Source organism: Tasmannia lanceolata, unplaced genomic scaffold, assembly GCF_043159265.1.
Source record: "Tasmannia lanceolata isolate RefF3 unplaced genomic scaffold, GAP_Taslan_0.1 ptg000048l, whole genome shotgun sequence".
In the NCBI taxonomy this organism is placed as follows: Eukaryota; Viridiplantae; Streptophyta; class Magnoliopsida; order Canellales; family Winteraceae; genus Tasmannia; species Tasmannia lanceolata.
This window is the reverse complement of record NW_027518725.1, coordinates 463,148-607,326: the sequence shown is the minus strand read 5'-3', so window position 1 is coordinate 607,326 and position 144,179 is coordinate 463,148. Positions and strand designations below refer to the sequence as shown.

At 39.0% G+C, this 144,179-nt stretch overlaps 8 protein-coding genes and 1 pseudogene across 10 annotated transcripts in view; 6 read left to right on the top strand and 3 right to left on the bottom strand.

Annotated features, from left to right (window-relative positions):
• The window catches only part of LOC143864348 (cytochrome P450 84A1-like), an 8,459-nt gene extending 8,305 nt beyond the window's left edge, over positions 1–154 (top strand). The window contains exon 3 of the mRNA XM_077375274.1: positions 1–154. This exon is cut by the window's left edge and continues 637 nt beyond it. The gene's annotated coding sequence lies outside the window, so the exon portion shown is untranslated.
• Positions 155–12,520: 12,366 nt separating this feature from the next.
• LOC143864335 (cytochrome P450 84A1-like) lies at positions 12,521–16,155 on the top strand. The gene is made up of 3 exons (XM_077375257.1): positions 12,521–12,927; positions 13,325–13,837; positions 15,396–16,155. Exons 1-3 carry the CDS (start codon positions 12,529–12,531, stop codon positions 16,017–16,019), a joined length of 1,536 nt encoding a protein of 511 aa, XP_077231372.1. The 5' UTR covers positions 12,521–12,528; the 3' UTR covers positions 16,020–16,155.
• A 5,050-nt stretch (positions 16,156–21,205) lies between these two features.
• Positions 21,206–27,848, top strand: LOC143864434 (uncharacterized). Its single transcript, XM_077375368.1, has 2 exons — positions 21,206–22,191; positions 27,153–27,848. Exons 1-2 carry the CDS (start codon positions 21,206–21,208, stop codon positions 27,646–27,648), a joined length of 1,482 nt encoding a protein of 493 aa, XP_077231483.1. The 3' UTR covers positions 27,649–27,848.
• Positions 27,849–31,336: 3,488 nt separating this feature from the next.
• Positions 31,337–53,166, bottom strand: LOC143864391 (uncharacterized). The gene is made up of 10 exons (XM_077375320.1): positions 52,836–53,166; positions 52,675–52,754; positions 49,353–49,531; positions 43,268–44,195; positions 43,044–43,171; positions 40,034–40,093; positions 39,891–39,941; positions 39,647–39,717; positions 34,951–35,105; positions 31,337–34,833 (listed from the first exon to the last, which is right to left on the bottom strand). The coding sequence occupies exons 1-10, from the start codon at positions 53,072–53,074 to the stop codon at positions 31,553–31,555; spliced, it is 5,172 nt and encodes a 1,723-aa protein (XP_077231435.1). The 5' UTR covers positions 53,075–53,166; the 3' UTR covers positions 31,337–31,552.
• Positions 53,167–68,622: 15,456 nt separating this feature from the next.
• On the top strand, positions 68,623–70,610 carry LOC143864263 (B-box zinc finger protein 21-like). 2 transcript variants are annotated; one of them, XM_077375171.1, is made up of 5 exons: positions 68,623–68,775; positions 68,895–69,100; positions 69,341–69,444; positions 69,673–69,916; positions 70,150–70,610. In XM_077375171.1, the coding sequence occupies exons 2-5, from the start codon at positions 68,912–68,914 to the stop codon at positions 70,387–70,389; spliced, it is 777 nt and encodes a 258-aa protein (XP_077231286.1). In that variant the 5' UTR covers positions 68,623–68,775; positions 68,895–68,911; the 3' UTR covers positions 70,390–70,610. The 2 variants fall into 2 exon arrangements, with proteins under 2 accessions (XP_077231286.1, XP_077231285.1); XM_077375170.1 differs by having other exon boundaries at positions 68,627–69,100.
• A 1,803-nt stretch (positions 70,611–72,413) lies between these two features.
• LOC143864433 (flotillin-like protein 4) lies at positions 72,414–109,260 on the bottom strand (annotated as a pseudogene).
• On the top strand, positions 81,881–107,945 carry LOC143864170 (TNF receptor-associated factor homolog 1a-like). Its single transcript, XM_077375043.1, has 10 exons — positions 81,881–81,950; positions 82,551–82,777; positions 89,149–89,260; positions 95,407–95,495; positions 95,593–95,661; positions 95,776–95,905; positions 98,458–98,616; positions 99,030–99,378; positions 101,579–101,691; positions 107,455–107,945. Exons 2-10 carry the CDS (start codon positions 82,588–82,590, stop codon positions 107,576–107,578), a joined length of 1,335 nt encoding a protein of 444 aa, XP_077231158.1. The 5' UTR covers positions 81,881–81,950; positions 82,551–82,587; the 3' UTR covers positions 107,579–107,945.
• Positions 109,261–110,494: 1,234 nt separating the features above from the next.
• LOC143864172 (protein SPIRAL1-like 1) lies at positions 110,495–112,679 on the top strand. Its single transcript, XM_077375044.1, has 3 exons — positions 110,495–110,643; positions 111,413–111,661; positions 112,500–112,679. Exons 2-3 carry the CDS (start codon positions 111,449–111,451, stop codon positions 112,578–112,580), a joined length of 294 nt encoding a protein of 97 aa, XP_077231159.1. The 5' UTR covers positions 110,495–110,643; positions 111,413–111,448; the 3' UTR covers positions 112,581–112,679.
• Positions 112,680–115,758: 3,079 nt separating this feature from the next.
• LOC143864169 (kinesin-like protein KIN-7D, mitochondrial) lies at positions 115,759–143,132 on the bottom strand. Of its 2 annotated transcripts, XM_077375041.1 has the most exons (26): positions 143,032–143,131; positions 142,560–142,916; positions 142,234–142,331; positions 140,666–140,755; positions 140,273–140,325; positions 138,247–138,312; positions 137,544–137,597; positions 135,338–135,397; positions 134,539–134,617; positions 132,989–133,056; positions 128,880–128,936; positions 128,679–128,783; positions 126,996–127,100; positions 126,639–126,746; positions 126,397–126,528; positions 126,031–126,213; positions 124,496–124,726; positions 121,052–121,192; positions 119,388–119,507; positions 119,236–119,286; positions 118,965–119,012; positions 118,541–118,687; positions 117,412–118,173; positions 116,720–116,849; positions 116,530–116,627; positions 115,759–116,143 (listed from the first exon to the last, which is right to left on the bottom strand). In XM_077375041.1, exons 2-25 carry the CDS (start codon positions 142,877–142,879, stop codon positions 116,542–116,544), a joined length of 3,294 nt encoding a protein of 1,097 aa, XP_077231156.1. In that variant the 5' UTR covers positions 142,880–142,916; positions 143,032–143,131; the 3' UTR covers positions 115,759–116,143; positions 116,530–116,541. The 2 variants fall into 2 exon arrangements, with proteins under 2 accessions (XP_077231156.1, XP_077231157.1); XM_077375042.1 differs by lacking the exon at positions 118,541–118,687 and having other exon boundaries at positions 143,032–143,132.
• Positions 143,133–144,179: the final 1,047 nt, after the last annotated feature.

Here is a 144,179-nt window from a genome sequence, read left to right as displayed (position 1 = left end):
GTTGTTCAATTCCTATCTTCCTCCCTTCATCCATCCCTCCATATATTAAGACAATATCTATATATTTGATATTTCTACACCCTTTATTAGTAGTTAGTTCCATTTATATGATATTTCTCCCCCTTTTTATATAAATCAGAAATCAGGTATGCCATATTGTAAATTTAAAGGAAAAATTCAATAACATTTTCTGTGAGAATACGTGGGAACCGGCGGTTGGATTGAGTTAAAATCACACCATTGGATCATCACGGTTTTGGATTAGACAAGTTAGTTAAAGGAGGAACCTTGCTAGATTAGGCACCTAGATTAAATTAGTAGCTAGGTTAAATTACAATATTCTAGTACTATCCCTTTCCATGCTTACCATGATCTACTTTCTATATTCATCATTTAATTTTTTATTTATTTTTTTATGATGGGTAAGCTGGGGTTAGGCGGACACCCACCAGATATATTTAATAAGAAACAAGATACAGCAGATAAAAAGAGAAACACAACCCCTAACAGATGAGGGGGGAAAACAAAAACCAGAAACTTGGCTCAAAGGAAGAACCAATCAAACAAAAAGAGGCAACAAGAGACAACTAGAGACTCCAACAGGAGGAGCAAAATAAGACCAACATCAAACACAGAACCAAACAAGGACACCTTCAAGAAAAACAGGCAGCAGAACAACTCCTTATGTCTTGAAATTTCTTTGGATGAGATCACTGATTGAGGAGGGGGATCAAAAGAGAGGAGGGAGCATTTTCCCTTTTTTCTTTGAGACTGTAAGCCAAGGACCATCTCCGGGAGTGGTGAGAAACGAAGGAGAGCTAATATCTGTGGGCGGGCTCACCATTTTTGAGCTGGTACAGACTTCATTTATGCCCGAGGTGTCTTTTAGGTTGATAAGGGCAGAAAAGCTATTAGCAGAGGGGCTGCCAATGATTTCATAATCAGCTTTAGAATGGATGACGCTTCCTACAGCCGGAGAGGGGATGCTAACTTGAAAACTCTGATGGTCGGTTTCTTTTTGTTTGGGTTTCCAAACTTGCCTTGATGCCTTGGTAGACCCATTTATCGAGCTGACACTGCAATTCTCAGATCTGTGGCTGAAGTCATTGCATTTTTTTGCAAGCAGATGGCTTCCAATCATATTCCACAGGTTGAATATGTGTTCTGTAGGGGTTTCGATTGTGATCGAGTATGGGAGAACCTTCTCGGCTTTAACTTTGACACAGACCCAAGCGTACATTAGCCTAGAGGCTTCAGCTGTCTGCGTATCAGTCCAAAACTTTAGGTGATCGAAGCCCAGGGAATCTAATCCAGATTGGGATTTCCGAAATTTTAAGCCGCTCCAATTTGGTGCCCGGCGACCATTTTTGGAGGATCAGTACCTTTCCAGCAAAGTTGGTAGGGGGAGCTTCCAGAGCTGCTGTGAAATCTTCCTCATTTAGAAATTTGAAAAGGAAGAAACCATTGTTGAGGGCATAAAGCTTGAATTCCCTTTTAAATTCCATTTTCCATGAAGAGATTCTTTGAGAGCTACAAAATAGGGCCTTTTCCCAATGTAAGTGCTCTATAAAAGCACCGTTGATTCTCTTTATAAATCATTCAAGTTTAGTGGAAATTCCCCAAATTTATCATTTTCAGCCTGTACTTCTCACTAATCCTCTCTCAATTATCTTATTCTCCTACCCTCCTTGCCCCTTCCTCACACACTTGATAAATCAATATTCCATGGAAAAGGTTTTCATGGCTGTCAAACATGGCCTTAGCAAGTCGGTCTCGGTCGATTGATTTGTTCAGTTGATACTCTTTGCTTGAGATCTCTTACTTCTATCAGCTAAGGGAAGAGTAATGTGGAGCTTCCTTACAGACCTTCCTATTATCCCACTTATCAGATAATGCATTAATGATAATTTTTGTAGGACGAAAACACATCTACATCTATGATAAGATTATAATTACTCACGTGACAAAAATAAGTGTATATTTTCTAAAAGCTAGTTTCAAGGACATGGTTGCCGAACCTTCCTAAAACCACCTTTTGGGCCCTGCAACGTGGGCATAATCAGATCCATTGAACAGAAAACTTACCATGTGTCATCTCCTCTTTGGATGATCCTTATGGCAGTTCAAATCATGGTTTTAAATTTCGGTTTCGGTGCCGGTTTCAGACCTCACAGAAACCGAAATTTCGGCCAAAATCAAGCGAAATATTAAAAGTAACATTTTATTTATTACAAAATTTTGGCCGAAATTTTGAAAAATAATAAAAAATTAAAAAAAATCATGATTTTTGGTTGAATTTCCTAAATTTTCAGAAAAAATGAAATTTTGAGTGAAATAAAGTAACACTTTGGGTAAGTATGATTTCAGTTTCGGTCTCGACCGAAGCCTGAAATTTCAGATTTCGGTTGAAATTTAAAACCTTGGTTCGAATTGGAATAAAGCCGGAAGTACTTTCAAACTGGATTCGTCAAGTTCTCAAATTCGTTCTCGATGAATCAGATTTAAGGTGAACACTATTAGGTACATATATAACCAATACGCCTAAAGCTCTAAAGCTCTAAAACTGATGGAACATGTTAGGCTAAGCTTTTTAAACTTGTCTCATACCAAACTGGATCCCACCCAGTCTCATACCTAGGTAGGCTCCCACTCAGGAACATAACATTGCACCACGCTTTTGCATCTGCCATCCTTGGCTGACTGTTATGTGGAAGCTTTCACTCTAGCCCTTTTTATTTCTTCAGGCAGTCCTTTCCATAGGTCGCCCCTTTTGCGGTAGCCTACACAATGGCAACAAAGGACATGGTGATTGCTCTAACACAAAATGCTAGGTACCTAATTAACCAATATGCCAAAGGCTCCAGATATGATGGAATGAGTTAGGTTAGGCCCTTTAAACTTGTAGCATACCAAGCTAGGTACCACCTAGTCCCGTACATAGACATGACCCTACTTTGGAGTGTAGCAAACACAGATGTAGGATTATGCGCCCCCCATTTAAAGAGAATTATGGGCAGACTTAATGTTTTTTTTATGTCAAATCACATTAAAAGGGGGGCACATAATCATACAAGGGGCGAAAAAATCATCGGCCTTTTAGTTAGGTCACTTATCATCCTATGGAATTCCTTGTTCCCATCCAACTACAGATTCGAGTAATTAAGCTATGACGCAACCCTCATTCTCCTCATTTCAGTCTCTGTAAATCTCTCATAGCTGCCGCTCTCCCCTCTGGCTGCTAGGCAATTTAGAAAGCCATTTTGCAGCTCACTTTTGCAGGAGAGAATAGCCACGCAAACACACTTTTTAGCAAGTTTTGACTTATTAATTTAAGGGAAATGTTATCAGCACTACTGTATTTTGATGAGGGCACTGCTCACTTTATTAAAAGTACGGTATGGACCGCACCATAGGATGATCCAAACCATCCATCAGATGTGGCACAGCCTAAATTGGTTGTACTCCAGAAATCATTTCCATCATAACCCTCCGATGTGAATGTAACATGCAAAATTGCTATAAGTTAGGAAATGAATTGGAAGGATACCAAACGAATGCTTTGGAAAGAGAGTTCTGTGACTGGCAACCAGATCTCCGGCAGAATCGACGGCGAGGCGAGCAACATCCATCACCGGCGCCGGAGGCCACCACACGTGTGCAGAAATCTGAGGCAGGAAATATCTCCTCATCTATCTCCTCAACTGCCATGTCAGTCACGAAGGCTTGACAGGTTACCGAGAGATCCGGCCTCGTCGCTCCGAGCACCGGCGACGGAATCCGGCAGGTGCTCTCCGGCGAAGAGACTCCATCCAGATCCGGGCCCTGTTTCTGAATCCGGAACCGTAGATTCAACTCCGGTGATTTCCAGACGGCAAGCATACTCACGACGTTGGGCGGATCGCCGGAATTTGCTTTAGATTCCGGGATCAGAGTTCCGTACAGGGATTCTTGTAGACGGCGGCATCTTTGGATTCCTCCTCTGTATCATCTTCCTCTTCGTTTCCAGTTCCCTCTGACTCGGTGTCTTCCTCCCTCTCGGTTTCCTTTTGGGGATCCGATTCAGAATCCGGCGGATCCAAAATATTTGGAGGGCGACAAATTTTGCTGGGTGGTGGTTTATATGAAATCCGGCGGGATCAGCCGTGGAGTGGGAGCGAACTCTAGATGGGCCACTGGGGCGAATCTAACCCCGCTTGGAGTCCGGAGACTCCAACCTGAACCTAGTAATTTGGGCGCCCGGACGGACTGTGGGCATCCGTTACGGCTGGGGCCGACCGATGAGGTGAGTCTCCAGATTCTCCGAGCTGAAGAGGCGGCTTGGATTCCCGTACGAACCAGGAAAAACAGACGTCTGGAGAATGCCTTCCACCGAAGACAAAGTCGAGCCTTGGGAGACTGGAGATGCCACAGGTGTACTTTCCGGAATTTTAGCAGGAGGGCCAGCTGCTGGAAATGTCACAAACCTTGGTCCAGTTTGGACTTCAATTTTCCCGGACGACACTTACAGAGAGCGGCTCCGGTGGTGAGTTGTCCACTTCCTCCTCACCCACAGGAGCTCCCTGCTGAGACAGTTAGATCGGAGTTTTTGCTTCCTGCGACTTCAGAAGGGGTAGCTTTCAACATTGAGGTAGTCCCCCTTAAATCTATCAGTAATGCAGATTTGGGGTTATGGGGGAAGATGAAGGAGGGTTGGGATGGTGATCTGGATGCCTTGGAGATATGGCTTGTTCAGAATAGCAGTCAAGGGAGTGAAGCAGTGGTGTATAAAATTGCTCCTCTTGAACTACACATTGCCATCCCTGCAGGTGCTAATCGTTCGAATTTGATCAGAGACTGGAGTTCTTCCTCCGATTCTCCTTTGGCAGACCTGCAAATTTGGGATATAAAATTTCCTAAGGGGGAGAAGTCGGCCTGGTGGAAAATAGAAGGCGTTCCGCCTGAAGCTTGGTGTGCAGACAATTTTCGGCGCATCGGTAAAAAATTAGGCCAGGTGGTGGAGGTGGATGTCTCATGTTATGCTGGTTCCGGATATGGGGTGGGTAGGTTGAAGATCGTAACTGCAGGTCGCCCTGGAAATGAACTATCTATACAGAGCTCTATCGATGGCACCCTTCGCTGGATTCTCGCCTCCCGGGAAATTGATGAAGGTGAAAAGCACTGTGTCAATTTACCAGCTTTTGCTACAGATGAGATGCCGGGTGAGGAGGAGGAGGTAAATCATCATTGTGCCATCAATGAAGACCCACCGTTCATCAATGAAGTCCAGCTTGCATTTAATGCACCCATTGTCGTCACAGAGATCCTCTCAGAGTCAGCCTTCAATGTCACCAACCCCGGACTGGTGGATTCCGCGCTCCCTCCAATCGCCTCTACTCGGGTTCAGCAGGAGTTGCCGGATCTCCACCTTTCATCTGAGGCAAATGTTCCAATTCAAACAGAGGGTCCCACACAGGCAATCAGGTGGCACAGTGCTGATCGGCCTATTCAGGGACTTCCCTACTCCGATTCTCCGTACTCCCAGGTCCACAGCTACGCAGATATTTTATCCATCTTATCTTCTCCGTATCAAAGAGACTCCTCTCGAGTGGGTGTTAGTATTGTGCTCGCTTCGGAGCGCGAGGAAATTGATACACAAGGGGTTGGTGAAAAAGTCAGCTGGGATTCTTCGCTGGCGGATCTTGGGTCCCAGGAAGGGGAGAGGGATTTCGGGCCTCATCACGTATGTCCTGGCTCACTCACCCCCTCCTCTTCGGCAGCTTTGAGCTCTACCCAGATGAATCTTATTTCCAATTTCAGTACATCGGGTAACAATCGATCTTATTATGCGACAGCAGAGGAGACTGGGGTCAGCCAATTGAGAGGACCTAAGACAATAAATCCCACCAGCAGATGTTTCTTTTTACCTAGAGAAGACTGTTTTTCCCTTCAGTGCCGGGTGGGACATAGGGTGGTGCTATTTGACAATCGTTGCTGGGGTGATATGAGTTCTTTATTCTACTGTACCCCTAGGGGGCGGCCCTTTTGTTCCCTGGTCCAGGTTTCAATCGGCAACTACTCCCATCCTCCTTCTCCAAGATGGTGTAGCAAGGCAGTCCTCCAGCCCCTGCTTTGTGCCCCATCACTCTCTTCTTCTCGGGTTGAATCAGGCCCAGTTACTATCCATCAGGTGATTGAATTGATGGTGGATCATACAGTGTCTATCAGCTCCCACTTGGGCCTAGTTTATCCGGGTCCGGCTGAAGATTACCGATCCAACATAAAGGCGGCAGAATTGAGGGAGGTCGATGTAGTGTCATCTCCTGCACCTATATCCGACGCAAATCTGAAACGTACGGAGAGAGAATTGATACGGCTTCATTCAGATATCAATTATGACTCTGGCTCGCATAGCAGTGGTCTCAAGCGTACGAAAAAAGGAAGAAAAATTGGAGTTGGGGAGGGGAGGATCTAACCGCACTCTAGTTGTTGATGAAGATTCTATCCTGGAATATCAATGGCTTGGGCTCTCGAGAGAAACGAATTCAAATAAAAGCAATAGTTAAACACCGGCGACCCGAGGTGGTGTGTCTACAGGAAACTAAGATGGAACAAATCAGTTCCATAGATATGAGTAGCATGGGGTTCAACTCTGATTGGAATTTTACTTTCGTAGCATCTAAAGGAGCTTCAGGGGGTATCTTGGTGGCATGGGATACAGTCTTGTGGGCCAGCTCGGATGTTTGGCGAGGGGTCTTCTCACTATCTGTAGCCTTCCGCAAATGTAACGATCAATCAGAATGGTTATTCACAGGCGTCTATGGTCCTTTGTCCCCTTCCGACAAGTGTTCTTTTTGGGAAGAATTAAATCAGAGGCGTGGCCTATGTTCCGCTCCTTGGTGTATTGGGGGGGATTTCAACGAAGTTCTAGATTCACGAGATCGAATTGGGGGTCAGCGCATTACTGTAGGTATGAGAAATTTTGCTGATTTTATCGCAAACAACGAACTAGTCGATTTACCGTTGGGCGGTGCATCCTTCACATGGGCAAGAGGTACGAACCGGAGCCGGCTTGATAGGTTTCTTTTATCGGGCGACTGGTTGGCAGGTATCTCAGAAGTTTACCAGCAGGCATTACCCCATTCTGTCTCCGATCATTGCCCTCTTCTTTTGTCCCCTAAAATGGAGTCCTGGGGCCCCCCTCCCTTCCGATTTGAATTAGCTTGGCTGGAAAATCCCCTGTTGGAGGCTCAATTAGTCCGTTGGTGGGCGGACTGTGCCTTCTCGGGACCCAGTGATGTCGTCATTGGCAAAAAATTAAGGTTTATCAAAGGGAAATTAAAAGCATGGGATAAGGAGCAGAAAGAGATTACCCTCGGCAGGAAGAGGGTCCTTGAGGACCGATTGTTGGAGATCCATTCATTGGCTGATAGTGGATCGGCAACGGCGGAGGATTTTGAGCAACAAGGCAGGCTTATCCAAGAACATAAAGAGTTGTTAAGGCTTGAAGAAATCTCATGGCGGCAAAAATCCCGAGTCAAGTGGTTGATGGAGGGGGATAAAAATACAGCCTTCTTCCATGCCATAGCCAGTACTCGCAGACGAAGGAACCGAATTGAATCTTTAGAGGTGGAAGGGGTTGTTATCTCGGACCGGGAGAGGATTATTGCGGAAACTATTGCATTCTACCGTTCTTTGTACTCCGCTGACGGACTTCTTCGCCCAATACCCCAAGACATTTGTTTCTCAACTTTGAGCCTGGAAGCTTCTGCTGGATTGGAAATCCCCTTCTCTGAGGAGGAAATCCGAATCGCTCTATTCTCTCTAGCTCAGGATAAAGCCCCTGGCCCTGATGGATTTTGCTTGGCTTTCTTTCAGACGTGTTGGGACACAGTCAAATCGGATCTTATTCGTTTCTTCCTAGAATTTTTTGAGGGTGCTATTCTCGACAAGGGGACGGGGGCGACTTTTCTAGTCCTTATTCCAAAAATTGATGGAGCATCCAAAGTATCAGATTTTCGTCCGATTAGCTTGGTGGGCAGCCTATACAAGGTGCTTGCGAAGGTGCTGGCGGACCGTATCAAAGTGGTTCTTCCATCCATTATATCGGTAAATCAGAGTGCTTTTATAGGCAAGCGTCAAATTCTTGATTGTTCCTTAACAGCAAATGAGGCAATTGACTATTACCGACGGTCAGGGGAAGGCGGCATCTTATGTAAGCTTGATATGGAGAAAGCATATGACCGTGTGGATTGGGCCGCTTTAGATTATCTTATGGGTCGTATGGGTTTTGGGGAAAAGTGGAGAGGGTGGATCCGGAATTGCTTATCATCTGCATGGTTTTCCGTTCTAATTAACGGCTCAGCAAAAGGATTCTTCAAATCCTCTAGAGGATTGCGGCAGGGCGATCCTCTCTCTCCATTTCTTTTCTTGATAGTGGCCGAATCCTTATGCAGTATACTGAAAAAGGGAAGTGATATGGGGCTATATAGAGGTTTCCTAATTGGGACCAATAAGGTGGAAGTCTCGCTGCTTCAGTTTGCGGATGATACCCTCCTGTTCTGTTCCCCGGTCCTCTCCCAGCTTCTCAATCTGAAAGCCATGCTTCGGTGTTATGAGATGGTCTCAGGTCAACGATCCAATTTTGGTAAATCTCGGTTGTATGCGATTAATGTATCTGAGAGTGAGGCTTCATCCTTCGCCGGAATTATGGGGTGTGGTCTAGATGTCTTTCCCGCTACCTATTTGGGTCTCCCTCTCGGGGTGGGCCGTCCGAGACACACCCTATGGACTCCTATTATACAAAGGATTGAGCGTCGGTTGGCCACATGGAAGCGCCGTTTGGTTTCCAAAGGAGGTAGATTGGTGCTTATAAAGGCTGTTCTCTCTAATATGCCGATTTATTTTCTATCCCTTTTTCATTGTCCAGCTTCTGTTGCTGAGAGCATCGAGCAAATTCAGAGACGATTTCTGTGGGGCGGTTCAAGGACTTCCAAAGGGGTCTCCCTTCTTAAATGGAGTTTAGTCTGTTCTCCAATTAAAAAAGGAGGTTTGGGTATCAGGAGAGTCCAGCTCTTTAATCAGGCCCTTATGGGTAAGTGGTTGTGGAGATATGGAGAAGAACAATCCTCTTTGTGGGTTCGGGTCATTGACAGTAAGTATGGTTCATCTCATGGGAATTGGGACTCTGTTGATACTTTCAAAATCAAAGGAATCACGGTATGGAGGGACATATTGCGTTTGAAGACCGTTTTTGCCCCTGGAGTTCGCTTCAGAGTCTATAGGGGGGATCGAATTCGGTTTTGGCAGGACCCTTGGTGTTCGTCCCATTCTCTCCGAGTTTTGTTTCCTGACTTATATATCGTATCTTCTCAGAAAGAAGCTTGGGTATCGGAATGTTTCGAACGGGTCCAAGGGCAAGTGGAGTGGATTCCTAAGTTTCGTCGAGCCTTCTTTGTCCGGGAGTTAAGCGATTACAACGCCCTCATCTCCTTATTGAACTCTTACTTCATCAAGTCTTCGGGCATAGATCGTCGTATTTGGATTTGGAATCCGTCGGGGATTTTCTCTGTTAAATCTTTTTATCTCCATCTGATCCCCACTCTAATGGAGCATGCGTCCTCCGCGGTTTGGCGCCTCGCATGCCCCCCAAGAGTTGCTTTTTTTGGGTGGTCGGTTAGCAGGGGACGAATTCAGACGATAGATTTCTTACGAAAAAGAGGAATGTGGCTGGTTGATCACTGCCCCCTATGTCTATCCGCCGGGGAATCCATCGACCACCTATTTATACATTGCCAGGTTGCTTCATATATTTGGGGTCAGCTCTTTTCTAGATTTGGAGTCAGTTGGGTTGCTTCCAATTCTATGGCCGAATTTATTAGGAGTTGGGACTGGGCTCCGTGGAAGAGGAAAGGTAGAATTTTGTGGAAGATGTGTCTCTTAGCCTCCTGGTGGTTCTTGTGGAAAGAGCGGAATGCGCGGGTCTTTGAAGGGAAAGTCAGGTCCCCATATTGGATTTATATACAGGTGGTAGCAGCGGTCATCTCCTGGGCCCGTTCACTTCCTCTTTTTCGTTTTGTTTCTGCGTATGCCCTTTGGGAAGGGTGGTCAACCATATGCATGGAATCGGTTACCAAAGTGCAATCTCGACCCTCATGGTCCCCCCCGCCACCGGGGTCTCTGAAGCTCAATTTTGACGGTTCCTCTATCGGTAACCCAGGGGCGGCTGGAGTGGGGGGGTTATGTCGGAATCACAAAGGGGAAGTCATTTGGGCCTATTCAGGGCCTCTTGGATTTGCCGACTCGTCTGAGGCGGAGGTTCGAGCCGTTCACAGTGGGATTCTTTCCATGCCTCGCTTGGAGTGCGACAGTCTGATAGTCGAAGGCGATTCCGTAAATGTTATTCGCTGGCTTTCGGGAGATGCTTCTCCCCCTTGGAGATTTGTGCCTTTCTTTGAGGAGATAGAGGATAGAGGAAAGGGCTACTCCATGGTCTTTCAGCATGTCCGGAGATCGGCCAATGTGGCAGCCGACTCTCTGGCTAAAAGTGGTGTTTCTCGGGCCGAAATGGAGTGTTTTGACTATCTCCCCCCTTGAGTCATTGTCTTGCTATTTTATTTGCTCATTGTTCCGACAGGACCATCTCGGTTCTGCTTATTCATATATATAAATATATATTCTGTTGCCTTCTTCAAAAAAAAAGAGAGCTTTTATATGGCGCAGGAGCATCAAGTCCCATTTGGGAGGTACTGCCCTTGATATCGGGAACACACTCTTTAAGAGGCTGCTGTTGGATCAAATATCAAGGGTGGTACTTTTGTCGTACCGCCCACACGGGACTTGAAGGTCGTGCACCATATAATTTCTCTTGTAAAGGTATGGGTAAGTAGGAATATGGAGCAAATTTGCGGAGACAAATAAATCCCCAAGAACGAAACAAAATCCAAAATCCAAAACGGAATTAGGAATTGGAATTGATGTTATATTCTGATTCCTATTCCGATTCTTCCTTGAACGGAATGAGAAAAAATATGAAATAAATATTTTATTTCAAAAAAATTCTAATAAAAATTCCATTTCAATCAGAATGGAATCAGCATATCCCATTTGGGGCCGGTAAGTCGGTAACAGATTCCGGCCTTTTTTCCATCTAATTCCAACACGGTGATACCTTTCTTTATTTTACTAAATGCCGGAATCAAGCAGAAATGGAATCTGATTCCGATTCTAAATTCCAATACCTGATTCCTGGGATAGACGACGTTTAAAATTCCCACAAAAACTGAAAGGGCGATGATTTCTTCACCCCCACTGTAGGATAACACACCCCTTATATGACGTCAAAAAGCTAGGGGTTGGGTGCAACTCGGGTCGGGTTCAACCCGATTTTTGGGTGGGCTGGGTTGAATTTTTTCAGGTTGGGTTGGGTTGCGGGTTGGGAATTTATAACCCGACCGAAAATCGGGTCGGGTCGGGTTGGGGTATCGGGCAACCCGACCCGAATTGTAACCCAACCATTTTCTACTAAGTATTTTTTTTATCTTTTTCATAATGGTTGATACTTGTTAAACAACCGGTTACTCCAAAAGCTTAAGCTGATGGGGAAAGGCTTTATTTATCTTTTATACTTTTAACGCTCCCCCGCATGTGTGGCTCACTTGGCAAACACGTGGCACATGTGGTCCCACTTTGGGCCGACCATCGCATGTGGATTTTTGCTATCCGGGAGGTTTGAACTCGAGATCTTTGGCTCTGATACCATGTTAACTTACCAACTTCTCCAAAAGCTTAAGCTGTTGGAGAAAGGCGTTATTTATCTTTTTATACTTGAACATGGTGTATTATATATTTACACATACATAGACCTGTCTACTGCTTCTAAAATTTTAAATTGCAGAATACCGCTTGCACTCTTGGTAGTGTTCAATCTACATTTATGCACCTAATTTCTGACTTTCTATATTGGATCCATTAGTCTCTTACTTAGATGAATTATATGACATGCGTGCATATTTTCTGAGGAAAAATACTGCCAGCAGAAGTACAAGTGGGGCCAACATATTTAGATGGTCTATATGGAAATCGGGTGGGGTTGGTTATGTTGGGTCGGGTTATGTTGGGTCGGGTTGAGGAAATTGTTCCTCAGGTTTGGTCGGGTTGAGGAAATTGCTCCTCAGGTTGGTTCGGGTTGAACCCCGCCGGGTTGGAACTCGGGTTGGGTTGGAAAAATGGGTAGGCCAACCCGACCCGAGTTGCACCCCTACAAAAAGCATTAAAGTCTGCCCACAATACATGTAAAAGGGGTGCATTATCCTACAGGGGGTGAGAAAATCGTTGCCCTGACTGAAATCCTTGAAAAATCTGCAGGGATATGAAGGATCTCAGTGCTTTACTTTTTTTACTTTTTAGGGCAATAAGAAAAGGAAACAAAATCAAAACATATTTATTTTCTCTCACCTTTAATAGAAAAGCTTGCAATCCAAAACCTTATAAATACAACTCCCCCTTTTGAAAAAAAAGAAGGAAAAGCTCACGCAGTAAAAAAAATTACGCATGGAGTCTTTTCTATTGTCTCTTGTTCAACCCTTCCCTTTGCTTCTCTTATTACTCTCTCTGCACTTTTTATTTCGGGCTTTCTTGAGAAAGAGAAAGCTCCCTTTCCCGCCTGGCCCGACACGGTTACCGATCATCGGAAACTTGTTAATGATGGATCAAATGACTCACCGAGGCCTAGCGAAACTCGCCCAAAAGTACGGTGGACTCGTCTATCTCCGACTCGGCGTCCTCCACACCCTAGCCATTTGTACCCCGGACATGGCTAGAGAGGTCCTACAAGTCCAAGACCACGTCTTCTCTAATCGGGCAGCGACAATTGCTGTGCAATATCTCACCTATGATCGGGCCGACATGGCCTTCGCCCACTGCGGCCCGTTCTGGCGCCAAATACGCAAGGTCTGTATCTTCTTCTTTTTTTTGGATAGGAAATCTGGGGTTTGGCAAACCAGATATATTATATAATAGATGAGGAGTGCCATATTCACAGGTGCCCTTGCAAAAGAAGGTGCAAAGGGGGCACCCTTTCACCCTTTTTTTGCCATCTTAAATGGAATTTGACCAATGGGGGCGTCCTTCTTCCCTTTTTTGCAATTGTCCCTGTTAGTCTAGCATTCCTTATATAAGATAAAATTATTGGAATCTTACATATTGCTTCCTCTCGCTGTCAATGAATAATCTTACTAATGTGCAAGGTTTGTGCCCTTGTTTTTATATATATATGGGAAAAAATCATTACAATCTTACATGCTGCTTCCCATAACTGGCCTGATGAATAATATTACTTATGTGCAAGGTCTGTGTAATGAAGCTCTTCAGCCGGAAACGGGCCGAGTCATGGGCTTCCGTCCGTGACTCGGTCGAGTCGACTCTCCAAACAGTTTCTGAACAGGCTGGCTCACCTGTTAACATCGGAGAGCTCGTTTTTGAGCTCATGAGGACCATAACTTACCGAGCCGCATTCGGGTCCGACTCGGAAGAAGGGCAGAAGGAGTACTTGTCCATCATACAAGAAACTTCTAAGCTTATGGGGGCCATTAATATTGCTGATTTCATCCCTTGGCTAGGGTTTTTGGATCTACAAGGGTTCAATAACAGGATGAAGATTACTAGGGAATCACTTGATAAATTTATCGACAAAATTATAGATGATCACATGGAGAAACAAGAGGAGAAGAGAGAGGAAGATAAAGATATGATCGATGAACTCATTGCCTTCCTTGAAGAAGTGAGTGTAGATAAAGCTGGCTTGGATGATCTTCAAAAATCTTTCAGATTAACAAGAGATAACATCAAGGCAATCATCTGGGTACTACTACTAACCACTCCTGTTAGTTTTGTGTCTTCTAATCTTATTACTATACCAAGTTGATTCATCCAATTCTTGTAGAATAGAAAGGCATAAAATGTTAGTCTGGTGATTATAATATTTTAGGGATTTGCTATGCAATTTCGCAGAAAGCCATTTTGCAGTGCACTTTTTAATGACAGAACTGCCACCTCACATGAATAAAATGAATAAGACAAATCTGATATGAGGTGGATGTTTTATCCTGAAAAAATAAGCTGCCAAATGGCTTTGGGCGAAATTGCCTAGCAAGCTGCAACATTTTATGTGAGGGAAATGATATATTCATCCCCTTTTCTTCCCCCGATCACCCCCTACATTGTAAAAACAATAGTCATAATTAAATACACTAGGGCGGGTGTCCGGGAGAAGAAAAGGGGGTGACTATATCGATACCCTATGAGCGCGTTTGGATTGTGGGAATTGGAAATAGGAATCGGTATTTCATTCCTTTTTTGCTGATTCTAGTGTTTGGATGGGCATTGGTGGCGTAAAAGGAAACGTGGGGTGGAATATTTGTGAGAAATAAGAGTGGAGATGGATACCCCCCAAAATAGGTGGGATTTGTTCATTCCACCGTCTCTCTCTTTCTCTCTCACCTAAAATCTCTCCCACCTAAAATCTCTCACCAATAAAATATTTCTCTCTTGAAAGGGAAAGCTTTCAACAGATTTCACACAGATCTGTTCCTAAACCATCTCTATTCTCCCTCATTTAAGGACACATTTCCACGGCAGAAAGTCTTCTCGTTCCGTTTCTTTTTTTCTTACGTCAAGATCATTTCCGTTTGATTTTCATGTTCTTACCCAAACACAAGAATCAGGCATTACATTCCATTTACGGAGAGAATCAGAATAAGATTAGAATGCCATGTGGATTCCATTTCTTGATTCCTACAATCCAAACACACCATATATGTAATTGCTTCTATGGATACCTCTGAAAAATGTATATGCAAATGGTTTTAAGTTAATATGATTTTGGGTTGCTAGGAAATCCCTAAAATTTTCGAAATGGCTTTCTGCGAAATTGACTAGCAAATCCCTAAAATATATTGCGTTTTTTCATTGACCTGTTTGGTTGCTTATTTTGGAAAGATCATCGGAAGATGATCTTCCGGAGATCTGCCCAAAGCATGTTTGGTTGCTATTTTGCACTTTGACCACCAAACAACTTCTAGACATCATTATTCTTTTTCTCTTTCTTCCCTTTCTCTCTTCCGCCCTATATTTTGGTAACGACACCTTACATCTTCCGCTAACACTACTCACAAATCTTCCTCCAAATCTTTTCTCCATCTTCGATGCTTTTGTAAATCTCTTTGACTTCATCTCCTAATCTCCCAGCCATCTACAAGCAACCAAACAGGGAATATATATGTAGCTTGATAGTACAATGAACTCTTCTTTTTACTGAGTCGTGGATGAGTCGGTCGAGTTGACTCGACTCGATCCTTTGAATTCTAGTCAAATTTTTGTGTTTCTATACTATGCTTCTAATTCCCAAATGGAATTTGCAGGACGTGATGTTCGGTGGCACAGAAACAGTAGCATCAGTGATCGAATGGACAATGTCAGAGCTACTGAACAATCCCGAAGAACTTAAAAAGGTTCAAGGCGAACTCGGTCAAGTTGTGGGTTTTGACAGGAAAGTCCACGAGAGTGACCTTGACAACCTCCCATACCTAAAATGCGTAACGAAAGAGACTCTCCGACTCCACCCACCGATTCCACTCATGCTCCACGAAACGGCTGATGACTGCGAGATCGGTGGCTACTCGGTCCCAGTTGGGACCCGAGTCATGATAAACGCGTGGGCCATAGGGAGGGATAAAGATGCATGGGAAGATGCTGAGAAATTCAAACCTTCGAGGTTCGAAAAAGAAGGAGCTCCTGATTTTAGAGGGAATTATTTTGAGCTTGTACCTTTTGGGTCGGGCCGACGTTCGTGTCCGGGAATGCAATTGGGTTTGTATGCTTTGGAGTTGGCGGTGGCGCAATTTCTTCATTGTTTTACTTGGGAATTACCTGATGGTATGAAACCTTGGGAGCTAGATATGAGCGATGATTTTGGCCTCTCAACGCCAAAGGCCCAACGTCTTGTTGCAGTTCCAACTCCTCGTTTGCATTGCCCTCTCTTCTAACTCTTAAGGTTGTTCCTATCTTCCTTCCCTTCATCCATCCCTCCATATATCTAAATATAGGACATTTATACACCCTTTACCAGCTGTTTTGTATGTATGATATTTCTACCTCATTTCATAGTTATTCCATCCTTTTCTTTGACTTCTCTTGAACATAAAATTATTTTCAAAGAAGGACAAGCCAAAAAGAGTGACTATATATAAATAACGGATTTGCTTGGCAATTTTGCGGCTGACTTTTTTTTTTTAATGGGTAATCTGGGTTCAGGCGGACCCCCACCAAAATATATTGAAAAAGAAAGATGTACAATGAGCAAGGGAACAACCCTGAAACAGAGACAGGAAGAACAAAAAAACAACAAACCAAAAGGAGAAAACAAGCCCCATGAGACCAAGGGCAAACAACAAAAGGAAATATAGTGATAAGCTACGACTCGAGCCTTCTCCAAATAAGATTTATCCTAACCTTTGAAGGGAAGGGAGAATGCAGGAAGGAGAGGGTCTAAAGAGGCTAGTAGGATGCTTGTCCTTCTTTCTTTGAACTTTCTTTGAACTTTCTCTCTTCAAGAAGAGAGAATTTGTTAGTGTGAGGGGAGATCGGAAGAGGTGGAGGCTGCGGCTGACTTTTTGAATGAGAGAACAGCCACATGGGCTCACTTTTCAGCAGATTTTGTCTTATTCATATAATTCATCTGAGGTGGCTGTTATCTCATACACAAGTCAGTTGCGAAATTGCCTAGCAAATCCCATATGTTATATTACTACTTACTAGGGTTCTTGCTAGGGAACTTCACAGAATGCATTTCGCGGACCGCCTGTTATATAACATATGGGATTTGCTCCATGTTCAACTTTGAGATATATGATCTCAATGGTTTTTATAAGCTTCCCCGCAATGCTAAACTTAGGATTAGGTCCCACTAGTCAATCTCCAATTTTTGAAGCCTAATCCACTCTCTCCGTATCACATGTATCCCAATTGGAAGGACTCAATTACCCTTGCATGCATAGAATAGGGGTGACATGTTAATTCCCGCAGTTGTCTATTTTTGCATGATTTGCATGTGTTAAAGAGAGCGAATTAGGCTGATGTGTAATGACAATAGCCCAATCAGATGAGCTAATTCCCGTAAAATCAAGTATGATCAACCACTAATATAAAATCAAGTATAAAAAAAGGTACTTTACCCCTTTTTAGAGAATAAAATTGTCATTGTTGCTTATATCAGTCGGTATAATCAAGCGCAATTGAAATCAGCACATTGCATAGCCCTTGATCGTTGATAAGATCAATGGTTGCGATGGCTTCAGGTGAAATGACCATTTGCCCTTAGTATTTGGCCACTCGGCCAGTGTTGAGGTTGACACTTGATTTTTCTAGTATACCCTTAACTCATTCCATCTATTAAAGGATTACTATAGGAGGCTTTTTGGAATTTTGATAGTAGGAGAAATCCCATAAAGAATCCTCTAAATTACAATCCTAATTAATCCCTATTGGTATATTAAACCTCCATTAAACCATTTAAACTCAAGGTCCTAAACAAAGCTATCTCTAATAATTGTCTCCGAGTAGTTTTTTTAAGGACCAACAAATGGACTTGGAGATGATTAGGCCTTGTATATAAATAAGCTTACATCTCTCTAAATCCCTAAAAATGAATATTTGAAATATGCAACATTATAAGTGTTGAGAAAAATCCGCCGGGCAGTCCAATCCGATCGTGCACAGATTAAACGGAAATGAAAAAATAAATAAGTCAAGCCACAAGATGAACACCAAGATTTTACGTGGTTCGGCCAAGCCTACTCCACGGGCGAGAAACACGATCGTCCACTATGAGAAAACAATATATAAGGATTACAATGGATTCAACCCAAAACCCGCAACCCTTTCCTCGCTTCTCAAACCCGAGATCATACCCAAGAGATAACCCGAGAAAAACCCAAGAGAAAGCCCAAGAGAAAGTACCCAAGAGAAAACCCAAAGAAAAAACTTTATTCTCTCTCTTCCCTTCTCTCTCTTTTTCTTCTCTCTCTCTCTCTCTTTTCTCTTTTCCTTGAGGTAACCGACACACCCCAAGAACACCCACAAAGAGAGGCATCTCTTGCCTTATGCTTTATGTTTTCCCAGAAACCTAAAAAAGGCACTTTCTATATTCTTGCTTATGCCTTCCCACCCAAGCAACACGTTGGTGGGAGGAAAATAAGGCAACTTTCGTCAACAATCTCCACCTTAGCTTATTTCCCAGCCACCTGAAGATTTTCCATTGATGTCGCAACCGGTCTGCTATACCGCAAACCACTATTGACCTTCTGAAGTACCAGCTACACACCCTCGAATCACCTTGGTTTTGACTCCACTCGATTCGATCAACACGGCCAATGCACATGTATAGCTGCCAACCCGTTGACTCACCCAGTCAACCTTGGAGATGAGGGATCTCGATCCATCCTCCCAAACGCAGGTACTGTCATCCTCTCACTATTGTCTACAACCTAGAAACATGTTTCTGCACCAACTGCGAAAGAAACTCTATGTGTGCGTACACCATTACCTTATTTCCAACTAATCATCGAGATCTTAGGAACACTAGTCACCGTTTCCCCAACCAGACGATACAATCCACCACACTTCTCATCTTTCATCAGAACCATACAACCGCGTGCGATTTTCATGGCTCCACATGCAGCTGAAATCCTGCAACCCCTGGAGTCCAATCGGCAAAGAGATACTAGATTCATTCGCATCTTTGGGACATACGCCACACCACCCAAAGTACGAACCACTCCATCAAACATTTTGATCTTTACCGTCCCAACTCCAGTGACGTCATAAGTAGACCCGTCACCCAAGGACACTACACCCGCCCTTGTCTCCTAGAACGTATCAAAATATTCCCTCCTGGAGCATACATAAACAGAGCACCCTGAATCTAAAATCCACCCATCATGAGGAGAAGTGTGATTACCTATGGAGACTATGAGAACATCTCCAAACTCTTCGTCGTGCTCATCTGTTACCGCTACCACAGCATTCGTAGTACCATTGTCCACCCGGTCAACTCGCTTTGGACAATCCCGCTTGATGTAGCCATATTCCTTGCAACGGTAACATTGCACACCCTTTCCGCCGACCCTGGATCTTGACCTGCCTTTTCTAGATCCCCTGTTAGACGACCTTCCTCTTTGATTCCCACAATGAACAACCAACCCGTGCTCTTCACTTACACCAAGAACATGTTTCTTTCGTATCTTATTCGATAGAAGCGATGCCGTGACTTCCTGTAACTTTATTGTGTCATTGCCATAAAGTAAAGTTGTCACCAGGTTGTCATACGAATCACGAAGTGAAGTAAGAAGCAAAAGGGCATTGTCTTCTTCCTTCAATTTTTCATCAACCTTCTAGAGTTGATCCACAAGCCCGTTGAACACCGTAATGTGTTCCAGAAGATCTCCACCTTCCTGCATCTTCAACCCGTACAATTGCCACTTCAGATACAACCGGTTGGCCAAGCTTTTTGACATGTAAAGCTTTTCCAACTTCTCCCATAATTTAGGAGCATCTTCCTATTCCATAACGTTAAACATAACGCTATCTGCAAGACATAGTCGAATCGTGCTGACCGCCTTTGACTCTATGTCTTCCCACTCGGCACCCGTCATCTTCTCCGCCTTCCCATCATTTCCCTTCAACGCCTTCGCCAAGCCTTGTTGAACTAGGATGTCCTTCACCCTCATCTGCCATATGGTGAAACCCCCTTTTCCGTCAAATTTGTCGATGTTGAACTGAGTAGAACTTGATTTTACCGTCATCTCAGATTACTTCGCACTTCTCGGTGTAGCGCTCCATCTCAAACAAGAATCTTCTTGGACAATCTTTCCACTCCCAAAGACCGCTCTAACCGCGATCCAACCACAACACCCACGATCACTCCACCCGGCCTCGACGATCGCTGCACCTGAGCTCTGATACCACTCGTTGAGAAAATCCGTCGGGCAGTCCGATCCGATCGTGCACAAATTAAACGGATAAGATAAAATAAACAAGTCAAGCCACAAGATGAACACCAAGATTTTACGTGGTTCGGCCAAGCTTACTCGACGGGCGAGAAATACGATCTTCCACTATGAGAAAACAATATACAAGGATTACAATGGATTTAACCCAAAACCCGCAACCCTTTCCTCACTTCTCAAACTCAAGATCATACCCAAGAGATAACCCGAGAAAAACCCAAGAGAAAGTACCCAAGAAAAAAACCCAAAGAAAAAACTTTCTTCTCTCTCTCTCTTCCCTTCTCTTCTCTCTCTTCTCTTTTCCTTGAGGTAGCCGACACACCCCAAGAACACCCACAAAGAGAGACATCTCTTGCCTAGTATGCTTTAGGCTTTCCCAAAAACCTAAAAAAGGCACTTTCTATTCTCTTGCTTATGCCTTCCCACCCAAGCAACACGTTGGTGGGAGGAAAATAAGGCAACTTTCCTCAACAATAAGAATGAGTGGATTTCATACTAAGTCCCTGTTCGTTTAAGATTATGACAACCGATTGTGAGTGCCAAACCGATTATAGACTCAAAATTATGTTGAAGGCCCTGTTCGTTTAAAATTATGACAACCTATTGTGAGTGCTAAACTGAGTAATGGAGTCAAATTTAAATGGAAATTTGAGTCCAGTAATCAGTTGGGCACTCATAATCAGTTTTCATAATCTTAAACAAACAGGGCCTAAATTGGAGTCCAATAGTCGTTTTTTAATCTCAGCCATTCACCGAAAAGTGAATGGGCACTTAGGGTTGTAGCTTGGGTCAGGTTGGTTTTAGCTTTTGGTAAAAAATGAATACGAATCAGCCCGAACCCGACCCAATTTTAAAGTAAAAGCTCAACCCGAATTCCCAAACATCGACCCGAGTTGCACCTGCCACTCACTTGGTTGGGACAGAGATGAACCAGCCTTTGCAAGGGATAGTTGGGCCCACCATATGATGACCAAGGGTTCAAAAATGGGAAGTGAGATATTAGCCCCCTTTCCTTCCACGGGCCACCCACTCTATTTAATTTCTCGAATTTCCCGCCATTTTCTTCACTAAACCATATACAACAGTTGCCAAATCTTTCCAATTACTTTTCGTTTCCCACCATTTTATTCACAGAACAATATAAATATTTCACTCCACATACATACATGGTCTCATTAGTGTTTAAGATGAAGCAATCCTCCATAGACTCTTTTCTTCTCCCCAACAAAACCAACACCAACGCCAACACCAACACCCCAGATTACGAACGTTTGCGCCTAGAAAACATCCGTAGAAACCAAAAATTCTTTGAAAAGCTTGGAATTCTTGAATGCTTACCCCCAAATCCCAAACCCAAATCAAAACCCAATCCAAAACCCAACTCAAAACCCTCTCAATCTCTTCCCAACTCCTCCCTCCCTGTCCGCCGCAGTACCCGAAAACGCCCAACACCATCTGATGAAGAAGAACAAGAAGAAGAAAACCCTAAAGAAGAAGACACAATCCAAGACCCTATTTTCAAGTATAACTGTTGGGCTTCCCCAGACCTTGAAAACCCTAGCCTTCCTTCCAATTTAACTTTGGATTCGCCTATTTCGGGTTTTAAGGTATTGGGTAAGACTCTACATGATCCTTTCCTTAAAAGGATTTACACTATTGATGTTTCAAAACCCATTGACAGAAGAAGTTTCTTGGTTGCCGCGGGTGGGCATGGTGGGTTCATTTCTATTTACAAAGTTGGGAAGGAAGATGAAGAAGGGGATGATTCTTATGAAACCCAGAAACAAACTCAAGGGCCTATCATGTGTTGGAAGGGAAGTAAGAGTTGGGTTTCTGGAGTGATGTTTGTTAAGGATAATCCAATGTTACTCGTTTCTAGCTCCAACGATGGGGCAATTGTTGTGTGGGGCACTATGAGACGAAGGCCTCAGATTTTGCGTTCTTCGTCCTCTCGGTCACCCCATGTTGTTGCTGAATCAAGGAGTTTGCATTCCAATGGTATTTTCGGTATGGATCAGTTCAATGGCTTGATTGCCACGGCTTCTAAGGACTCTTCGGTGGGCATTTGCAGAGTCACAATGGCAGGGGAGCTTGTAACTCAAAGGAGTCTTTCTGGTCACCATTTGGGTGCTATCAGAGGTGTCTGTTTCAGGTCATTTTCACCCTCCCCATGTTTGTTTGAATCACTGGAAGTTCATGTTTGTGTAAGATTATTTATATCTGTTTAGTAGTTATTTTTCTTTCAAGTTGAATACAATATCTTGGCTTCCACATTTGCTTGGTATTTGTTTGTGAATTAATATCATTTCTTGTTCCACATCGCCATTTTATTATTTATTTTCTCTGAATATACAAAGAAACTACTTGACCAAAACATTAATATAATAGGTTGTAAATGTCCACTTATGTCCTGCTTAGTTCGACACCATCTTGTATTCATTTTGCATTAGTTTTTTTTTAAAAAGGTGACAATAAAAATTTATATATGTAGGTGTAAGAGTTACAGTGGAGACCAGCGGCCCATCTTACATTAACAAAACATCTGTTCAAGGGAATACTCCTGAACCATAAAGAGTGAAGCCTTCCGAAATACATGCCGTTAAACCAAAAAATAATAATACTACTTAGCCCTTCTTGTCAGTTCTACTAGAAAGGTCAATGAAAAAAACTACCACTTTTCTATCGAGCTAATAAACTGTTTATCCTTTAACTTCATAGGCCTCTGATGGGAATAATCTAGAGCTATCAAAGCAACTGGACTCCTGTCATTACTAATAAGCTTGATGAAAATATACCTTGCTTCATACACTCCTGTTCTTTTTCTTAGAATATTTTATCGGTCGGTCAGTTTAACTAGATGACAATCCATAGAAAAATGCCCCATAAAGCAAACGACCAAAAGTCACTCAAGCCTAGCGAGGATCTCCATCGTTTAGTTTGCTCACTTTGTCATTCCAAAGGGATTTTAATGACCCCAATAAACAGAATATCCATCATCCAGGCAACCTTACTCCCAATCAAAACGGGACCCTTCCGTCAAAAGTACCATCCTCTCCAAAAACCAATGTCCTTACCAGCAACCTCTTGAAACTTATGAGGAACACTACGGAGACAGTTGAATAGTTCATCTACTAAGTTGGACTTATACTAAAAAAAACCTCTTAAAGCTTCTTAAAACACACTAATTACATGTCTCCCCTTCATTCTTCTTCTTTATAATCTCTTTTTCCTTTTTCTCTCTCAGGTCCCTTTCTACCATGGATTCAAACCATTGCTTTAGTTGCTTCGTAGTTTTCCTCGTATCCTAGTCCGAATACATCTCCAATTGATAACATATCTTCAAAGGTCTCCGATGGATTCACTCGGTCCTCCATCGACGGTAAATTATTTTCCACCAGTATTCGTTTTCCTTTGACGTTCTCTTCCTTGCATAAACGTTCTCTGACTAATTGACTGACCTCCTGGTTTAGCGAATCACGAGACACAAGATCTTCCTGCGAACACTCCTTAATCTTTTCCAACCTCCTAATCTCCGCTACCTTTCCTTCTTCCCAATGAGCCCGACGAAGGCGCCTCTCCTCTTCCAAAGCCTCCAAGAATTGGGGGGAGTTGAATAGAGGTGCAGAGGCTTCCTGAAATGATTTCTTACCCATTGGGCTACTGGGGGATTCCATAGAGCCATTAACTTTCGAAGTGGACTGTATCCGCTTTCTTAGGGTATTCAAAATGACTTCTCTTGGAGTTGGGGATTCCTTTCTAGCTAGTTTCTCATTGTATTCCAGTTCTTTCAATAATTCTAGATCGATTACTTCAAACGTAATATCTTGACTTCTCTTGGATTTTGCATTAGTGGCTCTGATCATTGGAGTTGAATGTAACCTTGAAATGGTTATTTGTATAGATTTTAAATTGATATATTTCACCATGATGAATTCTCCAGCATCTATAAACTGCTTCTTAGATTTTCTTTCTGGTTTATGTTGCATTTATCTTCAAAAACCGATCAATAATTCAGTATCAACTCGCCCTTTATTATGACGTTGCTTCTGACTGAATCTAGCAGTTTCTTCATTATTTGTAACAACTCTTTAATTGGATCGGCAACTATTTGGTTGTATAGGTAAATAGGGAAGTGAAAGAATCAAAAGGAACTTTTAACGCTCAAAAGTTGGGGAGGGATGCTTCTCGCATCTATGATGCTTTGAACAGGTCTAGTTAGTGTATTGGTTCCAAAGTCATATTTATAGAAGAAAGCCCCCCTAAAAGTTCAGGAATTCTTATTATATTATTGACAAGTTCAACACAAAGGAATTTAAGGAAGTATAAGTTTTTTTCCTTTTGGAACTTGATGGGTGGTTGCTGGGTTTGGAATGCTGGGGGTTCATCGTCAATAATTAAAGAGGACCTCAAAAGAATCAATTCAAGAGATCATTGATCAAGATGCTAATTAGATTGTTAAGATGATCTGATTGATGCAATTATAGGCTATAATAAATCCAAAGGTTGGCTATGGATTGGGGTTCAAACTGGTAGAGTGACGCTCAAAAGTTGGGGAGGGATGCTTCTCGCATCTATGATGCTGACCTTGAACAGGTGTTAGTGTATTGGTTCCAAAGTCATATTAATAGAAGAAACCCCCCCTAAAACTTCAGGAATTCATATTATATTATTGACAAGTTCAACACAAAGGAATTTAAGGAAGTATAAGTTTTTTCCTTTTGGAACTTGATGGGTGGTTGCTGGGTTTGGAATGCTTGGGGTTCATCTTCAATAATTAAAGAGGACCTCAAAAGAATCAATTCAAGAGATCATTGATCAAGACGCTAATTAGATTGTTAAGATGATCTGATTGATGCAATTATAGGCTATAATAAATCCAAAGGTTGGCTATGGATTGGGGTTCAAACTGGTAGAGTGACGCTCAAAAGTTGGGGAGGGATGCTTCTCGCATCTATGATGCTGACCTTGAACAGGTCGTGTTAGTGTATTGGTTCCTAAGTCATATTAATAGAAGAAACCCCCCCTAAAACTTCAGGAATTCATATTATATTATTGACAAGTTCAACACAAAGGAATTTAAGGAAGTATTAGTTTTTTCCTTTTGGAACTTGATGGGTGGTTGCTGGGTTTGGAATGCTAGGGGGTTCATCTTCAATAATTAAAGAGGACATCAAAAGAATCAATTCAAGAGATCATTGATCAAGATGCTAATTAGATTGTTAAGATGATCTGATTGATGCAATTATAGGCTATAATAAATCCGAAGGTTGGCTATGGATTGGGGTTCAAACTGGTAGTGTTCGACCAATTAGGTGACTTTTGTAATGGAGTACAGATGAGATAACTTGGTACATTGCATACTATTTCCTCACCACCCACTACAATATCTAGAAAGTGTTGTCTTTTTTAACTCACCATGTTGTGGAGTATCTTATCACCTTTGAGCCACTTCACACTAAATTTCTGCCCCATGAATAGTTCATTTTTCCTAAACTTCCTTTCGAACTCTTTTTGTAGCTTTGCCCTTTTTTCGATGCTTAGATAGTTGGTTTTGCTTCTTACTTCTTTTCAATAATGTACTCTGCTCTAAGATGCATGCCTTGTTCTCACTGACAATACCCAAGCACTCGTTGTTCTAATCTTTTAGGTTTTATACTTGAGCTTTGGCACCAATCAATGACCATCTCACCCGTGGACGTAGGCACCATTTCCGAATCATGTAAATTCTCATGTGTTCTTGTGTGTCATTGTTGATTTCTCCATTGTACTTTTTATTTTCATCAAAACATAGATCAATAATTTCCAACAAATTGGTATCAGAGTGATGTTAAGGTTTGTGATGGCTGTGAGAGGTTTAAACACGTGGTTCATGTTGGGACATAGGTAGACCTCACCCTTAAAAGCTAGCCATTATTGGGAGGGTGCCCAAGCCCTTATAAGTCCATCCACATCAGGGTGAACTTCCTATGTGGGATCGTTTCTTTCACGTGGAACTCCCAATAGTTCAAGGTGGAGTAGTTCGATGGAAAAGTAACTTTGGATTATGGCAAGTCAAGGGTCGAAATCTGCTGATTTAGCAGGGTCCACCCAAGACGTTGAAAGTAAAGTCAAAGGAACCTGAGGATATGAAGGATCTTGATTGTTAAGATTTTGATTTAAGGGTTGTGAGTGCGATCTGCGTATGTCTTGCCAATGTTGTGATGTATAATGTCATGAATGAGAATTGTGCGGAAAAGCTTTGGAAGAAGCTTGAAAGCCTCTACATGATGAAATCACTCAAGAACCTGTTGTATCTCCTACAACAATTGTACACTCAAAGGATGAAAGGAAATATTTTAATCTTTTATCATCTGAACGAGTATAATAAGACCATGTCAGTTGTCAAGTATTGACGTTGTGCTTGAGGATGAGGATAATTGTAGTAATGTTGAAGTGGTTCTTTTTGTGAGCGCGAGTGGTTGCTCTCAAGATTGGTTTTCTCCAACTACATGGGTCGAGTAGGGATAGGTTCTTCACCTACTAGAAAATTAATGGTAGTACGATCTTGATGGGGAATAGCATGCCCATAAGACTTGGTTTAGGAATAATTAAAATCAGGGTGTATGATGGGTTATTGAGGTTGTTGATGGATTTTCGACATGTTACAAATTTGAATAAGAATATTATATCTTTGGGTACCTTAGACTCTAACGGGTTCGAACACACGACTAAAGGAGGAGTCATATAGGTTGTTATGGGTGCTTTAATTCTTATGAAGGAAAGGAGGTCAAGAATCTATGTGTTGTCAGTAAACACAGTTAAGTGGAGCAGTTATATCATCATATGAGGATCATGATTCTGTATCGACACAATTGTGGCATTTGCGTATGGGTTAAATAATTGGTTAAAACATTCTTTAGATAATCAGTTAAAATGGCCTGCCTCCTTATTTATGTGCAACATTTAATTTATTCATCTAAATCATGCTTTTCTTTTTCCTCAGTCACTTGATTATGGTTACTGTATAAGGACTTTTAGTAGATAACTGCAGGCAATTCTGTTATGTTCAATTGTTAGCGTAAGATAGTAGTCCTTGGTTTATTCTTATCTCCTATGGCCATTGGAAATTCACAGAGATACAGAAGAAATCCTTGCGGATTGTGGGGCGGATGGTTGTATCTGTGTCCTCGACACAAGGGTGCCACAACCTTGTACTCTCACCATTAATTCTAACCGTTCTACCGGTGTCAACACAGTCGAGTGGTGTCCATCAAAGGAGTTTCTACTTTTATCTGCCAGTAAAGATCCAACATTGCTTCTCTATGATATTAGAAACTTCACAGAACCTGTCCAAAAGCTTCAAGGCCATGTTGAATCCAATGTGAAAACATGCTACCAAATCTATAAGCCAACATTTATAGACAATGGAATGGCTGTAGCTACACCAGGGCAAGGATCAATGAAAATATCTATTTATAATGTTGAGAGAGGAAATCTCATAAGTCAGGGTAAAATTGGATATGATGCTAATTTGGTTTTCTTCACTTCTGGGGATACAGGACAGCAAAAACTGTGGGCAGCAGGAAAGAAAATACACCAGCTTTTCCCAATGAGGTTACCCCAAACTTGAAACTCTTGTAGAAGTCATGCCTATTGTTTTATGTTCCCTTTGTGCACCAGTCTATATGCATCTGTATTCTGTATCTATCTGAACATTCTGGTAAAGTAAGAACCCTTTGCAGAACCAATCTCAGTGCCAATCTGTTAAAGTCACTGATAATATGTGGCTGTCAATCTGTATCCCATTTCTATGCCATGGGTTTTTGAGTATTTGCTCCTAAACTTTAAATTATCAAATTTTAACCTATCCATCTGGATCTCATTGCTTAGCTATTAAGTTACACAGCAACCCTCTAACTTTGGAGGAATGAAGACAAAACACCTTGTTCTCTTATTATTGTTGTTGGGCCAATGACCCCTCCTTTGGAGAAGTAAAAAAATGCTAAGGGAATCATTCTACAAGTTGAGCCTAATTAGGTTGAAAACTTCAACATTGTGCCATGTATGGGTACTTTTTGAATGAGTGGAAGTATATCAAGGATATAAATTAAAAAAAATTAATAAGCTTAAGCATAAATATTACTTTAAAAAAAAGAACTCTTTATCTAGGGAAGAAAGTTATGTTTATACCCTCTCATTTTTGTTCTTTTATTTTTTTTTATTTTTTTTTGTTGCAAATGATGACTATATTATAGGAGGCAAGAGTTCCATGCTCTACTTTTCTCTAAGCCCTGACTTTTGAGTTAATTTTTGGGAAGTGATATATCCGCCCCTTTTTATTACTTGGGACACCCAGCAGTGTACGTGGTAATCAGCCCTATTGAATCCTTCTGACGTGAAGTACATCAGCCCCTCTGCAGTCATTGATACAATGCTGCTGGATGTCCCAAGTAATCAAAGGGGGTGGATTTATCACTACGCTAATTTTTCAAGACAAATAGCATCCCTATACAAACCAAATCAGAATAATAGTCTTTCAAGATTGTAGAATTTTATTTATTTATTTACTAAGGGAATTACGAAGGTATTATAAAGTTTAATATAAATGAAATAAGGGATTTGCTAGGGACCATCGCAGAAGGCATTTGGCGTACTGACTGTTGCATAAGAGCAGCCTCATAGGCTTAGAATTGGCGTACTGACCATTGACACGTATCGGGGCATGATATTGTGGTCAAGATAGGACCCATTCATGATCGGTGTCATCCGATCACCATACAAACACGATGATCGCACCAATCGATCAGGTTCAACCCCGATCATGATCAACGGTCTAGATCCACTCTAGAAAAATTTTAAGGTGCCTCATGATGATTTGTACGTGCAAATTGCAGTGTCTTTCAAAAAAAAAAAACATCACTATGCACCTCTAGCACCCTAGAGCCCACTCCCTCGGCTGGGCGTGTGCGTGCGAGCCAGCGCGTGTACAAACGAGAATCCACTGCTCTATGATCCACCATGCAAAACTTGCTCTTAATAAAGCAGAAGCTAAGAGTGATAGGTGCTTTATAAGCTCCTTTCCACCCAACTCAACTTCAAATGTGGCACTAAACTTTTAGGGCCGTTTGGATACGCGGATTTTAGAACCTGGGATTTCTTCAAAATTGTAGCTAAAAGACGAGAGAAGAAGTGGACTAGCCGTCATTTTTTACTTCTAGCCCTTCTTTCCGTCAGCAAAAGAGTAGCAGATCCTCCCATATTTCTAGGTTTTAGAAATCTCAGGACGCAGGAGAGATTTTTAAAAGCTGAATTTCTCGCTTAAAATCCAAGAAACATTGTCAGGACAGCATACAGTAGCTTGATCATGAACCCTCTTTTACACCGTTTTCAAACTAAAAACCCGGATTCTAAAATCCGCGAATCCAAATGGCCCCTTAATCTCCATAAGTTCTTTAAAACCACTTTGGAAAACCCATTTTCCACAAAGCAAAACCCCTTTTTATTTATTTTGAAAATATTTTTCAAAAAATATATAATTTATTGCCAAATGGCATGAAGCTCTCAAAATAACAGAAATGTTGTGCATGATTGAAACAAAAGAAAATAAAACATAGCAAGTAAAAATAATTTAAAGAACAAAACATAGATTGCAACAAGCAAACTGGTTGAAGGTTCTTGCAACTCGTGTAGTGACCCGCACAAGCCAATCAGTCAGAAAACTGGACGAACAGCTAGGGTTGCCACTGTCCAGCTGACCAGAATCACAATCTCATTGAGGGGTTAAGGAGAAAAGGGAAGGAAAATGTTACGGTCCTAAGTGCGGGCCCGCCTAGGTATGGGACTGGGTGGGACCCAGCCTGGTGTGGGACAGGTTTAAAGGGCCTTGCCTAACGCATTCCATCAGCTCTGGAGCTTTTAGCGTATTGGTAAGGTCCCTAACAGAAAGAAGTGAAAGTCTGATAACCACTTGGATAAAAACCAATTTCTACTTGAAATGAGCAGTAAAAGGAACTACTACAACTAAATCAAAAGAAATTATCTAAGCATGCAAGTACAATGGAAAGAAAAAAAATGGAATTATTGAAAAACCAACCTAACATGCAAATAATAGGTTTCAAGAAATGAAGATAATTTAAATGATGCTTACCTCTTAATTAACTGAAGTACTAATTTAAACCACTCACCCCTCAAAGTGTGACCTGGGGAAGGGAATCCTCATCTCATGTTTTCTAACAACTTCAAAAAAGTTTTGAATTGCTAATGAATTATACAAGGAATTTTTGAGTCTTTCTTCAAAGGCTTAAAGGGAGAATAGTGTTGTTGAGAAGCTTAAATGACTCCTTATATAGGTTGAAGGTTCTTGAAGAAGAAAGATTTTTCCCAGTGAGGAGCTAAAGTTCTTGGAGTTTGAATTTGTTCTACAACTAGTTGAATGTTCATGATGATGGTCCATATCACTTTTCCCTGAAACTCTGACCCTTTTTAACCTAAAATTTAGGTGTAAGATTGAAAATAACATTTTTTAGACTAGTAAACTCTATTTTGGGTCATTCCTATCTCAAGGTATTTCAACACATTTATGATAGTGGGAACAGAATGTTTAAGCTTTCAGACAGCATTTCGCATTTCACATCAGACAAGAAGCACAGAGAAGAAATGAGGGATGAGGCCTTCTAAGAAGTAGAAATGCAGTCATTTTAAAGAAACAAACAAAGGCCATATAAGGTCCCATTTTCAAATTAGATTGATCTAAAATTGGGACTGATATCCGCACTACCATACTTTGCTAGTGGCACAACTCACTTTGTTTTTCAATTCTCTGACTGGATGTTGATGGTATCACCACAATACTCAATATCTCACTTTGTTTTTCAATTCTCTGATTGGATGTTGATGGTATCACCACAGTTACAATACTCAATATGCTATCAACATCCAATTAGAGAAGTGTAAAGCAAAGTGAGTTAGTGCCATTATCAAAATATGGTAGTGTGGATATCAGTCCGCAAAAATAATCTCGTTTGCAAAATATGGTAGTGTGCATATAAGGACCAACTTTGGTGGCATTCAAAGAGGCCCTAAACCACCAACTGTAACTACCACACTCCAATGATCCCCATAAATGATACCAAGGGGATCCCACATATTGTGGCCTTGTTTCCTGTTATATTCACACAAATAGGACATGGGCTGCAACATTTCTCCATACATTCCATTTGTCGCCCCACCTTAAAACAAGCCAGGGCCCCAATAGTCCAACAAGACAATCCTAATGGCCTGCAAAAAAGATTTTTGAGTAAAAAGGAAGTGAGTCCATATTCTAGAAAGCAGGCATTAGATCATGCAAACAAAAGGCGAAAAAAAGGCAAAACAAAGTAAGATTGCAGGCAGAGAAAGGGTGGGGTGGAGCTATATGTTGCTAACTGCACAAGTTTAATGACTAAACAAACCCACATAACCTAATACTAAGCAAAGCTCCTAGAACCAAAATGCCTGTACACAAAATGAAACTGTTCTCCTGTGCTCCTCCTCTCTCATGATGGATGCAAAAAGGTACATGAGGTTCCCTTCCTGCAGTTCCCACTCTCATGGAACTTGCAGACTCTCTGCCCCCTAGGTGGTCCAGAAGAAGAACCACCGTCTCCAAAGGAAGATGAACTATTCCATTGCTGCCTCCCACCATCTCGCCCACCATCTCGCCCACCATCTCGCCCTCCACCTCGCCAGCCATCCCGTCCACCACCTCGCCCACCATCCCGCCCACCTCCTCTCCAACCATCTCGTCCACCACCTCGTCCACCGCCTCGTCCACCACCTCGCCCAGAATTGTTAGCCTGAAAACCTAGGTCCTCTTGACTAGAAAACTGTTCTCCGTTGTTCTTTTCTCGACTCCCCCATGTGCTTTCTTTTCCTGCAGAAGCTCCCCAACCTGCATTAGTATTTCCCTGCGACGCTGCTCCCCAACCTATATTTGTGTTTCCCTGTGTTGGTGCTCCACCACCCATGTCTGTATTTCCTTGGGTCGCTCTTCCCCAGCTCGGGTTTTCACTACCCTCTGGTTTGTCCCAGCCTTTGTTGGAATTTTCTGATGCAGTTCCCCAACCTGCATTGGTATTTCCCCGGGGAGGTGCTCCACCACCTGTTCCCCAGCTCGGGTTTGCAGTTCCCTCTGGTGCCCCCCACCCTTTCTTTGAATTATCTGGCGCTGTTCCCCAACTTGTATTTGGATTATCTGTTGTCCCTTTACCCCAATCTTTGCTCGGGTTTGCACTTCCCTCCGGTGCCCCCCAGCCTTTGTTTGATTTTTCTGGTGCTTTTCCCCAACCTGCATTTGTATTTCCCTGGGGAGGTGCTTCACTACCCATGTTTGTATTCCCTTTGCCCGCTGTTCCCCAGCTCGGGTTTGCACTTCCCTCTGGTACCCCCCACCCTTTCTTTGAATTTTCTGGTGCTGTTCCCCAGCCTGTATTTGGATTATCTGTTGTCCCTTTGCCCCAACCTTTGCTCGCCGGACTAGGAGGCTCGGTAACTGAACTGGTTTTCCATGGGTTACCAGATGTCATCGACTTCAAATTATCAGATGGAGCTGATGGATTGTTCTGTCTGCTACCAGAATTTGCCGCACAACTTGCATTTGTATTTCCTTGGGTCACTGTTCTCCAGCTTGGGTTTGCACTTCCCTCCGGTGCCCCCCAACTAGCATTTGTATTCCCTTTGCTTGAATTTTCTGGTGATGTTCCCCAACCAGTGCTTGGATTCTCTGTTGTCGCTTTGCTCCAACTTGTGCTTGCCGGTATAGAAGGCTTTTCTGGTGCTTTTCCCCAACCTGTACTCGCCGGGATAGAAGGCTTTTCTGGTGCTTTTCCCCAATCTGTGCTCACTGGGTTAGAAGGCTTTTCAGGTGCCTTCCCCCAACCAGTACTCGCCGGGATAGAAGGCTTTTCTGGTCCTTTTCCCCAATCTGTGCTCACTGGGTTAGAAGGCTTTTCTGGTCCTTTTCCCCAATCGGTACTCACCGGGATAGAAGGCTTTTCTGGTGCTTTTCCCCAATCTGTGCTCACTGGGTTAGAAGGCTTTTCTGGTGCTTTTCCCCAATCTGTACTCACCGTGATAGAAGGCTTTTCTGGTGCTTTTCCCCAATCTGTGCTCACTGGGTTAGAAGGCTTTTCTGGTGCTTTTCCCCAACCAGTGCTCGCCGGGGTAGGAGGCTTTTCTGGTGCTTTTCCCCAATCTGTGCTCACAGGGTTAGAAGGCTTTTCTGGTGCTTTTCCCCAATCTGTGCTCACAGGGTTAGAAGGCTTTTCTAGTGCTTTTCCCCAACCTGCGCTCACTGAAATAGGAGGCTTTTCTGGAGCTGTTCCCCAATCTGTGCTCACCGGGATAGGAGGCTCAGTAACTGAACCAGTTTTCCATGGGTTACCAGATGTCACTGATTTCAAATTATCAGACGGAACTGATGGATTCAATCCCCATCCAGCACCTCCATCTGCAGGTTTAGGATCCGAACCAGCTGACTCTTTTTTCTGGGCAGGTTCCCACCCATGAGAATCTAATCCATATTTTGAACTCGAACCAGCTACTTGTGATTCCTGAGCTGAAACAGATCCCCATCCATGAGACTCATCATCGGGCTTAAGACTAGAACCAGCTGAGGCCCAATTTTTGGTGCTTCCGTTATCAGATTTAGACTTTATGTCCTTGGAAACAGGGAGAGGAACCTCACTCTGCAAGGTAGACTCAATCATATTTGCACCCGTCGGAGACTGTTGTGCCCCATTGCCTCCTTCATTTGAAGTGGGGTTCCATACAGAGCTTGTTGGCTGAGAAGAAAAGGCTGGAGTGGCTGACCATGCGTTTTCAGAATCCTGACCCCCTGTCCCACTGCCGCTTGGCTTCGGAATAGGACTCGGCGAGCTTGAGAAATCATTTTTAATACCCTGCTTAGCCCCCCACCCATCTGTCGCTATCTCTGGGGGTGCAACAGAGGAGGGCCTTTCCCAGTCCTTTGAAGAGTTATTTTCTGGTTGCGCCGTCCAACCTTCTGCAGAAGATTTGCCAGAAGAACCCCAATTGCTGGAGGGTTTTTCAAAACCTTGACTACTAGATTGAAACCCCGTGGATTGGCCTGCATTCCAAGTACTTTCATTGGTACCTTTTGATGCTTCCCACCCCTGAGAGGAATTTCCAGCCCATCCATCAGCTTTTGCCGACTCAGCATTAGTACTCACAGGCCCACTTGTATCGCTCCAATTTGGTTTCTGGCCCCCTTCATTTTTCTCTTTGTCCGCCCATGTCGAATTACTGTTCCCTCCCCAACCACCTTCCCAATTTGGTTTCTGGCCATCTTCGTTTTTTGATTTGTCCATCCAGGTTGAATCACTGTTCCCTCCCCAACCACCTTCCAACTCACTTTCTTTACCATTAGATGCAACACCACCAATTAGAGACTCCGAAAAACTTCCCTGCTGAGGCCCCCATGGTGGTGGCTCTATCTGGAACTTGCCAATTAGTGCATTCGTCAACAATATAGAGTCATCCTTCTCAGATGTTTTCCATATTCTCAGATCAGTTGGAAAGTACCCAGTTGTACTCCATTTACGTAGCATTGCCATAGAAAAGGGCCCTTGGATTTTCCCCGATGGATCATTGTAGTGCCACATTTTATCAGATGTGCTGATTTTTTCCGGCGCAATAGATCTTGACACAGGCTCACTGGTCCAAGCACCAGCCTCTGAAGAAGTTGCCGTCGCCTGGATTTTTAATGTCTCCCAAATGCTTGTCTGGTGTGCATCTTGTCTGGGCCTCATGTAGTTGTCTGCATGGATTGCAAGCAAATCTACCAATAAGAAATACAGTATGAAGAAGATCAAAATGAGATTAAATTCTAGAAATTCCAAAGACTTTGTTTTCAAAATCCAAGTAGTGGAAGAACCTTGTTTCTTATCATCTAGATCTGCTCCACCCTCTTCAGATTGGAGACTTGGCTCCATAGTCGGATCATCATGTATTTCAGGAAGTTCATGTAGTCTACGATAACGCTCCTCGGGGTTGTTCAAGAGCTGCAGTTTTTCTACACAGTCTCTAAGCGTGAACATGGTCAAGGAATACAAGATGCAATTTCAAAACTCTTTACCCATATCCAGTACCAGCATTGAATAAGGAATATAGAATATCAGCTAATATCATCTTTTGGATAAATAAACAGTTTTGAAGTAAAAGAGTGAAAATCATGACATAACAAGTTTGAAGGATTAATAAAATGCAATACATATTAGTAAGTGCTGAGTTAAGAATCTGGCTACAAGGACTGGCACTAAATATATCCTACGGTTAAAATAAAAAGTACTTTCATAACAAACAGAATGTGCGAGAAATATAAAGTGCCAAGGGAGTCCAGCTATCCAAGATCCATTTTCCTAGATGTGTTACATCCCTTAAGTCCATTCTAAAGTAAACATGATAATAATGCTACACCACTTGGATTTATGTGATAATGTAAAAGAAAAAGTTCCCCTTCTATCTGCTTATGCCATTAATATTTTTGACTGCCAGATGCAAACATCAGGTATCACCACATATTTCATGCAAACATCAGAAATAGCATGCACTTGAGATGCCTTATTCTGTTCTGGATGGACCAATTTCGTGCGAACATCAGAAAATATCATGCACATGAGATGCCTTATTCTGTTTTGGATGAACCAATTTCACAAAGAGCTGCATAGAGTGACACACAAGGAATGCTCCAAAAACCAACAAGTGAAAAAAAGGAGCCTGTAGATCACAGAACAAAAGGGATCCTTATAATGCATGACAGCTATATAACTAAAAGATTTACTTACGGAACTAACATCATTTCATTCCGCTAACAAAAATATTAATCAATCTTTTTCAGAAAACAACACCTACTTTTAGGACAGCATGACAGAAACATTCGCATCCACCAAACACATATCGTTAATTTACCACTTGGCAGCTTCAGCTTATTAGACCACATTGCATGCTGTATTTCAGTTTTCATCTAACGAGTTAATAAGTGTCACACAAATTCACCACAACATCGACCAAATTGATAATGTGGAAACAACCCTCACATTTTGGAAGACAAAAAATTCATATCATGAATAAATAACCCACGATAGAACAAATTCCACGATAAATTTATTTCCACATCTAGTTTCATGACACCCCGTTGCATAACACATCTTAATATGACGTATGAGCCACACCATATAACGTTCACAAACAAGCCTTTTCTAATTTTGAGTAGATCCATGGGGTGAATGCAAATAGGGTGGTCCACAAGGAACATGGTCAATGATAAACATAGAGACCAGGTTTCTAAGAGTTGGCATAGTTTCCATTATGTACCAGTGCAGTTTGATAACTGTTCCTCGTTCCAATGGTGCATATCTACTTCGTTCACTTCATTGTATATCTTTATGTAGGGGAAAGAGCATGCTCAGTTAAAAGTTGTGTTTCATTTTCAAGATAACATATAATTGAATGAAATCTGCTTGTCTTTTCCATTACCTCACATTGAAAATTATTTTCAGCCTTTCAGCTTTAGAAAAATGAAATCTGCTTGTCAATCCAACTTGTTACTACTTTTGAGACCAATAATCAGTTTTGGACTCACAATCGGTTCTCAAAATCCAAATCGGTTCACAAAATCCAAAACAAAAGTGACCTCAACACAACTAGGAGTCATACAAGCCTTACATGCTGCTAATGAATATCGAGTTAGGGATTTGCCCAAAGAGTTGATATTTCCTTCAACAACACCTAATACTTACACACAGACCTCTGAGGGACTGAATTCAAGCCCCAACCTTTAATAAGGATACTACAAATTTTCTAGCTATAATTTGGTAAATTTAATTGCAACTTCATTCACCCGATGATCAGGAAAAATAGATTTCAACAAGAACAGAACCAAAGCAATCCATCTGAAAAGATAAGACCACTTTACGAAAATCCGATCTCCTCCATGAAAAAATTCACAATATAAAATACTCCGCATCGCATAGTGCAATTAGATTTCTTCATGAGAAATTCAGCTAAAATGCTTATGCAGCATTGCATCTGAAAGTCGAATATCATGGATCTATAAGCAATCACCTCAATCTAAAAGAAGAATATGTTGTCAAACCTTTGCAATGTTGGCCAGGTCTAAGAAGAAACCAATCACTGTTGGTTTAATCCAAATGATAACCATAGTAATTAAAATAAGTGTAAGCGAATCTGAGCCACCCTCTGATGAAGTTTTAGAAATATTAGAAATCACATTCCCATGAACATACAATACTCTTTTGTTTCAAGTTCTCAAAGTTTTAGAAATATTATAAATCACATTCCCATGAACATACAATACTCTTTGATTTCAAGTTCTCAACCATCAGCAAGCTAACAACTTCAAACCATTAAAGCAAACATCATACTTCTTAAAACATTATTATCTCATTATGCAGGTTTGTTTCATCATTTTTTTCCTTCTTGAGAAAGAGAGATCAGCATGCAAGTTTCTTTCTTCATTTTTTCCTTTTTGAGGGAGAGACATCAATATGAAAGTTCTTCCTTCATTTTTTTTCCTTTTTGAGAGAGATAGAGAGACAGAGAGGAAAAGGGAGAGACCAATAAGAAAGTTATTAATTTCATATCATATCCCTAACTTATCATATAGTGTAGCTAATAATGGATGATATATAAGCAATTCTGAGAATTATTGTTTACAGATGAAAAAAGAAACTAAATACTGTAATTAATCTTGGCGAAATAATAAAAAGAAAGTCACTTTTATACCCCTTCGTAGAAGACAATTATTGGACCCCGCTTCTGCCTCGCTTATGTGATCAGATTTGTTGATCATAACACGGCAACCATAAGGCCGGCCAAATGGCAATGAGAACACCTCAATCCGATGATTCTAGGCTCTTGATCCATCAAACCTCGCTTAGGGTTCCACCAAGAGAAGCTAAACTGTTGATTTTTGTAGTCCTTTATCTTATGCAGTTTGTTTGGGACCAAGATCATGTGGATTGCTCAAGATGTTGTAGAATATCAACGGTCTTGATCTAAAATGCATGCTCAGGCCCACGTGTAGAGCCCAGAAAATTGTCTTTTATCATTGATCTTAAAAGTGACTTTCCGTGTAGCAGTTCACTTACTCTTTTGTTTTCTAACCATAGCAAAACGGAATGAGCTATGTTGCATGAGTACGGGTACGAGTGTCGAATTCTTCCAACCTCGAAAAGAAATATTTGTGGATTTGCCATTTTTTTAAAAAGTGGTTGCTAATTTTATTGAAAACAAAGAAGACCGAGATGGTCGATACACAGAGATAATAGAGAATAATACAGAAGGGCGTATCTCTATTAAGAACAGAAAAGATCAAGGTGGAAGAGAGTCAAATAGCACCACAGCATACTTAGAAACTCCAACTCTATCTAGACTATCCGCTTCCTTATTAGCGGATCGATGGACATGCTGAAACACTATAGAAGCAGATCTCACCCAATCAAACATCTCATCGAACAATCTATCAAATCTCTAAGGGGGCTTCTGCAATCCATTAAGCCAAAGGATGGCATTCAATGAATCCCCTTCTACCACCACATTATCTAGACCGACCATCTCTAACCAGTAATTTCAAGCCTTGGTGAGCTGTGCGCACCTCGTAGCATCTGCCACCCCTTTGGGGCCCATAAAGTCTCCCTGTGTTCATTTCTTAATATGCCCCAAACCCGGCTGGACCGGACTCCTTGACGCTAGAGCCATCAAAATTGAACTTCAAAGATCTAGGCGTAGGGGAACCCAAACTTGTACCTTCTTTTGCTTGATCTCCATACTACAGCACACTTCACTTCCCCTTTACCATAGATCATAAGCGGATATAAATTTGAAACAAGGGAGGGATTTTACGCAAGAGATCGTCAAAGCAAGCACTTTGACATAAAGTAAGGCAGAGCTTTTAGAAAATTTAAAGAGGCTAAGTCAAAATATTTTAATTAATTTTCTAATTTTAATTTTTTTACATAATAATATAGTTATAACAAGAAATATAATAAAAAATTGAGTAATGTTACAGAGACCGAGAGTACAACCATGTAGGGGACTAAACAAATGGGTTCTCGCCAAAAAATCACAAGTGACTTGAGCATGCCTTAGGTTTAGAAAAATCAACAAAAAAAAGTAATTTTTTATTTCACAAATGGCACATTCTCATTGTTGGTCCCTCCATCGGTGGTATTCTCGGTCTCCATATCATTTTCCTAAAAATTTAAATAGGCTAAGTCAATATTATATTTTATTTTCATATAAAAACTAAATATTAGGGTGGATAAAACTAAAAAACATTCAGTAATTGTAAAGTTGTGGTAGCATTATTCAGAAAAAAAAAACAGATAAAAAATATCTAGAAGTGTCGCAAAGAATCCTAAAGTATTGGAATCTCGCATACTTCGCCCATTCAAAAGAATCCATGTAACATGAGGAATAAACAACATGACTAGCAAGAAGTATTCAAATTTCTGACCTATGTAGAAGAATGACAAGTAATGATTTATAACCAGCTCCCTGCCTGTTACGATACTGAAAAACTCTCGTAGAGATTAAACATCAAAGGATATTCTTTTCTACGACCTTTTTCACTTGCTCGGTCACGAAGATGGCTGAGCCGCAACACCTCTGTTTCCAACCACTGCACAAGAGGCACATGAATCATAAGTTGAAGCACACATAACATGTTCAGAAATTAAATGTTAAAAATAAATAAAAGGAACAAGGATCTATATTAGGATAGGAAGCATAAAGTAGCCAAAAGACTACAAAACCAATAAATATCAAAAGATAATGTAGAGTTACAATGCTCACATCATTGACTCTCACGGCTTGGAGTGCCCTGGCCTTCTCTTGAACCTCTCCCTACAAATGCAACAAACATAAATCCTACTATGATATCAAAAGGTGTGGATTGTTATACTGAAAAAGTAAGTGGGAAGAAAATATAGTATTACCACTATTAGTCTACTAATTAATCCACATTTTATACTTTGACGTAGGCAGTTGCATTCCTCCTGGAAACAACAAAAAAAAAGGTACTAGTCATGACAGAACGATTAACTAAATGTAAGGCATAGAAATAGTTATTTGACACCATAATGAACTATATGAAAACAACTGACTTGACATGCTCCTAAAAGGCACATTAGAAAAGATGCATGCATAGGAGGCTACCTCCTTCATAGCTTGATGACCACATATTATAGCAAAATCATGCATAGGAAGCTACCGCCTTCATGGACTGACGACCACATATTATAGCAAAACCGCAGAACTACTATTCCAAGGTCCAATGCTAAAAAGAAGTCTATTGCAAAAGCCATGTCTATCACTTTCCAGTCAAACCATAAGGTAGAAACGATGATGCAAATTGCAAATGAAACCCCAATAAAGTGTGAATCATCACTCTGAGAGAATCTGACTACTACTCTTAGTAAACATCGTGACTACAGTTCTTTCACACCTAAATATCTTAACTACTATCCATTCACACTATTAAAATACAAGATAACAAATAGTTGTGATTCATGAGATATTTGGATTGAGAAGAGGGAAGAAAAGAACAAAAGTGAGAAGGCAAAGAAGAGAAGATTCTTTCAGCAACACAAACTGAACAGATTTCCCTCCCTTTGTGTCATCTTTTTTTTTTTTTTTTTTTTAAAAAAACAGATTTCCCTCTCTTCGTATCATCTCTTAAACTAATTCATACTTATAAAACTGAAAATATACCCTTATGGGGCTCCAATATGATATAACTCAACACTCTCGAATATAAGATTATATGTGCTCGAGCGCCAAAAACACATGGGGCCCACATTTTTAGGGATGATCCAAAGCATTCATTTGAAAGGTCCTTACATAGATAGTGTGTGTACAAAAAATCAGCTCCGTAGGATCATCCTAGGGTGTCCATTTGTGGAGGTTAAAATGGACAGACACGGCTTCTCCAGAAATCTGCCCAACACGCTAACTATGTAAGGCCTTTCAAATGAATGCTTTGGATCATCACAAAAATGTGGGCTACATGTCTTTTTGAAGCTAAAGCGCATATAATCGTATATGCGCTCGAGCGCACAAACAGTTTGCTCTCTCTCTCTCTCTCTCTCTCTCTCTCTCTCTCTCTCTCTCTCTCTCTCTCTCTCTCTCTGTGTGTGTGTGTGTGTGTGTGTGTGAGAAGAGTGTTCCTGCACAGCTGCGCAGGGAGCTCCCTGCGCTTAAGTGGCTTATAAAGCCTCCCATTGGTCACTTTTTGTGGACCCACAAAGGTGGACCGCTATACGAACCAATGGGAGGCTTTTTAAGCCACTTAAGCGCAGGAAGCTCCCTGCGCAGGAACACTTTCCTCTCTCTCTCTCTCTCTCTCTCTCTCTCTCTCTCTATATATATATATATATATATATATATAAGAGGAAAGTTTTTCTAGTCAACCGACTAGAGAACCTTCTCTAGTCCGCCAACCAAAAAACACGGGTCCCACATTATTTTGGATAATCCAAAACATTCATTTGATAGGCCCTCGCATAGATAGGGTGTGCCCAAAAAATCAGCTGCGTAGGATCATCCTAACCCTTTGATTTGTGGAGGTTAAAAATGGACAGATTTGTGGAGTTTATAAGCGTCCATTTAACCTCCATAAATCGAAGGGTTAGGATGATCCTATGTAGATGATTTTTTAGGCACATCCTATCTATGTCAGGGCCCATCAAATGAATGCTTTGGATCATCAAAACAATGTCGGCTCACTGTGTTTTTAACCTCCACTGTCCATTTTTAACCTCCACAAATCGAAGGGCTAGGATTATCCTATGGAGCTAATTTTTTGGGCACACCCTATCTATGCCAGGGCCCATCAAATGAATGCTTTGGATCATCCAAACAACATGGGCCCACTGTGTTTTTGGTCGGCGGACTAGAGAAGGTTCTCTAGTCGGCCGACTAGAAAAACTTTCCTTATATATTCAAAGAAGTGGCTGTCCGAATCAACTCTGAACTACGAGAATAACTGACTAAGCCGTGCCGTAAGAGGGGCATTCTCCACACGGGACGGGGCCAAGCCCAGAATGTATGGGTGACAGATCGGCCATTGGAGTACTCCGGGATATACACCAGGGCAAGAAATGTCAAGCATACGACGATGCCGCCCGTTTTCATTTCGTGGAAGTCCCCGGCAGAGGAAATGGCTGTAGGTGATGGCGCGTTCTGCTTCTTATCTAGAGAGGGGCGCAGAAATCGTTCATATGGGGTCGTGCGTGACAGCTGGTATAGATTCATAAAGGCAGGCTGCTTGAATGGGGCATATATATATATATATATATATATATATATATATAGAGAGAGAGAGAGAGAGAGAGAGAGACGAAAAGGAGTGTGCGGTCGAGCGCACCTAAGCTTAGGTGCCGTCGAGGGCCCAAACACATGGGTCCCACATTTTTTGTGCTTATCAAAACCATTCATTTGCAAGGCCCCATCATAGATAGGGTGTGTACAAAAAATCAGCTCCATTGGATCATCCTAACCCCTCCAAAAGTGGGGGCCAAAAATGGGCAGATTTGTGGCAAACGGTGTCTGTCCATTTTGCCCTCCACTTTTGGATGGGTTATAATGATCCTATGGAGCTGATTTTTTGTACACACCCTATCTATGTAAGGGCCTTTCAAATGAATGCTTTGGATCATCCTAACAATGTGGGCCCACATAAGTTTGGGGCCCTCGACCGCACCTAAGCTTGGTGCGGTCGACCGCACAATCTTATTCCTCATATATATATATATATATATATATATATATATATATATATATATATATATATATATATATATATATATAATGAACTATTTTTCAGAACTATGCAGGAACCGTTAAACAGAAACTCTTCATAACACCATATAGAATTTATCATTAAGCTGTATATACTCAAAATGAAGGGTGCGAAAAACTATCGTATGAACTTAGATGTTTAATCACCTCAGAGAACTCCTGATTTGAAATTGTATCAATAGTTATAACCTCCGTTTTGTTCAAATTGAATATCTCAAGTTTAACATCTGTTGTCCTTTTACCAATTTTATATGGCTCTGCTGCCTTGCCAGTACCTGCATGGAAAAATGTCAGCTTTACGTTTTATTAGTTCCATATAATACCACATATTGGTAAAAACATAAATAACTGAGTAAGGATAAAAGATTTACCAACAACTTGAACAAGCCTATACATATCTTGCTTTGGACCAGCACCAGATATTCTTATTCTCACAAAAGACCCAACAACCTTTTCTTGGAACCTGTCCTTGTCTTCAATTAAATTCTCCATCAAGTTGCGTCGCAAGTAAATTAAGTTGATGTTGTGAACATCAATTGCTGCATAATCATCAAGATTAATCTGGAAAACTCTCTCCTCAATCTTTTTTCGTGTTTTCCTTCTCTTATTTGACCCAGTCTTTGTTCCGGCATTATTGTTGCCTTCGGTATCTAGAGTTACTCCTTGGACGTCATCTGCAAAGATTGGAGAAGGCGGCTCTTTTATAAGAAAGTGCGATTCAAGAAGCTTTAACATTTCAAAATGCCCAACGCGTGATTTGCCAAACAGATTTTGAAGTCTTGAGTCGCAAATGACATGACTTTTCCTGCGTGGATCCTTCAGATCGTTTTGTTTTATATAATCTAGCAAGAGAGCTTGAACATCAAACTGGGGTAAAACAGACTTATCGCCATCTTTCATGTGAGCAACAAACTCAAGAAGCTCTTTCGAAGCCCACTCGGTCTCCTCTACCATAGATTTCCCTCCCATAGATTTCCTTTTAGTACCAGATGATTTTAACACAGTGGGAGAATCCTCTTCAATGGTAAAGGTTTTTGACCGTTTCTTTGCCTTTCCTTTTGCAGAATTACTAACCTCAAGATTTCCAGAAGAGCTGTCTGAACTGAAACCTGGATCGTCATTAGCATCAAATAAATGATCAGAAGAGTCATCGTTATGAGCCAAACCATTGGATCCGTTGAATGGATTTCTAGCTTTGGTAAGCTCTTCTGAAGTTAAAGATAGCTTCCCTTTAACATCTAACCAATATTCCTTGAACAAATGCTCCCAGCTACTTTTGTCATCAAAATCTACGCCACCCTGCATATGTAAATCAAAACCAGTAAAATTTATGGTTCGGCCATGGGTTCCATCCCAGCTTAACACGAGAGAGAGAGAGAGAGAGAGAGAGAGAGAGAGAGTGTGTGTGTGTGTGTTATATCCTAGGAAGCAAAAACACCAAATGGAGTTGTGCTGTAAAGTATTTAACCTTCTACAAACAAAACTCTTACTTTTACAATATAAAAAAGGCTCGTTAATTAGCATAAAACATACAACTAAGATGGAATCCTAAACATGTGCAAGATTAAAAAAGCATATTTCCCAATTACAAGTGTGGTACATCAAAACCACAGTAGGCTGAAAGAGGTGAAAGAAGTCAACTATTACAAGGTTTATGTAGTGAGGAAAAAAGAAAATATGCATGAATGGAATATGTGAAATAGACTTAATTTGTAACTTAAACTAGGAAAATTCCAGGAGAAAAGGAGTCAAAGAAATGAGACATTACTTCAGAGATAACAGATAAAAATAAATAAATAAATTTGCTGGCTAACATATCAAACCATGGAAGGCAAATCAACCCAGGTGCATAAGATCATTGTTTTGAAAATCTTACGATTTACGATTCGATTAACGATTCTTAGGCAAAACGATTTGAATCCCATGATTGAATCTTAATTTGTACGAATCTTACAATTTTTTATTGAATCTTACGATTCGATTGTGAATCGTACGATTCATATGATTCATGCGATTTATCCAAATTAAGTTTTGTATAAAAGAAAATATGACTTCTTTCAAAAGACCTCATTTACTTTCTACATTACAAGAAGCCTTCGAAATCCCTCTCATCAGAAGGAAGAAGACAGAGGTGTAGGAGTTCGAACGAATCGAACCAGTCAAGCACAAAGCATTTGCTTGAGGGCATTACTCACATCAAGGTGGGAGACAAACATAATGAGGACAATATCGACTTCCGTCTTTTATGATTGATATTTGTCCTTTGATGTTTGAGACTTTGAGAATTGATATGATCTTGTGTCTTTTTTTAAAGATTATTATCCAAGATGCATGGGTTTGGATGAGAATTAGATGATCAATATGTGTCCAGTTTGTCAGCAAACAATTCATATTACGATATTGAATGCTAATCATGGTAGTTTGTATTTGAATTAATGAATTTGGATGAAAAATGAATAATTGGCTATTTTTATTCTTTAATTTGTTTATAATTTTTTATTATATATATTTTTATATTTCTGAATGAATCTTACGATTTAGGATCCGATACGATTCGGCCCCTATTACGATTTACGATTCGATTCCGATTTTCAAAACATTGCATAAGATAATATACATCTTGGTTTAAAATTATAAATAATTAAACAAATAAAATATATATATATATATATATAGAGAGAGAGAGAGAGAGCATTTCCTACACACTTGTGTAGGTAAGTTACCTACACACTACCTTAAAATACAGTGGGGGCCCACATTGTTTGGGTGATCCAAACAATTCATTTGAATGGTCCTCACATAGATAGGGTGTCCACAAAAAATCAGATCCATAGGATCATCCCAACCCTACGATTTGTGGAGGTAAAATGGACGTGTATAAACCTTCACAAATTAGTCCATTTTTTGCCTCCATAGTTTGAATGGTTAGGATGATCCTATGGATCTGATCTTTTGTGGACACCCTATCTATGTGAGGATCATTCAAATGAATGGTTTGGATCACCCAAACAATGTGGGCCCCCACTGTATTTTAAGGTAGTGTGTAGGTAACTTACCTACACAAGTGTGTAGGAAATGTTCTCTCATATATATATATATATATATATATATACGCAATACGAGAAAACATTAACCATCCAGTCTCCATCAAAATGGCCAAAACTTGCACGTTGTTTCTATGAAAACCCAAAATCCAATAACATTTACGTCCAAGTACCCAAGGAAATGTCTTCCAATCTTAGTAACTTCGCAAATAAATTTTTTTTAATGGCAACTTAGCAAAAAAATTTATTTTTGTGAATGGAAACTTAGCAAGTAATTGGATAGGTGGTTTTTGCTTTTGCCGGTCAGGCAGGAAAATCCTATATCTTGAACTCCTATTTTTCTTCTTTGAATCTTGTTTTCAAGAGAAATTTCAACCCCACGCACGCACGCACAGATATATAACTAGTTATTTCATAGGCATAGACGAAAAAGAAAGGTGTTTTACGCCGATGTGTGAGGCATACACCTTACAATTTTTTTGAATTTTAAAATTAAAAATAATAAATAAATAAATAATAGAATAAACTAAGAAAAATATTCAAAAATACTACACGATTTAGAAAAAAAATATTCTTTATTTCCAACAAGATATCATCATCCAACCATCAATACTCTAACAAAATAAAGCAGGAACCCCATCTTCCAACTACCATTACCAAGTTAGCAACGAAATAATACAAAGCAACAAATTAACAAGTTTACATTACATTATCAATTTCTAACATAAAAAACACAAAAACACAATCGCAACTCAAGGACAAAAGTGAAGACACAAATATAAAAAAAGGACTAACACTCATCAATAATCAAATTTTCCACCCTCATGTCAATATCATCTTGATCCTCATAGTGGATGCCCTCATCATTTCTGCCCTCCTCAACATCGCACTTGAAAACCCAAATATGTTTATGTCTCAAATTCTATCTCATGTATACTCATATGGCACCCCTACGATACAATAAGGACCCTTCGAGTCCACGTTTGTGCCCGACCAAGATTTTAAATTTCAGTTTCGGTCATCAATGAAACTAAAACATTTCGGTTTCGGTACAAAATATTGTAAAATCATGAAAATATTTTGATACGAAATCATGGCTGAAATGATTTTTCTTTTAATTTTTTTACCTTTTTGTATAAATATCTTCAAGGAATCACGTGGTTCTTCTCTTTTATGTGAGTGGAGTAGATTTTTGTCAAGGTTTCTGCCATAACGTCATTGTTTTTTTATCTGAAAAGTTGCATATTTCAAATGTTAAGACCGAAACATTAATGAAATCCCGAAATAAATGATTAAGAAGAAATTGAATGATTAAGGGAAGAGAACACACTTGGAGTACTAGTCATACGATCTGAGGCTCCATAATCAATGACCCAATGAGACTTAGCTAAACACAAGCGTTACCTGAGTGAACAAGGGTAGCAATGGAGTTGAAGGACCAAACTACTGTGCCTTCATCCAATTGGCATACACATCCCTATAAATGGTTAATCAAATCATTGGTAGCAGGGCAATGTTAGGGTAGGATGATGTGAGGGTAGGGCAATGTGAGGGTCCGCAAAAAAATGTGTTGCACCACTATCATCAATTTAAAATGCATCAAGGTTGCCAGAGCAAGAAGCGAAGCGGGAAGCAAAGGCTCCCGGGATGGTGGGATGCGGGAAGCATAAAGGGTAAAGGGTCAGGGAAAGCGTCGGGGAAGTGCGAAGGGAAGCGCAGAGGCCAGCGGGGAAGCGTGATTCCCATTTTTGTGATTCCTATAAAATTAAAACGATGGGAGGCGGCTGGGAAGCGCGATTCCCATTTTGGGGAAGCGTGATTCCCATTTTGGGAAGCGCAATTTCCACTTTTTGGGGAAGCGCCGAGATTCCTGAATTGGAATCGTGTTCCGAGGAATCGCAATTCCCTGATGCAGGGGAAGATTCCTGCTTCCTTGAGATGCATCACTAGCTCACGTAGGTTTACCATTCAAATCCCAACAAGCATTTGCAATATGCCCCTCACAACCATAGTAAGAGCATTTCTGAGGTTCACGACCTCCCCCTGAATATCTACCACCACTACCACGACATCTCTACCACTATGGCCACCACGAGTACCACGTCCAAATCCACCTATGACTGCAAGGGAAAATACGTCCTCTGTAGTAAAACCAACACCAGCTAACGAAACACATTGGAGATGAGCATAGAGCTTGGTCAAGGACGTAGCCACCCTGCTACTAAGAAACATGGAAACGAAGAGAGTAGAGAGAAACGAAGAGAGAAGGAGACAGGATGGAGGAGAAGTTCATAAGTTTTCAAATTTAAAAAAAAAAAACACGACTCTTCTCCTCTTTTATATATTGCGTATAAAACATGACGGACCCCATCACATTAAGTCGTCAAAGTGACAAAATTGATAGGCCCTATCGCATTATATCATTCTAGCGCTACCCCTACAAAATAGAAATTGGAGATCATGAGATTCATGACAATATAATAAACAAAAGAATTACAATGAGTCAATACAATCAGATCAAAATATGTCGACAAGGTTAATAACACAAATCGCATCTCAAAAGTAATGGAGAATTGCCGGGAAATCAATTTCAATCAGTTTTTAACGAAACCTATCAAAAGAGGGAAATTTGAAATGGACATAATACACCCAAGAAGCTACAAATCCTACCAAACATTATTATCATACTCAGATCTCTGAATATCACTCAAGACTATAACAGCTTGAATATGCACTGAATAGGTATCTAAGAATTTCATTTATGCATCACAATCAAACCGTAATAAAGAAGTAATTTCTATCACATTCAACAGTCGTGTCACAGTAGACCGAGCAAGCATAATGAATAAAATTTATAACCTGAAAAAAAAAAGACATCATAGACAAGTCCAAAACTCAGTAACTGGAAATGACAACAATGGGCAAAAAATAAGCTATTTTATGACCAGGCATTGTGATACCCAAAGCATAAGAATCATGCAAGTATTGTCCAAAGTCATAGACACCAGTTAATCCAGAGAAGACCATGATGAACTGATAATAACCATGTTTTTAAATTTCAGCTGAAAGACTGAAATTTTGAATTTCGGTTGGGACCGAAACCGAAATCCACAAAACCCGAAATTTCAGAGTACCAAATTTCGGGAAAATGTGATATTTAAAGTTTGTTTCCAAGATTTCGGCTCAATGAAATTTGCTTTTTTTTTTTAAGAATTTCGGCCGAAATTTCAGTTTCGGCTATGTCCGAAACCGAAACCAAAATTTAAACCCATGATCCTAACAACAAACAGCCGCTGAGTAATAACTAAAAACATACACGGAAATAATGGGGAGAAAAAAAGATGACTCCCAACACAAATGCCAAGCTTCTAGCACGAACAACATAGTATCTCATAGTTGGAAAAGGCAATACCTTTGCCTGCCCATTCTTTTCTATCACCATTATGGTTCTCATGCAAGTCTCACAAAGGCCTTTGTTTCCTCTAACACAAAAAAATCCAGCTTCCTTGATGCACCCCTTGCACAAGGAATATGTACAAGTATAGCACAAATAGTGGGCAGCCTTTTCACAATTAGTGCATAAGTGCCAACCTGAAATGCACGACAGTATGATATGAAGGAGTAGATACCTCAAATTAAGCAAGAGAAAGAGAACAAGTTATGAAGCATGTAAACTCCAAGAACAAAAATTAATAGGACAAAAAGTATCTAAAGTTGAAAGAAAAATACCTTACATACAAAAGGAAAAAAGCATTAGTATGAAAAAAAAAATCTCAATTGAAAAAAAAAAAACTACCGCGAGCAACTTGATGCCTTAGTGACAATGAACAAGGGCATAGCCACCATAGAATGTTGACCTAGAACATAGACTGCAAAAGCAAGACAGCACTTGGGACATCTACAAAGGTCCCCAGTCTTTAGACTCTTTACTAGCTCATATAAAATAGAAAGCAATGAATGCGAAATAAAAACAAGCCACGAGATCTGATATGTTACTATTATAAATGAGAGCAGGCAAAAGAACTAGCAAACCGTGAAATGCTCATAATGCATATGGGTAATTTTAGAAAACCAAAATGAAAGAATTCATAATGGATTATTGCAATGTATGCCTAACAAGCAACGGTATCAAGGCATAGCAAAAAGGTGATAGTGCCATACTTACCAGATTCACTAGTATGCTTTGTTCGATTAGCAGTATCAACTCATAATCTAGTACACTTAGCAGGCTAAAGTGGTACACTTTTCAATCATCTGGGCCGAGATTCTAGTTCACTTTGGTTTGTTAATTTGGTATAACTATATAGTTCATGTCGGCTAATCTAGTTTACTTAATGACACGTTACGTCCAATGATAACCCTTTTTTTTTTGAAATGGCATGATAACTTTATACCCCTACTGAGATAATATCTCCATTAGAAAAAATAATATAATTTGATATTATTCATATCCCTATATCAAATATGTATTGGAATTGGTGATGGTTCGTAATATGATACATTTGTTTATAGTTCAATTATTTGTATTCAAAGTATATTTCACTTACTTAAAGTGTTAAACTAATAGAATTTGCTAGTTTTGTAAGATCTATTCCATTTTGAATTCAAAACTTCTACAATTAAATGTTTGGCAGCTTAATTGCTTATGCAGAAGTGAAACTGAATACATGAAATTCAGCAGAACCCTTTTGAATCCTTTTGTATCTGGTACTGATAATCCTATTCAAAAGGACCACAACTGAGAATTCTTTAATTGTAAGCATGATCTCTTGGGAGAAGCAACAAGAAGAAGATAACGAGGGGGGAGAGATCAATACAGTTTGTCTTCCAGAAGCTACTACTTAAGTTAATGAAATAGTTAACACGAATGGGTTTTTACAGAAATCTACAACTAAGTTAATAAAATATCACTAAAATTAAGGTTTTGGTATCTACAATATACCCCTAAAGTCTCTACAGTTTTGTTATCACCAAACTATTCACTTCGTACATAATAATTATCACTCATTCGCTAATACAAAACATTATCTAATCTACCAAGGAGATGGTTAGCCCAAAAAAATGATGAAACCTTCCCAAATAGCTCGCAAGTATCGAGTTATTTACATAGTATTCATCTTTCCTTTTCTGAAGTTTTGGACAGTTTTCTCCTCTTATGCTATTCTTCATTGGATATTCACTCCTCTTTCTTAACATTTTCTCTTTGTTTAATCTATTTGCTACTTTGGCAACCAACAAATTCACTAGGCAAATGAGATTCCAGTTTGACCCCATTCAATAGTGTTGCATCTAACCATTCTATTTTCCCTCCCTGAAGGCATAGATCATTTATTCTTAGGTTGTAGCTTTTCTGCTTGAACACATAAAGAAGCCGTTTTCAATAATATCAGCAAATATGTAATGCAAAGGGCTTATCTTTTGTCACCCAATCCCAAAAAAACTAAAATTGCACATGTGTTCAATTCTTCGAAGTGATGCTCCCTCATCCGACACTATTGTGTCGTACAGAGGTAGCAAAGATTCAAACCAAAATTCATGTATCAAAGTCATAGCCATACGACCCATACCATACCATACCAGGGTAACACATGCTTGAGCAAACTCAAAACGTTAAAATGACCAGCATTCTAAGCATGGGGACAACTTTTCCGCACTTCCCAATTTTCCATAAGGAATGAATCCTAAGTGTGAGTTTAGTTTAAATGATCACATCAGCTGACCAGACACTACTACTTGCAGTCCTAGAAGAGCTTGACACTTTGGACCAGCTGGGAGTTCCCAAGGTACCCCCACCATTAACCAGATTGCCAATTCCCTTGTCATGTGGGATGCAGATGAACATTTTGTTCCACACTGCTTTGCTATTGCAATCTCTTCACAAGTTTTGCTCCTATAATGCATCTTCCAACCCTTCAAAGGAAAAAAGATGAAAGATTGAAGAAAATAAATTATAAATGTCTATATACAAAAACAAAACAGAATAGATTAAACTAAGCCATACGGTATGAAACATCAAAAAATCAATATTACTGGGTGAGGGGAAGACAACAGTGCCAAAGGAATTATGATTTCTGTGGAAGTGGTATCGTAACCTGCCAAAAAATAAAAAAAGGAAAAAGGTAGTATTTGATTTTGGTTGGCAAAAAAAAAGATAAGAAAAAACAGGTAGAATTGTAACTATGGCTACGGTTTCTTCTAAGCATGAAACAGTGGACTCATTTACAGTCAAAAGTCTCCCTTGCATGGCATAACTAATCAACCCACAGTACAAACCAAAAGAAAAATTAACCACATTCCTTAGGCCAAAATGCATTAAAACAGCAGAAAATACAGAAAGTAGAAAAAATGGCTAGGGTTTCTTTAAGCATGAAATGGTGGACTCATCTCCAATCAAAAATCTCCCTTGAATGCATGGCTAAAGTGCTAAACAACCCACATTACAAACCAAAAGAAAAATTAACAACATTTCTTAGGCCAAAATAGGCCAAAACAGCAGAAAGTACACAGAGTAGAAAAAAATGGCTAGGGTTTCTTCTAAGCATGAAATGGTGGACTCATCTCCAATCAAAGTCTCCCTTAAATTGAATGGCTAAACAACCCACATTACAAGCCAAAAGAAAGATTACCCACAAAACTAAACAACCCACATTACATACCAAAAGAAAATTTCACAACATTTCTTAGGCCAAAATGGGCCAAAACAAGTAAACAAAGTAGAAAAAATTAAAACATACCACAGTTCCAGCTACCCTTTGATTTGAAGAAGGCCTCATCATGATTAACACATGCAGGATGATACGCCTTTGTACAACCCCTAAAACCCCAAAAACCTCAAAAATCAAGACACTATAAGTATATAACAAACAAAAAAAAAAAAACCCTAATGAGAACAAACCTCTTATCACAGAGAACGAGATTCCCTCCATCAAAACATATGAAACAAACATCTTCATCTTCTTTCTTCTTGAAAGAGGTTTTGGTCTGAAGCTTTCCACTCCCGCCTCGCTTTTTGTTACTGCCACCCCCTTTACTCGATTCCCCAACTTCCCCTTTCTTTCCCTCCGCCTCCATTTCTGATATTGGCACCCCTTCTTCAACCTCTTTATCTGAAATCCCTTCTTCTTCTTCTTCCATTTAAGGGAGAGGGAATGTGAATTATAGAAACCCTAGAATTTGAGTACGGATTGTTTTTGCTTCTTTTATCGATCACGCAAATGCAAGGCAGAGTTCAAATGAGTAAATGATGGGGATTTTTACTCTTTTAGGTTCTTTGCAACAGAAATGGGAAGAATTTATTCTCCCCCTTTTTTATCTTGTTCACCCCTATTTAGTGTATTTATGACTACTCTTTTGCATAACAAGGGGGTGTCTCGGGAAGAAAAAGTGCTGAAAGGGGTTTTATGTTTTATTAAATGAAAGTGGCCTGAATTTTTATTTGGAAATATCTTTTAAGACGAATGTGGTCCCCTGCCATGTGTTATTGTGTCTGGGACTCTGGGTGACTGGGTCCATAAAATAGAGAATAGTGGGGAAATGATATCCCCCGCCCCCCAAAACGGATAAAATCCCCCCCTTTAACGGTTTCAGTGAGAATGGTTCACTGCTCGAGGATAAATTCACCCCCTTGAACATTTTTCTTTGCCTTAAAACTTAACTAATATTAACGTTAAAGGGGGGGATTTTATCCGTCTTAGGGGGGAAATGTCATTTTCCAATAGAGAAATTATAAGAAGAATGAGCGTATAAACACTTACAGGTCGTACGATAGAAGTACCACCCTTGATATTTGATCCAACAGCAACTCAACTTCTTAAAAAGTGGGTTGTGGTTGGATCAGATATCAAGGATGGGATGATGAGTTAGTGTTTATAGATCATTCATCATACAATTTCTCCCATAAATTAGGGAAATGATATATCCGCCCCTTTTGATCACCAGAAACACCCCCTGTCAGTGTATCAATGACTAAAGAGGGGCTGTTGTACTTACATCAGAAGAATTCAATGCCCTTGATTGCCACAAACATTAACAGGGGTGTTCCCAGTGATCTAAACGGCGGATATATCATTTCCCATAAATTATTGTTGGTTCGCCATCCTATGTCTTTTCGAGTTCTTATATGGTGTACACCTATATAGTCCAATATTTTTCAAAAAAGTACAGTACTGCTTACACTATGAGCTGATCCAAACTGTCCAATTGATGGGCCATAATGTAAATATGTTGTGCCCAAAAAATCATTTCAATAGGATGATTGGAACTCTCTGATCTATAGCAGTTCCTTTCTAGATCAGAGGGCTAATATCAACCTATGGAAATGAGGATTTTGGGCACAACCTATTTACGTTGTGGCACATCAAAGTGATGTTTGGATCATCCCGTGGTGTAAGCTGTACAATGGTTTATGTAAAATCCTGGATTATACAGACTTACAATATAAAACTCGTCTTTTCTATGAGTTAATTCTAGGGTTTTGATCAAGCACGAATGAAAAAGTCATGCTGTAATTCATTAGCATGATGGATCAAACGATTACAGCCAAAAAAATCCATCAAACAATCAGCTTTCCATGTTCTTTCCAAGGAAAGTGATCATGCAACCAAAACTATTGTGGCATGAAGCACTTGCATGCTTCCACCTATGATCTTCCAAAATTTTCCTAAAAATTGCATCCATTCGTCATGTTTAAGTCAAAATGTAATCTTTAAGTTGATAAATAAGAGCAAGAAATAGGGGGTAAAGTGAAGAAAAACACCTATATTTCTTTGTAAATTGGAAAGATGCCTCCACTATTATTCGTTAATTGCGTACAAACATTAGCGTGTACGTGAACCCAAGCTAGAAGATACGGGGGTCCAACACAAGAAGTAATGAGCATAATCTGATGAGGGTCTCTAAATTAGAAGCATGGAATTTGCTAGGGAATTTTGCCGAAAGGCATTTCACGGCCGACTTTTGCATGAGAGAAGAGTCATCCCATTTTAATTAAATGAATAAGACAAAATCTGCTGAAAAGTGAGCCTGTGTGGCTGTTCTTTCTTCCAAAATTCAGCCGCGATATGCATTTCCGCGAAATTCCTTAGCAAATCCCTAGACGCATATATATACTTTGTTTCTCTCTCTTATAATCTCCCAAATATTTCTTGCTCTTGTAAAAGAAAAAGGTGTCACCCTCACAAAATCTTTAAAAAAAAAGCACTACCTCACCTCACTCTCAGTCACACTTTTTTTTCTTCTATAAATTTTTAAAAATTCTTTTTTTTTCTAAAGCTAATAACTCTTATTTGGGGATTTGCTATGGACCTTCGCGGAAAGGCATTCACGGTCTGGCTGTTGCATGAGAGAGCAGCCACATAGGCTCACTTTTCAACAGATGTTGTCTTACTCATTTAATTCATATGAGGTGGCTGCTCTCTCATGCAACAGCCAGCCTGCGGAATGCCTTCTCCGATGGTCCCTAGCAAATCCCTATTTATATATATTAGTGAAACTTGACCGCTAGTAATCTATCAACACATATTCCCTCGAGTGCATTGGCTTGTCCTATCATATATTGTTTGACACATGCAGTAAGGAATAGTATTTCCTCTAAGGCCATGTTTGGCAACCATGATTTCTTTTTCCATGGAATATTACCGTACCTAGAGTTGAGAGAAGGGTAGGGAGACTAGGAGGAGAAGGAGAGACTTGATCAGGACATGGTTGAGGAGATCTTGCTAAGTGGCTTACAAATAAAAAAGACAAAAACTCTATTTTGAATTGAGTTTTTCTTTTCCTTATTTTTCAACCACTTCCCACCCTCTCCTCACCCATGCCCTCTCAATCCTTTCCCTCTCCCAGCCTCCTTGCCACTCTCACACCACTTAATAAACTAATATTTCATGGAAAAAACTTTCATGGCTGCCGAACATAACCTAATTTGTTGTTTACAAAAGGAAATCTTTCAAACACTCGTCCACTTGCCACATAAACGATGATGTGACAAAGAAAATCCAACAAACATGGTGAATTGCCCAAAGAATGCCAAAAATATGAAATCCAGAACAACTTCTGGTTATAAAAATTGAGAGTTCTATCTGGTTGCAAGTTCCTACTTCTTATTATTGTTGTTAGATTTGCTATGTTGGAATTTTACAAGCTTGGGTTTCATTAGTTGAATGGTCGAGGTAGATCTAAGAGATGTAGTTAGTAAGGTTTGTTTTGCTTTTTGTATAAAAAGGAGATGTGAAGGAGGTTTTTGGGAACTTTGATAATTAATTAAGTAGCAAGAATATCATGTAAAAGAGTCTTGAGCTCCTTCTTCGCCGACAAGGGCTTAATAATACCCCTATAGTTTGTATGCTTGGTGTTAGGTCTAAAATTGGTAACAGGTTATGGTAGGGCTGGGTGGTCCGAGCTAACAAGCCACGACTGAGGGGCTGGTTGAGTCCTGCGCTGCACAAGAGTACAGACAAGAAAGAAAAGGGTCAGAGGACCAACCCAGAGTGATACTCCGGACGGGCGCTTCGACACTCAAGTCAGTATGAGCAAGAGTGCAGAGCAATGTCAGAGCAAAAGCTTAGAGTTTTGGTTCTCAGATTTTCAGGACCCTCACCTTAGTACAAGTGAAGGCTATTTATAGTGATTCTGAGCCACCTGTCTAGGACAGGTGGTAATTCTGAGCCACCTGTCCAAGACAGGTGGTGGGCTCTGTATGGACCAGGTCTCATACCTAAGAAGGGCAGGTGGAGGTCCCTGATTGGTCAAGGTGCCACACCTAGTGGAGACAGGTGTTGGCCTTCCAACGGTCCTTGTGAGGGCCACGTGCCAGCAGCTAATTGGATGCTGAGTTCGGACCCCTCAGTGCTGAGTCCGGATTCCCTCAGTGCTGAGTCCGGACCCCATCACTTGGTTTTGTGACAATCTCTCCATTACGTGTGCTGCATCTGAAATACCCCATATCGGTAATTCTTAATTTCTTATCTTTGCTAAGGTTATTTCATCAAAAAAATTGAAAAGCTGGATCCATGTTTTGGATTCATGTTTTTGTATAAGATCATCCCTATGTTGTGATTTCCAAGGTTAGGGTCTGTGAAAGTGGGATTTTTCTTTATTTCCCTTTTTCCAAAATGTTCCAGCGGGATTTCAACGAGTTTGTCGGCCTCTTTGGAAGCTCTTCGCTCTAAGATTTTGTCAATTGCTCGAGGTTTTAATGGATGATTTTCTTGTATTCAAGCAATATTAGCTCTCTCTCTCTCTCTCTTAGGAGATTAGCTCTATCTTATTCTAGGAAGGGATTTGTGGGAGATAAAGTGATGTAGATCGGATTTTGGGCAAAGAAATTTATGTTGTATTTTGGAAGTGTATGTGTGAGGATGTGGGAAATGCGTGTGTGAGAGGATTTAGTGACTTATGTGTGCAGCCCAAGGGACACAAGTGTTTTTGTATAGTGTAAAAGGGGAGGAGAGTGAGTGAACGGGTAGTAGGGACTTGTGTGTAGCATGTGTTTGTAGGGACTGTTATGTATTGTTTGAGATAAATAATGAGGGTGAGTGCCATGTGGGAATTTACAAGGGATCCTAAAGTTAAAGCTCTCAGGTTCACTTCACAAGACACGTTGTTTGTTCACTTCTTGCTTAGTATCTTGGATTTGGAAATACCCATCAACTCAATTTCTGTACTATTGTTTTCAAACAAGTATGGTGTTGTTTTATTTACTTTTCTATCCATTACACATTTGAAACATAAATGGTGGGGTTTTATTGTAAAGGTTCCATGGTTTCATCAATGGAAATTGACTAAAAGCACAATGGAGTGATCAACTGTTAATTCTCAACAGAAACATGAATAGTACTTTGTAAACGGCCTAGACCTTATAAAAAAATTATCTGCTTTGGGTTTACAGGTTTACAATTCTGCTTGTTGATCCTTTGGTTGAAAGTTTTCTGACCCTTTTACATGGGTATAAAAGTGGATATCAATGGATATACTCTGTGTATTTTCATAGTCATCAAACATGCCCTTAACAGTCAAGCAAGCAGACTCTGTTGGGCAAAATTCTAAGTACTTCATAGTTTTCATTTTCTTTCATAACTTCCTCTTTTGTTTTTATATTTTTGTTGTACTTTTTATAGAATTTGAACAAGTTTTTATGACAGTTGCATAGTAGGATGTGGCATCAATGCCTAAAATCTACCGGCCAGCCCCACTTCCTCTTATTTCCCATACAAAATTTTCAAAACCTTACTGCAGAGATTCTGCTTTCCCTTGGCCATCCAGGTCTTGCAAATTTAAGGGAGCTTTGGTTTCAGCCTTTCACAACAGGAGACATATGTTTTACAGGATGGAAAATTTCCATTAAGGATCTTGCTAAGTCCAGCAATTTTGTAACCATGTGTTTAGGACGTACTAAGTATGATTAATGCCATAAAATATCAAATGCAAACTTGAGCTTGATGCTTGATTAGACCGATGCGATCACTAATGACATCTCATGATCCATAGTTCAATATATTTATCTCAAATTAGATCCCATTTTTACATAATTTAGATATAGAATAACTGTTTGCATGAACAAGCAACGTAGTTTTCACTTGGCGGCTCTTTGGTCCGTGACCTGCCTATTGCCCTTGGCCCAACTCAAGACATTTGTTCAAAGCACATCGAAAAAAAAAACTTTAAAATGTCTTAAAACCAAAACCATTTATTTTTGCACCCTTCAATCATACCGCATCAGACCTGGACCCATGTGGATGATCAGGCCAATCAGACCAATGGTTTCAATCACCATGAAAATGTGTCACATGTGCACTTAGTTGGGCCCGTTTTCCTTTATCAATACAACATGTCTTACAAGTTGACCTGCAGTCATTTGCTTCTGCTCCGGCTATACATGAGTAGAGATATTTGGACCCATTTCAGTGGGGCCCACAATATTTTTTTTATTTGGGCCTCAATTAGGCCCCACAAGCTCCCTATGGTAATGATGAAAAATTAGAATGTAAAACTTTTTTAGGACTTAACAATCCCCATTTCTTCACGATTAACGCAAAATTCTTTTTTTTTTTTATGGGTAGGCTGGGGTTTAACGGGGACCCCGACCGATTTATTAGATATAGATAAAGATGGTACAAAACTTGAAAGTACGGATCACTCTACAATCCCTTTTGAAGTAATGATTGATTAGTCCCAGGGAGATTCCTTAAATGTGATTAAGTGGTTGAAAGGTTCAGCATCTCCTCCTTGGCGGCTTACTCGGTGGATATATGGATGAAATATCCGATCGAGTGGTGGGTCACTCTATTTCAAATCACCACAAATATATCACCACGTTATCGAGGGAAGGGTGCTCTAGGTCGGAGTTAAAGTGTTTGATTTCCTTCCCCCTTGAGTTGTATCTTTGTGGTGTTTTGTTCTTGTTTCTGAATTGCACTATCATCTGGATCGGCATGTGGAGGGACACAGTCCATTTTCACCGTGTTAGGAGATCGGCTCGGTCGGGTGTGTCTAGAGCTACTCTACAGTTTTTTTTATTTTCTTCCTCGTTGAGGTTTGTTGTTTTGTATTTGCTCTCTCTCTATTTCTCTTGTACTTCTTGCTGCCTTGAATGCCTCGGCCGTGTGCTCGCCTTTCTAATAAAATCTTACCATTTCAAAAAAAAGAGAGGACATTAAGGCCTCTTTAAAAGCCGTTCACTATATTTATCATTTTTAAAGGGACTTGTCTTGGTACTAACATATTTTGGTCACGGGATGAATCAGCTTGTTATTACACTATTTTAACCTGCTGTCGCAAGCTATTACTATTACAATTCCAAAAAACTCTCAGCGGCCCAATATCGAAGTATAAAACAAGGTCAGCCTCGTCCCATTATCAAAACATAGTCATAATAATATCAATAGCCTTTAAAAAACTGTTGGGATTTGCTAGGGACCATCGCAGGAGGCATTTGGCTCTCACATGCAACAGCCGTGAAATGCCTCCTGCAATGGTTCCTAGCAAATCCCTTCAACTATTATTTCCAAACAATTACACTTAACTTTAAATGGGTTATACATAGGGATGCAACTTGGGTTGGATCATGTTATGCTTTTGGCAAAAATTGAATTGAATCCGATTCGATTTTTATGGTAAAAAGCTCAGCTCGAATTCCCAAAAATAGACCTGATCGAGTTGCACCCCAAGTTACATTTTATTTTTTTGATGACGTAGGATGTCCCCACCCCCTTCGGGAGTAGGACTAGTCCCTACGGATACACGCAACGACACACACACCACGTGTATCAGGTAAGTCGGAGGCCGGATTCAAACACTCGTCAACAGGGAGCATACCCGTGACTTTATGCCGAAGAGCCAACTGCCTCGGTGTGTCACCCCAAGTTACATTTGTGTACATGTGCATGATGGGTTCCTTTCTCTTGCTGTATCTAACGACAACCCCAACTCATCCAATCTATACATTTCCTCTTACTTGAAGATGACGTTTTATACCTTAAACCCTCATAACTCATATTGAATGCTTATTCTAAGGCAATAATTGGCCTTAGGGGCCTTCCACAGGCCTTATCTTTTGTATACATATAATGCATTTTTCAATCTCCTCAACTGTACAAATTTTCATTTTTAGGGTAATATACAAACTCCAACATGCCTATCTAAAGTTTTGTCCTTACAAGCCCATGCCGACATAATTCTTCTCTCTTTTTCTTCTCTCTTTTTCATATTAAATAGTGGGATTGCAGGTAGGATCTTAATCTTTTCTTTTCTTTTCTTTTCTTCTTTCTGGTGCCGACCTGTTGCCAATAAACTTATGGGCCTCATGAGAATAGAAAATTATATCATTTTCTTCATGGAAAATGTTACAAAAGGTCACCTTTATGCACCTTCTTAAAGACGCTTATTGGGCTCAACTTCTGCCTTGTTTATGTGATCAAATCGGTTGATCTGAATAGCTACTGTAAGGCCGACCAAATGATGTTGAGAACACCTTGATCTGATGATCATAAGACCTGGTTGATCTGAATAGCTACTGTAAGGCCGACCAAATTACGCTGAGAACACCTTGATCTGATGATCATAAGACCTTGACCGATTAAGCCTCGATCAAGCTTAGTTTAGGGTTCCATCAGAAGAGGCTAAACAGTTGACTTTTGTAGTCGTTTATCTTCTTTTTTTTGAAATGGCAATAATTATATATAGCAAATTTAGGAGGCCGAGATGGACCACCCATGATATTGTACAATATCGAGAGCCTTGATCTCACATACATGTGCCTCTCCATTGTCCTTTTGTGGTACCAAAAAATTGCATGTACCATTGATCATAAAAGTGAGTATGTGTAGCCGTTCTCATTATCCTTTCACTGATGCTAAAAATAAAAATAAATAAAGATAATATTGTTAATGACCTATCTCAAGAGTTGCTTTAAAAAAATCCCCACCATCTTCATAGTCATATTTGGGACCAGAGAGGATCACATTGGGGGAGCCCCCCCCCCCCCCCCCCCCCGCCCAAGTGAAAAGAGGTCTTAAGGTCTTCAATTATTTTTCTACTCTCTTGAAATTTAACTCCTAAATTATTTTCCTCCAACAAATATACCGCATTTCATTATTTTATTATAAGTTTATTTTAGCACTTATGTTTCTCCTCCCTTTGACACATGGCACAAGTTTATTGCATAGTTTTTCTTTTATCGAAAAGTGATTAGTATTTTCCTAGCAACCCTATTAAAAAAAATTATAAATATGGAAGGTCTCAAAGAATAATTTATTCAAAACTAAGGTATGCATTCTGAGTTGGTTGCCCCCACATGCTTGCCAGTTGTGGCTACAAAAAGAACTATTTTTATGTTTCATCATTGGGATGGATGAGTTTCTTTTTCATAAATATTTTATAATTTGTCGATGAGGAAGTATTTCTAGTCGGCCGACTAGAAAAGTTATCTAGTCCGTCGGCCAAAAAAATAGTGGGGGCCCACATTGTTTAGGTGATCCTAAGAAGTCATTTGATAGGCCCTGACATTAGACCTGGCAAACGGGTGGGTCGGGCCGGGTCAACCCGCGGGTGATGCGGGTGCGGGTCACACGGGTCGAGTGAGGAAATTACCCACATTTTTGCGGGTCAGAATTTAGGTGACCCGCGCGGCCCACGGGTGGGCCGGGTCAACCCGCGAGTCACCCGCAAATTCAAACAGTTGCTTATTTTGGGAAATGTTATCACTGGATTTTGATGAGGGCGGTATGGCCGGCACCGTCGGATGATCCAAACCGTCCATTAGATGGCCCACAGGCTAAATAGGTGTTGCCCCAAAAATCATTTCAATAGGTTGATCCTAACCCTCCGATCTATAGAGGGTTAGGATCAAGTGATCAACCCTCTAACATTCAAATCGAAGGGTTGGGATCAACCTATGGTGCTAGCCATAACCTATTCAGGCATCAAACCCTTAAAAAATAGATTAGCATGACAAAATCACCATCCTTGGCATTAGAAAAAAAAAAGCCATCTAACTAGATTAGCATAACAAAATCACCACCCTTAAAAAAGCGGGTGCCCGCGGGTTGACCCGACCCGACCCGTGTTTTTGCGGGTTGGCTCACCCGCGGGTTAGCTTTGACGGGTCACTAAAACTCAGACCCGTGCCCGCAAATTTGCGGGTGGGTCGGGTCGACCCGCGGGCACGGGTCGCGTTTGCCAGGTCTACCTGACATGGATAGTGTGTACCCAAAAAATCAGCTCCATGGGATCATCCCAACCCTACGATTTGTGGAGGTTAAAATGGACGGGTATAAAATTCCACAAATCTGTCCATTTTTTAGCTCCACAAATCAAAGGGTTAGGATGATCCAATAAAGCTGATTTTTTGGGCACACCATATCTATATTAGGGCCTATCAAATGAATGCTTTGGATCATCCAAACAATGTGGGCCCACTTTGTTTTGAGTCAGCGGACTAGAGAAGGTTCTCTAGTCGGCCGACTAGAAAAACTAACCCCTTTGTCGATATATAATGTATGGAATTGGAAGTTCTTCTCTTTTGGGAAATTTTGTAATGTTGTTTCTAAATTAAACAAGTGTAAGTCTACTTTTTGCTTCTACTTGCCTTCTAGTATTCAACCATGGTAATTCTAGGTAGAGAGAGAGAGAGGTGTAGGGCGGATGATTTCAAAATAGATTCCTCACTTCATTAGATGAGAAAATTGCCATCCAATGCTGAACCTATTCCAATTCCAATAGCCCTGACTCGGATCTCGGGATCCACCAAAATGATCCACATCAACGTATACTCGGTATATCAATATCGTTAGATTCGAGATCTGTTAGTGAGCAATTTCACCATTATGCTTTGAAGAGTACTTGAACCTTTTCTATCCTTAGCAGGAGATTTTAGACTCAAAACCGGATTAAGTTCTAACAATTTGTTAGATAAAAAAGAACGGATTGATCTTTTAAGTTTTCAAAGAATTTCTTTAGTCGAATAACCGAAACATTGAGGACTATCCAGAAAGGCATTTTAGGAATCAATCCAATTCATGTCTATTCGTTATGCTTGAAGAGAGCAAGACTTCCGAAGAATCGAAACTTTTTTTAGCTGTTTAATATTTGTTTAATTGACAATAAGTGATATTCCAAACCCTCATTACTAATGGAATCAAAATCATCCATAGATTGATCAAAGGATCCTTCCAATTTGGCTAGAATCTATTACTTGATTGAAAATATATCATGTGGAATCATATTGAACATTTGAAGTAAAGAAAATGAGAATGGGTTTTAGTTAAAAATGTGGTACATAGTATGTGCCATGTGTTCACAAGAGCAAATGACAAAAATAGCTTTCCTTCAATGGATGATTTTCAAGAGAATAAAAGAACTAAGTAATATTCAAGAGCCCTAGAATTTACTAGTGGTTTCTAACCATAGGTTTATTGTTTTAGAAAAAAACATATAAACACATAAATATCCCACTCACCCACAACTTTGGAAAAAATGAAGAAAAATAATATTTCTCCCCCCTTTTAGCATTTTCACTCCTTTTGATTTGTCTTTTCCTAAAAGTTCATACATGGCTTCTCTATTTTCTTAGAAATGACACCATTTTTTTGGAAAAGACAGAGAAAAGAGGATAAAATTGTTAGGAAATGGGTAAAAGAAGTTCTTTCTCAAAAACCAATCTTTGAAATATAAATTTCTAAACAGGACACCATCAATCTCGAGGTTCAACAAGAAATGGATTGAAGTGGTTGGTGATTCTACTCTATTAGATCAAATTTTCTTGTCTCACTTAACTCTACTTCAACACTCTTTCAGTCCGACCAATGTGAACTCCAAGAAGTATCTGATTGGCACAAGGAGATTTGTCAGTCGCCTAAAAATCTATCAGATATATACTTTAGACTAGTTTTTCGTTGTCCAAGAAACCCCACTTTGATGAATATGCTTGTTTTAGGTAATGTGTTGGCCACTTGGTCAGTGACGAGACTTTGCTTAATATTGGTCTTCTCTTAAAATTTTTATCATTCCATTAGAATGAAATATGCCCAAAAAATTTATCTCTTCTTTTCTCCTTCCCCTAGACACACAACACATGTCTATTGCATCGCTCTTGTTTTTGTTGGCCCAATTTGGCTGGATATATAATGCAGTGTTGTGATCATAAGAGCAAGCTAAGGGAGCTTCGCTTGGGAGATACACGAACAAAAGGCATGCAAAGAGTTCCACTAAAACACAAATGTAACACCAGCATAAAAAGTCTTTATACATATAAAAACAATTACAAGAGATTTGGTATTCTTTCCCCCTTTTCCTTAGAATCTGTACACTTCTTCCTCCTTGAACCTTTACCCTTGAAGTGTTAAAGTATAAAAGATTAAATAATACCTTCTCCAGCAGCTTGAGCTTTTGGAGTAATTGGTTTTTTCAAATGGTATCAGAGCAAAGGTCCTAAGTTCAAAACTCCTTGATATTAAAAATCCTCGTGTAATGGCGAACTTAGGACCTTTGCTCTGAAAAATATGTGCCTTTATAACTAAATTTTGTTGACTTAAAATAGATCTGTGTGATAGTCCTACTAGCAAGAAAATTTGTGCAGTGCCCCAATGTTAGGCCTAGGTCTGCCTAACCCAATAAGCTAGTATCGGCCTAAGGCAATGCCACTTAAAACTCTCATAGAAAGGAAGTACAAGAGTAAATGGGAAGAACATTTGTGTTACTCTTTGAAAGACTTGAAGTTGCGGTTTCAGGTGGATCCCAAACGAGGAGCTAACTCTTATATATAGGCAGCCATGGTCCTGAATCCTGACCATGCCAAATGACAATCGTCTGAGACCATCTTAAAAACTGCTAGAGTTACTACAGTACTCTTGTCTTTACAAAGAAGCCACAAGAATACTTGAAAATATCGACACAGTTCTATACATTGGCGCATCTCTCCAAGAGTCTTCCACATATTACTCTAGAGTTTAAAACGTTCTATATGCATGTGGAGTTGGTTAGAGCCTCCTTTATACCTAAAGGAGGATTAAGGGGAACAAATTGTTGTCCCACTACGCAAATTAAAAATATAAGTAAGGGTTGTACAATCCTGGATTATAAAATCCTTGTATCCAAACGTAGCTCGGCATTTCCGCCCCAGTTGTTTGTGGATGTTTCCTCAAAATGAAGTCATTTTCAGGAAAATACAAACAAAAGGGGGTGTAAATTCTGAGAAAGGTAGTATATCATATCCCATATATAGAGATATTTACAAAAGTATTTAATCTATACTACATACATAATGGAAAAACGCGGGTTTCCATTCCCGCACCACCCCCTCAACCAAGTCGTCTGAGGCCTCTATTAAAAATTTATTAAATAGCCAAAGGGGCAATACATTCATTAATTAGTGTTTAAATAACCTAGAGGCCCCCAACTTTTCTTATTATCTTTATGTAAGTTGTAAGTACATAGCAGATAAAAATCCACTCGAGGGGGATCTTGATAACTGCTTATAAAGCTCCACCGACCCCTTTAATTAAAATATTGCTATGAATGGAGTGAAATTAGCTAAAACGTAGGCTTTCTGGCTTTGAAAGGGAATTATCAAAAAAAAATTTCAAGATGAAAGCAACATGCTTTGGTTGCCCATAAACTGACACACACACTCTCTCTCTCTCTCTTTCTCTCTGCAGTCATTAAATACACTGTTCAAAGAGTCCATGCCCTGGTTGCAGAGCTGGATCAAGTGGGCAGTGTCTTTACTCGCATACAATTCTGGAGCTCAGTTAGTCAGGTTTGGGTGATGCCCATATCTCCCCCACTGCTCGAATCTTACACTCTTTCAAACAGTCCAATTACCTCACAGAGCCATACCCATCATTCATCTTTCAAACTAGTAATATAAGGAGCTTTTATACGGTGTAAGCCCGTGAATAGTCCAGTAATTTTCAAAAGTACTGTATGGCTTACACCTAAGGGTGTCAATTTTGGCTCGGGCCCGGAGCTCACTCGAGCTCGGCTCGTAAAAACCTCAGCTCGAGCTCGGCTCGAATCCGAGCCGAGCCGGCTTGCCAGGCTCGTTAAGCTTAACGAGCCGAGCCCGATTTAGGCTAGGCTCGGCTCAGTTCGTTAAGGCTCGTTAAGAATTTAATATATTTAAATATATATATTATATATTAATATATACACTAAAAGGGTTATCCAGGGAGTGAAAGGGGGAGGCAAAATATGTCACTTCATTTTTGGAACCCCATTTGTTACTTGGACCACCCTGCATATTGTAAAAAAAGTAGTCAAATTACACTAGATAGGGCTGTCCAGGGAAGATGAGGGGTGTGAACTTAATATAACCCGAGCTCGGTAAGGCTCGCGAGCCTGACCGAGCCGAGCCTGGTTCGAGCCCGAGCCGAGCTTTTGAGCTTAACGAGCCGAGCCGAGCCGAACCTGGCCAAGCTCGGCTCGGCTCGTTTACACCCCTACTTACACCATAGGATGATCCAAGCCGTCCATTTGATAGGCTGCAATGTAAATAGATTGTGCCCAAAAAATCATTCCAATAGGATGATCCTAGCCCTATGATCTGTAGTGGAACTGCACACTATGGAAACTTCTATAGATCGGTGGGTTAAGGTCATCCAATGAAAATGATTTTTGGGGCGCAACGTATTTACGACGTACGTGGCCTATCAAATGGACGGCTTGGAACATCCTATGGCGTAAGCCGTACAGTACTTTTTGAAAAATACTTGACTATGCAGGCTTACACCATATAACATGTATATCGTGTAAACTTATGAGTCTTATATGGGGAAGTGATATAACTGTCCCCCCTTTTTTTTTAACTTGGAACAGCCAGCTCCAATGTATCCATGACTGCAGAGGGGACGGGTGCACTTTAGGTGGGAAGGATTCAACGGCCCTTATTGCCACGTTCACTTGTTTATCCACAACCTAATAAGACAATCCATAGAATGGTCCTAACCCTCGGATCTATAGACACTCCCTCTACAAATAGGAGGGTTAAGATCATCCTACGGGAATGATCTACACAGGACAACTATTTATGTTGTGGACAAATGATCATTCTAGGAAGTGGGCCCATTATACTTTTTAAAAAACTTCACGAGCACACAGCATATAAAATATCCTCTTTTAGATGGGATGGATAGTGGGGACCATTGCCTTATTTATAATCATATATGTTCCCACCCATCATATACTAAACCATATTGCCCTAGAATACAAGGCACAAGCTTATCTGATAACCAATAGTTTTAATGTGATTATCTAATAATTATTTTAATCAATAATCTGATAGATTTACACTAACTAAGGTAGGTGTACGCACCAATGAACCAAGATTATAATCACTACGGGTTCACATGGTAATTTCACATTACCATTCTCTTCAATTCAATCTATTCATGGACCCACAATCAATGAAAGCTTATTAAGTCTAACACAATCAACAATTCACAAGATACATTATACAAACATTTATAGATTACATAGATGATTTGTATCGGCATTTGATCTATGGGAGGGATGGAGGGTAGTTTGCTTCAGTAGGAAAAATCGGCCTCGGATTATTCAGCGTTGGGAGGTTCCTCTTTTTGGGAAAATGGAAATTGAATTTTGATGGTTCGAGTTTTGGAAATCCGGGTCCGGCTGGGGTTGGCGGGTTGCTTCGTAATGAAAGTGGTGGAGTTGTGTGGGCCTACTCCGGCCCTTTGGGGAGATGTGATGCCTCGGAGGCAGAAGTGATGGCGGCGTATCATGGTATTAAGAGATTAGATAGTGAGTGTTTGGATAATACCATTGTGGAGAGTGATTCCCTCAATGTGATTCGATGGTTAAAAAGAGTAGTGTTGCCTCCTTGGAGATTTTTATCCTTTTTTGATGAAATTGAGGATCAAATATCGGGTTCGTCTATTACCTTTGATCACGTGGGGAAGAGTGCTAATGGGAAGGTGGATGGATTGACTAGAAGTGGGGTTGACCGTTTGGAGTTGGAGTGGCTCGATTTTTTTATTTTATCTTTTTTGTTATTTTGTTTTTTTGTTCATTTTCTTTCCGCGTAATTTTGGGTGCGGTCCATCTCCGTCCCCTTCCCTTTCATAATGTACTTCTGCCATTTAAAAAAAAAAATACATTACAGAGATGGAAAGTGCTCTCTTTACTCATATTGTTATTTATTAAGTTTGAATAGTGTATTATATTTTTATGTGTGGCATGATGATACTACCACCCCTTCTTATTTATATGGATAATGAACAGAGCCCGAGGAATGGAGGGATTCGAAGAAATGGGAAGCCATCTCAGCCAGTGGGGTGGCAGACTCCAGACTCGAGAGCATAAAATCCGGGAATCCTGATCTCCAGGTCCATGACTCATTACACCCACCATCTATCCTATTTTATTCCCTAAAATCCAACTTGATTTTGTTGAGATTCCTTTGCCTTCTCCTCATTTTCCCTGAAAAACCCTTCTCCTCCTTCAGCCATTGGTGTAAGAAGGATGAAGATCATGTGTGATGTGTGTAATAAAGAGGAGGCCTTAGTGTTCTGCTGTGCTGATGAGGCCGCCCTCTGTGATGGGTGTGACCAGCGCGTCCACCACGCCAACAAGCTCGCCGGAAAACACCACCGCTTCTCGCTTCTGCATCCTACTTCCAAACAAGCCGCCCCGCTATGCGACATCTGTAAGGTAAATCATCCTTTCCCTTCTCCTTCTCTTCTATATCTGTCTCTGATACCACTTCATGGAAATTATGACCATGACTGGCTTGGATAACACTTGTTGGGAGATGGGACCTTGGTAAAACTCCCCCTAATAAGCTAGCCTAGAGGGTGCACAAGTCCTTATAAGCCCTTCCACATCAATTCACTTTTCCGATGTGGGATCTTTGTCAATCTAGATCAGTCAACCATCATTTCATTTGTGCAGGAAAGGCGGGCGTTTCTCTTCTGCAAAGAGGACAGAGCAATCCTTTGTAGAGAATGTGACCTTCCCATTCACACAGCCAATGACCTAACCAGAAAGCACAATAGGTTTTGTAAAACAAACCATTACTCCAAAAGCTTAAGTTGTGCTAGAGTTGGTGTTATTTAATCTTTTATACTTCAACACTCCCCATGTGACCCCCTTTTTCTGGGTGCTGGGTTTCAAACTCAGGACCTGCCATTAGGCAATTACTCTATACCATGTGAAACAACCAATTAGTCCAAAAGCTTTAAATTGTTAGAGTTGGTGTTATGTAATCATTTATACTTCAACAGGTTTCTCCTCACTGGCGTCAAGATCTCCTCCCTAGCTTCTCCTCCTTCCCACACCTCCTCCTCCACCTCTCCTCCCCTTCAGATCTCTCAACAGGCCACCAAAGTTACATCTTCTGAAATGGCTTCCACCATAGAAGAAAACCAAGAAATTTCCCCCACCAGCATTTCCGAGTACATCGAAACGTTACCTGGCTGGCATGTGGAAGATTTACTTGATAGCTTTGCCATGGATGGTTTTTGCAAGGTTTGCAGAACATCTCTCCTCCAAACTCACTCTCTTATCTCTCTTGCATGAATTGAATTGGGTGTTTTTGTTTGAAATTGTAGATTATCAAAGTGTCAACGCAGATTTCTTATGATGTTTCTTAGGATACAAAGTAGACTGTTTTTCCGAAATCCGAATTTTCAACTTTCAAGTGTTTTTATATAGAGAATCTCAGTCTTATTTGGGTATGTTGGTATGGGTTTTCTCTGCAGACAGATTTTCTGTTTCCATTTCTAGAGGCGGATCTCGAAACCAATTTTGGTTTGGTTTCTGAAGAATTTCCAATTTGGGTTCCTCAAGTGCCTCAAATCCATCCTCCTCCTCAGTATGGAATTGGGTTCAAAGATTTCAAAGAGGCAAGTAATCCCAAGGCCAACAAAAGGTGGAATAATGAAGTTTTGTCTGTTCCTCAGATCAGTCCCCCATCCAAGAGATCTAGGACTCTTTGGTAAATCGAATGAACATACAATCTTTTGCTTTTCTTCTTGCTCTCTCTATCAGACTAAATATTATATAACTAGTACAGTCTGTGTTTGTTTTTTCTGTTTCCTTTGCTATCAAAAAAGGCAAACAGGAGAGGGTCCAAAGAATCTTTTTGTCCGTGTGACCAGGTTGGGGTTTGTACTTATCGATTAAGTCTCCTAAGATGCTCTCTTTTTACAATTCGAAGCAATGAACTCTTCTTCTCTAGGAATGATAGATGCAAGGGCGCCCTTGCATAAAGGCCCTAAAAGGGCTCTTGATTGGATCCACATCATAAAGTGCAACCAAATTTACTTTCTCGACAACTTTAAAAAGTCACTCGAAATGACATGGATCCAATCAAGGGCCCTTTTTCGGTTCTTTATGCAAGGATGCCCTTGCATCTATCATTCCTTTCTACTCTTTATTATCTTTTTTTAATGGAATTTAGTATTGTGAAAATGTGAGTTGGAAAACCTAAAGATAGTCTCTAATGTGAAAGTTCCTTGAAAATTGTGTTATCTTGGAGAAGCGACTTATGGCACCATTTGACATTTCTCATCAGATATGTACGATGAAAAGGACCAAAATGCTCTCTTCTTCTTCTTTAATTTTTGCTGATTTTTTTATGTACACTATGACGACCACCATTGCAACTCGAAAGAGGAGGAGGAAGAAGAAGAGGAAGAAAGCGAGGAAAAAGACAAAAAAGGAAGGAAATAGGAGGAAGAAGAAAGAAAAAATAGAATAAATGCCTAAAAAATGGAAGCTGCCAAAAAAAAATGAAAGATGCAAGAAATATGGAGAAGGGGAAGAAATAAAAAAGAAAAATCGGCGCCAGAAAAAAATGGAGCACACGGGAAAAAATGAAAAAAAAAAAAAAAAAAACAGAAGAGGAAGAAGAAGAAGATTTATGTTCGACTAAGTCAATTTGGGTTTGAATGGGTGAATTTGAAATTAACCAGGTCAATTTGGGTCCAAATTACCCAGTCAAACCTAAATTCACCTAGCTGAACCCAAACTGGTCGAACCCAAATCTCCATTCTTCTTCTTCCTCCTTTTTTCCCGGTTTTAATTCTTTTTTTTTCCCTTCTTTTCCTTCATCTTTTCCATTTTTCTTGTGTCTTTTTTTTTTTCTGCATTGATTCTTATGTTACCTTCTTCCTCTTCCTCTTTTCTCCGTCTACCTCTTCTATTTCTTCTTCCTCATCTTCCCGCTCTTCTTCTTCTTCCTCCACTTTCGAGTTGTAGGTCGTCTATAATACAAAACTAGAAAAATTACAGAAGAAGACAAGTGCATTTTGGTCTGTTTCATCATGGGCAGACATGAAATCAAAACAAAAGCCATTCACGTGCTTCCCATCCCTAATCAATAACTAGATCTAAAAGGTCTTTAACTTAATTGGACAGGAATTGGGCACAAATACCGAATCAGTTGAATACGATTCGGATCCATATCCTAAAGCCTGAAGTTCTGCTGGATTGGAAATAGAGAAGAGTCAGCCAATTGGTAAGACAGAAACTTGAGAGAGAGAGAGAGAGAGAGAGAGAGAGAGAGAGAGAGAAACTTCACTCCTTCGAAAGGAGGGATAATGGGTTTGATTAGTATAATGAAAATTTCTTTATTAAGATTAGTTCATTTACAACTAGGCATTAATCTAACCAATTAGGCTAGATACTTGTATGTTTTCAAGATTAATTTTTAATTTATAAGCATTAGTTATTTATTTGTAAATAGATTAGGCATATACAAGAGACTGATTTGACCGAATAAATTTCGTAGACTCGATCTCCGAAGGAAAACCAACTAAATACAGAAACTCTTACAAAACCAACTAAAATAGCAACTAAGTAGAATGAAAATCAAAAGAACATGCTACAAAAATGTAGAAAAGATGCAAACTAAATTTCTACTCTTTTGGTCTTCTAAATCAAGATAAGAAAGAAACTATCTGACTAAACATCTAAGTCCCACGAAATTTTTTAAAAAAATGAAAAAATAGCTGATGAATCATTAAACTTCTGATGAATCTTCTAGCGTGCCCATCCATGCCGGAGGCAGCATCCCCGTCTGCTCGTGCACAGTCTTAAGCAATGGCGGTAACATCTTCTTATACACACCCGCCACCTCCTTCATGCCACCACCCACAACCTCGCCGCCATTGCCATTCGTCCAAACACTAATCTTTGGTTGTAATCCTTGTATGGCCCCCGCGTTGATCTTAGCCATCTCTTGAAACAATCCCCCATTGATCATTAAGTAATCCCTCAAGTTCGCATAATTTCCATCTAAGACCTTGAGTAGTGTGCTAACATAGATGCCTTGTGCCTGCGCGAGTGCCACTAGCCCCTCTGCCTCCTTTTGCTTCGCGTAAAGCTCCCCTAAAGCTGTTCGCTGACGAGTGAAGAGGGCTGCCTCTGCAGCCACTCGGCGGGCTTCCGCCTCCTTCTCCCTCTGAGCAGCCTTTTGCTTCTTGTAGAGCTCCCAATTTGCCTCTTGCATCTGTTTTTTTTTTTTTTTTCAAAAAATAATTTCAAAGATTAAGGGGATATTTGGATACAAGCAAAAAAGGGTCCTGTATTAAAATAATGTTTTTTCAAGGTGGTAATATTTACAAGAGGAATGCTTAACTAAAGGCAGCCCTTCCAAAAACCCAGCTGCAGGGGCGCCCTTCAGTTTAGCACTCTATTTGTAAATAGAATATTAAGGTCTCTTAGGAGTCCATCATCTATATCATCTACAAAATTATACTTCTACACTATGCATACAACCTCTTACTTTTTGTTTAAGTATAAAAGATTAAATAACGCCTTCTCCAACAGCTTAAGCTTTTGGAGAAGTTGGTAATTTAACATGGTATCAGAGTGTTACAAGGGGGCCGCATGTACCACGTGTAGGCCAACCCTAAAAACGAGGGGTCACACGTGAGGGGGAGTGTTAAAGTATAAAAGATTAAACAACACCTTCTCCAACAGCTTAAGCTTTTGGAGTAACCGGTAGTTTAACATGGTATCAGTGCAAAGGTCCTGAGTTCAAACGTCCTTGATAGCAAAAATCCACATGCAATGGCCAAACCCAAAAGAGGGGCCCCATGTGCCACGTGTAGGCCAACCCTAGAAAGCACGTGAGGGGGAGTGTTGCAGTATAAAAGATTAAATAACGCCTTCTCCAACAGCTTAAGCTTTTGGAGAAGTTGGTAATTTAACACTTTTTACATAGTAAATAAAAGGCTACTCACATTTGCACTACCCTGTTTTAATAATTGCAAAAACTCAATTTGTCATTTTTTTTTAATTAGCTTCTACGAGCTTTTGGGAACTGCAATAACTTTTGATGGCTGATTAAATAACAAAAAACAAGCCGAGTTTGAGCAATTATCAAAACTTTAGAAAAATGAATAAAAAAAGGTAAGAGGGGTGGTTGACTAGAAAAGGGGTGGAAACATAATTTCCCTTAAGGCCCTGTTTGGATTGTAGGAAGTTTTTGAACTCTAAATCGTGGAAAGAAAAATTTTACCCAATAAAAATAACTGTATCGGAAAATTTTCTTACAATCAAAACAGAGCTACTAATTTTTTTCCTAAGCAAAAACAAAAGGGGAGGCAATGCTGTCTTCTTAAGGAAAAAATAAGCCAAAAAGGGAGTGGAAATATAATTTCTCAAATAACAAAATCATACTTACCCTGGTCTCATACTCAACGCTAGCCTTACTAAGAAACTCAGCCTTGAGCTTCTCTGTCTAAGTCAAAGCATTCCTCCTCTCCACCTACCTTTGCAACTCAGCCTCTCTAATCGCCACCGCCTTCGCCGCCTCAACTTCCGCCATCTGTGCCTGTTGGGCCCGTGAAGCCTTCTTGGTCGCCAACTCAGCATTCGTCTCTGCCAAGTCAGCCTCCCTTTGGTTCTCAAAAATCTTCACCTCATATTTCACCTTAATCTGTTTGCCCTCTGCTTTTAGAGGGGTTAGGATGATCCAATGGAGCTGCTTTTTGGTACACACCTTATCTATGATAGGGCCTTGCAAATGAATGGTCTGGATCACCACAAAAAATGTGGGACCCATGTGTTTCGGCCCTCAAGCTCATATAAGCTATATGAGCTTCAAGCTCACAATCATTTTCATCTCTCTCTCTCTCTCTCTCTCTCTCTCTCTCTCTCTCTCTCTCTCTCTCTCTCTCTCTCTCTCTCTCTCTCAGATTTGTGGCAAACGGTGTCTGTCCATTTTGCCCTCCACTTTTGGATGGGTTAGGATGATCCTATGGAGCTGATTTTTTGTACACACCTTATCTATGTAAGGGCCTTTCAAATGAATGCTTTGGATCATCCTAACAATGTGGGCTCACATATGTTTGGGCCCTCAAGCTCATATAAGCTATATGCGCTTCAAGCTCACAATCATTTTCCTTTTATATATATATATATATATATATATATATATATATATATATATATCTGTGTGTGTGGTCGAGGTTTCTAAGCTATAGCTCAGTCTGGGCAAGCCACTATAAATACACCATCTCCATGTTGTTTGACTTATCCACCCCATTCATTCCATAGAACCTCACATAGATAGGGTGTTCCTAACAAACCATCTCCATACAATCATCCTAACCATTCGACCTGTAGAAGCACAAAATGGACCCACTTTTTAGTCGTCCATTTTAAACCTCCACAAATCAACGCTTACCATCATCCTATAAAGATGATTTCTTAGGGACACCCTATCTATGTTACGTCCAATAGAATCAATATGTAACATAACCCAAACAACATAGCTACCTACCCTATTTATATGGCTTGCTCAGATAAGCTATCTGAGCGGTAGCTCAGAAACCTTTTCCCATATATATATGAGAAAAGTGTTTCTGCGCACGTGCGTGGGGAGCTCCCTGCGCACAAGTGGCTTAAAAAGCCACCGATCGGTCGCTTTTTGTGGACTCCGCAGAGGTGGACCCGCCATACGAACCAATCGGTGGCTTTTTAAGCCACTTGTGCGCAGGGAGCTCCTTGCGCAGAAACACTTCTCTCTCTCTCTCTCTCTCTCTCTCTATATATATATATATATATATATATATATATATATATATATATATATAATACAATAAGCTAGGATGAAAAGAGAAGAGTTTTTTCGATTTTTTTGAAGTGAGAATTACACCTCACATTTTTTGACTTTTTTAAACAAATGCACCCATTCAACTCATATAATTTCAATCCTACCCCCCTCCTTTATGGTTTTTTAATTAAAAAACTATAGGATGATCTTAACCATCCGATTTAAGATAAGAGGAATTATGGAAACATCTATAGATTGGAGGGCTAGGATCAGTCTATGGAAATGATTTTTGGGGCACAACCTATGTATGTTGTGTTCCATCACATGGACGGTTTGGATCAACCTATGACGTGGTCCGTACCGTTCTTTGTCGGCCCGTGCATCGCACGGGTTTTTTACTAGTATATATATAGAGAGAGAAAAGGTTTCCTACACACTTGTGTAGATAAGTTACCTACACACTAGCTTAAAATACAGTGGGGGCTCACATTGTTTGGGTGATTCAAACCATTCATTTGAAAGATCCTCACATAGATAGGGTGTCCACAAAAAATCAGATCCATAGGATCATCCTAACCATTCAAACTATGGAGGCAAAAAATGGACTAATTTGTGAAGGTTTTATACACGTCCATTTTACCTCCACAAATCGTAGGGTTGGGATGATCCTATGGATCTGATTTTTTGTGGACACCCTATCTCTATGAGGACCATTCAAATGAATGGTTTGGATCACCCAAACAATGTGGGCCCCACTGTATTTTAAGCTAGTGTGTAGGTAACTTATCTACACAAGTGTGTAGGAAACCTTTTATCATATATATATATATATATATTATATATATATATATATATATATATAGAGAGAGAGAGAGAGAGAGAGGAAAGGGTTCCTGCTAATGTTAGCATAAAACAAGGTGGGCCCACATTGTTGAGGGGATCCAAAGCATTCATTTGCAAGGCCCTTTCATGGATAGGATATACTCAAAAAATCAGCTCCATTGGATCATCTTAGGGCGTCCATTTGTGGGGTGAAAAAATGGGCAGATTAGTGGACAAATAGTATCTGTCCATTTTCACCCTCACAAATGGACATCCGATGAAGATCCAATGAAGCTAATTTTTGGTACACACCCGATCCATGATGAGGCCTTTCAAATGAATGCTTAGGATCAACCCAACAATGTGGCCCACCTTTGTTTTACGCAGGAACCTTTTTCTCATATATATATATATATATATATATATATATATATATATATATATATATATATATATATAGGGAAACATGTTTCTGGTCCGCCGACTAGAAATAGAGTGGGCCCACATTGTTTGGGTGATGCATGCCATTCATATGATGCGAAGATAGGGTGTGCCCAAAAAATCATCTCCATAGGATCATCCTAAGCCTTCGATTTGTGGAGGTTAAAATGGACGGGTTTAAACCTCTACAATTCGGTCAATTTTAAACCTCCTCAAATCGAAGGGTTAGGATGATCCTATGGAGATGATTTTTTGGGCACACCCTCTCTATGCAAGGGCCATCAGATGAATGGTTTGGATCATTCAAACAATGTGGGCCCACCTTATTTCCACGTTCCAGAAAATATGAATGGTAACTAGAGACTCTTTTGAGCATATACTTCCAACTTTCATGTGCTAGAACGTTGGCCACATTTTGTAAAACAGTGTGGGCCCACCCTATTTCGGAATTCTTGGAAGAATTCCTTACACAGGAAGAACGAGTTACTTTCTTTGATCTTCCCAAGAATCTCTTTTACTTCTTATTGGTCACATGGAGAAGGGATTTGTTGATACCGTCCCTGTCAATGACCTGGCCAATCCTGAACACAGGCAGCAGGAGTTGGACCATCATGGACTACACAGGTTCCATCCACCAGTGCACATCTGAGCAACGATGGGTAAGTTCTGCTGTCATACTTATAGAATTGCTAATTCTGAAGCATCAGTGATTGAGCATGGCGGATATGATGTGCAGATACTCAAAATATCTGGACGACTGGTACCGCTCCCAAAACAAGAATTCTAATAGCAAATACTACCACTCTCATCAGTAACTGTTGCTCGTATGTATCCATTTCACGATCTCGCGGGCAAAAGTTCCCTTATCGAGATGGGGGTTTCACATTTACTCAGGGATCAATGACACTGTAAAAGTAATAAACGTTACCAACCCCAGAAGTGGGGTGCATTTGAATTTCTGTTGTACTTCATATGTTCATTGTGCTTAATACTATGGTTTCAATTTTTAATGAGGAAAAATGTAACTTGTACATATAAAAGCCGCCAAATAGGCGGAGACACCTTTTTAATTACACGTAGTACTAAGATTTCATTTGAGTCCGAAGTTGATTCCCTGTAAGAGTCACAGCCCCCCCATGAGGCCGTTTAGCATACAGCTTAAGAGTCCCTGTAATCTGGGGCATGTAGAATTCTCACCATTAGAGCATAAATAAGAGCTTTTCGGTCACTGTAAATTCATTCTAATATTTTCTGCGTCTATAGTTTTAGACAGGTTTTAAGCTTATCAAAAGCAGGAAAGGTTTATGTGAATTTTTCAAGTGAAGTGATATTGTTCTATAAACACTATTCACTTTATTAAACACTGTTCAATGGCTGTTGGCTTACATGGTTTGTCACTTTTTTATAGCTAGTTAGAAAAGAGTAAGGCTCTGTTTCATTTCTTCAGATGTAAAGTAGTTATGCACTTAAAAATGGGCGTAAATATTGTTTTATGCCCATTTTTTGTACTTAAAAATCGACGTAAAATTTATTTTGTGCCTATTTTATATTGAAAGAAACTAGGTGTGCAACTCTGACGGGTTCAACCCGATTTTGGCTCGGGTTGGGCTGGGTTAGGGTTGGGAAAAGCCAACCCGATTTATTTTCAGGTTGGGTTAGGGTTGAGCCCTTGGCAACCCGACCTCCCTCCTCTATATTTTTCATGATTTTCTTAGGATTAAGTTTTTTTTCCTTGTATTTTTTTGTTTGGTCCTAGATGAACCCAACCTGAATCAACCCGACTTAGAGGCAGGTTGGGTTAGGGTTGACAATCCTCAACCTGAGGCTCAGGTTGGGTCGGGTTAGGTCTGAGGAAATGCTATCTCGGGTTGAGGCCAACCCGACCCAACCCAACCGGAGTTGCACCCCTAAAAGAAACAGAGCTTAAAGAGAAGAAAGGACATTATTAAACAAGGGAGTGTAGATATCATTTCAATTTAGAATTCCCCACCCTTCGTGGAGAGCCTCATTTTGTAGAGTTTTTTTTTTTTTTTTGTTTTGGAAAATGGATTTTGTGGTGTTTATAGGCTCGGTAAATGTAACCATTTGATGAACATCTTAAAATTGGGAAAGTTCAGCTCTGCTTCTTTCAAACTAAAATGGGCTTTGTACGTACGTTGGTAATTTATCTACTAGTGATGCTAAGATGTAGGGCCCAACACCTAAAAATCATTGAGGCCGAAATATATAGTAATGAGTGCTATATTAGTTTGGGGAAATTATATATATTTGCCCCTTTTTTTACTTGGAACTGTCCCCTGTAGTTTGAAAGAGTAGTCATAAATATGCTAAAAGGGGCTGTCCCGAGTAAAAAAGGGGCGAATATAGTGGGGCATATATAGAGAGAGCCTACTGGCCAACAAAACAATGGACCTCACATGAGTACTAATATGATATATACTTGTGGGCCTAAGTTTTTTGGGTCCAACAACCAATATAACCAACGTATACTATTGGGGGCTCACATGAAGGGTCCGATGGCCAAGAAAATTAATAGACCCCACATGTATATTCAGTAATAATATACGATATAAGGCTAAGTAGAGCCTCTCTTCAAAGCAGGGGTAACAGGTTCAACCTGAAAAAAAGTCGGGTTGGGTTGAGTTCAGGTCGGGTTCGGGTTGAGTTCGGGTCGGGTTCAGGTTGAGGGCTTGGGCAACCCGACCCAAGTGAACCCGACATTTTTAATAATTTTTTTTTTTTAAGCTTAAAATCTCGGGCTAGGTCGGGTTGAACTCGGGTCGGGTCAGGTTTGGGTTGGTAAAAAGGGTTCCTCGGGTCGGGTTGGGTCTGGTTGAACCTCGTCAAGTTGGAGCTCGGGCCAGGCCGGGCCGGGTTTGGGTTGAGTAGGGTTGGGATCGGGTTGGCCTCAACCCGACCCGAGTTGCACCTGTAGTAAGGTTGCATACATCTAGCCCTCTCCAGACCCCGCAATGGCAGGAGCCTCGTGCACTGGGCTGCCCTTTTTATGAGGCTAAGTAGGGCCCATATTTCGATTGATGGTTCTATATGATTTTACCTGATTTTTCTATTTTTAAAAGTAATTATTAAATTTATTTTCTTCTATTAATTTTTTATTAAGTTAATATTTATTTTATTAATATTTTTATTTTGGTAATTTTATATTTTTATTTTATATGTAAAGGTTTCAATTATATCTTTTTGGATTTTATATCAGTTTTTATTACACATATTTACTATTTGCTCATGATTCATTGGTTTAAATTATTTCCACATGGAAAAGTAAGACATTTATCTGAGATTTTTAGATGAAATTCCTTCTTCTTTTTTTCTGAAAGGGGTTCATTGAGAAAAAAATGGTGCTATCTTTTCAGATTGGAAAGATCTATCCACCCAAAAAAAGCTTTCCCTAAAACAATCAAACAACAAAAAAATAATAGAAATTTGGAAACTATTTTTTCCACCACTTTCATGCCAACCAAGCATGCCTCAATAGAGATCTTTCTCGATGAATCCCTTTGCTCCTCATTTTAGAAACTCAAAGAAATTATTTCCATATTTGTTCAAAAAGATTTTCGTATATAAGAAAAGATTTCAATTACTGTGAGCTAAGTAGAGTTGAGCCACAAGAAGTGCAATTTGGGCTGTGTTGGGTGAGCTTTACTATAAAACGAATTGGAGTCAACCCAAAGTCGACCCGATATTTTTAGTAAAAACGTAGTCCGAATTTCCAAAGGCTACTGATATTATTTTGATTTTTGCACTAACTCACCTGGTATTTTCTTTCTTAATTTGCTTCATAGAGCTTTTTTGGAATTTGTGATAGCAATTTACAGCCGGTTAAAGAGTAAGAGACAAGGTGACTTGGTGAAATTATCAAAATATTGACATATAGTAGTGCAGATATCAGGGTCAAAGAACAAAGCCTTAATTAGTGAGCTAGAGGCACACTTAATAATTGATTGGGTTTAGTTCAGCTGCACACGGCAACCCAACAGTTGCAGTAGCGACTCAAGGTCCGAGGCATGGTTTTAAATTTCGGTTTCGGTATGCATTTCAGCCCTCACCAAAACTGAAATTTCAGTCGAAATCAGGTACACAATTAAAAATATAATATTTATTTAATACCAAAACCAAAACAGAAATTTCAGGAAAATGGCTATATAATTATAAAAAAATTGAGATTTTTGGGTTGAATTTCTCTAAATTTCTGAAGAAATTATAAAAACACAAAATTTCGAACGAAAATTCGGCCGAAATCTGTTATCGTTTCTGGTATTGGCAAGTTTGGGTTTTGGTGTTGACCAAAATCCGATCGAATTTCGGATTTCGGTCAAAATTTAAAACCATGGTCCGAGGGCACTATGAGGCCTCACTAACTGCCCTAAACAGCATAAATAGAACCAAAACTTGGTGTAGATAACTCACTCCATGTGCCTGAAACCACTACTAGCTCATGTTAGTATCATCATCTAGTGGGAGTGGGCAAGAGAGCTTGAAATTCTTTAACACTACGAGTACGAGTAAGAAGCCTAAACAATAGAGACATTGTTGTTACGTTACAAACACAACTAAAGTAGTAGCCCTACGCGTATATACGGAGACAAGGGTATGAAAGATATGTTTAAAAGAGAGGGCACGTAACAAGTAACATGCACATGTGGCTATACACGATACCGGTCATAATATATATATATATATATATATATATATATATATATATATATATATATATATATATATATATATATATATATATATATGAGGAAAGTGGAGCTACACCGCCGGTGTAGCTAACTTAGCTACACCGCCGGCTTAAAATACAATTGGCCCACATTGTTTTGGTGATCCAAACCATTCATTTGATTGGCTCTCACATAGATAGGGTGTCCACCAAAAATCAGCTCCATATGATCATCCCACCCTACGATTTGTGGAGGCAAAAATGAACGTGTAAAAACCTTCAAAAATTTGTCCATTTTTGCCTCCACAGTTTGAAAGGTTGGGATGATCCTATAGAGCTGATTTTTGGTGGACACCCTATCTATGTGAGGGCCAATCAAATGAATGGTTTGGATCACCAAAACAATGTGGGCCCATTGTATTTTAAGCCGGCGGTGTAGCTAAGTTGGCTACACCGGCTGTGTAGCTCCACTTTCCTCATATTCTAATTTTTAGGTTTTTAGGGACAACAACTCCCTTTCTCTATTCGGCCTTTGCTCTTCATTCTAGGTATTTTATTAGATCCCCAAAACCTAAATTTTTCTTTCCTTTGATTGTTTTTGATTTATTTGCTTTGATTGGTTATTCATATGCGGGTTTTGGTTCTGGGTCTGAGATTTCTGGTTTTTGAGAGATGGTTGAGGATTTTTTCGATGTGGGTTTGCCTGGAATTGGGTTTTTTTTATATTGGGTGATTGACTTTTTTTTTTTGTGGGCTATTTTAATTTTTGATGATGTTGGGTATTTTATTGGATGTGGGTATTTCTTGAGTTGGGTTTATTGATGTGGGTTTTTTTGTTATGAATTTTGCTGGTTGGATGTAGGGACTATTGAGGGTTTTATGATGTGGTTGAAGTTTTTGAAGAGGAATTGAGTTTTTGAGGCTTATTTGTTTTAGGGTTGAATGGAGAAACTGATAGGTTTGAGGGTTTTTTTTCACTGGATTCTTATGTAGCTTTGTAGATGGATTACTGGTTTTGAGACTTGTAAACATATTTTTTGAGAAGGTTGAATGTTATTATGGTTTTCTGAATTGGGTTCTTTCTTAATTGGTTTATTGTGGGTGTTAATTTATATTTATAGTTAATTTTTTTTGTTTTTTTGTTTCAGGTGAAAGAGGGGTTTAGGGAAAAATTTTGGTGTTGTAATGGCTGGGAGTGCGAGTGCGAGCGCGAGCGAGGATAATGGGGCTGGATGGTCTTCGGAGGGGATGTCGAGCGGACAACGATGCCAGTCTGGGGATTCTCTGGCGGAATGGCGGTCCTGCGAGCAAGTGAAGAATGGGACCCCATCTACTTCACCCCCTTATTGGGACACTGATGATGATGATGATTGCGGTATTGCGGTATTTTTCTCCACATCTCTCCATGTTCACTCGTTACTTTTATTTTTTAATTTTTTATCACCCTTGTCCCTTTTAATTTTAGTCCTTTAGTCCTGTTTGTGTTGTTTTCCTTTCTAGCAATATTGTTATGTTGCCTGATTAACCTTGGGTTTTATGGAAATACACTTAATTCATTTTTGGTAGGTAAGTTGCGATTGAACGTCAGACCTTATGGTTGTAGAGCATTGTCTCTACCAATCGAGCTAGAGGCTCAACCCCAATACTCTTAATTAACAGTTCGTGATTTGCCAACTTTTTCTGAAAAGAAGAGGAAAACTTAAGAGCATGGTATATTGGTGTTTTATAAGTTTGTTGGTTATCAGTGGCTTCAGACCTTATCGAATATTTAAAGGGAACATGCGATATTAGGTATCGAGTTCATCAATCTTTTCTGTGAGAGTTGCTGTTGACTGTAAAGAAAGGTAGGCGTATCTGTTATTGTCATGGGGTTGAATAAAATTAAGGTCCTGTTTGTTTTGAATTTTGAGAACCAATTGCGAGCCAAAAGCTGATTGTTAGGCTCAAATTACGTTTAATTTTGAGTGCATTAGAGATGAAAAAATTCATATTAATTGTTACATGTGTAACTCATTGTTGAGTTTTCTTTTCCTTCCTTTTTTCCTTTACTTTTATTTGTTTTTTCTTCTTCTCTCTGTGGTTGGTTTTGGGGGCAGTGAGGAAAAATGGCACTCTTTAGCCAAGTGTTGCCAACCACACCATGTCATTACTTGTTTCCTCTATTGTTGGTATAATTTAAGTGCGCCTTAAGAGCTGAAGAAAACAAAGGTATTGCAAAATAATAAAGGAGAAAAATAAATGGTGAAAGCAGGATTTTTTAGCAGAATAATAGGGGAGGCATGTTTAATTTGACAGCATTATTGGTTAAATGGTTGGCATTGTTTTCTGTTTCTTGTGGATTAGAAGTGTTAAATCCATCACTCACCTTCAATTTTCTGATAATATACTTATCTCTGTTAAAGGTAAGCAAGCTTAAGATCATACTAATATAGTTAGTATCAGGACTGAAAGTAAACATGGGCAAAGAGTGTGATGGAAAGGAACAGAATGAAACAGGTAGCAGAAAACTTTGGTTGGAAAGTAGGGGGAGTGCCACGGTGTCCTACTTAGGACTTCCATTGGGGTTTGGTATTCTCCCATCTTTGATAGAATGGATAAGAAGTTATCTGGTTGGAAGAGGAATTATATCAGACACATAAACCTTATCAAATCAGCCGTGCCCAACCTTTCAATTTATTTATTATGACCACCCACCCACCCCCCGGCGTGCACGCGCGTGTAGAATTCCAGTTGAAGTGACAAAAAAAAATGGAAAAGATTCAAAGGAACTTCATAATGCAAGTGTATATGGAGTTTAGAGAGGAGAGCATGGATCTATGGTTGAAGGTCATTGCTGGAAAATATGTGTGTGTGTGTGTGTGTGTGTGTGTGTTGGGGACGAAGGGGGGGGGATGGGTGAGTATTATATAGGAACCTTATGGAAACTGGTTTTAACATATGGTAAATGACACCCTTGGCTGTGTGGCGGGGAATTTGGAATGAGAGGAATGATTGCACCTTTCCTTTCAAGATAAGTACATCTCACTAAAATAAGTTGCACTGAAGATCAAACTATCAATTATCATCAGAAGCATTATCTATAGAAGAGTTTAGTGGAAACTCCCGCGAGAATATGCTAAGAAAATCGAAGGAAATATTGTTTGGAAGCGGACCAAAAAAGAAGGTAAAAATGTGTCAGGAACAACCCCCCCCCCCCCAAAAAAAAAAGAAGAAGAGAAACTCATTAAGTTGAATTTTGAGGGTTTCTCTCTTGATGGCTGTAGACCAGTGGATGTTAGGCGGTCTTTAGAGATGCTAATGTTGAGGTTATTCTATCCTATTAGGCTCTAGTTGATCGAAAAGGGTGGTGGAGTTAAAAGCGCTTCAAACTGGAATACGATTATGTAGGACTGAATTTAGCGGAAGATGACTAAGAAGGAGATTCATCCAATGCTATCACTTGGATGGGAGGAGACAAGATGGACTGTGGAGGCTTGGGGAATATATGAGTGAGATTATTGAAACAATGAGGGATTTTGTGGAGAAGTGTGTGCTTATTCGTAGAAGTGCAAATGAAATGGCTGATTAGTCTAAATCTTGGCGAGATGGGCAGAATTGTATTATTTGGGGTGCAACTCGGGTCGGGTTCAACCCGAAAAAAAGTCACGTTCGGGTCGGGTTGAGTTTTCCCAACTCGGGATGGAAATCGGGTCGGGTTGAGGGTTTGGGCAACCCGACCCAAGTGAAACCCGACATTTTTAATCAATTTTTTAAGCTTAAAAACTCGGGCTGGGTTCAGGTTGGAAAAAGGGGTTCCTCGGGTCGGGTCGGGTTGGCCCCAGCCCGACCCGAGTTGCACCCCTATGTATTATGGGCACTTTCTGCCCACTGATGCAAAGTTTTGTGTCTTTATGTTAATCAAAAAGGGTGGTGGAGGTAAAAACGCTTCTAACTGGAATACGACTATATAGGACTGAATTAAGAGGAAGATGGCTCGGAAGAAGATTCATCCAGTGTTATCTATTCGACAAGGAGACGAGTTTGGACGGTGGAGGCTTGGGCAATATCTGAGTGAGATTATTGAAACAATGAGGGATTTTGTGGAGGGGTGTATGCATATTCGTAGAAGTGCAAATGAAATGGCTGATAACTTTATCAAACCAGAGATGAGATGTGAAACTTGTAATACGGGCACTTTCTTCCTACCGATGTAAATTTTAGTATTTTAAATGTTAACTAGGGCCAAAACGCAACCAAAGCAAATCCTAACTGACTCGCTACGACATGAGTGAGTACTCGGTTGACATGGCCATGGGAGTTTTGATTTACATGGTAGTTCAAAACACGGACTCCAAAAAAAAGACAACCAAGGTAAAAGCGACTCAACTCAAGTGAATTGACGATTGATTGAGGGTTTTGAAATGGTGGTAAATTTGTATTCTTTCTATACCTATTTCAATAATGTTATGGATCGAAAAGAACAAGTTTTCTGTGAACATGAAAAATTCAAATTGGTTCTATCAGGTCCGGGATCATAGAAAATCCCAGCCAAACTCTATGAATTGAGTCTAGTGGCTCATTTAGGTGAGACGTAGGCTGCACCTATTTTAGGGCATATTTTGGGCTATCTGAAACCAATACACCATGAATTTAACAAAAACAAAGTGAAGTATGGATGATGAAATTGATGTTGATGAGGACTTCTATGCATATGGTTCCACACAATTAGCATTGTCTGCAGTAGGCTAAACTGAGCCTTTTTAGATTGAGAGTGGTTGATTGGAATCACTTACATTTATGGGAAATGTGTATTGGGCCGTAGAGGTTCTTTATTTAAGGTAGGGTTTTGAAATAGTGGTAAATTTGTAATCTTTCTATACCTATTTCAATAATGTTATGCATCGAAAAGAAAAAGTTTTTTGTGAACATGAAAAATTCAAATTGGTTCTATCAGGTCAGGGATCATAGAATATCCCAGCCAAAATCTATGAATTGAGTCTAGTGACTCATTTAGGTGAGACGTAGGCTGCACCTATTTTAGGGTATATTTTGGGCTATCTGAAACCAATATACCATGAATTTAACAAAAACAAAGTGAATTATGGTTGATGAAGTTGATGTTGATGAGGACTTCTATGCAGATGGTTCCACACAATTAGTATTGTCTGCAGTAGGCTAAACTGAGCCTTTTTAAATTGAGAGCGGTTGATTGGAATTACCAAGGAAGCAGGATTCGTTCTCACAGGTGGGGAATCGCGATTTCCCGATTCGCGAATCGGATTCGGGATTCGGTTTGATTCCCTAAAATAGGGGAATCCCGAATCCTTTTCATCGGAAACACGATTTCTTTTCCACCGGAATCGCGATTATTCATTTATGGATTCACGTTTCATTGATAATAAAATTCGCGGATTCACATTACCCAAAACCGCAAATCCCCCCCTTCTCCCTCTTGAACGGTTTCTGTGTGAATGGTTAACTGCTTGAGAGGTTTTCGGGCTTGAGAATGGATTAGGGGAGTGATATTTACGCCCATTTTGGTCACCCACACCCATCGTTAGTGGCAATGGGTGAGAGGAATTTAGTGGCTTTGATTGCAAAGGGGGCTAATGTACATGATGTGAGAAAATTTTAGTGGCTTTGATTGCAAAGTACACTAGCAATGGGTGTTCCCAGCGACTCTCCGGCGAATCCCTGGCGACTCCCCGACGATTCCCCGGTGAAATTTTGAATCCCGCTCCCAACCATCCCTGGAGCCTTCGAATCCCGAGTCGAATCCCGTTTTCGATTCCCGCCCTGGCAACCTTGGGAATTACTAACATTTATGGAATTGGAATTACTAACATTTATGGAAAATGATGTATTGGGCCGTAGAGGTTTTTTATTCGAGGCCCAAATTAGAAAATTTTAGTCGAGTACCATCAATATTTTTGCATTCATTCTAAATTATTTTTCTTCAAGAGATGTTGGTATCTATCTTTTGGGCTCTAATTTGATGTAATTGGATAATAGAACTAGAGATGAGATTATTAATTTATAATTTCTTAGTGGCTAGAAGTGGGATCAATAATTCTTAAATGCTAAAGTAGGAAATAAGCAATAACACGGGTTATATCAAAATTTGGTCTTGGTTCCATGTTACATGGATTTCTCCAGATGGGCAAAGAATCCGTGTCGGACATGTCTCGGATTCCAATGCTTCAAGATTCTTGGAGACACTTCTAGATATTTTAGAACAGTGATAGTGAGAATATAAGCTGATGTTGAGATTGCTATTTTAGAACAGGATAATTTTTGGAAATCAACCTTATTTATTTCTCTTTTCATGAAGGGGGGATTTTAACTTCTGTATCATGGTATACTTCATCGTTCATTTGGGAATTTGGATGGCACTGGGAAAGGAGCCATTGCAAATTGTCTGTCTCTAAATTAATATGTTTCTACATTACTATATAAAGGCTTCTTATAACCTAACCGATTTTTCTTTTGAAAAGAAACAGGAGAAAAAGAGAAAGCTACAGGAAACAGTTACATTGAAGCATTCTTTTCTTTTTTGGCTGCTATAGTAGTTGTCTGATACTTTGTCTTGCAAAAATATGAAATTTATCTTTTAAAATTGAAGCTTTTGTCTCAGATAAAAAAAGGGAAGAAAAAACTCAACTCAACTCAACTCAACAAACCCTTTGTCCCAAACTAGTTGGGGTCGGCTATCCTTTAGAAAAATTTCATGAAGAAGGTGAAAGGAATCTCCCGGCTCTAATCCTGGCTTTAGTTGGGTTCTTCTACGTGGATCATTTTCTTCCATTCTATCCTATACAAGGTCATGTTCTCTGCTATGTTCCTAGCTATCAAGTCTTTCCTCACTGTTTCTACCCAAGTTGTTTTCGGTATGCCCCTACCTCTTTTTACTCCATCAACTTGGCACGCGTCGCCTCTTCTCACTGGAGCATCCAAAGGCCTACGTTGGATATGCCCAAACCATCTTAAGCGGTGCTCTCTCATCTTCTCCTCAATTGGTGCCACCCCCACCTTTTTACAAATGTCTTCATTTTTAATTCTATCTAACCTTGTGTGGCTGCACATCCATCTAAGCATTCTCATCTCCGCTACACTCATCCTATGCACATGCTGCTTCTTGGCGGCCCAACATTCTAAGCCGTACAGCATGGCTGGCCTCACATCTGTCTTATAAAACTATCCCTTCAACTTGGTAGGGATTTTACGGTCGCACAGAACTCCTGAGGCAAGCTTCCACTTCAACCGACCTGCTCTTATTCTATGGTTAACATCCTCTTCAATCTCTCCTTCCTTATATAGAAAAAAGGGAAGAAAAAAGAATACCTAAAATAAAACTCGAATGCATAACAATCTCATCCCAACTTTTGTATCAATTTTACTATCTGTAATTATTCTTCTACTGTGATCTGCTAATCTTGCAGTAATTTTGGCACCGATTTTCCCATTCATGGAATGAACTACCAAAAGGAGCCGTAAACGCCTTATCTCATTAATAGTGCTAGGAAACAAAACTAGATTGTTGTAACTGGAAGCTACTAAGGGAAACAAACTTGATGTGCATTTTGCATGCTTTGTCTTTGATTCTGTGTACTTGGCTTCAAGGCACAACTTGTTTTTATTTTTTCTTCTTTGAAAAAAGATAAACTTCGACGCTGTATTCATTTGCTTCTTCGCCAGATTGTGTACGGGCTGTAATGCATTGTAATCATTTTGTCTGAATTTTTTAACAGATAGTTGATGTTTTTGTAGGGGCGAAGCCTTCTGAGCTATATGTAAAATATACGTGGAAGATAGAAAATTTTTCAACAATTAGCAAGAGGGAACTCCGAAGTAATGCATTCGAGGTTGGCGGGTACAAATGGTATGAGATTTTTAAATCTGCTTTAATTCTTTATGTTCCTTTTGTTTCTTTAACTAATTTGTGTCAGTCGGTGTTATCATACTTCGCAAGTGTTATAGTGCGCTCTCTCTCTCTCTCTCTCTCTCTCTCTCTCTCTCTCTCTCTCTCTCTCTCACACACACACACACACACACACACACAAAAATCTGTGTTTCTATTTACGTCTGTGCGTGTAGGGTAGTTCTGTACTTGATTTGAAATTCTGGTCATGAAATACCTATAAGTTCTTCAGTCAAAGAGCGCATGCTTTCATTGGGTCCATCGAGCATTTGGTAAAATTTGAAGTGTAAATTTATCTGCATTTTCTAGGAATAAATGGCAAATAAAGTTGGAATATTTTTTTTAGTAATTCAATGCTTATGCGCACATGCACATAACTCTCCTCTATCTGTTCTGTTGTTAGTGTGACTCTTCCATTTGGACTACCATACTATTCCCATTGTTAGAGAGAAAGAATGAGAGAAAGGGTTTGTGTAAGTTAGGGACGTCTTCCCCTTACACATGTATTTATAATAACAAGAGGATTACAAAGACAATTATGCCCTTAGGCATTCTACTTATTCTAACACTCCCCCTCAAGCTGGAAAGTATATATCATACATTCCAAGCTTGCTACAAATATCACTCAACTTAGCTTTGCTTAAAGGGTTTGTAAACATATCTGCTAGTTGATCTACGGATCAAGTGAAGACTATGGATATCTCTCCTTTCCGGATTCTCTGACGAATAAAATGGCAGTCCACCTCAATGTGCTTCGTTCGTTCATGGGAAACTGGATTGGTAGCAATATGTATGGCAACCTTGTTATCACCATACAACCTAGAAGGGGAGGAGGGAACAACACCAATCTCAGGCAATAGTGAGCGCAACCAGATAAGCTCTGTACTCGTATGTGCCATGGCCCTACATTCAGCTTCAGGACTGGACTTGGCTATGACGTCTTGTTTCTTGCTTCGCCATGACACCAAATTCCCTCCTACAAAGGTATTGTATCTAGTAGTCGACCTCCAATCTGTTGGAGATCCTGTCCAATCTGCATCAGAAAAACCTTCAATTCTCATATGACCATGCCTCTTAAACAACAAGCCTCTTATTGGAGCACCCCTCAAGTACTTGAGAATTTGGATTACTGCGGGCCAATGTGAGGTACGTGAAGAGCTCATGTACTGACTAACTGCCCCTACAACATACAAAATGTCTGGACGAGTAACTGTAAGTTATATGAGCTTCATAACTAATCTCCTATATTTGCTAGGGTCATCCAACATGTCCCCAACTTCAGAAATAAGCTTCACATTAGGATCCATGGGTGCAGATGTAGGTTTCACTCCAAGATTTCCTGTCTCTTCTAATGAATCCAACACATACTTCCTCTGTGATAGAGAGAGGCCTTGAGAAGAACGTGCCACCTCTATCCTAAGAAAGTACCTTAGGCGACTCAGATCTTTAGTAGAGAATTCTTTCTGCAAGAATCTCTTCAATTTTTGTATACCCCCTGAATTATTGTCAGTGATAACAATATCGTCCACATACGCTATCAAAAATTACAATCATCTGCAGACTAATGACCGAAAACTGAATGGTCAACAACACATTGTTTCATTCCAAAACACATGACTGCTTCTCCGAATCTTCCAAACCCATGCTCTTGAAGATTTTTTAAAACCATAAAGAGACTTTCTCAGGCGACAGACAGAGGAGGACATCTCCCCCTGTGCAACGTACCCAGAAGGTTGCTCTATTTAAAACTTCCTCAGTGAGGTCGCCATGGAGAAAGGCATTCTTCACATCGAGCTGATAAAGAGGCCAATCATGATTTACTGCCAGATCAAGTAACACTCGAACAGAAGGAATCTTCGCAACATGTGAGAATGTCTTAGTGTAATTAACGTCAAAGGTCTGAGTATACCGTCTCGAGTCAGTCCAGTCAGAAAGGGGAGGGCCCGCAGTCTAGAGTGCATCTCGGGAGTTTGAACACCATCCCGTTTCAACCAAAACGACTTCTATTCTATAGGACGGTCGCGTCCAGTGGCATCGTATATAAGTCAAGGCTGCATTTAGGGAGTCTTTGACTTCGTAAGATAAATCTCTTGCAAATTTCCCTTCGTGGGTTCCTTGTGACAGCTGAGTAAGTGGTTATAGGATTGGTTTATCCTCCCTCATACCAGTGAATCGAGTTGCATACGAGAAAGAGTAGGTCTCATCGGCTATCTGATAGTGGTTTGCCCAGGATCCGACATGTGAAAGGAAATTCTGCTTTGAGATACATATTGATATCTAGCTAGGCGAAAGCACAAAAGGGAGTAGTTTCAATTGAAGTTGCAAACCAAACCTTTCAAAGACAACAATTTAGGATTCTCTAAAGGGAAGCCCTCTCTTCTGCTACACGTTCCTATCAATATCGATTAGAGTATATTGAAAGCAAAGCTAGTGATATCTTCTACTTCTAGTAAGGGAGTAAAGGAGTACTCAAATCGAATATAACCTTTATAACCTTTACTAATAAGGAAGAGAAAGGAGCCAATAAACATGCTTCTGGCGACGAGGCGTGCTTTCAAACGCTCAACAGTCCGATCTGGCTGATACTTAACAGAGAACACCCATCGACATCCAACAGGGCGAGCACCAGAAGGCAGAGGAACTAAATCCCAAGTCTGATTAGTATGAAGTGCACCCATCTCTAGATCCATGGTAGAATGCCAGCTTGGATGAGAGAGCTTTGGCCACATACTGTGGTAGAGAAACAGAGGACAAGGAAGACACAAAACCTCGAAAAGCAGGGGTAAGATTATCATGTGAAACAAAGTGAGAAATAGGGTGAGCAGTAGAGTGAGAGTGAGTGCGAGAAGCAATAGGGGAATCAGAAGGCACCATAGGTGAAGGAAGAAATGATGCCTGAGAGGGAGGACTCTGGATCTCTGGCAGAGAATATGAGTCTGGGAGAGGTGGTAGATGATCTGCCCGCCGACGTCGCTGGTAACACTTCATAAGAGCAGGAGGCCCCGGAGGTGGAGAAACTGACACAGGGACAGAGGCCGATGTAGGTACATCCACTGATGAAAATGTTGACGAATGTACAATAGGGTCCGGGAGTACTAGGAGAGGGAGAGCAATCTGTGAGACATGTGTATGACTATGGGTGCAAAAACCTTTGGAAGGAAGGTCTCGAACTTAAAGAAGGTCACATCAGCAGAGACAAACCATCGGCGGAGACGAGAACTGTAGCGACAGTAATCTTTTTGGGTACGAGAATAGCCCAGAAAGACATTTCGCTTCGACCTAGGGTCAAACTTATCACGACCAAGGCTGAGAATGTGAACAAAGCACACACACCCAGACACCCTAGGCATGAGATTAAAAAAGATCCAGCTGAGGGTGAAGAACCCGGTAGGGTGAGTCACTATGAAGAACCGTTGAAGGAAGACAGTTAGCAAGAAATCATGCAGTAAGGACAGCATCACTCCAGAAGGATTTTGGTACTCACATTTGAAAGAGTAAGGTGTGAGCCACCTCAAGTAAGCATCGGAGTTTCCTCTCAGCCACACCATTCTGCTGAGAGGTGTAGGCACAAGGGGGCTGATGTAGGATGCCATCGGTGGAGAGATAAATCCTGAAACCCATTCGAATCCGAGAAGTATTCCATAGCATTATCTATGCGTAAACATTTGAGAGTGGAATTATATTGTGTTTGAATTTCATCATGAAAGGCTCGGAAAGCAGAAAAACCTTAGAACGGTCTCTAAGTAAAAACAACCATGTCATACGCGAATAATTATCAATAAAAACAATGAAGTACTTATAACCAGTTGAAGGCTCGACCCTAGAGGCCCCCCATACATCTAGAGGCCCCCCATACATCTGAATGGACTAATTGAAATGGACTCGAGACTCGATTTACTACTCGGGGAGGAAAGGACACACGATGGTGTTTCTCGAGTTCACATGACTCGCATTGAAACGAATAAACAGATCTAGGAACCAAAGGCGGTCTGCTGAAGTTGCTGAAGAGAAGGGTGGCCCAGACGACAGTGCCACTGATATGTATCGACAGAACCATGCAAGGCAGCCAGAACCGAGCGACTTTCCAGAGTGTAGAGCCTATCTACCTCATGTCTCAAGCCAATCATCCTCCCAGTCGAGAGATCTAGAAAAAGATAATAAAATGGATAAAATGAGACAGAGCAATCTATAGTCTTAGTAAGCTGGCTAACAGAAAGTAAACAAAACACACAAGACTGAAGAGAGCGGAAGGCCATAGTGAGGAATGATACTACTAACACCAGGGATAGGAGTAGTGGTACCATCAACAAGAGTAATGGACTGCGAATTAGAATGAAATGGGACGAAAAGAACTAAGCTGAGAAGAGTTACCGGTCATGTGGTTCGAGGCCTCCAAATCAATAATCCAGGAGCTAAAGTTAGAGAGAAGGGTAGTCTGTGAGCCACATGGCTGTGCAAAGCCCGCAGTAGGATGGGTGCCCAAGTGAAGACATTGAAGCTCCTCAAAGTCAGCCTTGGATACTGCGAAAGAATCACCGGACGTCACTGGCTCAGTAGCAGGGGAAGGAGCAGCAACTGGAGAACTAGCAGTAGAAAGATGGGCCGAGCGGACTGACGAAGCTATGAATGCAACTGAAAACAAGTGTCAAGATGGTGGCCCTCTCTCTGACAGTGTGAACAATAAAGGCGACCACGGCCCCCACCAACATGGCCACCACCGCGACCACCACGCCCCCGACCACTGCTGAAAGAACCATTTCCGTGACCAGTGCGGTCACCACTATCATATGCAGCCAGGATAGAACTATCAGCAAAAACAGAGACATCCGGGAAGCATCAGTTAAAAGACATTGCTGGGCACGAGAGTAGGCCTCTGTGAGAGAGGGAATAGTACCAGAGCCGATAATCTGCTGACGAAGATGAACGAACTTAGGACCTAGACTGTTGAGGTAATGAATAACATGAATTTGGTCCCGCTAGCGCGCAAGTACTGTGACATCAGACGTGAGAGGCATAAAGACATCAAGTTGTTGGCATCGGGAGACGAACTGGCTATAATGGGCAGCAAGAGACATGTCACCACAACGAAGACGCATCCACTCAGAGTATGTAGCACATCTGCGAGTAAGATTGGCTACTCCAAAGTAGAGTAGCGCAGTATGATCCCAGATCCAAGGTTTTAAATTTCGGTTTCGGTCACCACCGAAACGTTTCGGTTTCAGGCCGAAATCATGTAAAAATATGATTATGATTTCTTTTCTTTTTTTAATTTCGACCGAAATGTCTAAAATTTCGGTGTAAATTTTGGCGATTTCAGTGAAAATTTTGGCTATTTCGGTGAATATTTCATAAATTTCGCTGGGAATTATAATATTTCGGTGGACTTTTCTAAAATTTCGATGGATCTATTTAAAATTTCGGTGGAAAATTTGTAAAAAAGGCTAAAAATGAAATTTTAACCAAAATTTCGGTGACATTTCAGAATTTCGGTGAAATCTTATAAAGAAACGACTTCATGTAAGTTTCGTTTCGGTCGCGGCTGAAAACGTTTCGGCCGAAATTTAAAACCATGCCCAGATCTCCTTCGACGTAGGGACGAGCATCATGGTGCTGGCAATAGTAGGAGTCATACTCTGTCATAAGATGGTGCGAATCAGCACATTCTCCTGTTCCCAAAGGGTTAAATGGAGAAAGAGAAAGAGGCACTGTTCACGGCACTGTTTGGAAGAGGATGGTGGCTAAGGGTGATGTGTGAGAGAGAGAGAGAGAGAGAGAGAGAGAGAGGGCTGCGTTGAGGGGGCGTGGTGCGTAGGGTGAAGGGAGAGAAGAGATGGGCGAGGGGAGAGCTTCTCCAAGTCCCTAGGGCATCGTAACCCTAGGGCTTTGATACCATGTTAGAGAGAAAGGGTTTGTGTAAGTTAGGGATGTCTCTCCCTTACACTTGTATTTATAATAACAAGAGGATAGTACAGTTATGCCCTTAGGCATTCTACATATTCTAACACCCACCAATATATGTATATAAATATTTATATTGTATTAGACCCGAGTTGTTTTTAATTTATGCAGGTTGAGTTAATTGGAAAAATGATGAAATGGATTTGCAGGTACATTTTAATCTATCCCCAAGGATGTGATGTCTGCAATCATCTCTCTTTGTTTCTTTGTGTCGCTAATCATGACAAACTTCTTCCAGGTTTGTGAATGACTTTCCTGATGCACTAGGAGGTTTGTGTTCTTGGCCGTCTGTATTTATGTATTTGATTTTTTTTTTCTCCCTCAATTATCGACAGGATGGACTCATCTTGCACATTTCACAATAGCTGTGGTGAATAAAGATCCAAAGAAGTCTAAATACTCTGGTTGGTTCAATATAAGATTGCATACAATTTTAGATGCTGTAATGGTCTAGTATTCTTGCTCAGTTGTCCTTTTATGCATTTATTTGCTTTGTAAACTTAAGGTGAGTTTTGCAGATACACTGCACCGGTTCTGGAAGAAAGAGCATGATTGGGGTTGGAAAAAGTTCACGGAGTTATCAAAAATTTTGGATGGCTTTATTGTTTCTGATACTCTTGTTATCAAGGCTCAGGTTCAAGTTATCAGGTATTTTATTTTTTCTTGATGTGAATTATTACTGTATATCTGTCTGCTATTGCTGTTATTTATCCACTTCTCTGTGTTTTGCGCTGCATGCTGGGCTCATAGTATTGTCATTAGTAAGAAAAAAGCTATCACGAAAGGGTATAGCTTGCCCAATTTCCAAAGATGACTGCTGACCCTACAACACTCTCTAAGAAGAGAGTTGGCCCACAGTCAGAGTTAAATTTAGGTTTCGGTTTCAGTTTCACCCTTGGCCGGAGCCGAAATTTCGGCTGAAATCCGGTAATAAAAAAATATTATTTATTTCTTCCCAAATTTCGGAATCATAATATTTTTTTTTTAAAATCAATTTTTCAAAATTTCTGCAATTTCGGACGAAATTTTTGGGATTTCATGAAATTTGAAATTTCGCCAAATTTCGGTTTCAGTCCCAACCGAATTCGGTTTTCGGACGAAATTTAAAACCATTCCCATAATTGATGTTGTTTCCTGATAACAATTCTTCCTTAAGATTCAACTTATTCATAGGATTCTGTTTTACTCTTTCCGTATGTCATTATGCTACAGTTTAATTTTTCTAGACCTTCATACTACAAGTTCACAGTGTTGTTCGGTATTTTTTTTTGTTTTCAGTATTCCGATTGTCTGAAGCTTTGCATAGTCCCTGTAATATTACAGACTCCTGTTTAACAATATAAGCTTGACATTTTTTGCTTGATAGAAATTAAGTTTTCAATATTCCGATTGTTTGAAGCTTTGTCTAACTGTAAGATTATTGGCTCATGTTTAACAATATAAGCTCTAACTCCCTTGTCGAGTGATTATTTTGACCCTTTGGTAAACTACGTGAAATTTCTTTAGTATGAGACTTATGTAGAAAAATGTTAGATGAAAACAAGTTCTGCAAATATGACTTACCGTCGGTCTCTTCAAGGTTGACGTTCCTACTCTTCTCGAAACACTCATTGTTTGACCCTCGATAGGGATATTAATATCTTGGAGCAATAATTAGTGGGTTCTATGATTCATATCTGTTGCCTTAGATGCTGGAAAATCCTTTAGACAACGTCTAACGACCCGGGTTTTTTATACCACATATCGCTACGGGCAACAAAACATATTTATTCCTGTAATTACACAGCGGAAGGTTAACTTACATCCTGAATTTACAAAAATCCCAAGTATGACATATTTAAAACCTTTTTACATCTGAGGAGATTGGCTAGGTTCATCATTTCCGTATTTCCTCAAGTTGCTTTCACACTTCTCATAACTAAGGTTCCTCATTGACAATTACTCCCGCATCCAAATTTTCAAATCCTGGTGGGAAAAAGTGGGTTAGGAGAGCAGGTATATAGAAGCTTCGACGAGTAGCTGAAATCAATAATAAGAGACGGTTCTATAAAAATATGCAGTATTTTGTATAGAACATAGTGTGAATTTAAAACTAATACTAATAGGATTTTTTTATAGAAACAATTTAACTAGATAGTAAAACAAACCATTTAAAGCCCAACAGTTTCCAACTGTTTCTATTTCTGAAGTTTCCTGTAACGATTTGCCTCATCCTCGTATTGCCCGCTTTGGACTTGGCCCGCTTCCGCTTTTGGGTAAGTTGACAGCTCAGAGGTACTAACACGTCACACGAGAGAGACTATCACACATTTACCTCTTTCATTTCTCATTTTCGTTCAAACTTTTCGTGCATATGAAATCACATTTCATTTCATTTTCCAGAATGAAACACATTTTATCATTTTGAAACAAATATGATTTGATATTTCCCAAATGTAAACAATGAATATTTGAAGTAAAAAGAATAAGAAATATTTGAATAAAACAACATATGATTATATCCCTATCACTTTCATTGAGAAAAGATACCAGCCGAGTCTAGCTATCACTTGCCTTATTAAACCTGAGAAGTGGGAATTTGAAGTTTCTTGACCTTGAAGATAACAACGATCACGGAGAAGTGATTCTCCTAGCCTTTTCCTTCTTCTCCATCTCCTCCTCCCCTTTCGTTCTCTTTCTTCCTTTTCTCTTCCTGGCTGCTCTATTTATAGGAAAAAATGAGAGGAATAGTAACATGTGAATAGTTTTTATGCATAATAACTGTTATTTTTACCGGGTATTACATAATGTCATGCTTTAGCATTGTCTTTTATAATTCTGGTACAAGCGCAAAGCCAGTTATTTCATTTTATGAATTTATTGCTTGTGTTTGAAATGCCGGGGGAAGTACACATGGGCAAAGACTAAATAAGTGTGTCTTGAGATATTTGTCTCTCAAGTTTCAAATGCCTCATCTATTATATATCTGTAGCTGCACCGTGTAATTTTATGTACGATTTTTCATTCTTTCCCCTTCTTTTGATAGATAACTGAATATGTGAATTCGTCTTCCAGTTGAATATGCATTTTCACTACTGGAACAGCAACTTTTTTGTTTAGTTGAGTTTTGGTTGGTGCATTTACTGGTTTGATGTTGCACTGGAATTTACAAATTTTATGATTTTTTTAATCGCTTCTGCTTTTGCTGTTTGGTATTTAAGGGAGAAAGCACACCGCCCTTTTCGTTGCCTTGACAGTCAGTATAGGAGAGAACTGGTTCGGGTATATCTATCCAATGTAGAGCTGATTTGCCGGCGTTTTGTTGAGGAGCGAAGAGGCAAGGTTGGCAAGTTGATTGAAGACAAAGTGAGGTGGTCAAGGTAGAGACTGTTTTCCCTGTTAAAATTCTTATAACCAATAAATCAAGGGAAATGTTATCAGCACAACCATATTTTGATATTTGCACAAACCCAGCTGTCTTTTCTTCTTTAATTGGCTCGTGAGAGCTTTTTGGGAAATGTAATAGCCTTTTGAGTTTTGACAACTCTTTAAATGCTAAAAGACAAGATGAGTTAGCAAAAATATCAAAATATGGTTGTGCTGATATCATTTCCCAAATCAAACACTAATGGCTTTCAATTACGTGCATCCTAAGCATACATGGGATTTTAAATGTGCTCTGTGTTGGATCTGTCATACAAGTTTATGTCCAACCGCATCAAGTTTTTTTTTTTTACTTTTTCTTTTTGAAGTTGGTATGCATTTAACTGTTTGTCACTTGGGATGATTGCAGCTTCCATACTTTTTGGTTAGGGGTTGACCAAAATGCAAGGCGTCGCATGTCGAGAGACAAAACAGATGTGATCTTGAAAGTAGTTGTGAAACACTTTTTTATAGAGAAGGAAGTCACGTCAACATTGGTTATGGATTCTATCTACAGTGGTCTGAAGGCTCTTGAATGCCAAAGTAAGAACAAGAAAGGGAAACAAAAAGCAGTGGATCTGGAGGAAATGCCCGCTCCTATTGTTCGTGTTGAGAAGGATATGTTTGTTTTGGCTGATGATGTGTTGGTACTGCTTGAGAGGGCAGCCCTTGAGCCGTTGCCTCCAAAGGATGAGAAGGGTCCTCAAAACCGTACAAAGGTGAGCCATAGACTCATGCAGTTATTATATCAATAAATTCAAGCTTTAGTTTTGAGCATTAACCCCAGGTTCTTATGTGATGTTAATTTGCTAGAAAAAATTTAAACTAAAGGGTTACAGGGAGATGCATTTCTTCATCTTTAATGCTACTTTACCTGGAGTTAAATACATGTTTGATGTCCGTCTTGGATGAGTTTACTCTTTTGACGTGGTTGGCTTAAGAAAAAAAGGGAACTGTTGTGAGATGATCTAGGTAACCTCTGGGAACTTCTATGTGACATTCAGTAACATTTGAGCACCATATTTTCACTAAAGCACCAAAAACATTTATTAATATAGGAATTAGCTGCTGTCATAGTTTTTATGTATTTAAGAGGTTGAGGAAAGCTTTGTTGAGGGGATGCCAAGTTACATGGTTCCTCGTTTCTTCCAACTTATGAAGTTAGCGAAAATCCAAGATTTTATGATGTGTATTAGGGTTATATATGGGGCACTACTTTGGAGCAATAAATTTATTGCCCCGACCTAATCAGTTACAATAGAGAATGAGATCTGACAAGACATCTCTCCTATTTCGAATGGGGCACAAATGGGATTTTTAAAACTCCATTTCCACCCATTTTTCTACACTTTGAAGCTTCTTGTGGCCCGGTTTATGGTTTTTGTGGACTTATTTTGAAGATGAGCATCCAAAAATCTGTATTGACTCGTTGATTGATGGATTAGAGCATCAAATTCTCAAACTTGGGGGTTTCTTCCTTTTACAAATATAAATTATTGATTTTTTCCTTTGCAATGATGTCGTCCTTTCTTGCTAATACATAATTTCTTTTTACTTTGAAGTTTGTTTTATGTTATGTGTATCGTTATTTTTACCCAGTTCTTTTTTTAAATTTTAAATGATTTGCTCTCTTATTTGCTAAATGCACATATAGATCCGGATTTAGGGATAGATCTATGCGTGCTAGCCCTATTGTTTATTTTTTTATTTTTTCTTTTCTTCTAATGATTTTGATTCTTACTTGTTAGACACATATATACCATGTTTTTTGTAATATTAACATTCCAAACCTTCGTTATACATTTTTTATGGATTGATTAGTGGACCATTAGTAATTTCGTTTTGTAATTTGCTATGTTTATACATTTTACTGTTTCTTTTTTGTTTTAAATAGCACGTAATAACATCACACATGCATGGATTCGGCATTAGAACTTGCATCATTGACTTTTTTCATGGGAAGAGGTTTGTAAATTGATGCAATTGGGTGGTTTGGGCATTAAATGAATCAAGGAGATTAAGCTAGCCCTTCTAGGAAAGTGGGTGTGGAGATTTGGCGAGAAAGGGAATTATTTTCTTGTCAGTCATTTTCCAAAAGTATGAGTTAGGTTTGAAAGATAGAGATGAAATTGGGTTTATCGGTTTGTAGGTTCTGTTCCAATAGCCTTTTTTTCGCCTAGGGCCCGTTTCAATCAAAGTAAAAGGCGAATATTTTTAATCCCTAACACAACATCAGGCGCGTTCCAATAGGTAAATTCCAAACCCGAATATTTAACCCTCCAATCTATAGAGGGTTAGGATCAACCCTCTAACATTCAGATCAGAGGGTTAGGATCAACCCATGGAAATGATTTTTGGGGCACAACCTATTTAGGCGGTGGCCCATCTAATGGACGGTTTGGATCATCCTATGGTGCGGGCCATACCGTACTTTTAATAAAGTGAGGAGTGCCCTCATAAAAAATACAAGTGCTGATAACATTTCCCTATATATATATATATATATATATATATATATATATATATATATATATATATATATATTTTTTTTTTTTTTTTTTTTTTTTTTTTTTTTTTTGCGAGTGCATGTGCAGAGAGAGAGAGAGAGAGAGAGAGAGAGAGAGAGAGACCAAAAATATATACCTTTTTGGTCTATGATTCATATGCAATGTTTTTTTATGATTGTTTCATGCCCGCATATCTGTTGTGGAATGCCTGATAAGATTAGTGCTTTTGCTTCTCTGTTTTGTCGTTGTAGGCTTCCCTTAGGAATTTGTAAAGCTCTTTATTTTGTTACTTTCTGGTTTATAGCTTTCCTTATGAAATATATATTGTCTCAATTATCTATCCATTATTACTTTAATACTTGCATTTCACATTATACTTTGCTGATGGCTTTTCATCTCTTTGCATTTTTAGGATGGAAGTTCTGGTGAAGACTTCAACAAAGATTCAATTGAGCGTGATGAAAGGCGGCTTACTGAGTTGGGACGTAGGATTGTAGAGATATTTGTACTAGCCCACATCTTTAGGTAATCAACATTCAAACTCTCTCAATCTTGCCTAACACTTAGGGAAATATTCTCGAGTGTCACTCAGTTGACGACTTAAGCGCCATATATTTTTTAGCTTAGATAGGCTTTCAATACGTACCACAACCTAACTTTTATAAATATTCACGACCTAAGCTTTTACATATCTGTTCAGGCTTCTTAGTTATTGTTTGATTAGCATGTTTGCGAGACTTTTTAAATGTATTTATGGATTAACATATTTATTATAGAGAAATAAATCTGCTAGATATACTTTTAAAAAAAAAACTGCTAGATACGAGATAAATACATACTGATGTGAAATGAAGCAATGGTGTCAAACTTAATTTTCTTTTATGTATGCGGCTCTAGGGCAATCTATTTAAGATGGGATGTCATACTGGTTTGATGAAGACTTGATATGATGATTTTTTGTAGAGAAACGATGTTTCTAGAGGTTTCATGTACTATTTCAAAATTCCCCATGTGACTCACCTGAGTTGATATAATCGAGCCAAGTTATACCCGCATCAACCAAGTACTCAGCCGCATCGTGACAAGTCGACTAGGATTTGTTTTGGCCTCGTTTTATCTGACATTTGCATTTTGAAGTCTTGGTTTCACGCCTCAGTTATATGTATGAGAGAACAATGATTGGTAGTTAGATGGGAGCTTTTCGGGGCAGCTGCTTGTACATGGAAGATTACATAGTATTGTGTTAGAAAACGAGCTGGTTTCATGTGAATACTTGCGGCTCTATATTTTTCTCTGAATAACAACAATGGATCTATTAATTAAAAGAGAAATGCTGCCATTCAAAAAAATAAAAATAAATAAATAAAAAGAGAAATGCATGAATGACAGAGATGGACAGATATCCTCAACTGATACCATCATGGCCATGGTTTTAAATTTCCGCCGAAATTGACACGAAATGATCAAAATATATTGTTTCCTTCTCCACTGAAATGATACCGAAACCGATATATCGAAGCCAAAATCATAAGTTCATTAGTGGTATACTATCAGTATGTATTGCATAATTGTATTTATATGAATTCCATGTGAAATGCGGTGTTTGCATTAATATTTTTATAAATTACATGTGAAATGTGGTGGGCAATGAATTATTAGATGTGCACAACAGGGCATATCACTAGGTGTTCGATGATATTAAACCATTATGAATGGTAATCTTTCATATGCTTATTTTGGCATTTCGTGAAGTTTCGTCCTAAAATTCTATCATTTGCAAGAGTTTCTATCCGTTTTTCGTGATTTTACAGGATCTCCACTGAAATTTCCATCAGAAACTGGAACATTCTGTTTCCGTGGCAACTGAAACTGAAACCGAAATTTAAGACCTTGATCTTGACGTTTCAGCAATACTTATTCCTAAACCCTAAACCCTAAACCCTACGTAGTAATACTAATTATAGAGGAATATGGTCTCCCACAACTGATAATCACACCCAACCACCTCCTTAGCTAATGTATCTTCTGGCTCATTGGTCTCCCTCAAAATGTGCTAAAAGTAATACCCATAAAGGAGCATACATCTGGTGTCTCCTCTATTGTGTCAGCACTAGGGATTGCCCTGGAGACACAATCTCATTACATGAATCCCCTTCTGCCAAAAGAGGGCCACTAATCAAATGATGTAACCGACTTCAAGCTTGGCGAAAGGCTAGAATCCCTACTTCACTTGTATTTCAACCCTAGGGGATTGAGAGCACCATTCTTATTCCCAAGGATTCAAACATTGGTTTTGACATGGGACTTCGGCCCCATGGACATAGAAATACTTCATAGAAGTTTATGAAGTGCATGGAAATCTTGTAGCAAGCATGGAAGTTTATGGTAGAAACAATGAAATTTAAGATGAAACTTTAGAAATGCTAGAATCAGCACAAATACACACTTGGAAACCATTACATATGCAACAAAACTGCCCCTAATGGTTTAATGGGATCAAACACCTAGTGACATGCATTCTTGCGCATGTCTGGAACAATAAAGTTGATTCTAAACATCGATATTTCACTTGTTTTCAAAGCTCGTGATCATGCCATTTCTTTTACTTTTTCAACTTATTTAATTAATGGAATTGGCATTAATTTTTTCTTGATAGATATGGTTTCTTGATTATGTGGTTCAAACTTGTGGAAGTCAACACATGTTGGTCAAAATTCACAAGTGTCAGTGGAAATTTAGTATTATGCTTATTGCCCCATTGTGGGCCCTAAGGATGCCGACATGGTAGGAAATCCACTGACCAAGTCGGGTGGGCCAACACACTCAGATGAATAAGATGTCAGCCCAAAGCTTGGCTGCAAATTGTCTAGGTAACAATTGATGGGTAACTATCTCCAATGCAACACCATTCACGATACATTACTGTGGAATTCACTTGCGAGGTGCATGAGTTGGTTCCTTAGTTACCGGGTAGGGAAATGAATTCGGGAAGCGAAACATGAAATGGAAAAGGGAAACACGGAGAAAAAATTTGGGGGGAAATGATAGAAAATCGTCTTAGAAACGCATTGAGAATGTCTTAGGAAACACATTTGAAGTGCTTCAAAAATGATAGAGAACTGATAGAGAAACAATCAATGGAAACACCATATATATGTTTTCGTAGATTTAAAATTTGTTAATTTCAAATTTCTACGGAATTTTATTCATATTATAATTTTTGTTGAAGTTTTTATGTATGTTCTTTATTTATTTTATTAGCATACTTTTCTACTTGTATTTTATTTTACAATGTATGCTATGTTTATTTTTTTTGAATGGTGTTACAATGTATGCTATTATTTTTAATATCTATTCCACAATTTTGTTATGTGTGTTTTGCACAACAATTTTAGTTAGTTTCACACATGTTTCACATACGTTTTTCACACATTTCCCATACGTCTCACGTGTTTTACACACGTTCAACATAAGTTTCCAATATGTTTCCCATAAGTTTCCAATATGTTTCCCACACGATTCCCATGCGTTTTGGAAATGTTTCCCAAATTTTTTTATTACATTTCGGAAACGTTTTTGAAAGACGTTTCAAGGGAATCAAGTTTCCCACCCGCCCAAGGAGTTTCAGGCTACTACTGTAAGACTCTTGTCCAAACCTACAATCAGCAGAAAGTGACAGTCTAGGAAGACTGAAAGCATCCTAACAATGAATATTTTGTCTGGACAGTCTTTCCAAACCTGATAGTCCTTACCTGACCTACGGACATACACCTTATATCAAAGAGGTAGCAGGCCAATATATACACTAATCTTGTCATCTTTAAAGTTTCTACGGTAGATAGCGGACCGGACAATTTAATTTAATTTTTTTTTTTGAAAGACCCAGACAATTGCATATCCTGCATACTCCTCAGTAAAAGTCTTTGATTCCTACCAATGTTTTGAAAATCGAAATCGAACCGTAAATCGTAATAGTGGTGTCTGCGTACACACACACACACAGAGAGAGAGAGAGAGAGAGAGTTCCTGCGCTCGAGTGCAAGAAACATGGTGGGCTCACATTTTTGGTTGATCCTAAGCATTCATTTGAAAGTCCCCATCATGTATGGGGTGTGTACCAAAAATCAGCTCCATTGGATCAACCTAACCCTTCCATTTGTGGGGTGAAAAAATGGGCAGATTTGTGGACAAACAGTATCTGTGCATTTTCTCACCCACAAATGGATACCCTAAGATGATCCAATGGAGCTGAGTTTTGGTACACACCACATCCATGATGGGGCCTTTCAAATGAATGCTTAGGATCACCCAAAAAATGTGGGCCCACTCTTGTTTCCTACACTCGAGTGCAGATAAGCTATCTGAGCTCAAGCGCAGGAACTGTTTACTTATATATATATATATATATATATATATATATATATATATGGGAAAGGTGTGCGTACTCGGTCGAGTAGATAAGCTTATCTACTCGGTCGGGTTAAAAACAGTGGGGGCCCACATTTTTGGGGTGATCCAAACCATTCATTTGAAAGGCCCTTACCTAGATAGGGTGTCCACAAAAAATCAGCCCCATAGGATCATCCTAACCCATGCAACAGTGGAGGGGAAAATGGACAAACACAACTTGTCCACAAATCTGCCCATTTTTCCCTCCACTGTTGGATGGGTTAGGATGATCCTATGGGGCTGATTTTTTGTGGACACCCTATCTAGGTAAGGGCCTTTCAAATGAATGGTTTGGATCACCCCAAAAATGTGGGCCCCCACTGTTTTTAACCCGACCGAGTAGATAAGCTTATCTACTCGACCGAGTACGCACACCTTTCCCTATATATATATATATATATATATATATATATATATATATATATATGGAAATGATTTCAACGCTCCAATGTTTTGATAAACATGAGCTCCCATGTGTGTCGTGTATTATTTAAAGGGCTGTCAAAGGAATATTAGGTTCTCAAAAAGCTCTTAAAGCCCTTTAAACACTACACGACAAACATGGGAGCGCATGCTTATCAAACATTGGAGCTCTGAAATTATTTCCCTATATATATATATATATATATATATGAGGAAAGTGAAGCTACACCGCCGGTGTAGCTAACTTAGCTACACCGCCGGCTTAAAATACAATGGGCCCACATTGTTTTGGTGATCCAAAGAATTCATTTGATTGGCCCTCACATAGATAGGGTGTCCACCAAAAATCAGCTCCATAGGATCATCCCAACCCTACGATTTGTGGAGGCAAAAATGAACGTGTAAAAACCTTCACAAATTTGTCCATTTTTGCCTCCACAGTTTGAAGGGTTGGGATGATCCTATGGAGCTGATTTTTGGTGGACACCCTATCTATGTGAGGGCCAATCAAATGAATGGTTTGGATCACGAAAACAATGTGGGCTCATTGTATTTTAAGCCGGCGGTGTAGCTAAGTTAGCTACACCGGCGGTGTAGCTTCACTTTCCTCATATATATATATATATATATATCAAAAATATAAAAATAATAAACAAATAAGAGAAGAATAAAATAGTTAATTATCATCCAAATCCATTAATTTAAATAGAAACTACCATGATTAGTTATTCAATATCATAATATGAATTATTTGCTAACAAACGTGTCACATACTAATCATCTATTTCTCATCCAAATCCATGTATATTAGAAAATTATCTTAAAAATAATAATAGATACAAGATCATATCCATTCTCAAAGTCTCATGACAAATATCAATTATAAGAAACTACTAAGCCGTTGATGTTGTCCTCATTATAGTCGTTTCCCTCCTCGATGCATGTAATGTCCTCAAGCACATACATTGTGCTTGACTGGTTCAAACTGATTTAATTCGTTTGAACTCCATTGTCTTCTTTGTTCTCACAAGAGGGTTTTCGATGGCTTCTTCAATTGCATAAGGGAAATGAGGTCTTTTGGAAGAAAACTATATTTTCTTTTATACAAATTTTTTTTTTGAAAGTTGACAGAATATATATTGATAATCATACGAAAATTACATGAAAAGGGGACCAGGAGTCCCCCATGAACCATCGACAATGTATGTGCTTGAGGACATTACTTGCATCGAGGAGGGAAACGACTATAATGAGGTCACCTCTGTAGTTTACTCTGGACATGCTTGTTCTAATTTAGTGTTTTATTTCTATCAGTTTTTTAATAGTTTAGCACTCTGTTTCATTTTTGGAAACTGAATTGATCCAATATATTCCTCTAGTTTTTTATATTATTAAACTTTTACTTCCGTGTTACAGCAATAGAATCGAAATTGCCTACCAGGAGGCTGTTGCTTTGAAGCGACAAGAGGAGCTCATTCGCGAGGAGGAAGCAGTACAAGCTGAAAGTGAGCTGAAGGCAAAGCGTGGAGCATCCGAATAGGAAAAGCGAATGAAGCATTCTGCACCGTCTGCCCCTCCCTAAGCTTAGACCCAATCTCCCCTTTCATCTTCGCCTCTGCCACATCCACCTTGGCTTGGTTTGCAGCCTCAATCCAGATACAAAAAGTACTCATGGCCTCGAACATCCACAAGTTGCTTAACATTCGCGTTATAAATCAACAACCCAAATTGGATCAATTCGAGCTGGACTTTCCCAAAAACTTCTTGTTTGAATTCTTTGGTACCTATTAGAATATGTGAGACCTTCATCAGCATACATTATATTTTAAGATTTTTACTAGGGAATTTTATTGTAATCAAACGTATGTCAATTTTCAATCCATTTACGTTTGAGGGGGCATGTAAAATATGTGAGATGTGACAGTCCTTTGAAAATTTCTTCCATGGTCATGGAAGCGGCGAGGACACGGGTCTCGCCTTCAATTACGCCTTGAACGAGCTCGTTAACGTGGTTGGAAAGCTTGTCATGGGAGGACATGAGCTTGGCGTATTTGAGGAGGCTCTCAGGGTCCTCAACTCGTGGGGAGGAGGAAAGGGAGCTTCTCCGCACTTATGGCTTGCACCTCGAACGTGTAATTTACGGGGGAGATGTCGATGACGCTGTACGATTGGCCCGGAAGGATCCATGCTTTCTTGGCTAGCTTGGTATCCTTAATGTTGTAACCAGTGATCACCAGGTACTCACTTGCCTTGGCTACTTTGTAGAACCACACCATGGTTGCAAGACGAGAGAGAGAGAGAGAGAGAGAGGATTTCTTAGATGGAGGGAGTACAGTGTTCGATTAGAATTTATAGAGATTGGGAGGAACCGATTCCTTTCCTAATTAATAATAAGGAAATAAAGAATTCCCATCTCCTCCCGTGTTGTAGATATGGGAGGATAGAGATTTTTAGTTTTACAAAGGGAAACAAATCTCACTTACTTTTAGGTCCCACTACTTCATAAAGCCGAATTAATAGCAACTCTCACGACTCACGTAGCAACTGCATTACTTCTAAAATCTATCCCTCTTAGACATTAAGGATTTTAAGGAAAGTCCATATCTTTTTTTGATGGATTTTTTTTTTTTTTTGATGTGTGGGAAAGTCCATATCTTAACCACACCATACTAACCAACCCCAAACGAAAATCTAGGAAACTCCAACTTGAGTCATGTGAGACACAACTTGGGTCGGGCTCAACCCGAACTCAGTGGGTTCAAACCCATTTCGGCTTGGGTTGGGTTGGGTTGGCTGATTGCCATAATTTTCTTCAATACTTAGGGGCCGTTTGGATACGTGGATTTTAGAATTTTGGATTTCGTCAAAATTGTAGATGAGAGATACGAGAAGAAAGAGACCAGCCGTCGTTTCCTGATTTCTTGCCCTTCTTTTCGACAACAAGAGAGCAGGCGATCGTCTCATGTTTCCAGGTTTTAGAAATCTCAGGATGTGGGAGAGATTTCTAAAACCTGGATTTCTTACTTAAAATCCAAAAAACGCTATCGGGATAAGCATACAGCAGCTTGATCATGAACCCTCTTTTACACTGTTCTAAAACTAAAACCTGGATTCTACAATCCGTATCCAAACGACCCCTTAAGCTTAACAAAAAGTAACATTATTAAAAGAATAATGATATTTAATTTCTTTATTCCTAAACACCTTGACCGCCTTGGTCATATCTGCTTCATTTTAATAAAGATTCACCATTTCAAAAAACAAAAAGCATAATTAAATTGAAAACAAAAGCATCACACAAAATAAAATACCCATAAAAAATACAAGAAATACACCTATTTTAAACACAGATATGCACATATTTATATATATTTTTAAGGGATTTGCTAGGGTACATCGCAAAGGGCTTTTCACGGCTGGTCTGTTGTACGTCAGACCAGCCGGGAATTGCCTTTTGCGATGGACGCTAGCAATTCCCTTTTTTTAATTAGCTAATTAATCCAACTGCATTCCACATCCGTGCCGGGCCCGGGGGCACCTTTGTACCTGTTTTATTGCTAGCACGCCCTTCAATTTAGCATTCATCAAATTTTAAACCCTTTGTTTTTTTAGAAATGATTTCGACACCCTTTTTTTTATAATGGCACTTCAAATTAGAAATGTCAAATGTAAAGACGGAAACACCATTAGGGCTCATTTGGATACATCATATTCTGTATTTGGATTTGGAATTGAGTTTTGAATACAAAATGAATAGATCTGCCAGCTCACGTTGAGGGAGACAGAGAGGGAAGGAGGTACGTCCTATTGGAAGGGAGATGTTGAGGAGCAAAGAGGGTGAAGGAAACTGCCAGATCTGTGGACTTCCAATTACTTATTTCCACAGCATATTTGGAAATCTGATTTTTTCACTTCCAATTGCTAATTTGGAAATCAAAGAATTTGATCCGGATCCAAATCACAACACAAAAAGGGCTGCAAATGTGAGAAATCCAAATCAAAATCTTCTTGGCATCCAAACGGGCCCTTATTGTAAATCAGGGGAACACTTCACTAGTTTGTAAATAAGGGCAAAACCTCAATGTAAGTTTGTAATGTGGGGCGACCACTATCGCAAAGTGGGACCCATATTCGATTGATCCAAACCATTAATCTGAAAGGCCTTATTTTGGATCTCATGGCGCAAAAATGTATCCTATCATCCAAAAACTGCATATGGAACAATTCCCACCCAATTGCATGATTGATTTGAATTATGGACTATAGGAGATCTTAAGTGAGGCTTCTCTGTGAACGGTTTGGATCAATCAAAGGTGGGACCCACTATAATATATCCCAAATTGTACTACAAAGTCTCTACAATGAGGTCTTGAACTATTAAGTGAGTGCCAATATGAATTCTACCCTCCAAGTCTTTAAATTTGAATTTTGAAATGCTAGTGGGGCTCGCTTTGAATGCAGGCCTTGCCGGACTAGAAAAGGAAAGCCCAAAATAAAATAATAATGGACAGAAAGAGCATTGAGATCTTTATAAAGTCCTCAAACCACCCTCTGCTTTCTGCCTTCAAATCTCTCTCTCTCTCTCACCCTCTCAACGTTTACTTGGTAACTTCTCTTGCCTGCCCTTTTCTTTATCAATCTCAATTTGTCTATTATTTCTTTTTCTTCTTTAGATTTGCGTTTTAAATTGTAAGCCCATTACACCACTTTGATATGTTGTGAAATGGCTCATCTGAAATCTTTCGTATATGGTGTAAGCCTGTATGGTCGAGCATTTTTCATAAAGTACTGTACTGCTTACAGCATAGGATGATCTAAACCCTCTATTTGAGCCACAAACATATCATTTCCATAGAATGATACCAACCCTCAGATCTATAGAGGTTTCCATAATATTCCTCTATGGATTGTAGAGCTAGAATCATTCTATGGCAATGCGTGTTTTTTAGCACTACCTATTTATATTATGAGATTTCATATGAGATTTTATACAGTGCCCGACCGGGCATGTACAGAAGGGGGGGGCATCTACCCTTGATATTCGATCCAACAGGAGCCCACTTTTTCAACTTTTTAAGGGGCTGCTGTTGGATCAAATACCAAGGGCAGATGCCCCGCCCTTGCACATGCCTGATTGGGCACCATATAATTTCTCAAATGGACGGTTTGGATCATCCTATGGTGTAAGCCGTACAGTACTTTTTGAAAAATATTGGACTACACAAGTTTACACCATAAAATATCTCTAGATATTGTATCTAGTGATAGTGTTGTGATTTGTAATATCTTTTTATCTTAATACACATTAGAGGTCCTGCCTAGCCGGAGTTTACCTATAAAAAAAGACTTTGATCTGTTTGTGTTCTTTGTTTAGACTTCACTTGTTTGATTTGTTACTCATCAAGGAGAGATGGGTCGAGGTAATAGTAGTGGAGGTGGGCAGAGCTCGTTGGGGTACCTTTTCGGAGGCCATGAACCAGCGCAACCTGTTGCGCCAAAATCTAAGGTAGAAACTGTTCCTGTGGAGGCGAAGGTCGAAGAAGGTAAACCCACTGGGGTTTTGGGCCGGAACTTCAACAATTACCAGAGAGCAGATGGCCAGAATACCGGCAACTTCATCACGGTACACATCCTTTTTATTTTTCTGCATTGAATGTTCCATGAAATGCCTGAACGATATAAGTTGTAGTATTACTTATCAGTTCTACATTATGCGTGAAACAACCAATTACTCTCTGTTTGGATGCTTAAGCATTATTCGGGCAAGATTTTGGGTTACCTACCTAGAAATTTCTTCTTTTTTGGGTTATTTCATATGGAAATCCAAGTGATGCCACGCCACCAGACATGCAATTATTACACGTGTTTCTTGTCTGATAATCTATAGGGATTTTGACTCTACATTGAATACCGAGCAACATAAAGTCAAAGAACAGTGCCCTGTGGCATCCAAACAGAAAGCTTTAGATGATTGACTCGGTGTTATTTAATCATTTACACCAACACTCTCCCCTCACTCGCGGCCCTCGTTTTTTGGGTTGGCCGTACAAGTGACACATGTGGCCCCTCTTTTGGCTTCCTCACACCTCCTCACTTGTGGCCTCTTTTTTTGGTTTTTTTGGGATTAGCCATGCAAGCAGCACATGTGGCCCCTCTTTTAGGGTTGGTCATATAAGTGTCACATGTGGCCTCTCTTTTGGGTTCATCGTACACATGGTTTTTTTAAAATATAAATAGTTGTTGGGTTTTGAACCCAGGACCTGGGATGAGGCATAACTCTATACCATATGAAACGACCAATTGCTCTAAAAACTTAAGTTGCTAAAGTTGGTGTTATTTAATAATTTACAACATGTTTGATGAAATGCCTGAATGGAAGATGTTAACATTTTTATTTTTTTTTCTACATTACATGTTTGATAAAATGCCTAAGTGACAAGAGTTGCTGTTTGCTTTGACAGGACCGACCCACTACAAAGGTCCATGCAGCTCCGGGCGGAGGCTCTTCGCTAAATTATCTCTTTGGTGGTGGAGGAAATTGATGGGGTGACAGGGAAGAAGAATGTCTTTCAATTTCGTCGTGTTTTTTAATTTTTATTTCTATAGTTATGTGTAATGAAATGAATTGATTGCTTCTCTGATTTCTGTCTCGCCCCACATATATATATATATATATATATATGATTTTCAAATCTAACCAATTTGTTTGGAAAGTGGGGTGTTTCTGCCCGTTCTAGACTTCTAGTGCTTGATCCTAGTTCCTTGATCAGGGGTTGACAGGAATTTTTCTTGATAGGTATTCTGATTTATTGGCCAATTTTTCAGATTTATTATCCCATATTTTCTTGCCAATTTTTTTTATGAAATGCTCTGAAAAATTCAGAAGGATTCTGATTTCTGGATGTGTCAATCTTCACCAGGGTTTGAGAATTATGAGATGTAATTTGAAACCTTGTGGTGAGGAAAAACATACCCTGTTGAAAATGTAGGGAAAAATCTCTTAAAAGGAGCAAGGTTTTTGCTTCGAATCCAAATTGGGTCGCAACTGATTTGATCTTCTGGAAGATCAACCTCGTACAAAACACAATTTCTAGGATAAAATCCTTCATTGATTTGAGAAAGGCTACGTACATGTTATTTATAAAAAACCCCTAATTTGGGCAACTCTTATCTCTGAGACTCCTACATATACTAAACAACTAGAGAACAAATCTAAAAGTAACAAATATCTAACCTAATTTATTTCACCCTAAGTGGGATTCATTTAGTCACATAACAGTTTTCTAGCCGGATTTAGGTTCATGCATATTGTTGGCCATCCATCAATAGTCTGGTTGCATAATTTAAGGTCCCTTTTGTTCAATTAGTCTAGGCCTTTGATGAAGGTTGATGAAAAACATGTCTTTAAGGTGCCTTTTGTTGCATAATTTTAGGTGTTTACTAGGTGTTTTGGTTGGTTGCACAATTCTCATGGGCTTACTAATGGCTTTTGGCTGCATCTGTTCTGTTTTTTTTCAAGAACACAGCCACTGACAACAAATAGCCGAGTGGGACCCACCCTATATGTTTGATCTAAAAGTCTAAATCATTCATTTATTACTCTCTGCAGGCCAAAACCCAGAAATATCTGCAGAACACAGATAATTGACCTCTGCTTGGCTTTCGATTTAGCAGGAAGTGAGGAACACAAGTGAAAGAAAAACACTTTGAAAACGGGATTCCGTTTGTAAAATAAAAAGGGTAGTGACATCACCTTCTGATTTAACCTTTTTTAAGGTGTATTTATTGCTTTTATGGGGATTTGAGCGCTCTGTTCACTTGCGTTTCCGGGAAAGCAAATCCCTGGAAAAGAGCCTCTTTTTTCCTTGACAAGACAAAATTCTTCTCGGGTTCACTTGCTTTCTTGAGAAGTAACAAGCCTAGGTGGAAAATGTCAAATAATGACATGAAAATTGCCAAAAATGATGTGGAAATGTCTCTTTTCTCACAAGTGTGGGAAACCAAATCCCACTATTTTGGTCGGATTTGCTTTCCTGGGAAAACTAGTGGAAAAAGGTAGGCAAGCAATTCCTCGAGAAACCTTTTCCTGCACAGTTCCTGCGCACGTGAACAAGCGCGGGAAACCTTTTCCTACACAGTTTCCCTGGATTTCTTTTCCTAATACCACGTCAGATTCCTAGGAAACCTTTTCTTTTCCTTTCCCGGGAAAACAAGTGAACAGAGCCTAATTGAAATTAAGGAAAGCTGTTAGAGAATATCATTTCTGACCGTTAGATCTAGATGAGAGTGAGAGGTTAGGTTGTTAGAATAGGCAAGGCAAGTTGTTTAGATTAGGATTCTCTTAATCTTGTCATTATCATCTTATGTTGATATCTAAGTGCTTATTTAAGCACCTTTGCTGATTAATGAAATCATCTGAGAATAGTAGAATTCTCAAATCTCTTCAACTTTCAAAACGGATTCCAGTCTGAGAAAAAAAGTGTAGCAATGATGCATTCTCTTCTTTTTTGTACAAACGAATTCCCGTTTTGCTAGCAGTGCTCCAAAAATAAATAGTCAAGTATAGTGGATCTCACCCATATGCACAATTTAAGCCTTTGAATGAGTGCTTTTCACTGTGGATAAGCCACACCCCAAAAATCATCTTCAAAAGATTTTTGAAACTTGAATAAAGCAAGTCTCAAAAGATGACTTCATGCTGCCATGTATCAATGTTCTTGTCGAAAAAACAGAGCACATGTTGTCCTTCTTGGGTGCATTCTCTAGTTGCAATCAGATTAAGATAACGTAGTAAAGACCTTTTATTATCATAATTTTATAGGGTAATGCCTTCAACTAATTGAACATCGGGTCCAATACTCAGTGGCATTATAGATAAAGAAGTGGAGCTTTATGAGAATGATACGATAGTCAAGTCCAGAGATCGGCCGCATCTAACCTTTGAGAAAATTAGGAGCAAATAAAATAGAAGCAGCATCAATTTAGGTTTAGTCCAGTAGGTTGAAGGCTGCACCCAATGGAAGTTGAAGAGTTTTAAAAACTAAAAGGCCCTGCTTGGATTGCAAGAAAAATGTTTCTTGATGAAAAGTTTTTAGGAATTTTTTATCCCCACAGTTCAGAGTGAAATTGTAAATTTTAGAGATATCATTCTAAATTTAGGCTACTGAGATTAGCACTACCATATTTTAATAACTGCAAAAACTTAGCCTGTCTTCTCTTTATTAATCGGCTTTCGAGAGCTTTTGTGGGAAATGTAATAACCTTTGACAGCTGCTTAAATAATAAAAGAAAAGATTAGTTAGTGCGATTATCAAAACGTTGGAGTGCCAATAACAGCAACCTAAATTTATGATCCATATAAATAAAACTTGAAATTAGGTTGGTTCAAGTCACTTTTTTTCATATGTAATCAAACAATGGAAAAGTATAAAATTCTGGAAAACTTTTCTTTTCCAAAGTTTTCCAAAATTTTCCAAAAAATTGTTGCAATCCAAACAAGGCCTTCTGTTGGTCCCTGTTGTAGCTTGTCCCCCAAATATCTTCTCCATATGAAGATCCTAACCCTTTGATTTCTAAGGTTTCTATACTGTCATTTTATATGAAGATTTGGGGCAGAAAAGCAGTACAGGAAAGCTTGAATGGCTTAAATTTAAACAAAAGAAGCTAAAGGTAACAAAGAAGTCTGCAGGCAATGCTTCTTTACCACATGCAAATGAAAGCTACACAAAGTTATCAATATAGTTTGAGCTATCAATGTAGTTTTATACATGATATGGATAGTTACATGAGATACAAGACATTTCCTTCTATATTTAAATAGGAAACACCAATTTGGAGTTGAAACTTCAGTCTTTTTTTTTCTTTATCAATTTTACAACCCTTTAGGGAGAGACAGAGAGTGTGATATACCTTTTTTTTTTCTAGGTAAGCTAGGATTGAACCAACGACCTCGGGGTTGAAGAACAAAGCCTTGACCATTGAGCAAAAGGCTCAATCCCAGTGTGACATACCTTTTAGATAGCAATTAAATACATTCCAATTAATAAAAGAATTGCACGAAAAATTACATGGAAGAATGGGAAAAGCTGAATGTTGGTATTATTCCCTGAAAAAGAAAAAAATCGAACTGCATTAGAAACAAACTTAAACTCTCCATCAACTGATATAATTACTTAATCTCGTAGCTGATATATAAAATTAGGTGTGGAAATCGGGTCACGTCAGGTTGAGCTTTTGCTAAAATTGAACTGGAATCGACCCAAAACCGACCCAATTTGATGGTAAAAGCTCAACCCAAATTCCAGAAAATCGACCCGGGTTAGGTCAGGTTGAGCTTTTGCTAGAAAAAATGAATTGTGATCAACCCAAAATCGACAAGATTTTATGGTAAAAACTCAACCCAAATTTTCAAAAATCGACCGGAGTTGCACCCCTAGCTAAAATCGGCATCTTAGACATATAAAGGGCTGCAGGATGATAATAGATGAAGACCTTCACTCAAGATTAGGAAGTGAAAGTAATGATCCTATCAGCAATCTGTGAACGACAAATAGGACATTCAGAACAAGCAAGTGAACACGGTTTACACACTGCAGTAAGATAAATGGAAACTTGATTAGTCTCAAAATAAATGGAGATTATATATGCATTATGGAACTATCAAATATTAAATACAACTTACAGCAAAAATGGCGGCACGGGAGAAGTACTGCAGCAGTTGGAGCTTCAAAGCATACTTTACAGACATGAGAATTCACTTCCCCATTCTCTACTAATTCGCGATCTTTCTCCTTCATCTCTTGCATCCGGGCCTGAATGCGTGGAAACAGGGTTAAGAGAAAATAGCTACCCCTCCAGGTTAACATTTCAACACCAAATTGGTTTTTTGTTCATTTAAAAGATTAAATTCAAAGGCTGTAATTGATCTAGGAATAGGGATGGCAAACGCAGTAAAAAATAATCAGATTCTTCAAGTTGCAGTAATACAGATAAGGTCATATACCCCATAGAACACACCTAAGAGGTTCCAGTACATGATTCCCAAACAGAACAACGAGCCATATAATTCACGAACGCCATTACATCATACGAAACCACACAGTTTCATGAATTGATGACATAAATGTTAGTGCATAAAAGTAGCAGATAATAAATATCAAAACAGTATTTCAAATCTATAGTGGGTAAGCACAGAAAAGACATTCCACAGAAGAACTCAAGGAATATCAACACTTAGAATTTTTTTTGGAGATAATCAGTAAAACTAGTGGGAACACACAAGAATTGTGTCCCCAGAATAAAAGTAGAATAAATGGAACTTAACCAAAAAGGACAGGTCACATGCATCAAAATTCAGATGTTACAAAACTTTACCTTCAGACGGACAACCAAAGGATCCATCCGTGCACTCTGACTCAATTCATCATGGATAGGTTTTGTCAATTCATCTGACACTGGTCTCTCTTTAAGAAAACTGTAACTACTGTCATTGCTAATTGTTTTTCGACCGTCCATTTCATGACTTGATCTCTCATCAGCATTCAGCCCGGGGGGAGATCCTCCCCCTTTCTTCAATTTAGCAACAAGGACCCACATGCCTGCTAAATCATTTTCCAAAGATGCTTCTCTTTTCTTTGCCTCATCAACCTTCTTCCTATACTCCTCTTCTGCAAGCTCTTTTTCGGCTAAAGCAGCCTCAAGAGCGGCTTCTCTTTGTTTCCTTGCCTGCAACTCCATCCTTATGTCATCTGGACCAAGATTCCAGGACTCAACATCATCATAGACTGTGTTAGAAATTTCATTGCCCCTACTAGTAAGCCGACCCCTTCTCCCTATTTTGACACCATCAATCTTACTTTCAGAATACTTATGGATACCACCACCATCATTTTGCACATTGGAACCTCTAGAGTATGCCATATCTTTAGCAATCAATAATTCCTTTGCTTGTCTAGCATTCTGTAACGAAAGCTTGGTGACTTCACTTGCTAAATTTTTTAGCTCAATAGCAGCAGCAGATGCCAATTCTTTTGCATAAGAAGCATCTTCAGCCGAGTTTTGATTTTGTGCACGCAACCCGCTGTTCTCCTCTATAAGCTGAACATGCTGTAGCTTTAGTTTCTCACTTTCAACCTCCTGAAGAGAAAAATTAAATGGTAAATATATTGCAGAAACCAGTTATGTTTAGAAGCATGCAGCCTGAAAATCCATGAATTCATTTGGAGCTTCCCCACCATACATTAAAATAGACTGGCCCAATATTGTACAAAATGGAACACAAATTCTAAAATGTCAACTTCAAAGGGAATAAAAACCCTACTTCAGATCTCTAGTTAAAATACAGAAAAAAAAAAAACAATGCCATAATAAATGGAAGAAACAAGTAGTAGAAGATCAACTACTTCAAGTAGATCAACTACCACTTAATTAGCACAAACAACATTTACTACAAAAAATGAAAATTAAACATATCCATTTGAATGCTGGAAGACCAAGGAATAACCTGAAAATGAATTTTTCTTTTCAAATCATCAATGTATTCTTCTGAAACACATTGCTCAGAAGAAAATGGCGCTTTATCACCCATAAAAGAATTCAGCTGCTTCTCTAGAAGTAGTACTTTCTCTTGTAATTCTTTATTCTCTGAACACTGCCAGCAACAACACTACTCAAACCATGTATAAACGATGGTTCACGAGATATTACAAACCAACTAAACAATATATCAGCATCATAATATATGAGCTTATAATAGTGGACAACAAAAAAGACAATAGCACACAAAAGGTTACATCTCATTACAACAAAGAGTTACAAAGATCGCAGTCACCTTAGTATGAAGTTGTTCCTGGAGGACAACATAAAAGACAATAGCACTCAAAAGGTTACATCTTCTTATACTTAAGAGTTACAAAGATCATAGTCACCTTATTATGAAGCTGTTCCTGGAGGATACGATTGTCCGCTGACTTTATCTGCATCCATTAGTTCTCAGGATTTAATGAAAAGATTATCGGGAACCATTAAGCTTATTAATTATCTGGTGTTCTACCAGCAGCCTGTAACAATCATATTAAAAGGCTATAATTAAAAGGCTTCAACTAGATTTATAGATGTGAACTGTGCACTTAGTGGAGCTACATGACACAATTGCCAATGTCTGCTCACACCAAAGAAATTAAGGAATCAATAACTCACCTCCAGCTCGAAACCCTTCTCATTGCATTGAGTCATCAACCTCATGACAGTCTGTTTCGAAGAAGAAAAAAAAAGTAATATAGTTGCAAATGGAAATGCAAGAAAACTGATACCATGATAACAGCCATGAGCAAGAAGAAAAATCAAACTACCTGCTGCATATATCCTAGTGATGCATTTGCCATTGAAGCCTCACCACTTTCCATGATGCGTTGCTCTAAAACCCGCATCTGCCTTCGTTTTTCTTGGATTTCACATTCCAAGTTCTGAATCTGTGTTTCACAAAGCACCCACCAGTAATCCATCAAGCCTTGAGAAAAAAAACGACAGATCCAAGAAGCATGATAAGCAAGTGAATAATGGTTCGATCCAATAAGCCATTAGTCCATCTGGTTTAGTGCTTGTTACTAGGCCGTCGCATGAAACCTCTCTAAACAGGAGAACACTCAATCAGGTTTATGGCTGGAAAGCGTGCAAGCACTAAACATATGTAAAAAAAGGGTCCATGTTAGAATAAGTAACAAAATACGGCTGCACTTGATAATACTCCAGAACTTATGTTGGAAGATAGAGGAGCAATGAAATAACAAATAATGTTTTAATAACTGGATCTTGACACTTAACAGAAACAATTTAGTGTATGGTACAAAAGTTGGTAGCTTTCAGAGAAACCTAAAAAGTAGAGGGATATTTGAGAAATAAACCGGACATATGAAAAACTTTGCAAAAGTAGAGGGATATTTGAGAAATAAAATGGGTAAGTAAGCATGAAAAATTGAAAATGCATGAACATGCACTCATAATTAAAAATTAAAACAAGACATGTGACAGGCAGATGACCAGAAGTCACCGTGTAAGTATGCACGTCCAAAGAGACACGATCGCCTATAAGCACATTTAATTAGAATAATGGATTGCAAAGCCACTAAAGAATCAAAGTGTTTAGGAAGCAAAAAAAATGCATGAAGATCCAACTATATCAGCCTTACATGTGGCATCCTGATATAAAAGTCAGTAATTAATGACTTAGGTGATATAGATAAGACAGTGTGTCACACGTGAGCAACAATAATATAATAAATGGTGGGGATACCCTCTGTCATAAAAAAAGATGTAATATAACAAATGGTGATCACTTTTGATGGGTTTGCTAATAAGAGAAAAGACTGAACCATAGTTACCGGATTCGCCAACTGCCCTCCGATCCGCGATCCGGGGTCGCACGATCCCAAACGTGGTTCGCTAGCGACCTGGATCGCCAAAAATGACGAACCGCGGCGACCCGCGAGAGAGAAAGAGAGATATGCATATAGACTAAGAGAGATGGAGAGAGAGCTACAAATTTTATATATTTTGGGTTGAATTGGAACTAGAGCTTTATTTTTGAAACAAATATGTAGGGCATACATGAGGTTTTTTTATTTTTTTATAAAATGGATGTAGTATTGGACTATGGAAGGATATTCATATAGTCCAACGGGAACTTTCTTTTTGAAAAAATTTGTATGACATACAAGAGCTTATTATATTTTGTGTATTAAATGTATGTAGTGTGTACTATGGAATGATATTCCTGTATATATATATATATATATATATGCCCTCATCGTACCGCGTACTGGGCTACCATCGTACCCCGTACACGTTCCCGTACCATGTACCGGAACGATCCGCGTTCCAGGTAACATTGGACTGAACCACAGTGACGGTTTTGTGACCACCAAAGTTGTCAACGTGACCCACCATGACAGTTTCGGCAAATAAAAATATCTGCATGTGAAAGTAAAGCATTACATATAGGGGCTGAATTTTGTACTTGAATCTGTGAGCCAGTAGGATCATTTACAGATTGCTCCAGTAATCGTTTCAGTGTACTGGTGCTGAATGCAATCTCGCCGGCAAGCATTTTAACCTGTTCGGCAAGTAGATCCATCTGATCCGACATTGTTATTCCATCCTGCTTTGCAGAAAAAAGAATGGATATGAACCAATTCAATAGCATTGACAGTACACTCGCTTCATTTCTTTCGACGTAAAATTTGTATTATGTTCATTTTCACAACATTAAACAAATTTTACGTCCATTTTTACGTCGAAAGAAACGGAGCCTCGCTGAAAATTCATTAAACCAATATGTTAAATAATTATTTTGAGAACAGTAGGGCCAAAATGCCTGGAAAATTATAAACAAAATTACGTGCATTTTTTCTCATTGATTAGCATGATAACCAGCAAATCGTCATGTAAGAATAATGTGGCAAATTGATCGAAAAAACAACACATAAAACAGAGGATTTTATTTAACTTTCCTTGACTAAATACTCAATAGAAATACTTTGTCAAAATACCAAGAATTGAAAGGAAAAGGTAGAAACAAACTTAGAAACAAAACAAAGTATGTATTAAGAGAATCATTTCATATTGTTAAAATTCAAGATAGATCACCCACACATCACTTCATGATGAATCACCCACGTTTGGGAGAGCAAGATAGTATACTCCACAGGAGAGTAGTCCACAATCCAAATTTAAAACTGTAGCAATCCACACATAACGGCACAGCGGCCACGAAAGAGGGGACAGCAACCTTACGGAAATACAACAGTCTACTCATCACAGAAGCACAACAGTACACTGGAAAGAGCACCTTAATCCACACAATAACAGTCCAAATATCACGAGAACGGAATCAAAAAAATAGCTTCGTAACACATCTACCTCCTTAACCAACTAGAACATTCAAGGCCAAACATCATGAGAATAGCTTCACAAAGAAGCTTCATAAGTCATAACACATTTACCACCTTAACCAACTAGAACATTCTAGGGCCCAACAACAACACAAAAAAAAAAAAAAAACATCGTTCCACAAAAGAAGAGAAAATGCTAAGGTTTCTACTATTAGGATTTAGAACTAGAATTAGGGTTATAACTCGAGTTAGAGAAAAATTAGGGTTTCGAGAATTATGGCTAGAATTCCAAACAAATTTATGGGTAAGGTTTTGAATTAGCGTGCAAGAAAAACTAGGATCAGGTTTTCACACACAAATAGGATTAGGATTAGAATTATAAATAGGACTAGAGATGGGGTTCGCAGTGTTCGGCTGCGGATATTGAAGGCATTAGATGACAGACACAATTAATGTTCAAATAGGTAGAATCAGGTTCGAAATAAGAGAGGATAGGGTTTCATAGTGTTTAAGATTCCAACTAGGTCTAGGGTTAGATACTCGAAAAGGATGAAGAATTTAAGAAAACATGGCTACAAAAATAATGATGGAAGGGCATTAGGTTTCAAGGGTGAATATGGCTAGGGTTAGGTGCAAGAATTGTAAAAATTAAAAAGATTAGGGTTAAAAATTAAAGACGTTAAAAATAGGGTTTGGAGATGTACAAAAGTTCCAGGATGGAGTTAGGGTTTGGCGATGAAGAACATTCCTTTTCTTGATCACATACTTACTCTAAATCTTGGACAAAATTTATAATGGTGGCACCGATACCATGTCAAACTTCATGATGGATCACCCACACACCCACTTCGTACGGAGAAAGGAGAGAAAAATAGATTAGAAAGGAAAGAGAGGAAAGAACAAAAGAATAGAAGAGAAATAGTGGAGGTTTTGCACCAACCTCACGTTCCGCATTCTTTCATTTCAGTGGAAGTTTACAAATTACATAAAGTTCCAGTAGGGCCATCTAGTGATGTGCCCCATCCTACTAATGCGAATAAAATAAAGAAAACAATTAAAGAGTTATACCTAAACATTAATATGCATCTACCACAGTAGTTTAACTATCTAACACATCAATTTTTCTCAATTTGAAGAATGTCAAGAATCCGATGTAACAATTATGCTTACTGTCCAAGAACCAGCCTTGAGACTTAGTACTTGATCAAGTCACTGAGTGTCCTATGTAGGCAATGGTTCTCAACTAGCTTCAATATCAGGAACGAAGAGAAAAAGAGAGAATTAAAAAAACAAACAATGGCAGAAAAGAGGGGCAATTTGGAGTCTTTCACACATGTTACTTAAATGACTTTAGTGGGCCCTATCGATAAGTCATTCATCTTGTATGGAATGAATTTTTTATTTATATAAATATGCTTTCGGGGTTGTTTAGGAAATATACAACAATAAATTGAAGTTGAGTTTATTCATGATATGAAAAAAGTTTGGTAGTTTTGGAAAGTCAAAACTTAAGTGAGTTTCGAAAGCCACGATTTGATAAAACCATACAACATCAAAGAGGCATTTGGGGTTTTAGAAGTGTTAGTTTCTTAGTTAGGCCGTTCCTTTAGAAATTTACATAAAGGTTCGAAATATGTTTTAGGCTTTACGATACGAGGGGGTGCTATTATTACCCGTGAAGGAATTAAATGTACTCCTGTTTTCAGGAATAATAGTTCTCTTCCTAGTCTATTGATGGTCAGTTGCTATGAGGTGTGATACCATTAAAGCTATCTTCTAATAAGATTTCTTGAACTTGATGCAATTTCCAGACTACATATCCATAGAGGAACACAAAAACATAAGTGTAAAGGAACACTTTTACCTTTGTTTCACAAGGAAGAAAACCAAGAATCAGGAACCCAAGATGAAAATATCATTCAAGGGAAAGGATCCAAAAAAAAAAAAAAGAGATGACAGCTCATGCAAGTAGGGTAATAGAGGATACAATATGGATACTTGGTTACCATTGACAGCTTCCATTATGGAGAAAATTTGTGGTTTTAAAGGGTTCCCAATTCTTACCTAAATATTTCTTATGTTTGATAGATATACTAAACAGTTCTTCCTCCTTTTTTTTCTTTTTATTTTCTGTCGTTGCGTGGATGGAGCTTAAAATGTGTTAATGACATAGTAAGGTATCTAAACATAGCGAATTTCCCCGCACTAATAAGTAATGGCTAATTACCAAAGGCCAGTGCAATGTTAACCAGTAATGAAAGGTACTGTTTAGACTTTAGAGTATCATGTGGTGTCATCAGAAAAGATGAAAATAAGCTATACTAAGCTTTAGAATAATTTAGCCAAATCAACCTACTAACGTATCAAATTCAAGCTTTTAACTGATGGTTAAAAGAAAATATCAACGAAAAAAATAGCCACTTTCAAGAACTTGGTATATAAATTTGTGCATCTGATGATCATAATAACATACCATACTAATGATGCATAATTAACAGAAGTTTTCGAGCAAAACGACAACATTAGAATATCTAAAATGTTGTTCCCGAAAAGACAAGTTAAAAAATTACCGTTGGTAGTCTGCAACCACTGGTAGCAGTACTGATAAGTTCACCTGCTTGAGTTGAGTCTGTTACTGAATTGCCCAGTAGGGGTTGTTCCTCACTCAACTTGCTTGAGGATCTTATATGTTTAAGATCATTAGATGAGTCAGAAGAATTTGACACAAGGGAAGATGAGTTGTTTTGCATATTTTCACTTTCAAGAAGCAACGGAGAATTCTCGCGCAATGCATCCAGTTTCTGATGTAAAATACAAGAATCAATAAAAAAATACATAATTCCAGATTAAAAAACAAAATAGCTCAGAAATTCCTACAAGTAAATTTCATAGCAAGGGGAATAGATTTCACATACCAATTGAAAAAAAATAAAAAAATGTCAATTGGTTGGCCTTTTATTTTAATGTAATGAACAAAATGTTTCGACAAGAGTTACATACATCAAAGAAACTGAATATTGATTATGGTACTGAAGTTGGCAATACCATGTTTTGATAATTGCACAAACTCATCTTGTCGTTTATCGTTTGAAGTTTAAACAGCTGTCATAGGTTATTATACTTTCCAAAAAGCTCCAAAAAGCCAATTACGGTACTGAAGTTGGCACTACAATGTTTTTGCTTGTTATAACATATTGTAGTGTCACATATTGTATGATAATAAGCTATTAAAGATATAATCAACTCAACACAACTAAGCCTTTGTCCCAAACTAGTTGGGGTCAGCTAATGAATCCTTTAGAAATTTTTCATGAAGAAGGTGAAAGGATCTACAGAGTTATTAAAGATATACATATCAATAATAAGGTCTATGCCCTAGAGGATAGGAAAGCATTCCCACCAAAATGGGACCATGCTCTTGCAGGATCCACTACCAACTCATAGATTTATAAATCTACAGAGTTTGCCAACATAAATGAAGAGCCATTTTTAAGAGAAATTATAGGTTGCATAATTGCCATACAATTTACAAACCAATTGAAGGAGCCATTTCTAGGAACTCAAATGACTTGGCTAAGAAGTCGATCGAGATTTGATCAATTCAACTACAGGCCTGCGCCTCAGGCACTCAAGGAGTTCCAAGTATGGCATAGTTAAACACAATTTTCAAAGACCTTGTCATCTGCTGCTACAACATAACTTGAGACCTGAGTAACCGACACAAACACATAGTTGATGTTATGCAAATATAAAATGTTGGACACGACAGCTTCAAGTTAAACATATACCAACACACCTAACTAAGCAGATTAAAATATCAAGATATGTAAATAAAAACAATTATAGAAAGAAAAACATTCTTAAATGTCTTAAAAGAAAGGAAACAAAAACTAGTGTCGGGCACAGCTACACGTCTGTGTGATATGCATCATCATTCTAAAAAATCTAAACCTAATGTATACCTAATACATAGATAGAGAAAGATGAAGTTCTTACTCTAAAAGAACAGCTTGTGGTGGATATAATATTGAAAATGCCAAACAGAATAAATAATCCATTAGATATAGTTTGTTTTTCTCGATCAAGATGAATGACAGAAACTTACATCATCTTTTCCAAAAGAATGACGGCGCTGATGACTTGGTGCATCATTCAAACATCCAGGAATTGTATTCTTCGTAGAAACAAGTATGAGTTTAGTTAGCCTCTGGATTCTGCTCATAAGAGCTGCTTTCGCTTCCTCTTCCTCCTCTAATCTTGACTGCATTTTCACTTGGCCTTCTTCTAGCTGTTTGAAAAGCACCAGGAGAATGAAATTACTAGTAGCAAAAGCTATTACTTAAAACAGTGACTATAACTCTATAAGGGCAAGTATGAGAACATGTATAGATCCATATAACAAATAAAACCCGAGTCATAGATATAAGTCATGCAAGCAAGCAAACAATTAAATTATAATTTTAAACAGAACCTTCTGCCTCAAGGTAATAATCTCGTCGTGATTGACTCCAGCAACCATCCCCTTCTTTAGCTGCTCAAGTTCTTGTTTCAGGCAAGAAATTTCACTTTGATACTTCTTAATCAACGACTTCTCATCAATAATCTGTAGTACCAATAGATTTTTGAGAAGAGTTTAAATGAAAACCTTTTGGTTTGCTTAGCATCAATTGGCTGCTGAAAATCTAATCAGAAATGGAAGCATAATATGTTTACCCTATTGCGTGAAGCAAAAATTTCAACCCGCTTTGCCCTGCTTGCGAACTTCAATGTGTTGTGTGTTTCTTCCATATTACTTGATGCAGGTGTAACTGTGCAAATGAGCTGCAGGATATACACAAGTGAATGTGGTGCACAATATCTAGTGTCGCAAAGTTACGATTGCATGGCCTAGCCATGGAGAAGGCAATAAAATTAAAGACCACTAGAAAACTAGAAGAACATATTTCACACAATAAAAGGTACATTCTCATGCACATGCGATAATTTCCATGATTTTCTAAGGGCCATAGAAAACAAGTGGTGAATGGAACATAAAATCAGTATTAATTGAAAATCGCACTCCAAACTTACCGATACGTGCCCATGGCCACTCAAAGAGGATTGCAAAAGCCGCGTAAGTTTGGAATCACGATATGGGACATGGGATGCCTTTCCATCACTCAGCTTTCCAATCACCTTCACATTCAAGTTACACAAAATCAGCCTAGCATTCTGAGAAATGAAGGCACATACTAACACCAATAAAACTACAGTACAAAACATCAGCATTCCATAATTACTAGATGAAATGTCCCTTTTGTATACCCACAAAATGAAAATGAACTCATGCAAAATTGGTTATATAAAATGTTTAGCACGAGCAAGAATGCTAATTACCACTTCAACGGAAAGCACGGTAAGCCCTTATTAGCAAAAATTAGGAAAACGCACAAATATAAGATGTTTATCCAACCAAAAAGTGAAAACCTCATCATAGAAGTAGTTTCTTAAAAGAAAACACACACCTCACAAAGCATTGAACTTTCCAATAACTCGTATGCCGCCTAGTTTCCTAGGCTGGACTTCATTGAGTCATGAATCTTACCTTTGATGGCTCCAATAATGTCAACCATGTTTTAACTTTTAAGTAGGAAATGTATACAACTTTGTCATATCAAGAAGAAATGAAAACTGCTCCTACAGGGAGATGATATCCGCACTCTCTACAAAATTGATAAATCATTTGGATGTTTGCGCATAGCAATTTTTTAGTATTTTTGCAGTTTATTTATTTATCTATTTCTGCGCTATTTTTGGTAATAAGAATTAACGTAAATAATATAATAAAAATAAATATAAAAAGTAGAACCATAAGTCAATGATTGAGCCACTGAGCCGCCTGGTCAACCTGACCCAGTATGGGTTTTTGAACTATGTTTTACATGTAACTTCATTATTGGTTACTATATAAGAAAAATTTTAATTCTCAATTTCCTCTAAGTGATATAGGACATAAGAATGTTTGAAAATTTCAAGATTGATTGGAGGAAGCTCACTTTGGACACACTTCAAATGTTCCCCCCTTGAAAAGGGCAACTGCAACTTCCATAGTCATCAGAAGTGACGAAACAAGTTTTTGTGTCTTTTAGGTCTTACCTGATCCCATGGGAAAACAAAAGATGAATATTGCCAATTCTATCAAGAACCTGAACATAGAACCTCGTCAATTATATGGACTGAAACTTGTCAATTATATGAATCTCTCTCTCTCTCTCTCTCTCTCTCTCTCTCTCTCTCTCTCTCTCTCTCTCTCTCTCTCTCTCTCTCTCTCTCTCTCTCTCTCTCTCTCTCTCTCTCTCTCTCTCTCTATATATATATATATATATATATATATATATGGGGGGCAACACTAATGCAACCACAACTACACCCAATCCAATCTTTCATGAGTGGACTAAGAATACAAGATGATCCTATTCTACCACTATGCAGGGGTCTATATCATCCGCGAGAAAGAAAAAAGGAGTATAATGATAGCAAAACTAAAAATCTCTTGTTTGCCAATTAAGGGCACCAGTATAGTCATGCACATGCAGGCGCACAAGCATAATATAGGAAAGGAATAGAACTCCAGAAAATTCAATCACTTCAAAAGCCAACACTACAAAGAACGTGGAATAGACAATTAAAGCTACTGACAGAAATTACAACTGAAATTAATAAATAGAATTTGCCACTCAAAATTAATAAAGTATAATAACAGTTAGCACCCACAGTTCCAAGAGTTAAGAGACTCTTGTTAATGTAAGAGCCTTCCTTTCTCCTCAGTCCGGTTGTTTCAGTTTTTGAGCTCTCAGACCCTGCTAGATCAATCAGATTCTACAAAACAGACACAAGAATAAAGGTTAGAGAGCTCATCAACAAGAGTGAAAAACTGTAACCCTACGATTAAAAAATCACAAAATATAAACATACGAGTTGAGAGAATATCACTCCATCATATTCATCACCATGGGCGCTGCTTTCAACCATCTGTACAAAAATAAAACAGAAAAGATTGGGAGAAGGGGAGGGGGCAATGAATTCAGAATAGGAAAGTTCAAAGCAGAAAAAATACAACACTGAAATAAATTATCCAAAATCCTAACCAGCAGTATATAAATTGCAAAACAGGAACAAGCATCAGAACAAACAGGAAATGCACGCACGGTGGGGGTTACAGACGCACAAACTCAAAATATTGTGCAGTCATAAAGATTCATGAGAAGACCAAACAAGCACAATTAACAATGTAACTAACTAATATCCACAGTGAACCATCTCCAGATTTCCCAACTCTCGTCCCATTTCATTCGTCAATTGAATTCAACTTCTCGATTAGCTTGGCTCATATATCTGGCCTTCACAACATTTTGCAAGCGGTGTCATTGCCCCTTTCACATCAATATGGTGGAAGACTTGGAATGAAAGAGAATTCTAGAGTATTCGACCAAGAAAATAACATCAATAAATGCGTAAGTGATCTTTTCAGAGGGAAGTCGTAATGAACCAGTTCAAAGACATCCCTTTGTGTTCTCTAATATACAATCAGGAAGGAATTTGGTCATATTTGTGGAAAGCTGTACGGTTGTTGGTGATCCCCTTCGGCAACCAAATTTGCGAAGGACTATCGCCGGCCTTAATGGGAAAATCATCATCACCTATACAGGCCCTTCGGAACAATCACGTGATTGACGCAGAAGCTAAAGGTGCTTAGCTTGGATTCTATTGAAGTACTATAATTTGGTTTGTTATAATGTACTGTATAACCAAGAAGGGCATAGTTGGTATTATTGTTAAGTATCTATTTTTTTTTTAAGAAGGATTATTAAGTATCTATTGTATAACACAGAAGGGCATTGTTGGTATAATTGTTAAGTTTTTGCTAAGTTTTATACAAATAAGATTAGGGGTAATTGAACCTTAACTTTTCTATAATTTTTCTCCTTTCTTTCTCTTTCTTTTCTTCTCTCAATTATATTCTCCTTCAACCCACACGTGATCATAGCACAAGCCACAAGGAGTGTTGCGAATGTTTTAAAAGAGCCAATGATTTTTTGAAGGACCAATGATCCAAGGTAGTTGAACCCCTGACGTCAACAGTCGTATGGCACTATGTTTTTTACCAAAAATTTGTCCATTTTGGATCATCCAGACTTTTCTTCAATTTTTGGATGGAATTTTGAGGTTGTAAATCCTTTTTTTTTTTTTGAAGAAATAAAAAGTATAGTTTTCTTCCCTCAATGGCTTTTTCGACATAGAATCTAGTAAAGTTTGATGGGTATGAAAATTTTGAATCCATCAAACCGAACATTGCGTGCACTGCAGTGTAATGCATTTGAAGCTGTAGGGATGATTTTTCTATTGACATCTTAGTATCTTACCACCTCTTGTGGGAAACCAATAACCATGGTTTCAAATTTCAGTTTCGGAATGTGTTTCGGTCCTCACCGAAACCGAAATTTCAAACTTTCGACCAAAATTAAAAAAACGCCTATTTTATCTCCTATAAATATTTGGCCGAAATTTCGGGGAAATATTAAATGATTATCTAAAATAGAGATTTTTGGGTCAAATCCCTTAAATTTCGGATGAAATAATTTCAAACGAAATTTCAAAATTTCGGCCGAAATAAACGACCATTTCATGTATATGCGATTTCGGTTTCGTGGATAAACAAATTTCAAACGAAATTTCAAAATTTCGGCCGAAATAAACGACCATTTCATGTATATGTGATTTCGGTTTCGTTCTCAACTGAAACCCGAAATTTCGGATTTCGGTCGAAATTTAAAATCATGCCAATAACTAAGTTGTTGAAAGGTGCAGAATTTGATCCTTGGAGGTTGATCCTAGGTTGGAAACTTGATGCAAAAGAAAACATTGATGACCAGTAGCACTTGCAACAAATGCAAGATTAATTCGATCAAAGACTCAAAGCTAACCATTTCTATATTGAAATTTAGAAAGCTATGGTTGGATATCAGTCCAAGCTATCCCAAGGCGAATCCACGCCTAAATATAAATAAGTGCTTAAGAAACTTAATCTAAAGTTCTTATAGAATAAAAAAGAGCTCCCTATTATAATGCATCAACCCATTATATATAAGATCTGAACCTCTTGAGAGATAGGCGGATTACGCTAACCGTTATCATATCTAGCTCTTCACAATCATCGTCAATCATCTATTCCGGTTTCTTGTCTTTACCTAATAAAGCCTTCTCCTGACCTTGATGAACCAAGAGATCTCTCACTCTTGTTTGCCACATGCTGAAGTTGCCTACCCCATTGAATTTCTCCACCTCAAACTTAGTGCTCATCAACGCTGCAATTGTAGAAAACCTGCTCACTATGATACCGGTTTGTAAAAAACCAAGAGGCCTCTAATCTAATCTCCCTCAAAATAGAATCAAACACGATGTCCAACAAAGGAAAAGAAGAGATGCAAGAAAAACAAGCACATAAAACAAGAAAACAAGATTTACGTTGTTCGGCAGTGTGCCTACATTTGCGGGAGGAGTTTCACTATTTCGATTTAGGGTAAAAAAATCTCCCCTCTCCTCGGCCAAGAAAGCTCATAAAAAACCCCAAAAATGCACAAAAAACCTATCATCTAGACCTCAATCTAAACCATATCAGGATTGTTGAGACCCAGGTAGAACCCAAGCTTAAAAGGTAGCTGTTAAGGGGAGGGTGTGCCCAAGTCCTTACCCTTAAAAGCTAGTTGTTAAGCGGAGGGTGCCCAAGTCCTTATAAGCCCATCCACATCATCTCACTTTTCCGATGTGAGATCTTTGCTTTTGCGTGGAAACCCCAACAATCTCCCCCTCCACGTGGAAGCAATGTGGGAACTACGAGATCTTCTCCGAGGGAATTCCAAGGTCATAGGACGCACACAGAGGTTACCGAGATCTTCCCTGCGGGCATTTCACCGTCCTCGAGGGCATACCGAGGTTACCATGCCCCATCTCTGATACCACTTTTTGAGACCCGGGTAGAACTCACCCTTAAAAGCTAGTTGTTAAGGGGAGGGTGGCAGGGTGCCCAAGTCCTTATAAGCCCATCCACATCCTCTCACTTTTCGGATGTGGGATCTTTGCTTTTGCGTGGAACCCCCAACAAAGATTAGATGAATTTACATGAATTTTGTCTTTCTTTAGACATTATGTTTAATTCTATTTTATCTAAGTAAATTATGTGTTTCTTTAGCCATTACGTTTATTTCTATTTTTTTATCTTAGTAAATTACGCAATAGGACTTAACATTTCAACCTCTTTAAATATAAGACCTTAGTACGTTGTAATTTTTCCTCTTATTTGTGCTAGTAAGTCATTTTCATATTAGCTTAATAATCCGATGCCATTTGTTTTGTTCTTAAGGTAATTTGTAGATGTGCCTTATGATGGCCACATTTAGCAGTTTGTTTCATTCATTCTAGGGTATAAGAGTTATCCCCTCTTCGTTAAGAAGTCTACCATCTCATTTGAACGTTGAGTTAACAACACTTATTCATATTAGGATTAAATAGCATGAGCATTTTTCTATATGCAAAATAATAAGGTATATCGCTAACAACCCATCTATATGAAATCATAATTAAACGCATATGATACATGCCAATTTTACCCATGTCTAAATGACCAACTTTATGTAAAAATATAAATTTCATCTTGTGAGATGAACAAGGTAAAGTAAACAAGAAAAGTATTTAGCTACATCAAATAAAGATGATTGAAAGATGAAATATTGTGATAATAGCAATAACAAGTTAACAACCATAAGTTCACAAATAAGTGATTTAAAAAGTAAACAAGAAAAATATTTAGCTACATCAAATAAAGAACTGATTCAAAGATGAAATATTTTGATAATAGCAGTAACATCCATAACTTCACAATTAAGTATGTAGTTTCTCAACACTGCGGTCCACGCAAGCACACAAAATGTAAGTGGGTTGCATATATGAACAGGACCAAAGAGGCCTGTTAAAATGAGAGCTAGATCGTTATACAGAATATATGTCTTCAACCGATAATTACGTACCAGTGTAAAGATGGTGTGACTTCGGCTACTAAACAAGTTAAAATTATTTGAACCAACATGGCGATGCTCTGCTCATGAAAAACAACACATGTTACAATTACAAAATTCAATAAGAATTACAACAAGGTTATGCAATGGAATCAAGTTTTAAAATACAGAAATAATAAAACTATCAAATATCTCAACAAGCATCAAGCGTTTCACCGATTGTAGCTGAAAGTATCAGCTCCCATGATAAAACATATGTAACCAATCCAAGCAATATAATGTCCAATTATTAACATCGCACAAGATTAGTTATTGTGTACAATTATAGAAAATCATAAAAAAAAAATGACCTCGATTTGGTCGGCAAAGGTAAATGGGTTTCCAAACTCTCTCACAAGAGCTTTTACCGACATTTAGTATAAGTCATTGCCCTATATTCATCTTCTGCACATGAACAAGTAACATCTTGTTTCTTGCTTCTCCAAGATAAAGAATACCACCAATGAGTGTGAATTAGCCCGTAGTAAACCTCCAATCGGAAACTGATGAAGCCTAATCAGCATCACAATAGCAGATAATATCATGATTCTCTCCATTTTGTATATAAGGAAAAGCCTGGAGCACTTGAGATATAGAAAAGTTCTGCACATTGCCTACCAAAGTATTTGAATAGGGAATGCATAAGCTGACTCACCAATCAAATAGCAAATATAATGCCATGACTCATGACAAGTAACAGGAAGATAAATCAGCTTTCCAACTAGACGTTTGACCTCTTCGGATTAGCAAATTTAGTACCATCATGAAGAACCAATTTTATATTAGGATCTAAAAGCAATTTTTTCTAACCCGGACTATATATAGGAACTTGGGCTGTCACCTTAAATTTCATTTCCAGAGTACTTCCACTCAATCATGTTCGAGGAATCATCCGCAATTATAAAGTATCCCAGAACAATGCCACAAGTAATTGTAGTCCGCGTCCTAAAATTCAACTCTGGGCGTTTCTTATTGCACGAAAATGAAACAACTCACTGTGAAGCAAATACAAAAGACCACCTAATGCACAAATTGCAGCCAATTAATTCAGATTTTCGGTCTCAAAATGCGGAATCACATCATTCTATGAAAATCCAGGGCAAGGTTGCAATTTACAGATACCGGTATCAAAGATTTTCCCCCGTACATCAAGAATACAGGGATGGTTTGCTTTAGGTTGTTAGGTAGAAACGCTTAAGATGACTCAAACGTTTAATTTACCAGAGGACATTTTGGTCAGGAAGGACCTTCTGACCTATATACATAAAATTTTGCCTTGAATTTTTGGATAAATTTGAAATTTTAAATATGCAGTGTTGGGCTTCGTTCTATGGTCAGAAATAATCATTTCTTGGAACAAAATGTCCTCTTATATGAACAAAAAAATTAGATAAAATGGTCGATTTGCAGCAGCACATCTAAAAAAGTACTAAAATTGCTTACTGAAATAAACAGAAAATTTTCAGATATCAAAGAAATAAAACAATAATGAAAAACAAACTGCAATGGTCAGAACACAATACCTTCTCCTGCAGCAATAAAAGAAAGTGCATGCCCAGGAGATAAAACAACTTCCTCCTTTATGCCCTCAACATAAGTTCCCTGAGAAAATCAGCAGACAAATGTATAACAAACTGAAAATGAAATGGAAAAGCAAGATGAATTATTCAAATTATTCAACCAACAGAATGAACGAAACTAAAATAAATAAATAAGAAGGGAAAAGAAAGGTTTGCATCACATAATGGATAGGAATGTACAACCATCCATAAAGCTATAGATGTATACAAATTCCTTGGTGTATGTTTGCATACCCCAAGGACATGAATACAAGGTAAAACTGAAAATGAGTTACAAGACCGAAATCAAATAATAACAAAATATTAAAGAGTTTGCAGTGACCCTCTGGCCAGATGTTCAATCGCAATTTAACTAGCATAGAAGTAAAAAAACACTACAATAATTATCAAACGAGAAAGAAAGGAAAGTAGAAGAGTTATCAGCAGAACTAGTAAATAATGTTAGAAAGATATGCACAAAAGGCAAAAAATCCAACTTGATATAAAGAAGTTTGAGCTTGAGAAACCAATGCAACTAGTAGGAGAAACTCAGGAATGCCTTTAATCCATTCAGTGAAACATGATAATACAAACTGATGATGATTAAGGAAATCAGTTCAGGATAATAATCTAAAATTAGAGAAAAAAAAAACATAAATACTGTTGAACTAGGTAAGCAGAAAAGACTAAAATAGATGATAGCCAAAAGATAATGATAAATGAGTTTCCATAAAAAAAAACATTTGAATGGCTTTCAGCAAACCTGTGCATCTTCTCTAACACGCAAATTTTGTCCTGTTGGATCAAGCAAATCATTTATAACCTGAAACAGGAACCAGAATGCAGTATTTAAATTAGATGGCTTTTAAAAAACAAACAATCAATAGTTTTGTTAAGAGATACGTTAATATTTATATTCCATTACTTGTGTATTTAATATGGGGCTCAAATAGCTGCATGCATGTAATTCTCTTTTATTTACTTCAGTATGTACATACAACTTATGGGATTTGTAAGGGACACACACCAAACCCTAGGAATTCTTTTTCCTCATTACCTTCTTTCTCTTCTCTCTTCTTCACCTCTACTTTTCCCTTGGCTTGGTTATTTCTTTAAGATATGTTCATTCATCTGTGTGCATTAACACGGTATCAAGGAAATAATCTGACCAAAGAATTTTTTTATCCTTCCTCTTTGTTCCTTTTTTTTTTCCTATTTCCCCGCTGATCGTGCAAAGAATCCCTGTGGGGTTCTCTTTGTTTGGCCGTTGGGTCACATCTACTACAGATTTTCCTCTTTTGGTACTAAATCAAGGAAGAATTGTGAACTAGATGACTACAAGCTGCCCTATTCAAGGAAGCTAAGTTGTGTTGCCCAGTGTCTTGGAGTTTCTATGCAGTGTGTGGGCTCAAGACTGTATACGGCATATATGAACAGAACTTAACTGCTGTGATGGCATTCATTCTGTTCATGTGGCCTAAATAGTGCCATTCTTGTGTTCATGTGGTTTTTGTAATCCATTTGTTGCCTTGTTTGTGTGAATATGTAATTCTGCTGATCGTGAGGAGTAGATTAGTACCATGTTCGTGGACTTTAAAGTAGCTGCCCTGTTTATGTGTGCTGCCCAGTTTCTTGTCATCTTCCTATAGCCCTATTTGTGTAGAACTGTTTCCACTATTGGGTGCTTATCTTATTCAAAAATTTGTTGTTTTTCTTCTTTTTGTTTTGTTGGCGTCTGCTTCAGTGCGTGACAGTTTGGTCCTTTTCTCAACCGTTCAAAAGAAATTATTCAAAATGGGCTATTCAAGTAAATGAGGGTGATTTCTTGCATACGGATCGCATTGCATTTGACGGAGTATTTATGTCTTTTTTGCATCATGTAGGGTTTTGTCATAAATATACAGGAATAGCACATCTTGGGAAGTATTCCATTCGCTCCATCTATTTTTCTTGCATTCTCTTCATCTTCTTTCTCCCTACTGCTCTAAGCTTTCATTAAAAACTTGAAGAAGCAAGGGATTTTCACGTATATTTGGGGAAAAGAATCAAGGTCCTTGATTGTTCAAATCCTTGGTGCTGTTATCTGGCTGGAATGGATGGTGGGGAATACGGGTGGGGGATTGGGGTGTGTGTGTGTGGTGGTGGTGGGGGGGTACGAAATCTAGGGTTAGGGAAAGGGGGTGCAGTATACGAAATCTGAGGGGTAAGGGAGTGCAGGATCTGGGAGGATAGAAGGATAGAGGGGTTGCAGGATACGGGATTGGGTGGGCAGTGCGATGGGTTGCATGGGTAGAGGGCTAGGGTTTTTCTCTTTCTTTCTTTCTCTCTTCGATTTGATTCTTCAACTCAGGATCAGCTCTGATACCATGTCAAGTACAACATGATATCAAGAAAAGAAGAAGAAAAAGAAGAAGAGATGAGGGAGAAGAAGAGAGCTCCCATGTGAAATGAAATACACACTCACACACATATATGTGTGTGTGTGTGTGTAAAAACTAAAAAGTAGGGTTACATGTACAATGTCCAAAATACCTTCTAACAATCTTCTCACATCAAATTGTTTAAAATGGGCAAAAATAACAAATAAACCCATACGTAGAGAACATACGAACCAAGAATTGAAAATGATAAACCAATACAATATTAAAGTTTATTATTGGAATAAAATAAATACTTTTTACAAGTTGACAATAACAACCTATGGATGGGAATAAGTTAGTGATAACATTTGAAAAAAGTAATAAATCCCAAAATAAATAGTTAAAGTCAGTGGTTTCCCATTTTTCATAAGCACTATTCAAATATTTAAATTTTTTTAGCATTGGCACAAAATACATAGTTTTTACAAGTGAACAATAACAGCATCTGGATGGGAATTTGAAAAAGTAATAAATCCCCAAAATAAATAATTAAAGTCAATGGATGCCATTTTTCATGATGTAAGAATTATTACAATGAATAATACTGACCTCATTATAGATTTCGAGATATGACACGCGAAGTAAAAACTCTCTCCCTGGAGTCTGTCATGTTGTCATGTATAGTATCTCATCAGTATGAATTTCAAAAGTCTAAGCAACTAGCAAAATTATATTACAAAAGATGGGTTTGGTATCATATCAGATCTGTTTCTGGAAAGCATCATTCGAGTACAAGTATGGGTCAAAGGCCATGAGCAATAAGATTATTGCTTAAACGAATTAGCTCATCCAAATCCACCACAAAACGAGCAGCCGAAGGAACTAAAAAGCTTTTTAGAGAAATTGAGAGCAAGGTTTTAAATTTCGACCGAAATCCGAAATTTCGGGTTTCGGTCAAGAACAGAACCGAAATCGTGTTCACACGAAAAGGTATAATCCCCAAAAATTTCAGCCAAAATTTAAGGGATTTCAAGCAAAAAAAGATTTTTTATCGTTAAATAATACTTTCCCGAAATTTCAGAGGAAATTATATTTCGGGGATTTCGTCCAAAATTTTCTCAAGAATAAAATATTGGTTTATTTGATTTCGTGGATTTCGCCCGAAATTTCGGGATTTCGCCTGAAAATTTTGGTTCGGTGAGGACCGAAATCACTCCCGAAACCGAAATTTAAAACCTTGGTTGAGAGATAATATGCAACAGAAAAAAAATTCACACTTCGCAAAAGAAGGCAATGAAATGGAGGCGCTTACATCTTGGATTATGCTGAAAACATCCTTAATCGCTAAGGGTATGATTCCTGGGGATTGATGATCTCCCTACAAAATTAACAACGAAATTAAGTAAAAAACAATACTTAAGGTTGAGACCAACCAAAAAAACAGTACTCATAACCAACCAAAAACTGCAGCATGATCATATCATTAGAAGCTGACAGGATGTTATAATTGGAAGAAAGCCAAAGAAGAAGACCAAGGCAAAGTGGAAACCTCGCCAACCCAACTCCATGAAGTTGAGACTAGATGGTTGCTCTCACAGAAATGCCGACCTGGCTGGTATTTGTGGAACTTTTAGAGACGGAAATGGTGTTATACTCATTCCTTTTCGGGTCCTATTCGTAATGCAGACACATTGAAAGTGAAGATTCATGTTCTTCATTTTCGTATGCATATTTTCGTAGAGCAAATGAATGAGATAATTAAGGTAGAAGGCGATTCTTCAAACGTGATTTCTTGGGCTCATGCGAGCAGCTCTGGCTAATAAGTTGGCTGACAAATTGGCCAAACTGGGTATATCAAGAGATCAATTGTATATGGGGCTTTTAATGCCCAATGAAGTGAACTTTTAACCTTCTCTACTTAAAAAAGTTTTTTTGTAATCACAAAAAAAAAATAGCCACCAGAAGCAATACTCCAATAAAACACTCTCAAAGAAAGCAACATGCTAAGGATAGAATACCGTTGATCATGTTTTAAACTGTTAGTGATCTTGCCCCATATGTTGCATTCTTCACAGTTTTACCCTTAATATTGTAATTAGATAATCTTCTAGTTGTGATGAACCTTCTGTGGTACCAAAAGCAAGACTTACAAAAGCGCAATTTTCCATGCAATTCTGAACCTTCTATGCTACCAAAGCAAGATGTATAAGAGCCCCCATCACCCTTTTTCAAACCTTACTTTTAACCACCCTCAAACATCTTTCTGCCTACCTATGTGTACATTTATGCAATCAAAAGCAAACTAGTTAGTAATTACCCTTTTCATCCAAAAATCTAGTCTCTATTTCATTGTTTCCGCTTCACTAACATTTTGTTCTTGACAAAGTAGGAAGAAAGAAGAAAGCTTGGAGGCAATCACCCAAGAGATTAGGTGTAGGGAATAAGAGAAAGAAGAAGCAAGAGAACACAGGGGAAAGAATTTGCAGGGTTTGATATCCAACCCTACAAGCCCCTTGACGCTAATATATTAATCAACTAAATTACCTAATTATGATGGGCCTCGTCCAAGTACTCATCAATTACGTACAAATATACATATAAAAGATAAGTAGACTTTATATTTATTAACGCAACAAATAATGACAATCTGACTAGGGACCAACTGCCTTTGTGAATACATCTTCAAGCTGATATTTAAGCTTCTCAAACGTAACACATATCCGTTTTCCAGTCACTTTTTTATGGAACAAAATGGCAACTTACTTCATTGCGCTTAGTTCATCAATGTAATATTGGATTATTAACAACGTATGTAGCTGCCTAGTTATAACCATGCTTTTCAAACTCAAAAAACATCTTTTCCGTAAGAGTATTCAACCAAATCAATGTGTAATGGTGCATACAATGTGAGCCATTGCATAATAGTTCATCTCTGCAATAGAGGGTGCAACGGTGCAACCACATCATGTTTGTTGCGCCAAGTAACAAGGTTGCCTCCCACAAAAGTACAATATGTCAATATCGCATCATTGAACACCCTTTTATAAAGAAATTCTTCCAGTAGTCAAATAAAGTTCAAAATACTCTTCCTATGAACTAAAACTTACAAAAGTTAAGATAAATGTGGTACACGTGGTAAACTAATAGCAGAAACTACTACCAAGCCATTAGCTTATGCAATTTTAATTCAAACGATTAAAAACCATACCGGTCTTGTAATCAATTACAACTCAATCATAGAATATTTCGAAAGTTGTACGATCATTTCATTGTTTTTAATGGTTGAAATATCCGACCAAACAAAGAAATAGCATCATCTAGGAGAATTATGAACTTACATGCATGGTATGTGTCTTCCCACTACTGGTAACACCATAGGCAAAAACTGTCCCTGCAATTTTAGCATGTACAGCTCGGTTAGGAAACTTTACAACAAAATCAAGTCTCTTTAATCATAAAGATGTTCAAGTAGGAATCCAATCAAGTCTTAAAGTTACAATGAAAGCATAATGAAAATACCTTTAAATAATTTGTTTATTCCACCCGGACCATTTATATCAAAATAAAAAAATGTAACAAAAATAAAATCAATATTCAATAAACCCCCTTTCATGAATCATTCTTGGATCAGCACAAAGATATCTAAATTACAATCAAAGATTAACTATATGATAAATATGCAGTAGAAAACCAAGACTCCTATTAGGAAACTACAAACATAAGAAACATACCATTGACACCTTCCATTGCAGCCTTGACAACAGGTCGAGCAGCCACATCATATACCACCTTAGAAGTTGTGGCTGGTCCAAAAACTCTATCTGCAAAAAGTTACGGTAATAATATTCCTGATTACCAAGTATATCTGAAAATGAAAATGTGGACTTTTCAACACACAGTAATTGGAAATAAGCGTGCAACCTGCTTGGATTGAGTCGGATTGGGTTCAACCCAACAATACCAAAATTCAACGAACCCAAGCCAACTCTAATCACAACCTAACAATTCCAATCCTTACAAAGCCCAATTTTCTAGTTTTGTTTGAAATCGAGTTGAAATTCATGTGGGAACTTGGTTTGGAGTTCGGGTTAAAAATCAGATTGACATGGTTAAATATGCAAACATAAAAAATTGGACCTGAAAAAAGCCACAAATCCAGATCCAATATGTACCATTTATAAGTATAATGGGTACTACACAGATACAGTTTGTGTATCCCTTTCCGGCACTTGCAGGGAATAAGTTATGTTATAAAACTTATCCGCAACATGCTCTAGATAAACATGGGAAAAAATATGTAAATTGATAGTATCATCTTTAAGCCTAACCCATGCTAACTTTGTTAAATAAATCAAAGACATAATTTTGTGTACCAGGGCAAAGGAGAGCTTGCATCTCCTTGTTGTTTTCCAACTACTTATCCTCTCAAAATGTTGTGCAATCATTTTCTGGCTAGCAATCAATGATGTGCATGAAAAATTGAGCAAAGTAATGAAAATGTAATGCCAGGCTTCAAGACTACATGATAAAGGAAGATATCCATGATTAACAAGTCTCTAACGCAAAACCTTGAAAAGAAGGTCATTTCGTAATATACCGGATCAAATAAAGTTATGGATCTAATACTCACAAGCGGACACCATTACAACCACACGCCAAGAGTCCAATTGGGAAGGGGGAAAAAAGGACAAAGTCTCGATGCAGAGAAAATTTGCGATTCTATTACCAAACACAAAATGGCAATGTAGGACAATGTGGTATAGAATTGCAATACCCTCGCCATATCAATCAATGACAAATAATGATCATTGCATACCACGTCTTTCTCCCCGTGGAATCCATGCTTAGAGGCTTAGGGCTTTTTTGTAGACAACTATCCAATGAAAACTCCAAGTTTACATCTTTACAGATATGAAGAAATTGGAAAGGAAGCATTGTCGTGACAAACTAGTATTTGAAGAAATTGACCAAATATTGAAAAATGCACTATTAGAAATCTCTACAACTAGAAAATACCCCAACCATTGAAATTGGACCCAGAAATTATTGGTCACAACTCCCTCAATCTCATAAGAACCGATCAGTGTTTAAATCCTATAAGGCAACTAGATACCAATAAAACAATGAGTGAGCAAATGCCAATAACGCATATACATCCATTTTCCAATGCAGCACAAGGAGAATAATAACCTCCGCAGGAAAAGAAAAAAAAACTATAGTAAAAATGCAGTAAGACATAGATCAGATTTCAGCTTCTTATTCTTTCCAGAACTCAAATTATAAATCCAAGAATTAGTACCAAATGCATATCCCGTAGCCGGATTATACTCGCTCCTGACAAATTTTTCCCCATCCGGATACCACGCGATCTCATCTCCTCTCTGGAATTCCCGCTCACTGCATCAACAAATCAACAAATTCCATTCATTAGACGCACGAATTCCCAAATCCAGCCCTAAAACACAATAACCTAAGATATACAACCACAAAGATCGCAAATCCACAAATTCCATTCATTAGATGCATAAATTCCACAATGCAGCCCTAAAACACAACAAACTAAGACATAAAAAACACAACAAAACAACAGATCTGCGAAAATCAAGCCAGATCTAGAAACCCTACCTCAGCGGCCTAAACCGAACAGTGACAGAAATGCTATCTCCAGCACTCGGCCGATCAATCACCTCTCCGACCATCATTTCCGGCGAACTCCGGCCACCGGAAACCCTCGCCACCGGATACGAACCTAAATCACTCCGTCCACGGCTCGGCGTGATAGATCTGGGAGTAAATCCAGATCCATAAAATGAAGAAGAAACAGAGGAAGAACAAGAACGAGGAATAATCCTTGATGAAGAAGAAGAAGATGATGAATAAGAAGTCGAAGGTTTTCGAAATCCGAACGGAGAACTACTCCTCCCTCTTGAAGAAGAAGCCGCCATGGATCTGAACAAAAACCAAAGACTCTTTGGTTCTTTGCTTTGAAAAGAAATAAGAATGATAAAGGAATCAATTAGTCAGTGAGTGCACATGTATAAAAAGAGAAACACAGGTTTTCTTTTTTACTCTTTTGTTTAATGTTTTAAAAACTTACAGCTTTAAAGCGCTCTGAGATTGAGCATTTTGAGTTGCAGAGAGAGAGAGATAGAGAGAGGATTTTTATTATTTTTTATTTTTTTGAGAGGCTCGGCTCTCACAGTCGGATTAGAGGGGGAAGGTGACGTGGCGATAGTAGCTGACGTGGAGGGTACTTGCTTCGAGTTTAAACTTGGGTTATTCCCCGCGCGCTTAGAAGGATGGAATTGAAAACTAAAACTTTGAATGAGCGGGATTTAATTCTTATCTTACATAAATCAAAGAGTCAATTGATATTCGCACTCCCTTTTTTTAATATTATTTTTATAGAGGAATGATAGAATGAAGGGCGTGCTTGCAAAATTCAGCTCCAAGGGCGATCTTATTGGTTGACTTTTTTAGGTGCATTTCCACTTTTTTTTTTGGCAAAAAAAACTTGGCTACTTAAAGTTGCGCATTAAAATACACTAAAAGCAGAGGGTGTGGCAATATCAACTCCATGGTCTGATATTTTCACACCCTATGTTGCACAGCCAAATTTTTTCTTTTTTGGCTTCACTTTGAAAAAACAACCAATAGGGGCGTCTATGGAGCTGATTTTTGCAAGGGCACCCTTCATTCTATCATTCCTCTTCTTTTAGGGGTTTTCTAAAGTCATTTCACACTATGCTTCTGCATGTGAGAACAGCTATACATGTTTTCACTTTTTGTAGGGCTGGCAATTTCACCCGGGAAAGCGGGGGATCCGTCCCGCCCCGCCCCGCTTGGGGAGGGGATTCCCCGATTTGAGTGGGGAAGGGGATTTAAAAAACCACCTGTGCAGGGATGGAGTTGGCCCCGCCCCGCATTAATGCCATTTTTTCTTGTATTTTTAAAGTGTTTTTTTTTTTGGGAAAACTACTAGAAACCCCTTGGATCAAAACATATCTACAAGATTTCCTCAAAATTTTCATAATTTTCATTAGTACAGTTTTGTCCCTGAAATAGCTTTTTATGTTTTCTTTTACCCATAATCCATTGGGCATTGTCCCTCATTATATTAGTATATTACCCTTAGAAATCCCTAAAATCTCTCCATCGAACCATCACTGTAAGACAACATTAAATTCTTTGAAAATCTCCCTCCCCCAAATAAAGGCAACATATCTCTGAGGAGTGATGAGATTT

Coding starts and splice junctions, on each gene's coding strand:
- LOC143864335 (XM_077375257.1), top strand. CDS start 12,529: ATGGAGTCTTTTCTATTGTCTCTTGTTCAACCCTTCCCTTTGCTTCTC. Junction 12,928..13,324: donor TCTGGCGCCAAATACGCAAG/GTCTGTATCTTC, acceptor CTTATGTGCAAG/GTCTGTGTAATGAAGCTCTT. Junction 13,838..15,395: donor ACATCAAGGCAATCATCTGG/GTACTACTACTA, acceptor TGGAATTTGCAG/GACGTGATGTTCGGTGGCAC.
- LOC143864434 (XM_077375368.1), top strand. CDS start 21,206: ATGGTCTCATTAGTGTTTAAGATGAAGCAATCCTCCATAGACTCTTTT. Junction 22,192..27,152: donor ATCAGAGGTGTCTGTTTCAG/GTCATTTTCACC, acceptor GGAAATTCACAG/AGATACAGAAGAAATCCTTG.
- LOC143864391 (XM_077375320.1), bottom strand. CDS start 53,074: ATGGAAGAAGAAGAAGAAGGGATTTCAGATAAAGAGGTTGAAGAAGGG. Junction 44,196..49,352: donor AAAAGAATGGGCAGGCAAAG/GTATTGCCTTTT, acceptor TTACATATGCAG/GGTGGCGTAGATTTTGATGA. Junction 40,094..43,043: donor CAAATCAGGAGTTCTCTGAG/GTGATTAAACAT, acceptor TGTTGTTTCCAG/GAGGAATGCAACTGCCTACG.
- LOC143864263 (XM_077375171.1), top strand. CDS start 68,912: ATGAAGATCATGTGTGATGTGTGTAATAAAGAGGAGGCCTTAGTGTTC. Junction 69,445..69,672: donor CTAACCAGAAAGCACAATAG/GTTTTGTAAAAC, acceptor ATACTTCAACAG/GTTTCTCCTCACTGGCGTCA. Junction 69,917..70,149: donor CCATGGATGGTTTTTGCAAG/GTTTGCAGAACA, acceptor TTTTCTCTGCAG/ACAGATTTTCTGTTTCCATT.
- LOC143864170 (XM_077375043.1), top strand. CDS start 82,588: ATGGCTGGGAGTGCGAGTGCGAGCGCGAGCGAGGATAATGGGGCTGGA. Junction 95,662..95,775: donor AAAGAAGTCTAAATACTCTG/GTTGGTTCAATA, acceptor TGAGTTTTGCAG/ATACACTGCACCGGTTCTGG. Junction 101,692..107,454: donor GTACTAGCCCACATCTTTAG/GTAATCAACATT, acceptor TCCGTGTTACAG/CAATAGAATCGAAATTGCCT.
- LOC143864172 (XM_077375044.1), top strand. CDS start 111,449: ATGGGTCGAGGTAATAGTAGTGGAGGTGGGCAGAGCTCGTTGGGGTAC. Junction 111,662..112,499: donor ATACCGGCAACTTCATCACG/GTACACATCCTT, acceptor TTGCTTTGACAG/GACCGACCCACTACAAAGGT.
- LOC143864169 (XM_077375041.1), bottom strand. CDS start 142,879: ATGGCGGCTTCTTCTTCAAGAGGGAGGAGTAGTTCTCCGTTCGGATTT. Junction 126,747..126,995: donor GTGGCCATGGGCACGTATCG/GTAAGTTTGGAG, acceptor TATATCCTGCAG/CTCATTTGCACAGTTACACC. Junction 116,628..116,719: donor CCCGTGCCGCCATTTTTGCT/GTAAGTTGTATT, acceptor ATCTTACTGCAG/TGTGTAAACCGTGTTCACTT.